A 144179-nucleotide genomic window follows, 5' to 3' on the forward strand; every position below is an offset into this window, starting at 1 on the left:
GACGGGGGAAAAGAAGTAAAGAAACAAAGGCCTCCAAGGGGGAGGGGCCCGCGAGGAGCCGGGCTGAGGCCGGGGCGAGTGTCCCCAGGACAGGAGAGCCCCGTCCCGGAGGAGCAGGAGCTGCACCGACCTTCCCGGGGGAAAGGGGCTCGCGGGGAGGTGGAGCAGGACCCAGGAGGGCGGGGATGCCCTCGGGTTCCCTGAGACAGTAACAGAGCAACTGCGCGCCCAGGAGAGTGCGCCGAGCTCCCTAAGGGCTGCAGCGCACGGCGGGACCCGGAGCAGCTCGGGGGGGGCTCGGGCGGCGGCTCCGCGGAGGGGGCTGCACGGCCCCGGGAGCAGCTCGGAGGGGCTCGGGCAGAGGAAGAGGCTCCGTGCGGAGGGGGCTGCGCGGTTCCAGGAGCAGCTCGGGGGGCTCGGGGCCGGCTCCGCGGAGGGGGCTGCGGGGCGGGAGCGCGAATCCAACAGCGCAGGCCCCGGAGCACAGGGCGCCGGGACACAGCCCAGGATCCCGCCTCCCCCGGGACAGGCAGAGGCCGGGAGGGCCCAGGACAGCGAGGACGCTCCTGCCCCAGCTGAGCAGATCAGCGGCCCCGCCCCGGAGCCTCCAGGCCCTGCAGACGGATAGCTCGGGAGTTACTGCGGGGCTGACTCCAGGGCTCCAGAGCTGGCCCCGCCACTGGGGCTGTTTCTCCTGCGGCCTCACGAGGTAAACAACCCCCACTGAGCCCTGCACCAGGCAGGGGCACAGCAGCTCCCCCAAGTGCTAACACCTGAAAACCAGCACAGCAGGCCCCTCCCCCAGAAGACCAGCTAGACGGACAACTTCCAGGAGAAGCCAAGGGACTTAAAGTACACAGAATCAGAAGATACTGCCCCGTGGTTCTTTTTTTTTTTTTCTTTGTTTTGTTTTCCTTTTTGATTTGTTTCCTTCCCCCACCCCCTTTTTTTCTCCTTTCTTTTTCTTTCTTTTTCTTTTTTTTTTCCGTTTTTTTTTCTTCCCTTTTTTTCTTTCTCTTTTCTTTCCTTCTTTCTCTCCTCTCTTTTTCTCTTTTTCCCAATACAACTTGCTTTTGGCCACTCTGCACTGAGCAAAATGACTAGAAGGAAAACCTCACCTCAAAAGAAAGAATCAGAAACAGTCCTCTCTCCCACAGAGTTACAAAATCTGGATTACAATTCAATGTCAGAAAGCCAATTCAGAAGCACTATTATACAGCTACTGGTGGCTCTAGAAAAAAGTATAAAGGACTCAAGAGACTTCATGACTGCAGAATTTAGAGCTAATCAGGCAGAAATTAAAAATCAATGGAATGAGATGCAATCCAAACTAGAAGTCCTAACGACGAGTGTTAACGAGGTGGAAGAACGAGTGACTGACATAGAAGACAAGTTGATAGCAAAGAGGGAAACTGAGGAAAAAAGAGACAAACAATTAAAAGACCATGAAGATAGACTAAGGGAAATAAACGACAGCCTGAGAAAGAAAAACCTACGTTTAATTGGGGTTCCCGAGGGCGCCGAAAGGGACAGAGGGCCAGAATATGTATTTGAACAAATTCTAGCTGAAAACTTTCCGAATCTGGGAAGGGAAACAGGCATTCAGATCCAGGAAATAGAGAGATCCCCCCCTAAAATCAATAAAAACCGTTCAACACCTCGACATTTAATAGTGAAGCTTGCAAATTCCAAAGATAAAGAGAAGATCCTTAAAGCAGCAAGAGACAAGAAATCCCTGACTTTTATGGGGAGGAGTATTAGGGTAACAGCAGACCTCTCCACAGACACCTGGCAGGCCAGAAAGGGCTGGCAGGATATATTCAGGGTCCTAAATGAGAAGAACATGCAACCAAGAATACTTTATCCAGCAAGGCTCTCATTCAAAATGGAAGGAGAGATAAAGAGCTTCCAAGACAGGCAGCAACTAAAAGAATATGTGACCTCCAAACCAGCTCTGCAAGAAATTTTAAGGGGGACTCTTAAAATTCCCCTTTAAGAAGAAGTTCAGTGGAACAGTCCACAAAAACAAGGACTGAATAGATATCATGATGACACTAAACTCATATTTCTCAATAGTAACTCTGAATGTGAACGGGCTTAATGACCCCATCAAAAGGCGCAGGGTTTCAGACTGGATAAAAAAGCAGGACCCATCTATTTGCTGTCTACAAGAAACTCATTTTAGACAGAAGGACACCTACAGCCTGAAAATAAAAGGTTGGAGAACCATTTACCATTCAAATGGTCCTCAAAAGAAAGCAGGGGTAGCCATCCTTATATCGGATAAACTAAAATTTACCCCAAAGACTGTAGTGAGAGATGAAGAGGGACACTATATCATACTTAAAGGATCTATTCAACAAGAGGACTTAACAATCCTCAATATATATGCCCCGAATGTGGGAGCTGCCAAATATATCAATCAATTATTAACCAAAGTGAAGAAATACTTAGATAATAATACACTTATACTTGGTGACTTCAATCTAGCTCTTTGTATACTCGATAGGTCTTCTAAGCACAACATCTCCAAAGAAACGAGAGCTTTAAATGATACACTGGACCAGATGGATTTCACAGATATCTACAGAACTTTACATCCAAACTCAACTGAATACACATTCTTCTCAAGCGCACATGGAACTTTCTCCAGAATAGACCACATATTGGGTCACAAATCGGGTCTGAACCGATACCAAAAGATTGTGATTGTCCCCTGCAATTCTCAGACCATAATGCCTTGAAATTAGAACTAAATCACAACAAGAAGTTTGGAAGGACCTCAAACACGTGGAGGTTAAGGACCATCCTGCTAAAAGATAAAAGGGTCAACCAGGAAATTAAGGAAGAATTAAAAAGATTCATGGAAACTAATGAGAATGAAGATACAACCGTTCAAAATCTTTGGGATGCTGCAAAAGCAGTCCTAAGGGGGAAATACATCGCAATACAAGCATCCATTCAAAAACTGGAAAGAACTCAAATACAAAAGCTAACCTTACACATAAAGGAGCTAGAGAAAAAACAGCAAATAGATCCTACACCCAAGAGAAGAAGGGAGTTAATAAAGATTTGAGCAGAACTCAACGAAATCGAGACCAGAAGAACTGTGGAACAGATCAACAAAACCAGGAGTTGGTTCTTTGAAAGAATTAATAAGATAGATAAACTATTAGCCAGCCTTATTAAAAAGAAGAGAGAGAAGACTCAAATTAATAAAATCATGAATGAGAAAGGAGAGATCACTACCAACACCAAGGAAATACAAACGATTTTAAAAACATATTATGAAGAGCTATACACCAATAAATTAGGCAATCTAGAAGAAATGGACGCATTCCTGGAAAGCCACAAACTACCAAAACTGGAACAGGAAGAAATAGAAAACCTGAACAGGTCAATAACCAGGGAGGAAATTGAAGCAGTCATCAAAAACCTCCCAAGACACAAGAGTCCAGGGCCAGATGGCTTCCCAGGGGAATTTTATCAAACGTTTAAAGAAGAAACCATACCTATTCTCCTAAAGCTGTTTGGAAAGATAGAAAGAGATGGAGTACTTCCAAATTCGTTCTATGAGGCCAGCATCACCTTAATTCCAAAACCAGACAAAGACCCCACCAAAAAGGAGAATTACAGACCAATATCCCTGATGAACATGGATGCAAAAATTCTCAACAAGATACTGGCCAATAGGATCCAAGAGTACATTAAAAAAATTATTCACCATGACCAAGTAGGATTTATCCCTGGGACACAAGGCTGGTTCAACACCCGTAAAACAATCAATGTGATTCATCATATCAGCAAGAGAAAAACCAAGAACCATATGATCCTCTCATTGGATGCAGAGAAAGCATTTGACAAAATACAGCATCCATTCCTGATCAAAACTCTTCAGAGTGTAGGGATAGAGGGAACATTCCTCGACATCTTAAAAGCCATCTATGAAAAGCCTACAGCAAATATCATTCTCAATGGGGAAGCACTGGGAGCCTTTCCCCTAAGATCAGGAACAAGACAGGGATGTCCACTCTCACCACTGCTATTCAACATAGTACTGGAAGTCCTAGCCTCAGCAATCAGACAACAAAACGACATTAAAGGCATTCAAATTGGCAAAGAAGAAGTCAAACTCTCCCTCTTCGCCGATGACATGATACTCTACATAGAAAACCCAAAAGTCTCCACCCCAAGATTGCTGGAACTCATACAGCAATTCGGTAGCGTGGCAGGATACAAAATCAATGCCCAGAAGTCAGTGGCATTTCTATACACTAACAATGAGACTGAAGAAAGAGAAATTAAGGAGTCAATCCCATTTACAATTGCACCCAAAAGCATAAGATACCTAGGAATAAACCTAACCAAAGATGTAAAGGATATATACCCTCAAAACTATAGAACACTTCTGAAAGAAATTGAGGAAGACACAAAGAGATGGAAAAATATTCCATGCTCATGGATTGGCAGAATTAATATTGTGAAAATGTCAATGTTACCCAGGGCAATATACACGTTTAATGCAATCCCTATCAAAATACCATGGACTTTCTTCAGAGAGTTAGAACAAATTATTTTAAGATTTGTGTGGAATCAGAAAAGACCCCGAATAGCCAGGGGAATTTTAAAAAAGACAACCATATCTGGGGGCATCACAATGCCAGATTTCAGGTTGTACTACAAAGCTGTGGTCATCAAGACAGTGTGGTACTGGCACAAAAACAGACATATAGATCAGTGGAACAGAATAGAGAATCCAGAAGTGGACCCTGAACTTTATGGGCAACTAATATTCGATAAAGGAGGAAAGACTATCCATTGGAAGAAAGACAGTCTCTTCAATAAATGGTGCTGGGAAATTGGACATCCACATGCAGAAGAATGAAACTAGACCACTCTCTTTCACCAGACACAAAGATAAACTCAAAATGGATGAAAGATCTAAATGTGAGACAAGATTCCATCAAAATCCTAGAGAAGAACACAGGCAACACCCTTTTTGAACTCGGCCACAGTAACTTCTTGCAAGATACATCCACGAAGGCAAAAGAAACAAAAGCAAAAATGAACTATTGGGACTTCATCAAGATAAGAAGCTTTTGCACAGCAAAGGATACAGTCAACAAAACTCAAAGACAACCTACAGAATGGGAGAAGATATTTGCAAATGACCTATCAGATAAAGGGCTAGTTTCCAAGATCTATAAAGAACTTATCAAACTCAACACCAAAGAAACAAACAATCCAATCATGAAATGGGCAAAAGACATGAAGAGAAATCTCACAGAGGAAGACATAGACATGGCCAACAAGCACATGAGAAAATGCTCTGCCTCACTTGCCATCAGGGAAATACAAATCAAAACCACAATGAGATACCACCTCACACCAGTGAGAATGGGGAAAATTAACAAGGCAGGAAACCACAAATGTTGGAGAGGATGCGGAGAAAAGGGAACCCTCATACACTGTTGGTGGGAATGTGAACTGGTGCAGCCACTCTGGAAAACTGTGTGGAGGTTCCTCAAGCAGTTAAAAATAGACCTGCCCTACGACCCAGCAATTGCACTGTTGGGGATTTACCCCAAAGATACAAATGCAATGAAACGCCGGGACACCTGCACCCCGATGTTTATAGCAGCAATGGCCACGATAGCCAAACTGTGGAAGGAGCCTCGGTGTCCAACGAAAGATGAATGGATAAAGAAGATGTGGTTTATGTATACAATGGAATATTACTCAGCTATTAGAAATGACAAATACCCACCATTTGCTTCAACGTGGATGGAACTGGAGGGTATTATGCTGAGTGAAGTAAGCCAGTCGGAGAAGGACAAACATTATATGTTCTCATTCATTTGGGGAATATAAATAATAGTGAAAGGGAATATAAGGGAAGGGGGAAGAAATGTGTGGGAAATATCAGAAAGGGAGACAGAACGTAAAGACTGCTAACTCTGGGAAATGAACTAGGGGTGGTGGAAGGGGAGGAGGGCGGGGGGTGGGAGTGAATGGGTGTCGGGCACTGGGGGTTATTCTGTATGTTAGTAAGTTGAACACCAATAAAAAAAAAATTTAAAAAAAAAAAAAAAGAACCTGCCTGATTTGCATACTTAAGGATGGTCCTTTAGAACCAGGAAAATGACGACTATCCCCCACTCCTTCCCTCCACTCAATGCTGTATTGAAGATCACAGCTAGTGCAAGATATGGAAAACCAGTAAAAGTTACAAAAGATAGAAAGGAAAAAACATTTTTTTTCATTATCAGTAGATATTATTTCTTACATAGAAAGTTCAAGAGAGTGGGCAGCCTGGGTGGCTCAGTGGTTTAGCGCCTGCCTTCAGCCCAGGGCTGATCCTGGAGACCCGGAATCGAGTCCCACATCCGGCTCCCTGCATGGAGCCTGCTTCGCCCACTGTGTCTCTGCCTCTCTCTCTCTTGTGTCTCTCATGAATAAATAAATAAAATTTAAAAAAAAGAAAGTTCAAGAGATTCTGCAAAAATATTTGCATGAACAGAGAAAAACAAGTTTGCAAGTTAAGAATCAACACACAAAAAATCATTAACATTTTTCTACTCTAGGGACCACAAAATGGACATTTTAATTTTTTACAAAAAAACCAGAAAGTATAATTAGGAAAAGATCCTATGCACAACAGCAACAAAAATGTTAAGGTAAACAGGAATATATTAATAAAATATGGACACAACTTTTTGGAAAGCATTATAAAATATTTTACAAACAAGAAAAAAGGTCTGAATAAAGAATATGCTAGACACATAGTAGGGAAGTTTCAATATCATTATAATAATTCTTCTCAAACCTACCTATAAATTCAATGTCATTGCAAATACTATCTTGACACTGTTTTGTGTGGGAGTGAACAGATTGTAAAATTCACATGAATGAGTGAAGGGTCAAGTATAGTCCAGACAGTTTTGAAGAAAAATAATAAAAATAATTCTTACCAAACTGGCTATCAAGAATTGTCCTAAAGCTGCAGTAATTAAAGTAGGGCTAGCCCAGCATGACAATGGAATAGACCCAGATCTATATAGAAACTTTGTGAATGAGAGTAGTGGCACTACCAGTCAATGGAGAAAGGGTAAGATATTTAATAAATGATGCCAGGACAATTAGCTATTCATGTAAAATAAATAAATTAAAATTAGTTTCCTGTGCAAAACTAAATCCCAAACAGGTTAAAAACCTAGCTATTAAAATAAAGCAATGCTGTAAAACTTTTGTGAGAATATATGACATATGTTTATAATACTGGAGTAAGGAAGGTTTTCTTGAACACAGCACAAAAGGTAACAAACAAACAAACAAAAAAGATAAATTTAGCTACAAAAAACCTGAAAAATTTTGGGTGAAAAAACCAAATAACAATTAGAAGATAAGCTACAAAATAAAAGAAGATATTTCTAACTCTTAAAATAAAGAAAGAATTTGTATCTAGAATATACAAAGATATCTTTCAGATCAATAACAAACATAAAAAAAATAGGGGCAAAGGATAAGAACGGGAAGTTTACAAAAAATCTGAATAGCCAATAAATATATGAAAATATCAAGAAAATATTATTTCATACCCATCCGATTGGAAAAAATTTAAAAAGTCTTACAACACACATGCTGGCAAGGATATGGGAAAACAATATGTCATTTAGTACTGCTGGAGTGTAAATATCTACAAGAACTTTGGAGAGCAATTCCACATTATCTAGAGAAACTGAAACATACCCAGGCCCCAAGTAATTTTGCTTCTAAGTAATTACCTAGGGAAACTCTCTCACATGTGCTCAAGGAGACTTCTACATAGTTGGTTGTTTCAATGTTATTTTTAATACCAAAATGTTAGAAGCCATCTAAAAGGCCATCAATGGGGAATGGATAAACTGTGGTATATTCATACACTGGAATACTAAGCCACTGTTAAAATGAATGAATGAATAATTCCATAGATGGTAATGTGATTAAATCTGGAAAATATAAAGTTCAGCAAAAATGAGGGAATTTACAGTACACTAGTAGATACTACTTTAAAACTTAAAAACAATACTATATTTTGAGAATATATACCAGTTTAATATTAATGCTTATTGGGAGGGAAGAAATGGGGTTTATTATCTTTAACGTTTCATTTCTTTTTAAAGAATCAATCTGAATAAAAGATAGCAAAATACTAATATTTATTGGACCTATGTAGTAGATGCATGGAAATTTGTATTTTTTTTTGTTTTGTGTGTAATGAACATTTTCACAACTTAAAAGTATTAAAAATGAAAATATTAAATATTAAATCAAGGGATATATCAATAGATGGAATCATTTTATAATGACTGGGCCCTCCAGGTATGAGGGCATTTTACACAAAGAGTGGGCACTAAAGGCATTATTAAGTATGAAGTATCTAATATTACTTCATATTGGACACATGTGGAAATTGAGACCTAGAGAAAGTAACTGAAATTAAGAGAAATTAGGTGACTTCAAAGTCATACAAGTAGCCAGAATGGAACTTGCAGCCCAGAACTCCCTTCCACCATGCCTCAGGTACATGTCATTGGCACCTCCGTCAGAAGATATAATCAGGCCTCAGGAATAGTATAGAGAACCAATAGTGGGACTGTCCTCAATAACCCAGGGGTCATCCCCAAAAGGTCTCTCAGTGTAAAGAATAACATTTATAAACTCTCTGTGTGAAAACCAAATAGCAACTCATTTATAACATGGCCTCACCTCAAACCTTAGGACAACCTCTGCCAATTGTCAATAACTGGCAAACACCATGAAAGAAAAATATCCCAAGGAAGAGTTGATGAGGCCTGCAAGAACCCTGCTTATTACCTTGTTGGTAGAGGCCGGTGTCACTCATCTCATCCATATTTCTAAGGTTGAGGTCACCTCAGGACCTTACCAGGTCAGTAACACCCAATGTCTCTCCTCAAACTACCATACATTCTGGTTCCTTAAGCAACCTTTGAATGCCCTGATGCAGACAATTGGTAAAGTCTGAAGAGAGTGAGCTTCCTCATTAATTATTGTCATCCTCTCTCCATCCACTTTACCCATAGTTATTCATGGCTTCCATCATAAGGGAATTTGAATCAAAGATTGGGTTTGCAAAGTCCTTTCTAGCACCTGGTGCTTTATCGTAATTAACAACAATAGTTAATTTATTGAATGTTCACTAAGCCCTAGACACTGTCCTATGCACTTTTGGATTATTACTTCATTTTATCCTTACAAAAAAAACCGTGAGATGGATACAATAATTATCATTTTAAAGACAAGGATCACAATCAGAGGCCTTAAGAACATTTTCCAAGGTCAGGCTAATAACGTCATGGAAGAGGATTCAAATGTAAACAATTTGGTTCCTAAACCATCACACACAACAGCAAACTGTTGAGTTTTGCTAAAGGCTTTCTCCTATCCCTGTAATGTATTTCTAGCCATTTATATATATATTTTTTATATTTTTAAAGATTTTATTGGTTTATTCATGAGAGACACACAGAGAGAGGCAGAGACATAAGCAGAGGGAGAAGCAGGCTCCCTGCAAGGAGCCCAATGTGGGACTCGATCCCAGGACCCCAGGATCACAGCTTGAGCTGAAGGCAGGCACTCAACAGCTGAGCCACTGAAGCTTCCCCATCCAGTCATATTTTTAAGGGGACATCCAGTTAGAGGGAAAACACATGGAGATACACATACAGTCAAGTTTCTATTATCCCTTTTCTTTTTTTAGTCCAAATCTATTTTATCTATTTTTTCCTTCATCTAATCCTAAAATCTAGAGCTACAAGGATCATAGAAGTCATCACTCCTTTAAATCATTCAAGATCACCTTATTAGAGAGTTTGTCTTGATAACCTCATAAAAAATTATGTTACCCACCCTCACCCCATATTTTGGCTTTTCCCTTCCCCACTTCTCCTGCTTCATTTCTCTACATGTATGTTCTGCTGCCTAACATACTATATATTTATTTATTGTCCGTCTCTCTTCCCTAGAATGTAAGCACTATAAAGATGAGCCTGTCCTCTATTTACTGATATGTCTTCAGTGTCTATGGTAATGTCAGAAACTAAAGCTGGTTCTTCATATAATTGGTATTCCAAAACTAAAATTTTTGAACAATGAGAGTTTCCTCCCTTTTTTTCATTCCCTCTAGTCCTCTTGGGTGTTGTCTTAACTCTCTGGTGCCTTGTAATATGTGACTTTTTCTATAGTTAATCAGACTTTTCTGATTATTATCAGTGGGAGTTTTGGCCAGCTGCAAACCATTCTGGAGACAAGAGCCTCCGTGCTTCCCTCTACCCCCATCCAGTGCCAATTCCATTAGTTCAATCCCATCTTTCTGTTCTCCAGAGCTTCAGTGGATTGATTAGAAAGGATCAAGGCAGCATTCTCTGATATTTGACCTGAAGCTGTCATGGTTAAGGGCTTGGGAATAACATTTCTGCTCATGCTTTTGTGAGCAGATTTGGCTCATTGGCTAAAGGTCCCCAACTCTTTATCTCCTTTAAAGAAAACCTGATAATATTCCTTTTGAGTGTCATGCTGTAATGGGGTCTTATTTAAATTTAAAGTTCAATGGATGCAAAAATTCTCAACAGGATACTAGCCAATAGGATACAATAGTACATTAAGAAGATTATTCACCATGACCAAGTAGGATTTATCCCCGGGATGCAAGGCTGGTTCAACACTTGTAAAGCAATCAATGTGATTCATCATATCAGCAAAAGAAAAAACAAGAACCATATGATCCTTTCAATAGATGGCAGAGAAAGCATTTGACAAAATACAGCATCCATTCCTGATCAAAACTCTTCAGAGTGTAGGGATAGAGGGAACATTCCTCAGCATCTTAAAAGCCATCTACGAAAAGCCCACAGCAAATATCACTCTCAAAGGGGAAACACTGGGAGCCTTTCCCCTAAGGTCAGGAACACCACAGGGATGTCCACTATCACCACTGCTATTCAACATAGTACTAGAAGTCCTAGCCTCAGCAATCAGACAACAAAAAGACATTAAAGGCATTCAAATGGGCAAAGAAGAAGTCAAACTCTCCCTCTTCGCTGATGACATGATACTGTACATAGAAAACCCACAAGACTCCACCCCAAGATTGCTAGAACTCATACAGCAATTTGGTAGCATGGCAGGATACAAAAATCAATGCCCAGAAATCAATGGCATTTCTCTACACTAACAATGAGACTGAAGAAAGAGAAATTAAGGAGTCAATCCCATTTACAATTGCACCCAAAAGCATAAGATACCTAGGAATAAACCTAACCAAAGAGGTAAAGGATCTATACCCTAAAAACTATAGAACACTTCTGAAAGAAATTGAGGAAGACACAAAGAGATGGGAAAATATTCCATGCTCATGGATTGGAAGAATTAATATTGTGAAAATGTCAATGTTACCCAGGGCAATTTACACGTTTAATGCAATCCCCATCAAAGTACCATGGACTTTCTTCAGAGAGTTGGAACAAATTATTTTAAGATTTGTGTGGAATCAGAAAAGACTGCGAATAGCCAGGGGAATTTTAAAAAAGAAAACGATATCTGGGGGCATCACAATGCCAGATTTCAGGTTGTACTACAAAGCTGTGGTCATCAGGACAGTGTGGTACTGGCACAAAAACAGACACATAGATCCATGGAACAGAATAGAGAACCCAGAAGTGGACCCTCAACTTTATGGTGAACTAATATTCGACAAAGCAGGAAAGACTATCCACTGGAAGAAAGACAGTCTCTTCAATAAATGGTGCTGGGAAAATTGGACATCCACATGCAGAAGAATGAAACTAGACCACTCTCTTGCACCATACACAAAGAGAAACTCAAAATGGATGAAAGATCTAAATGTGAGACAAGATTCCATCAAAATCCTAGAGGAGAACACAGGCAACACCCTTTTTGAACTTGGCCACAGTAACTTCTTGCAAGAGACATCCACGAAGGCAAAAGAAACAGAAGCAAAAATGAACTATTGGGACTTCATCAAGATAAGAAGCTTTTGCACAGCAAAAGATACAGTCAATAAAACTAAAAGACAGCCTACAGAATGGGAGAAGATATTTGCAAATGACATATCAGATAAAGGGCTAGTTTCCAAGATCTATAAAGAACTTATTAAACTCAACAGCAAAGAAACAAACAATCCAATCATGAAATGGGCAAAAGACATGAACAGAAATTTCACCAAAGACATACACATGGCCAACAAGCACATGAGAAAATGCTCTGCATCACTTGCCATCAGGGAAATACAAATCAAAACCACAATGAGATACCACCTCACACCAGTGAGAATGGGGAAAATTAAGAAGGCAGGAAACCACAAATGTTGGAGAGGATGCGGAGAAAAGGGAACCCTCTTACCCTGTTGGTGGGAATGTGAACTGGTGCAGCCACTCTGGAAAACTGTGTGGAGGTTCCTCAAAGAGTTAAAAATAGACCTGCCCTACGACCCAGCAATTGTACTGTTGGGGATTTACCCCAAAGATACAGATGCAGGGAAACACCAGGACACCTGCACCCCGATGTTTCTAGTAGCAATGTCCACAATAGCCAAACTGTGGAAGGAGCCTCGGTGTCCATCGAAAGATGAATGGATAAAGAAGATGTGGTTTATGTATACAATGGAATATTCCTCAGCCATTAGAAATGACAAATACCCACCATTTGCTTCAACGTGGATGGAACTGGAGGGTATTATGCTGAGTGAAATAAGTCATTCGGAGAAGGACAAACATTATATGTTCTCATTCATTTGGGGAATATAAATAATAGTGAAAGGGAATAAAGGGGAAAGGAGAAAAAATAAGCGGGATATATCAGAAAGGGAGACAGATCATGGAAGACTCCTAATTCTGGGAAACGAACTAGGGGTGGTGGAAGGGGAGGTGGGCGGGGGGTGGGGGAGCCTGGGTGGCGGGCACTGAGGTGGGCACTTGATGGGATGAGCACTGGGTATTATTCTGTAAGTTGACAAATTGAACACCGATAAAAAATAAATTTATTAAAAAAATTTAAAGTTCATTTGTTCATTCCCCTTCAACAATTAATGGAGGCCATTGTTATTATTTTCTAATATATTTGATTAATCCATTACAGAGATATAGTATGGCAATGATTGGAAACTTCATGATTTGGATGTTAGTTGAAGTAAGTGCTATAAATTTATTTTCTTATTCATTAATTATGAGTGTGTCACAAAACTATGTTGAGTATGTTGAATAACAGAATAAAAACTTAAAGAAAATATTACAATAAGCTATGGTAATGTACTGAAATGAGTAGAATAAAATAAAATATGGATAAATGGAATCCTACATTTAAGCCCCCCAGCCCCCCACCCCACCAAAAAAAAAAAAAAAAAAAAACTCGAAACTTGGCTAAGAACAAGATAGAGGATATGGCTTAAAAGCAGAGTTTGGTGTTTATTTACCACAAACTGTGAATGAACTCTAAGTGGGATGCAACTGCTAAAAACAAGGTATTTTAGGCTCTTTCAATACTAGTGTGGTATCCAGGTTATCTCTAGTTGGTCATACCACATCTAAATTATTCTAGTTTTGGCCTTTTTAAAAGTGGATATGAATAAACAAGGACTCATGTAAGGATAGTGAAGAACCTAACTGGACATTTGAGATAGGAGATAAGAGTTACTCGTTAACAGTTTAATTTAAATATTGGAAGCATTGTCATGTAGACTTACTTTGTATTTGTGTATGTCTAGAAGACAAAATGTCCTAAATCATACAGAGGTATAATTTGAAACCATATAACTGCAGACATTTTAATGACTAGAGCTATTGAATGATAAGGTGGGCTGCTCTTCTGAGAGAACTACCTGTCCTTAGAGGTGTTCAAACACAGGGTGGCCGTCCTGCTGTGAGGAATACTGTGACAAAGTGGAAGACTACAGGAGATGACCACTCGGGTTGCTTCAAATTGGAGATGCTCAGCTTCTGAGTAATTTTGCAGCTTCACCTCTGTGCTGTAAGATGCACTGAAATAAGAACAAAAAAGGATCATGAAATTGTCCTTAGCCCTTAGGAACCAGCAAACTCTAAGGAGATTATAACAGAGAAGAGCAATGGTCCACATTTTTTTTCTTTTATAAGTAGGAGATTCTTCCCTCCCTCACACCTTTTTAAAAAATGAAATGCTATATAGAACCCAATTTGGAAAATAAATAAAGAACAAATTTGGGTGGTCAGGACTGGGGGCAGCCACTGACTTTGAGCTCCACCTACTGAGATCCCTCACCCTCAAAGAGGCCTCTGTGGCATCTCTATGGAACCAGGGCTCCCTGAAGTCAGTCTGAAACCATGAAGGGGAGGCTTGAGAGAAATATCTTGGGTTTGAAAAGAAGGAGGAAATTGGAAAATTTTGGGAAAATAATATCCAGTCTCTTTAGCCCCATTAAATATACTACATAAAATATCCAGGAACAATAGAAAAAAAAAAAGCCAAGGAACTTTTCCAGCTCAATTCCCTTCTACCTATTGGAATGAGCCTTATTTATTGAGTCCTCTCATTTCTCTGTCTTGGCGTCTTAGATCCTCTTCCACTCCCCCACCCCCATTCTTCAGATGTAGTGACCTAGTTTTTGATTCGCTAGTTCACTCTTTATCCAGTCCCTATTTGGCAGGGGAAGGAGTAGCAGCAAATTGTAGAGTCTGCATGAGCAGAAGACCTAAATGTTGGGGTCTGCTAGCTAAAATGGGAGGTCTGGCTACCCCTACAGTAACCTGTCTGTGTAATCCCCAGGTAGGGATTCTCAAAGAATCATGCCAGAAGCTTTGGCAGGACACTCTATGTCTCCTCCTTCCTGGTCCTCTCTACCACATGCATAGGAAATAGGTTTGATCATGGGGGTCTGGAGAGATGGGGACAGAATGGCAATCAACATACCATCTATAGCATTCAGGGTCCCATTCAATTTGGGTTAAAGAGTTTAATAAAAGTGTGAGCAGGATTTAGGGAAAGCAACAAAGGATGGAGATAGTAATACCCCTGGATCTGAAGGAGCAAGGAAAGGACTGGTTGTTGGAACCAAGACAGAAAGAACTCTGTGAAGAAGGCTCCCCAACAGGAGCTGTGACTTCAGGAGTGAGAGCAGCCAAATGACAGCAACCAAGCTCCATTAAAAGGAGAGCTGGAGAATTAATAATCCGACTTCACTTTCCTTCTGCCTCCTACCCTTTTGCTAGAGCTTTCCATTATCTGAACCATTGGGTAGTCAGGTATCAGTGGAACCCCTTGATAGAATCCCCTGGAGTTTGTAACTGGGTAGAAGTCCTTCTGGATTTGTAGCAGGGTAGAAAGTGAATCTGAAGGGGAAAATGGAAGAAGATATTCAGCACACCAAACCTCAAAATCCAGGCCAAACTTTCTGTTTTAGCTATGTAGAGAACATCACATTCATATCACCTCAATTTTATCCACAGCCCAGCTGCAATTATCTGTTTTACTGATGGTCCTACAATGTTGGTAGATAAAGAACTCCTCTCTACAACCATTTTGCCTTTATGGTGGGCATGCTCATTCTTACTGAAGTTAATACCGAGCATTTTCCAAATCATTTTTTTTTAGAAAGTAAAGCCAAAAGAACTATTGAAGGATATCACTTTCTACCTACAGTTTGCCATTTGCCTTCTCTGGTCTTCTAAGCAGACACTTTAAGATATGAGGTATAAAGCTGACTGTGAGGCTGACACTGGGAAGAAACATTTCTGCATTAGAATTGACCATGAAAAGTGATAAGTAACAGTTGGCCTGTACTTCAATTGTCGCACATGTGGATAAAATCTACTTAATTCTTCAAGTTGGGAAACAGGTATATGGTTTTTACTTGGTTCCTAACTTAGCATCCTCAAGGAGTGTGATGCATCTAAGGAGTCACTGAAAAATAAATTGTCCATTTATTCAGTAAACATTCTCACAAACATGGAGTTTGTGAATAAATTACTTTCTCTAGAGGTAAACCACCTTTGAAAATTATAGGAAACTCAAAAGTATAAGCTACCCCAATGGAAGCATATGAGGCATCAGTTTCCTTTTCAGCTGAACCAGTAATTATTGAACATCTATTTCAGGAGATTGCTCTGGTTATCAATTGCCATATAATAAACCTCCTTGAAACTCACTGGCTAATATAGCAATTTATTATTATATTTAATATTATTATATTTAATATTATTATATGTTGTTTGGGCTCACCTGGGAAGTCCTGTTGGGGGTAGGTCTCTTATGTGATTGCAGTCAGATGGTGGCCAGGAGTGGAACCATCTTCAGGCTCAGCAGGACTGGTTATCCAAGATGGCTCATGGCTAGCAGTTGATGTTGGTCAGTATCTAGGAATTCAGCTAGGACTAAATTGATTTTTCTACAATCAGTCTGTCCATGTCCTTGGGCTTCCAACAACATGGAGCCTGCATACTGCCAGTGAATGAGTATCCCAAGAGATTTCAGATGAATCTGCAAAGCTTCTTATAATTAGCCTCAGAATTCATGCAGTGTTATGAAGATTGAGTTACTCAGAGTTCAAAAAAATAGGAAGGGTGTTGCAAGACACTAAGTACAAGGAACTAGCATGAACAAAGTCCTAAAAGTATGTCACAGCATGAACTATACAGGGAACTACAAGTACTTAGGTACTACTAGAGTCTAAAGTTTGCAGGAGGATGTGGCTGGAGATGACCTGGGAAGCCAAGAATAGACAGGCAACCAAGAATTTTGTACATTTTTGAATACTTTGCTAGGAAGTCTGATCTTATAGATTTGGGGAAACTTTGGGCTTTAAGGCAGAGGTATGGCTGGTTATAGCAGACTTTTAGACATATACCTCTCTGCATGCAGTGTGGATTTAGAGGAGGCAACACGCCAAGACTTGAGGTAGGGAGACCTGTTAGGACTTTACAGTACTCCAAGTGAGAGGCTGAAGGTATAAACAAAGACAGTAATGGAGAGGATGGAATAAAGGGGATAGAATTAAAAAATAAAAAATAAAGGGGATAGAATTAAAAATATCTAAGACAATATTTAAAGCACTGAGTAACTATTTGAATTTTGGGAGCTTAGTTCAAGGAAATTATATATTTTAATTCCCAGATTTCTATGCAGGAATTGAGAGCCATAATTTCTCAATTAAGTAATTGGTGAGACTATTTGAGATTATCTAAGAATTTTCCTGAGTTTATTAAAAGTTTAATCTTCAGATAGTAGAGTCAGATTGAGTTTTGACCAGAAAAGTGTGTGTGTGTGTGTGTGTGTGTGTGTGTGAGGCTCTTAAAAATGACCAAGGTAAAAAGTAAGAAGAAAACATGGTTATTCAATTTAATTCAGAAAAGGAGTATAAAGAAGAAAAATGACAAAATACAGTGGTAGAAACAAGTATATATATCAGTTATGAATGATATATGAATGGCTTAAAGACATCTATGAGAAGACAGAGGGGCACGGAGTGGCTCAGTCAGTTAAGCAACTGACTCTTGATTTCAGCTTGGGTCATGATCTCAGGGTTCTGACACTGAGCCCCATGTTGGGCTCCTCCCATGCATGGGATTATCTCTCTCCCTTTGCCTCTTCCTGAACCTTCTCCTTCTGAAAAATAAAAAAAGACCCAGATTCTGATTGGATAAAATATATTCCAACTGTGTAAATGATGTGAATATGTTTACATGCCCATATGCATGTGTGTGTATGTATGTACCTACTTATATGTATATGTATAGTTGGATATAGTAAGCAAACATTAATTAAAATAAAATTGATGTAACTATATTAAAATTATCAATATCATACCAATGTCAGAATTGATGCAAGATACAAACTATTATTAGTGATACAATATCATTATATAATGAATAATATATAAACAATTCATTAGGAAGATTTTATTATTATTTTAAAAATATTTATTTGAGAGAGAGAGGGAGAGCACGTGCACATGAGTGCGTGCACATGAGTGTGTGGGGGCAGGGTAGAGAGCAAGGGAGAGAGGAACTCAAATGGACTCTGTGCTGAATGCAGAGCCAATGAGGTGGCTCTATCCCAGAATCCTGAGATCAAGACCTGAGCCAGAACCAAGAGTCAGATGCTCAATCAAATGTGCCACCTAGGCACCCCCATTAGGAAGATTTTAGATTTTGAATTTGCATGTATCAAACATATATAAATCCCACAGGGACATGATTGGAAACAGAAATTGACAAATATATAATCAAAACAGTTTTAACGCACATTTCTCAGAAATATATTAATCAAACAATAAGTTCTGAAGAAGTAGGAAAATTTGAACAACATAATGAACAAGGCATATTTGTAAGGTTAGGAGAAGTGATGCCATTTTAATGACTCAATAGTCACCATTTATTTCTCACTCACATTTTGTTCAAAAGAGTCTCTGACTATGTCTCTCTACAGAGGCTAATGGAGGCTTGTGATCTTTTAGATTTATTATCTGGGACAAGCGGCTACTTCTTTCACTGCAGAAGGTGAAAAAAGATCAGAAAATTATGCATGGGTTTTCACTGCTTCAGCCTGAAAGAGAGACATGAAGCTTCCATTCACTAGACCTAGTCATATGACCTTGACTAGCAGCATGACCTGAAGAAAGGAGGAGGGGTAGTTGCCTGATTATCAAGAAGTACTGGGCAGGGGATCCCTGGGTGGCTCAGCGGTTTAGCGCCTGCCTTTGGCTCAGGGCATGATCCTAGGGTCCCAGGGTCGAGTCCCGCGTTGGGCTCCCTGCATGGAGCCTGCTTCTCCCTCTGCCTGTGTCTTTGCCTCTCTCTCTCTCTCTCTCTCTGTCTCTCATGAATAAATAAATAAAATCTTTAAAAAAAGAAGTACTACTGTCTGTCACAGAGCCTGATCTAATGGAAATGAATAGAATCTTGCACCCATATTACACATATTGGAATTTTGTTTCTCACAACTGACCACATGAAAAAGAGAAAACAAGTATTCGAGAAGCAATATTCTTATCAATGTTATTCTGATTATTCAGTTTGAAAAATAAGTAGCATGAAATGATTCACATGTCATAGAAGAAACCACAATGAAAGTCATTAAATATTTAAAACTGAATAATTAAAAGAATTTATAACAATATGTAAGGCATTCAGCTGATGTGGTACACAGAAAGACATAACTATTTTTTTTACTTTATTTTGTTTTTAAAAGATTTTATTTATTTATTCATGAGAGACAGAGAGAGAGAGAGGCAGAGACACAGGCAGAGGGAGAAGCAGGCTCCATGCAGGGTGCCCGATGTGGGACTTGATCACGGGACTCCAGGATCCCGCCCTGGGCCTAAGGCAGATGCTAAACCACTGAGCCACCCAGGGATCCTGACATTTATAACTTTTTTTTTCCTGGAAAAGTTTTATTTTTTTATCTGATTATTTTTTATAGGAGTTTGACTTTGTAATTTTTCATGGATTTTATATACATATTTTCAAACACATTTCTCTACACATTGTACAACTCACAACACACATGCTAATAAGTGCACCAAATCCTATTTTTAAAATGATTACATATTTTGACTGATTTTCTCAATCTGTTCTTCCCATGTCATAGTAATCCCTGGGATGGCTCCATCCAGTCAAGCCATAGAAAAGTTCCTCAGGATCATTGTCAGCTATTATCTCCTCTTCCTCCTTCTCCTTCTTCACCTGATGGAGATTAGCTGCTTCTTGGATGCAGATATTTGAAGGAATCAGGGCAATTAAATGCATATATTAGAGAAGAAAAATTGAAAAAAAAATGAGTTAGTTATTTAATTCAAAAAGGGGAAAACAACAAAAAGTAACATGAAACAAGTCGAAGGAAATAAATACTAATGATGAGAGCAGAGATCAATGGACAGGAAATCCAAGAAAGAATAAGAAATATTAACAAGGACAAAGGCTGGTCTTTAAAAAGACTGATAAAATTGGGATCCCTGGGTGGCTCAGCCGTTGGGCGCCTGCCTGTAGCCCAGGGCATGATCATGGAGACCCAGGATCGAATCCCACATCGGGCTCCCTGCATGAAGCCTGCTTCTTCCTTTGCCTGTGTCTCTGCCTCTCTCTCTCTCTGTGTGTCTCTCATGAATAAATAAATAAAATCTTAAAAAAAAGACTGATAAACTTCTGGAAAAATTAGTCAAAAATACAAGAGGGAATATAAAATAAAAAGGGGGAACATATCCTAGATAGCATATAGACTGGAAATAATTGTGAGACTGACTACCCTTCATGCCAATAATTTGAAAACATAGGCAATAAGTGTATGGATAATCTGAAAGTGCAGATAATCTGAAGAAATCTGTAAATCTTAACCTATAATCATTAAAGAAATTGAAAAATTGAATCAGGACCAAAAAAACTTCAGCAAATATCGTAATGATTGAATGCAAAAATAATGGTTGAATGTTAGACACATTCTCTTCAAAGTGAAGACCGTGACAAAATTATTTATCAGCACTTCTTTAAAATTTTATTGTAAGTTCAAGACCATGCAGTGATATGAGAAGAAAAAAAGATGTATAAAGATTGGTATGAAAGAAATAACTTGATTATTTGAAGACACTATAATAGTTTACATACAGAATCTAAGGAATCCTATAAACTATTAGTACCTAGAAGTTTCTGTCATTCTTATAAATTAATGATGTCAATTTAAAAAACTGTGTACATATGTATATACATAATATATACACATATACATAATTTATATATAATGTATAGTATGCATATTATACATATATAAAACTATAAATATATTTTAAAAGACCTCATTTGAAACAGTAATAAAAATCTGCTAAACTTGTAATAGGGAAATTTTGAAAACCAATTAAATGTGAATCAATAGACAATAATTACAGATTTGTAATTAGTCATATACCTGACAAGACAATAGTTAATGTGAAAGAACTGACTTTACCTCTATCAACTCTTGAAAAATGATGATCTGGAAAACTTTTTGAGTAAAAACATCAGGCTTCATAATATCTGTATTATGATACTATTTTCATAAGTTAAACATGCACAAAATAATGCAACTTACTGCAAATGGGTATATACAAATGCTGTGAAAATATAAAACATGGGTAGATAAGATACTATACCAACTTCAGGATGGAGATATCCTCTTGGGAGGGAGAAATGATAGATTGGGAATTGAAAGATTCCACTAATAGATTATTTCTTTAAAGACAGGGCTGAGCAAATTATACGAAGTGATAAATGTTTCTAAATCTAAATGGTAGGTAGCTAAGGGTCTGTTTTATTAGCCTCCTATGTAGAATTTATAATTAAGCAATTAAAAATTTAAATATGAATAGGAGATGAAAAAATGTATGCAAAATACTTTGCCAGCACTTTGAGGAAGGCAGACCAATGGGTAACTGTGGAGAAATGTTGCACCTTCTAAACCGATGGAAGCTTCCTTGCTAACCAAGGCTTTCCTAGACTTCTTGTAGCTGCTTTATTCTGGGTGCAGAGATGACCTGGCCCCTACGGCCCTCAGCTGCTTTTAATCATCAGGGTGATGGGTTCTGCCCATTTATCTAAAACACACAAAGAAATGCAAGTAGCTACATTTTCTTTTGAGGCATTATAAAATAAAAAAAATATTTTCTGAATCATGCAAGAACTATTAAATCACGACTGGTAGAACTAAAGTGTTGATTATTGAATTGTAATTTTTCAAAAGTTAACAATTCCTTAGTCATTTCCAGAACAGCTCTGTTTTCTTACTACTTGATTTTACTGTCACTTGTTTCAAGGGACTTGATGATGGTCTCCATATTTGCATTTGTTTTGATTACTGTCTTGATGATCTGCAAATTATATTAATCAGGAGGAAATCTGGGAGAAAGCCCTCATTCTCAATATGAAAAGAAAATTATTCTAAGATCATGTGCTGATGCTATTAACTGGAGACTTAGTTAATATAATCTTTTTAGCAGGACAATTAGGCAACCAAGGATTTCTATTTCCAGAAACCTAACTTTCAGAGATACTTTCATGTGTGCACAAAGCTACATGGAAAGGAGGTTCGTTGTAGATGTTCATAACACTGTAGGCAATATCCTTGAATATGTGGCTGTTCCTTTGCTCAAGAATATAGTGGTAAGAACAGATTGGAACTAGGGCAAATGCGTGACAATTAGGGAATGAATGAACATGGTGGCACATCTCTGCTGTGTAATAATATGGTGGCTAAAAATAAGTTCAATCTCCACACAGAGATACAAGTTGAACTTCTAAGATATATTGAGAAAAAGAAAGTTATAGAGCAGTACATATGGTAGGATTCCATTAATGTTAAAAATTCCAAACCTATATATGTACAAATATAAAACATATACATATGTAAATTTATAGAAAAGTTTATAGCCCGAACTGTTAACAATGGTTACTTTTGGGAAAAGTTTTGGTGGTGAGATAAGTTTTAAAAATATATATGTATATATTTTTTCATATAGTTAAATATATAGATTTCATATACTTAAATATATTTCTAAATGTATTATATTTCTAGTCACATATTTTGTGTTTTTTAAAGACTGCTTAGATTCTCATTCCAAGTATATTAAATACAAATTCTACTGTCTTTGAGACTCACTATTATCATATTGTCTTGGGAAATAAATTATAAAAAGTAATGAATACATTTTTTTCTACAATCAGGAAAATATTTTTTAATAAAGGAAACTGTGTTTACTGTGGAAAATTATGAATACAGGAAAGTACAGGGAATGAAAATCACTCATAATCTTATCATAATGTGTGGATGTTTTCCCTTCTTTTATGGGTATGGTTGAGGTCATACCATATATACAATTTTTATTCTGATTTCTTTCTACTTAACACCTGAATATTTATCTATGTCATTAAAGCTCTTCAAAACAGAGTCACATAGATTGCCCATTATTAACCATTCCACACACATCTTGGATTTGGTTAACAACAATGAAATCTGCTTCTTAATGAGACTCTCAGACCACATTTGTGAAATTAGAGACCCTTTGGTTGTGTGGCCAGCAGGCTCAAAGGGAAAGAAAGAAATCTAGGACCTCAAGGACACACCAATGTGAACCAAAGCACTCTCTGGGAAAGCAACAGCCAGGAGCACAGATTAAATGCTTCTTCTTTCTTCTCTTATATGATGGTGCTGCTGCTGCAGAAGTTACCCATGATTGACAGAAATTGAGTCCTTTTTGGAAGAAACCTTCTATTTTTGCATACCAGGAAGAGTAGTGATCCAGCAAAGCAGTCCCATCTTTAGTTCTATCAGATAAACAGGATAGAAATTCCAAGGAAAAACAAGCCTGATGGAAAAGATCCTGAGACCCTAACACTCACATTTATTTGGTTTAAGAAGAAATGTAGGGAGTCCTGTGGCATAAGACAAACACCAAAGGACCCTTTGCAGGTGTGAAAAGTGAAACATTTTCCAAAGGTTCATTAAATCGCACAGCTTCCCTCGGAGAGGGTCTCCATAGTGAAGCTCGCTTTCCTTTTTGCAGGCCCTAAGTGGAAGACGGGGCTGCAGAGGTGCTGGCTGAGACCACCCAGGCTGCAATGGGAGTGTGGGGTTTCTAGCAGAGGCCCCTGTCCCTCCTGCCCACAGGCCCAGGTACAGGAATTTCTTCCCCAGCCTCTGCTGGCAAGGGCCTGAGGTTTCTCTTTTTGTCGGACTCACCACAGATTGAAGCAACAAAGGCAATGGAAGGCTGCAATCCTTTACAAATGGTCTGAATGGAAACCACAAGGGCTGGAAATTCAAGGGCTTTGGCAAAATTGCTGCTTTGTTTTTCATGTCCCTAAATTGATCCAGCCAATGTCTCGGGTGACAAACAGTGAATAGCTCTGGTACGGCATGTGCTGTGATTAGGTTGGTGGGTTGGATTGGGGCTTCTCTGGGACTAGGGCCACCCCATCTGCTATTCTTGCAGTTATTTTGTGGCTTTATCACACAAGCTGGGGGCTCCCCAGGATCCCTGGTGAGGCTGATTTTATTAGAAGAAAAAAATAAGTGCATCGCTACTTCTCCCTAGCACATGTTTTAGATGTTTTCTTTCTCTGATCAACTACATTTGCCAAGCCACACATTCTGTGCTAAACAGAGCTTACCTAACTCTGCCGGCTGGGGTTTTTCCTGGATCACTCCTACATTGCTTACTGAAATACCTCTGGAGAAGCTCATTTGACCCATCACTCATTCTTTTGTGTGTTCATTCATTCCTTCATTCATTCAACACAAATTTATTCATCTGTATTATGAGTATGTTTTTCTTGAGACACTTTGCTTGGTAATGCAATGAAGACCAACAGCAGATCTAGCCCTGCTCCGATTGGATTGAGCTGTGTTAAAAACTGGGATAAGTGCTCTCATGGAAATAAGCCATCACATGAGAATATATGACATGATGGCTGGAGTCCCGACAGTTCCACGGAGGATCCTAGGCGGGCAGGCATCACAGAGTGTGTCTGCAGCTGTACAGATGAGCCTGGAATCTGAGCTGTGTGAGGGATTCCTTTCCTTGTGGTCTTCAGGGGTGGTGGTGATGCTTGCCCTAGCTTATAGTTCTTGTTGATCGGGTCAGATATATTCCATCTCTAGGTGTTGACTTTATGTTGGGAAGGTGGCAGCTATCATCACCATCATTATAAATGTTGCCAAGTACAAAGTGCTCACCTGCGCCAGAAGACAATATCAGAATTCAAATGTTTATGTGTTAAACTGGGCTGTACTATCTATGGAAAAATCTTCCCTGGGGAAGTGAATGACAGAATCAGGGAGGGAATTCTGGCTCTACTCATAATGCTTCTGATACCAAATGTGAGGGTTTTCCACACCAAGCAATTCTCCTCTTCTCTTTGAACATTAACAGGGTGTCCTATGATATAATTCAATTCTGACACTACCTGAATGGAATCCATGCAGATTCTAAGGCTAAGGACTCAGTCCCATAATACTGTCCCCCCATCTCAGATGCTAACTGCAAGTAGTGGGTTACCCCACTTGTCCAACTTGACTAAAACTGGGTGTTCCCATACCTTCCTCCTCCTCAGGTTCAATCATTTGCTGTTATGGCTCACAAACTAAGGGAAATACTGTACTCACTATTACTGGTTTATTATAAAGGATATTATGAAGAACGATAGTCAATAGCCAGATGAAGAGGTGTAGAGTTCTGAGCACAGGAACTTCTATCCCTGTGGAGTTTGGGGGTGTGTCACGCTCCTGGCACACAGATGCATTCACCAACCTGGAAGTTCTCCAAACCCATTCATTTAGGATTTTTATGGAGATTCCATTACATTGGCACAATTGATTAAATCATTGGCCATTCATTATTAACTCAACTCCCAGTCCCTCTCTCTTCCCTGGAGGTCAGGAGTGGGAGGGAGTATATCTGTGAAAATTCTAACCTTCTGATCACACATTTGTTTGGTTCCTCTGGTGAGCAGTCCCCACACTGAAGCTATATCTAGAGGCCCCTCAATAGTTACCTCATTAGTAAAAAAAAGAAAGTTACCTCATTAGCATGAATGTGAGTGTATTTGAAAGAGGTTTGTTATAAACAACAAGAGATGCTCCCCTTACCCTCATCTCAGGAAATTACAAGGGTTTTAGGAGCTCTGTATCAGGAGCCAGGGACGAAGGTCAAGTACATATTTCTTACCATATCAAGTATCACAGCCTTCTCATCCTATGTTACAACTGAGCCTTTGTCTCTACAGGGATGTCCACATCCCTAGTAAGAAGGCTGAGCTTTGCAATAGCTTTGGATACTCTCTCCCTTCTTACCCTCACTTTACCTTTCAGCTTAGTAAGCTTTAAGGTCTTATGATCTGGGGCCAGGGAAACCCTGAGGGTAGACGATTTTGTGGTAAACTTCAGTAGAAACAGGAAGTTAGTTTTTTCGTCTCTATCCCTAGCACAGCATAGATGTTGGCCCAGGGCACACACGCAAGTGTCAAGCAGATGAAGTAGGCATGTGACTAAGTTGTGTGGGAAGTAAAATGACTGTATTCCAATTTGTCTGTGTGGATAAGGAGAGGGGAACAGATTCTTCTCTCGAAAGAAGTCCCCTTCTGTATCAAAGGCAGGATAATCCTAGCCTCCTCTTAGTCTTAGCCTAAAAAGTCTGGCCAAGCTGTAATACTCAGAGGGACCCACAGTACTTCCCAGTTTGGTCTGAGTTCCCTAGGAGCCCAAGAAACCAGGCAGCCTAAAGTTGAGGCTGAGTTCAAAATGTCATTTTTGGCCTGTGGTTTGACATCACAACCCTCAAATTCAACCTACATTCCTTCCATTGTTTTCAAATTCTCTCTGTGCTTATTCCTTGATTTTCCCAATGTTGGTCTCAAAACTCCTTGAGGAAATACATTGTCTAGTTATTTCAGTTTTAATTTCTAATTCTGTCTGTTCAGCCCATAGTACAAGGTACTGTAGTTCTATACACTGTAAGCTGTAAAAAAATGTTTAATTCATTCATTGAGCAGAGCCTACCTTCATAGGGAAGCTACTCTCCCAGTCCCTGAAGAGCCATGTACATTCTGTTTGGCTGCTTTCCCCTTCAAGCCTCCCAAGGATCAATGTGGCTGCACCTTAGACTTTGGGTACAGATATTTTTACTGGGCCCTGGGTATTGGAAGCCACTATCTTCTTCTGGAAGGGAATTCCAGAGATGGAAAACCTCTGTTTAACCTCTGTGGAAGAACACTGCACTCTCCTCAGCATCATTTTCTTGAAAACATGATAAAGAGAGAATAAATGTGGACCACCTTGTGGTTCTAAGAGGCTCACACTTACCCCACACAGCTGGGCTGGAGGACCCCAGTGTGATGCCCAGTGGGGAAGCCAGCTCAGGCTTGGAGGAATAATGGGCACTCTGGTTCTGGTGCATCTGGGGTCCAGACTCTGGGTGAGTGCACAACAGGGGAGACTTGTATATGTCATTGAGGTTCACGGCTCTCTTGGCCATCAACTCCTAGGCCTCTGCTCCTGTAATACAATCTACAGCTTTAGGGCCTCAGGTTGAGGATAGGATGATGACCAGCTCATACAGTGTGTCAATGTATGGTTTAAAATTTGAGTTAAAGCTTGTTATAGGCAAATTAAGGTGGGGGCTGCATGCACTGCCTCTGCAGGCAAATGCTTCTTCTTCAGACTGGAGATGGAGGGGGTTGAGGTAAGCCATTCTGCCCTACTTCATGCCTCAATCTGGCCAGATAAGTTTTTTTAGGCATTAAAAATCCATGTACCCCAATGTTTATAGCAGTAATGTCCACAACAGCCAAAATATAGAAAGAGCCCAGATGTCCATTGACATATGAATGGATAAAGAAGATGTGTGTGTGTGTGTGTGTGTGTGTGTGTGTGTGATGGAATATTACTCAGCCAACAAAAAAGAGTGAAATATCGCCATTTGCAACAACGTGGTTGGAACTAGAGAGTATTATGCAAAGCGAAATAAGTCAGTGAGAGAAAGATAGATAACAGACGATTTCACTCATGTGTGGAATTTAGGAAACAAAACAGATGAATACAGGGGAAGGGAAGGAAAAATAAAATAAGATCAAAATAGAGAGGCAAACCATAGGAGACACTTAATTTTAGGAAATAAACTCTGGGTTGCTGGAGGGGAGGTAGGTTGGAGATGGGGTAACTGGGGGATGGGCACATGATGTAATGAGCACTGGGTGCTATATGTAACTGATGAATCACTAAATTCTATTCCTGAAGCTAATAATACAGTATATGTTAACTAAATTGAATGTTAAAAAAAGAATACATGCCACATCAGGGTGCTTATTAGGAGCAATGACTTAGCATTCAGAACTGTGTTTCATATGTGGTCTCTGTTACCACCTGTCCAGCAGGACCAGAACAATATGACATTGAACTACCCAGTAACCTTAGGGTGGGCTGCATCCAGGTGCAAAGGTGCTACATTTTCTTGCTAGTGAGGACTGTGTTGCTAGAAGGTATGCACATTCTCTTTCTCTCCGTTAGGGTGCCTAACCTTCCTGGTTTGCATGGGGTTCCCAGGTTTCTGGAAAGCAGGATCTTTGGCACTAAAACCAGGGTAGTCCTGGGCAGACCAAGATGGTTTGTCACCTTACTGGTAGAATTATAGAGTGGAATGTTCTTGCATCTCAGCAATTCATTTTGAGGGGCTGTATTATGGAGATAAAGGGAGGAAGATATGAGTTACAAACTATATTTTAATCCTCCACTTCCCAAGGTCTAATTTGGAGGCAAATCTCACTGCCCAGTTTACTTTCCAGTAAATTAGTGGCTTCATGGGTCTATGGTTAAGAATTCTTTATGCAAGACCCTCATCGCTCACTGGGGACTTAGGCATCCTGAACAGGGAAATTCCTTTGGTTCTATTATTCCCACAATGATTTGTTCTCCCTTCCAGCACCCTGCCCTCCCACTACACTATTCTTTCTGCCATCACTTTAATGGCCTGAGAGCTCAGCACACCCAGCAGCCCATTCAATGTGCTGTGTGCCCTTGGCCACCAAACACAAGGAGGTAAAAGAAGGAAGGCTGACATAACTCTAGCATTGCAGCCAAAACCGGTGAAAGCTACAGCTTCTGTCAATTGTTGATCAAAGACATGAATAGGTAGAGACTTAAGAGGCTTAGATTTGATATGAATGGATTTCCTCTGGCCCCTAGTAATTGACAAGCTTTTAGAAAAGCATCAAGAGGTGCCACTGCTAGGCAGAAGCAGCAATGAAGAAATGAGTTTGGAAAAGCTTGAGTTCCCTTAGTGAGAAATATTCAATAATTCATGATTTCCTTAAATGCTTTTCCTCTCCTTTTTTTTTTTTTTTTTTTTTTTTTACACGTCTACTGTAGAGGGAACTGGGCAAAGCCTGGAATAGGATAGTGAACATAATGTTAACTCTGCTCTCATCGTCTTAGTGGGTAGCAACTCCAAGCTGATAATCTATACGTATGAAGATTAAGTAAAATACACTGAAATCTTTTTAGAGGCTTTAAAAAACTGCCTTGACAGCCTGGCCAGTCCTTTGAGACTATATGGCCTATACTTGAAGACTTCTCTACTCATTTGTTTCTAGATGAGATAGTTGATGTATCCATCACTATCAGTGGCAGCTATCTATCAGTGACAATCTGCTAGGGATTGATACAATATTGGTGTTGTTTGTCCTTTTTATAGCTGTTTTCATAGAAAGTAGATGCCTGCCTCTTTCATATCTCACAACTGAAGGCCCAACCCATCTTCCTCCAGTCAAGAAGAAAATGAGCAACAGCAGCTGGCAATGAAATGAGCTTCCTGCCTACAGGAATATAAACCACAGAGAGGATAACTTGGAAAAGTATTTCCTGAAATAAAAGACTAAACCACAGAAGACTTTAACAGTCACCAAAACTCAAAGACTTAATAGGATCCGCATAAGAACTTAATTAGGATACATGCCTGTATATTTATAGAAACAGAAAGTATGACAGAAAAATGGAGTTGGGCAGATTGATAATGCATTTAGAAACTGTTTTAGAGAGGAACTAGAAAGGCATGCTTGCTGTCTGAAGTTTTAATACTGGAAGAGTTCTTGGTATTGGCCTGGTTAAAAATGTCTCACAAAATCTACTTACTTTGACTCCTGGTGATGGAGCAACAGAAGTAAAATTAGGCTGAGTAGGAGGTATGGCAGGACTCAGGGAAATCAGTGACTCACAGAAATGGATTAATCCATGTCATATGCCACCTGTAATACTGGCAAGTGGGTTAGTGTTAAGATTTAAGATCTTACTATGGCTTTTCAACAGGCCAGATGACCCATTCTTTTCTCTGCCCTGCCTCCTATTTTTTGACAGTACTGGAAGAATTAATGGTAAGACTTGCTATACTGAATTTAGGAACAGGGAGAAATGACCATGTGGCTAGAATGCTATTCAGTTAGAGCCACTGGGACACTTCAGAAGCGAGGAACTGGAATTTAGTTTTACGTATAGATTACTCAATCCGCACGTCACCTGGGTGTGGCATGGTTGTCCCCTACTGAGATTTCCCCATCCTTCATGATTTATCTGCTTCTTAGACTACCTCTGTCTTCAACACTGTGGGTGCTGCAGGAATGTGTCTGCAGGACTAAGTCACCAGAAAAACTCTTTGCAGGGACATCTTTGGTGAAGTAGCTCCCTGGGTTATTAGCTCAAGGGCTCAGGGGAAATAATCTATCCCTAGAGCCAACCTGGCTCTTCTGGGAGCCAGGAAACAGGGTTCTAGTTTCCATCCTGAAGACATCTAGCTGCATGACTTTCTCTATTTCTATTTCCTCCCTCCATAGAATGTGGAATTGAATTGGATTGAGAACCTATAAGATTCCTCCCAGATCCAACATTCTATAAACTTTGTGCATTTACAGTCCTATCTGGAAATATGCAAACTCCTCTATGGACTGCTTATTTGACAATGACAGTGATTATCCAGATCAAATAGGGGTTGAACCTGGTTCAGTATCTCCAAGCAGAATTGTTTCTGAGCTTGTGTGACTTTTCCATGAGGTGTCCAGTTGTCTTTCCCCGGGAGTCAGCCAAGGCGCCAGATGGAGGCTGTTACGGGAAAAGAGATGATGCAGATTTTAACAATGCAATTAAAATCATGTTTTGACAGCCCCATTCTAAGGCAAAAACAAGGAAGGATGAGAGGTAAGTGTTTGGGCTAAGTGTTTTTGATCCTTATGATAGAATTATGTTTCAATATCTCCTGAAAAACAAAGTGAAGATATACTCAATAGTTCTCTCCAACTGGATGGAAGTAGACTTAGTGTCTACTCACTCCTAACCTCTTATACAGTGGTCTTTACTTATATGTGAGAGGAAAATACTTACTAATTATTCTCAGTGCTACTGACCATCATATACCCATTGGTGATACAACACTAGATCTGACCTTGGCTATTTATTGAATTGCTCTTTTTTAAAAAAAAAAAAACATAGGTGAATACTGGCTATTAAATTTTTTTTCCTAATGAAAATTCTCCTGGCTCCTTGAAATTTGTGATACAGGCAGAGGTTAGATTGACTGACCTTCCCTTGTGGTTCCTCAGCTCTCCTAATATCATTACATCTTGATGATACTGTTTTTTATAAATAAACTTTTTATTTTAGAATTGTTTTAGATTTCCAAAGTTGTACAAATAGTACGGAGAGTTTCCATACACCCCAGACCCAGCCTTCACTTCTATTAACATCCTACATGAGTATGGTACATTTATCATAATTGTAATGAACTGATATCAGTATGTCATTATTAATTATGGCCCATACTTCATACAGAGATCCTTGGTTTTTACCTTATGCCCTTTATCTGTTCCAGGGTCCTATCCAGGATATCACACCACATTTACTTGTCATGTCTCCTTAGACTCCTCTTGGCTATACCAGTTTCTTAGACTTTATTTGCTTTTGATGATCTTGACAGTTTTGAGAAGTGCTGGTGAATGTGGATTAGTAATAAGAAACCAGTAATATTTTTGTGGCGTCATATTATGCTGACCAATGTGCATAGTCCTTCAGATATAAGGACTGATTTAATGCCCACAACACCCATACAGGTAGAATCACTGATTATCCTTTTTTTACAGCTGAAGAAACTGAAGCTTATAGGGTTTGACCAATTTACCTAAGATAAGATAGTATAGGTGGCAAAGTGGGGAGACCAACCCAGGTGGGTTGGTTCCAGAGGCTACATTCTTAACCACCATGCTTGGTAATAAGAACAATGATAAAAATCACTTAGTTCTATATAGTTCTTTGCCAAGCATTTTTACATACACACAAACACATCCTAAGGACCCTGGGGACCAGGGTGATCAGAGCAGGTGCTGTCATGCCTGGAAGCCCAATGCATTGGTGTGGGCTTCTATTACAGCCTGATGATAGGCCAGTGTTACAAGTATGTGACTAAGTATGAGCCTTGCTGGTGGTGGTGGTGGTGGGGGTAGAGCCTTGACCTTCTTTACTATTATCTTCCCTGTGATCTCTAATAGTACATCTTTTATATGGTAATCTCTGAATAAGTACTTGCTAAATTGGATTCCTGTTTTATAAATGAGAAAAATGAACAGTAGGATTAATGAAAGCCAAAAAATTCATTTTCCGTGTAAATTGTAAAGCCTTTAAATCTTTTTAAAAAGATTTTGTTCTGTAGGGATCTACCTTATTGACTGCCTATGTACTTACCAAAGCTTCCCAATTGTCTAAGGTGAGGGATGAGGGAAGTAAGGACAGGGATTACTAAAATTCAGACAACTTTAAAATGGGTATTTCTTTCAACAGACACAAATTCCTTTCTGGTGGTAGCAGTGGTGTGATCTTTACTTTCATTTCCTATTGGCCAAGTCCCACTAGACATCGTTTTAGAATCACAGCATTTCAATTTATCTCTTTGGCCTTAATTTGTATGTCACCGAAAGAGACATTAACACAAATAGAGAAAATGGTTGGAAACGCAAAGAAGAAGAAACAAGGGGCAGAACAAATTGGTGAATGGAAAACTGGCAACATCTGCATTAACTCTCCTCCAATGATAGACAGGCCTACCCTATACCTTCTTCATCTAGATGGAGGCCCACAACATTAGCTACATAGAGCCTGGGTGTCTTCCTGCAAAGCAGGCTGGGTAAATTCTTATGAAGTCAACAGTAGGGACCATGGATCCTCTTTCCATGGGATTAGCAATGAGAGGTTAAGGAGACAGAGCAGGCATTGAACTTGCTTGGTGGAGAAATATTTCTCCTGGGCTCAAACACTGTCAATTTACTGTGTAAATGTGGCAAGTTCTGCTACCTCTCCAACCTCATTTCCCTCATCTTGAAAATGTGCTTAGTAATAAACGTGATTCCACAGCTGCCACGAGGATCAGGAATAATATGTGCAAATGACACATGCAAAGTCCAAAGGACAGCCAATGGCTTACCTTCACTGTGTGTAGTTCTTATTACCCTGTTCTCCAGCTTATGGACTGCCTCAGTCATAGTGGCTCACAGTGGCTGCCTCAGTCATAGTCTAGCCACTGAGCCCACACTCCTCTCACCTAATAGTTCCAAAATGAAAGTCAAAGGCATTTTTTTTTTAAAGATTGTCTTGGGACTCAGGGAAGCCAGCTTCTGGATTTCAGCCAATCCTCAGGGTTACCTTTATTTCCAGTGCGGCCCCTACAGTGCAACTCCCTCTACGCCCTGCATCTCTGACCAAGGCCAGGGCACATGAGGGCAAACCCAGGATCATGGCACCTGCCCCACCCCCTCTACCCCCTAATTCCAGCCTATGACTGCTGCCCCAGCCTGCCCTCTGGGCTAGTCTGACCTCTGTTTTTCACTCCACAGTCTAGTTGGCATTTTTATGACCAGGGCTTGGGCAACTGGGCAAAACCTTTGGGCCAGAACTGGGTACTATTTCTGAGGAGTTTCCCTCAGTGAACTACTTGACACTCTGCTCGGTACGAGTGGGTGGTTTTGACAGCTGCAGGGAGAGGTGCCGTGTCCTGAGGTGGGATGGGTGATGAACAGGCCATAAATTCCCTGTCTGCCTGGAGCCTAAATCCGAGGGCTGTACAAGTTCTGAGGCAAGGAAATTGGAACTAGGGAGCCAGGTAAACAGACCTGAGTCAACAGGAGTGAAGAAACAGCTCTTGTGGCCCTGTCTTCTACAGCCGTTTTCAAAGCCGTTTTCAGAGAGTCATATGGCTGGCTTCTTAGGAGTCATCTCTGATTTTTATGGTTTTGTGAGGTTTGGGAAAGAAAATAAATGCAGAGTAAGGGTGGGACTCCTTACCATGGCCGGGGCAAATGCTCATAGTACATGGCACCTAGTAGAGTTTCCAGGGTGGCTAGACACTGTTGGCTCCTTCTTCATCTAGAGAAAGAAGGAAAAGGCTGCTTAGCTGCCCCACAGGTTACTGTCGGGCAGGTCTCCTGGGGAAAACTCGGTACTGCAAGTCAGAGTACCTGGATTCCAGACCCTGCTTTGCCACTTGATGATATGATTTTTTTTTTTTTTCATTTAGGCCTCCCAATTTGTCTGAATTTCAATTTCCTGAATTTACAAAATAGATATAGTATCCATATCCCACCCGCCTTAGAGGATCAAGTGAGATTATAGAAGTCAGATTTTTGGAAACCTCCTATTTTGTGAAACGGTAATTTATTAACAATAAGAAAACAATAGCTATCAATTGCTAAGTACTTTTTGGTACTTGGCACAATGCTAGCACCAAAGAAAAATGTTCAAGAAGAAGGAAAAAGTGATATTGAAGTTATTAAAACATTGAAGTTATTAAAACTTTGAAAAGTTGCTAAGATAGATCTTTTAGGTTCTCATCATAAAAAAATGTTAATTCTGTGGGTTCATGGATGTTAACTAAACTTATTCTGGTGGCCATTTCACAATGTATACATGTGTCAAGTAATTATTTTCTATATCTAAAATGAATACAATATTACATCCCAATTATATCTCAATTTAAAAAGTAATTTGAAAATAATAAAACTATCGACATTTTTTTTTAATTTGTTCTTTGATATTACACTCCTCCAGGTATGGGAATACTTACAGAGTAAGTACAGATCTTCATAAGTTCCCAGGAGGGTAAGGGTGGGAGAGTTGGGAAAGTTCACTGACTACTGGGCTCATGTCCATGCCTGGCTGGGTTGGGCAAGTGGAGCCTGGAATCTATGCTTCTCCAAGCCATGGTGGAAAGGTTATCTGGATGGGTGGGTGGGAGGCTGGCCCCTTCTGAATTGCTCAATAAATGCAATCATGTTCTGCTAGACTGAGGCCAGGATAGCATTGCTATGAGCTGCTGTGGCACGTGCAGAGGCAGAGACAAGGATAAGGAGGCAGGGAGGTGAGCATTCCTCCCTTCCAGGTCTCGCAGGCCCAAGGGTTGTGCCAGCCTTCTGTCTGCTGATGACCTTTGTCCTTCCAATCAAACTCTCTTTTGTCTTTGCTACTTTGAGGTCCTTGGAAATCCAGAGATTTCTTTCAAATATAAGGGCTATTACAATGGTCTAGGTGAGGACTCAAGGAAGCCTGCTGCAGGGCAGGAGGGTGGGGAGGGGCAGTGTGAGGAGCCTTTGTGGAAATGCAAGTGATAGGAATGAACTGCTGGGATGTGGTGGTGGTTGCTGCTCAGAGAGGCAGGGGGATGGACAGCACCAGATTTCCCGGGATCATTGGCAGGACTATGACTCTAAATCATCATTTAGTATGCTTTGTATTATAGGGTATAAAAACTGCCCCTGCCCCAACCTACAGAATGTTAACTTGACGCCAAGATGGTTGAGGCTTCCTGTCAATCAGTAACCCTGTATTTCCTTATGATATAGAAACATAAACAGCCAACAGAGGATTTCACATATTTTTTTTTTTTTAAAAGCATTTGAGCCATGTTCTCCTGTGGTCCATCCAAAGCAGTGCCACAAGACTGGCAGTGTGCAAGCAGCTGTGACAGGGGTCAGGCCCACTCCAAAGTGACTCCTGCCGCGGAGACAGGGGAAGATAACCCCACATAACTGTCCCACTCTGGCCCAAGCAGTGGGCTAGGGGCACACAACTGGTTTGACTACAGGCGCCACCCACCAATGATCTCTAAAGACTTCACCAAAACACTGCAAGAACTGACAAATGAATTCAGTAAGGTTGCAGGACACAAAATCAATATGTGGAAATCTGTTATATTTCTACACTGTAACAGTGAAGTAATAGAGAAATTAACAAATGCACCAAAAATAATTTTAAAAACTAGAAATAATCTTAACCAGGGAAGTGAAAGATCTATACTCTGAAACCTATAAAACAGTGATGAAAGAAATTGAAGATGACACAAACAAATGGAAAGATATTCCAGCCTGTGGATTGGAAGGACAAATACTGTTAAAATGTCCATACTACCCAAAGCAAGCTACAGATTTAATGCAATCCCTATCAAAATACCAAAAGCATTTCTTATAGCACTAGAACAATCTTAAAATTTGTATGGAACCACAAAAGACCCTGAATAGCCAAAGAAATCTTGAAAAAAGGAGAACAAAACTGGATGTATCACAATCCCAGATTTCAAGGTATATTACAAAGCTGTGATAATTAAAATGGTATGGTGCTGGCACAAAAATAGATGCATAGATCCAGAGAAGAGAATAGAGAGCCCAGAAATAAACTCACAATTGTATGAGCAAATAATCTTAGACAAAGGTGATGAAGGAGACAATGTGCAACAGAAAAAAGACAGTCTTTTTAATAAATGGCATTGGGAAAACTAGACAGCAACACGTAAGAAAATGAAACTGGACCAGTTTTTTTTTATACCACATGCAAAAATAAACTCCAAATGGATTAAAGATGTAAATGTGAGACGTGAAAGTATAAAAGTCCTAGAAAAGAGCACAGTAATTTCTCTGATATCTTCCATAGCAACATTTTTCTAGATATGTCTCCAGAGACAAGGTAAGCAAAAGCTAAACTATTGGGACTATGTCAAAATAAAACTATCTGCACAGCAAAGAAAGCAACCAACAAAACTAAAAGACAACCTATTGAATGGGAGAAGATATTTGCAAATGACATATCAGATAAAGGGTTAATATCTAAAATGTATAAAGTACTGATACAACTCAACACCTCAAAACCCAATAATCCAATTAAAAATGGACAGAAGAGACAGATAGACATTTCTCCAAAGAAGACATACAGACGGCCAACAGACACATGAAAATATGCTCAACATCATTCATCATCAGGGAAATACAAATTAAGACTGCAGTGAGATATCACCACACACTTGTCAGAATGGCTAAAATCCAAATGAAAGAAATAACAAGAAAATAACAAGAAATAACAAGTGTTGGTGAGGATGTGCATAAAATGGAAACCTGCACTATTGGTGAGAATGCAAAGTGGAAAAGCCACTGTGGAAAACAGTATGGGATTCCTTAAAAAATTAAAAATAGAACTACTGTATGATACAATAATGCCATTGCTGGGTATTTACCCTAAGAATATGAGAGCATCACTTCTAAAAGATACATGCACCTGTATGCTTATTGCAGCATTATTTATAATAGCTGAATTACGGACGCTGTCCAAGTGTCCATCGATAGATGGATCGGCAAAGAAGATGTGATATATATACATATATATTAGAATATTACTCAGCCATAAAAGAATGAAGTCTTGCCATTTGCAACACACAAAGAGCTAGAAATCAGAATGCTAAGTGAAACAAGGCAGTCAGAGAAAGACGAATCCCACATCATTTTACTCATATGCATATTTTAAGAAACAAAACACACAAACAAGGGAAAAAAGAGAGATGAACCAAGAGACAGCCTTTTTTTTTTTTTTTTTTTTTTTTTTTTTAAGAAACAGCCTCTTAACTGTAAAGAACAAACTGCTGATTACCTGAGGGGAGATGGGTGCGGGGGTGGGTACAACAGGTGATGGGGATGGAAGACTACACTTATCATGACGAGCACTGAGTCAAGTAGAGGAATGTGGAATCACTATATTGTACACCTGAAACTAACATTGCACTAAAATTTATTTTTTTTTAAAGATTTTATTTATTTATTCATGATAGTCACAGAGAGAGAGAGAGGGGCAGAGACACAGGCAGAGAGAGAAGCAGGCTCCATGCACCGGGAGCCTGACGTGGGATTCGATCCCGGGTCTCCAGGATCGCGCCCTGGGCCAAAGGCAGGCGCCAAACCGCTGCGCCACCCAGGGATCCCTGCACTAAAATTTAAACACAGAATAAGAGAAGGGAAAGAAAAACGTGCACTTATCTAAGTATGTCTTAAGAGTGGAAAAGGTGGAATTCCTTTCTGAAAAAATGGCTTTCTAGAGCTACTAAGATACTTGCATTCACAAAAGAGTGGATAAAAATATACCTCTGGATTGGACAAAAAGGGAGATGGAGGCCACTCGTAAGACATGATCTACACTATTACTCAGACTTGGCTCCTTTCTCTTGTGCTTCATTAGAGGCTGAACCTCATTTTCAGTTTCTCCATTTTTTTGCAGGTAAACGTTCCTTCCTCTGTTTCTCGATTAGTTCACGTCAGCCTGTTTTCCCTTTTGTTTGCATTTTGATTTTGTCTGAAGATTTTTCTTGCTTTCCTGTGGCTCTTTTTGTGATTCATTTCTACTTAGTAGGAGCAGGCTCAGGGACAACCTTGCCGACCTCTTTGGACTCTTTCTCCCCTGCCCCTTGGGCTGAATTACCCTTCTGTCAGATTGCTCTGTCAGACCGAAGTTTCCAGGAAGAGTGATGCTATAGAAATTCACACTTAGGGGAGCACAAGAAAAACAGAGAGGGCAAATAATGGCTTAAAAATATTTTGATAATCCCGTACACTTGTTTGTATAGTTGACCATGGATTTCCAAGAATGTGGTGAAGGAGGAAAGGGAGGCAAAATTTAATGGACCAGTTGTAGGAAATAAACTTGCAAAGCTAAAAAATATGATCTAGAGGCTTTAACAAAACACACTCGGGGCTGATCCTATAAATAGCTATGGCAGCATGTGGAGTTCATTAAGTCAGAGGAGTGGTTCAGGCACCTTGGAAGGTAGCTGCGAGAGCCGGCACGCTCCAGGACGCGCCCTGTCCTTTCACTCAAAGACTTTACAGATGTCAAGAGTTTCCAGGGGCTCTGTTCTTTCTGTGTCTGCCCGCAGAGGGAAGTGTGGCCACACCTTGCCCTTTGACTTGGCCTGGCTCACAGTGACCAGAACTTGGGGAACAAACGTCTGGCGTGTTAATAGATCTAGCAGAAGGATTTGGAATTGGGGTTGGTGAATTTGCCATCCTAATTTTTGTTCTCTGCTCTTTCTCATAGCTGCTTAATGTCACGCTAAAGCTGCTAGCTATATGTTAGAGGGACAATGAAAATACGATTTCTGATGTGGGATGCCACAAAAAAGTATTTTCTGGCATTAGCTCAACCCCAAAGGGGAGAGCATCCAAGTCTTCTTGCTTATCTATGTTCTTTCTTGGAAACCCAGCTAACTTCTTCCCCTTTCAGTTTTGGAGTCTTCCCTGAATTTCTTAATCTTCCCCCTTTCTTTCCTTTGACCTCTCTTGGTCTGTATCTCTTGAGCTGCAGAAAGGAAATGGGATTTCACAGACCAGACTTTATTTCAGCTGGGACCCTTGTTATTTTGAATATATTTTAGCTACCAAAGTCATATAGACAGGGCTTACTAAATGATTGGTGATTGCTATCTCATTTTTATATTTGTATTTAATTCTCACCACAACTGCATGGAGGTTTTATTATCTTTATTTTTTAATAGATGAGGAAATAGTTCAGGGGAAAAAAACATGCTTCAAATTATATGGCTTGTATGTGATAACACTGTCAGAACTGAACTTGTATTTCTAACCTATTTTGCTCTGTTGACTCCAGGTTAACTTTTCTGAACCTTAGTGTTTTCATCTTTGAACTAGAGATATTTGAATGACTGTAATGATTCAATGAGAAAGAAACCCTAAAGTGCTGAGTTAAAAATATGTGTATATGAAGGCACCTGGGTGGCTCAGTTGGTTAAGTGTCTTTGGCTTGGGTCATGATCCCAGGGTCCTGGGACTGAGCCCCACACTGGACTCCCTGCTCAGTAGGGAGTCTGTTTCTCTCTCTCCCCCTGCTCCCCACCCCCACTCATGCTTGTTCTTTCTCTCAAATAAAGTCTTTCAAAAATATGTATATGTAATCTTTTCTCCCCCACACACTTCATTCATTAGAGTTTTATCATAAGCTATCATGCATCTTCTCATGTTTAAAAATGGGATTTCTACCTAGATCCCAAATTTTCTGTATATGGTGGTTCTATCTCATATAAACTCTGTAGGTCCTAAGCTATAGCACAGTAGTGTCAAATAGCACATAAAGACAGTGGGGATGACTGGATTGTAATAATTATAGATTCTCTATCTCTCCTTTTGGATATGCCTAGTAGCCTGGCATTGTGACACACTGTTCATCCTGTGAGACGGGGCTGTCTAATCTTGTTTACCACATTCCTTTCCAAATGGAAGCTTGTGACTACAATATTACCCCTCCAGGAAATAAAGTCCATGGAACCATCAAATACATCTCCGAACTATGTGGGTATTTTCTTCAAAAATTCTTGGAAGCTCAATCTTCCTGTTAGCTATCCAAAAGTACTAGAAAAATAGGCAATAGTGGGGACCTACGAAGAGGCCAGTAAGCAAGGTATTTTTCATGTCTCTCAGCTACTTCCCTGTAATAATTATTTTTTAAGACTTTATTCATTTGAGAGATAGAGCACCTAGAGGAGAGCAGAAGCAGGTGGGACAGCAGAGGGAGAGGGAGAAGCAGGCTCCCTGCTGAGCAGGGAACCTGATGCCAATGCTGGGCTTGGACCCAGGACCCTGCGATCATGACTTGAGCAGAAGGCAGACGCTTAACTGACTGAGCTACCCAGGGACCCCAGCTGTAAAAATTTCTGGGTGTAATTTTGAGGGAAGTGTTTAAGCAAAAGATAGAGATGTGGTAAGTCAAAGATGAAAAAAGGGGAATATTCAAGGAGAGAGGTAATTAATTCCTAGCATTCATTAATTCCTAGTATTTTCCAGCAGCTTGGGATATTAGATGGTGGGAGTATGTGTGTCTATGGCAGAGGTGATCAATGGTCAGAAACCAGCGATTCTCAATCCTGGCTGCAAATAAAAATAACCTGGGAGAATTAAAAAGTGCTCAGAGCAATGGAATCGGAATCTCTTGGAATGGAGCGTAGGGAATTGATATTTAAAAAAGTCCTTCAGGTCATTCTCATGTATCTGGAGTTGAAACAACTAACCTAGGAAAGTTAACCAGACCAGGCCCGGAAATGAGCTGTTTTCTTGGTACTATCTCTGGGAGAAGTGATATAAGACTATAGTTAATCTTGAAATAAAGGGATGTGGACAATTTCAGGGACCCCCAAGAATGTACACTATGTGTATCTTTTTGGTAGAGGTGACTACTAAGTCTGTGTTGCCAACAGGTTGATTTCTTGTTAGAACCATAGGTGGAAGTCTTGGACCAAACGTCTCTACGTTCAGAGGTATTATGTAAGTGTAGACAGGATGGAGTAGCCATATCAGAAATAAGCCTTCTTTCTTTCTTTATTTTTATTTTTTATTTATTTATGATAGTCACACACACAGAGAGAGAGAGAGAGAGAGAGAGAGAGGGGCAGAGACACAGGCAGAGGGAGAAGCAGGCTCCATGCACGGGGAGCCCGACGTGGGATTCGATCCCGGGTCTCCAGGATCACACCCTGGGCCAAAGGCAAGCGCCAAACCGCTGTGCCACCCAGGGATCCCGCCTTCTTTGTTTATCCATTACAAATACATACCTCCAGAATACCTCTCTCATCCTTGGCCTTTCTTTTCTGATCTTGAAAGAAGAATGTTAATTCATCTTAGACCTTTCCTTCCTCCTGCTACTAAACCTATTCCTCTTCCACTGTGAAGAGGAGTTAACAATTTGAATTTTTCCCTTTGAAAGTTAATTCTACCAGTTTGTTAGAGCTATAAATGGCACCATGATCATTTTTGAAAGTCTTTCTAGCTGAAAGGTAGTGTGATGTCCTTCAAAAGAATAGGTAAGGATCAAACAGAATCATTTGAATCCCTCATCTGTTAATCAATTATGTGACTTTTGGCAAGTTTCTTCATCTCTGATTCTCTGTTTTATAGTCCATAAAATGGAAACAGTAGCATTTACCTTAAAAGGCTGTTGAGAGGATATGAAAATAAATGTTAAATGTACAGGCCAATACAGGCCATTGTCAGGAATAGAATGGTTGTCTGCTAGGTGTTGTACTGGTGGTTTTTTTTTTTCTTTTAGCACATTTCCTCACTTAATTTCAGAGAGGAGTAATTATGTTAAATCACTATAGGAAGAAATTATACTAAAAATACTATACTTGAAGGATATCTATTCATTCTTGAAGATCAAGCACAAATCATGCCATCTCAATGATAATCTAAATGAAATAATAATGGTAAAAACTACTGGTCCAGGGTTTGACACATAGTAGGCATGTAATAAATGTTACTTCTTTTCCTATTCTTACTCCTGTTTTATGGAATTTTCTAGGCAAGAAAGGTGATGCAGCATTATAATATTTTATGTCAGCAAAACATTATAATAATTTACATTATTGCTCTTAAACTTTAGTGACACCATAAGCTTTGAGCATTTTTTCCACTTTAGGATTTCATATCTTAGTATCTTACCCTTTGTCTAATTCCCAGATAATTCCACCCTAACAAAATTGAGCCTGTGATTCAGTCCTCCCCTCTTTTCTATCCATTGCTATTTTTCTCAGGGATTTCAGCAACCATGTTGACCTCCCAATACTCCTGCATTATGATTCTTTGTCCTTTGATTATTTCTTTTCATTCTACTATAGCTCCCTACATGCATGACTATTATTAGAAATGACTCCACTGCCAAAAAAAGAAAGAAAGAAAGAAAGAAAGAAAGAAAGAAAGAAAGAAAGAAAGAAAGAAAGAAAGAAAGAAAGAAAGAAAGAAAGAAAGAAAGAAAGAAAGAAAGAAAAAAAGGAAATGTTTCCACTGCCAAGGTCTTAATTCTATGATCTTCCTTTCTTAATAGAACCATCTTTTATTCTCTTACTTTGGATACACAATTCCCAGGTGTGGTATACAGTCTTTGAAAAGGATACAAAAGAACATTGTCAAGGGCCATATTAATCCAGAGAAATCAAGTTAGTTCTAATAACAAGCTATTTTAGATTCTCTTAAAAACCTAAAATAAGAATTCTTATTATGAATGTCAATAACTCTTGTATATACACAAATGGTGTTGAGCAATAGATGGTAATAGATGGACTCATGCAATACTAGAGCAGCAAACTTTAGAAACTCAAATCCTTTCAGTGGCTTCTGCTTGTAATTTTTTATTGAATATGACTTGGCATCATCTTCAAATTTGTTCAACCTCTGGTTTGATCTGGACTAAAGACGTTTAAGTAATCTTTCCATATTGAAAAATGGATTGAATGGAACTAAATTTAGAGGACTATAGCAAATAAAAGAATTAGAATGGAATAATTCCTTAGCCCTTACATTTCTTGTGCCCCTACTATGTGTCAGGCACTGTGCTGGTTTTGGGTGTGGAAGCTAAGATGATGAAGAGCTGGCAATCTAGTAAACAAGACAGTAGCTATCCAAAGAGGTATTGATAGCTGCTCTTTGGCTTACAGTTCTGCAGAGATAGTCACTATGTTATGGTTACAGTAGGTGGGATTTTGAGTGGATATAAGGGCTCCTAATTTAGAATGTTCTCTGCCACCTTTTATACACAGAGAACAAAGATGTCCAGAGCACCCTAATGAATTTTCAGTTTATCAGCTACTTGGCACTGAGTTTGAGTAGGTGGTAGATAGCATTTGGTGCCAGGTCAATAAGTCAGATTTATATGCCCTTTTATTTGGAATTTCCTTGGGGATCATTCCTGGAAAGGAGTTATATCCTGGGAGAATTCTAATGCAGATATGCTTAAGTCATCAGATGTCCCATTGTTACTGTGTCTTCAGGGTAGCCATTTCTGGTATTCAGAATGAAAGGAATGTGGGTATATGAAATGCTGGTGTCTGACTCTTGAATAAAAAAAAAAAGATTTGGGAAAGATGGAGGCAGCTTTGAGCTCCCCAAAAGTGATGAGGGTAGTGTTTGAACCCATTTGATCTCTTCAACTTTTCTGGTTCATCCAAGGAAACTTCTTCCAAGGGTCCTTGGAAATAACACTCATTCTATCCATAGTTTTTGAGGATGAGGTCATTAAGAAATTTTCAATCTCTTAACCTTTTTTTGGTACTCAACAGATTTGAGTGAGATTTCACTCCTTTCACTAAGGAGTGAAAACAAGAATGTACATTCTGGGTACTGAGGGGGCAGAGGAGTTATTACAAATCACTCCTAAAGAAGAATCTTCCCAACAAGGCGAGGTTTGGTGTCCTCTCCCCTAGAACGTCTTGCTAATGTGCATATTTGTAGAGTTACTGAGAGGACCCTCCAGACTCCTGAAGTGCTGGCCAGGTGGGCTTTGGTGAATACATCACTATCACACAACAGGAAATTATATCAAGTTAATCAATAATTAATATTCCAAGAGTAGTATTTGTTACCCTGACCATGTCTACATTTGGGACTCTGCTGACCTTAAAGTCATCTCTAGAAGATTCAGTCCATAGGACAGTTCTCCTAGCTTCAACTGTTTGCCTCCTCACTTCCTCAACATCTTGATGTCTGTTTGCTTAGAATTAATGGTTTCTTTTGTCCACATGCCTGTAGCCCTCTTATTTAGGACTTTTTCTGTCTTATATTCTACAGTTATTATATTCTTGTCTTGATCAACAAATGATAAGCTCTATGAAGGTTTACTTCTGTATATTTCTATAGTATTGGCATATTAAGTGCTAATTTTCTTTTATATGAAAGCATCCATTTTGTAGGAAAATGTTATTCTTTATTCTCACTAGTTCTGGCCACTTTCATCAAGGCTCCCATGACATAATATAGCAGGATTGGGGGTGGGGGCGGGAGGTGGGTCACTGTCACTGAACTACATGTTCCTCCCCATTGAAAATGCCTGTAGGCAATGTCCACAATAGCCAAACTGTGGAAGGAGCCTCGGTGTCCATCGAAAGATGAATGGATAAAGAAGATGTGGTTTATGTATACAATGGAATATTACTCAGCCATTAGATACGACAAATACCCACCATTTGCTTCGACGTGGATGGAACTGGGGGGTATTATGCTGAGTGAAATAAGTCAATCGGAGAAGGACAAACATTATATGGTCTCATTTATTTGGGGAATATAAAAATTAGTGAAAGGGAATAAAGGGGAAAGGAGAGAAAATGAGTGAAAATATCAGTGAGGGTGACAAAACATGAGAGATACCTAACTGGAAAACGAACAAGGGGTAGTAGAAAGGGAGGCGGGTGGGGGGTTGGGGTGACTGAGTGATGGGCACCGAGGGGGGCACTTGGCGGGATGAGCACCGGGTTTTATGCTATATGTTGGCGAATTGAACTCCAATAAAAAAATTTAAAAAAAAAAATAAAGAAAATGCCTGTAGATTTTGTGGATAATGTGCCGTAGAAGTTAGTGACTAGACAGAGGGTTTTTTTTACTTATCAGTTGTCTTCAGTATACCAGTTGGGAACCCTGATGTATACTTTCTTTTATACTGCCCAATTTACTAGATAATTGTTATGTGATACAAATATATTCTAAATTGGGCCTGAGCTGGGATTTAGAATTTGACTGGTAGATTTTTTTTTTTTTTGGCTCATCTGGTCTAAATTTTAAAATGTTTAAATTTAGAAAGAGGAAATAGAAGCTCTTGGCTTTTACTTGGTATTCTGTTTCTATACTTACTGCTAGTGGAGGTAACTGGAAGGTTGATTAAACCATCTTACCATCTTCATTTAGCAGGTAGGAAGGAGCCTTGTAAAACTGCCTAGAAGTCAGCAGAATAAGCCCCCAGGGGAAGAAGCAAAACTGGAGTGGAATCGGTTTTAAAATCTGAGACTTGGCTTCAAATAAAACTGACTACATGGACATTCTTATTTAATTGGAATTCTAAGTGTTTAAGTGGTTTCAGATGATGGAATCAAGAAATCTTTAATTATTTTAATGTAATGTGCCCAATCTTGTGTCTTGGTGTGTGTGTGTGTTTGGAAGGGAACTGGTGACCATTTAGAATAGTTTCTGCCAACTCTGGCAGCATTGCTGGCTAAGTCTCTGGGAGTAAGATTTGATGGTGACTGGCCTTTGGGCTGAAGAAAATTAGCCCACGTGCTATTTCCTAGTCTTATTGGCTTTAAGAGCCATCAGTAGGTTGTCCTCAAAACCAACAGAAACTGGGTCCCCTCTCTCACAGTGAGGGCTGATTTGTTTACTCCCCATTCGATGACCAAAGACACCAGTGAGAGAGAAAGTCAGGATCTCTGCCCTGACTCTCCATTAGGCTTATGGTCCATATGGTAAGTCCACATTTAGGTGTTGGAAACCCAAGAACATAGCCACCCACCATGTATCCATGGTCAATTGGCCTTTTAGTAAAAAGAGATGCTATGATTATCATGAATCTTGTTTCTTGACAACATTTACTGGCAATCTCTTGACAAATGCCCACCACCCCTAGAGATGCCTCTACTTCAACTCTTCTCCCAGTGATCTAAGGCTCATCCGAGGGAAGAGAGCTATGAGTCTCTGTGGTCCACTCTGTTTTTCAAGACTCCTTTCTCCACCTGCCTCAGAGTAGAGAAGAGGAGCCATATGGGAGATGGTATGTTTTGTCATCCTGTGTAAGTTTCTCCAAATCCAAAGGGGTTAGGAATTGGAATTGGCAGATACTTCTGTGGGTCAGACAACTGACAGGAAACTGAGCTCCTGTCACAACTGTGGCGACAACACACAACTCTGGTCAAACTCACCTGGCCCCTTATGAGGCACTGGGAACATGGTAGGCTGGCTTTTGGGCTCTACTGCTTGTTGGCTACAGGACCCTGGCACACACACACAGGCTCATATCTCTGAGCTCTTGTTTACTCATAAGCCAAAAGAAGGGGTAGTTACTTTTCTAAGGATACTTTCAACTAAAATTTTGTTAAGGTGATTAGAATTGTGGGATGAGGGAAAGAAAGGCACCCACAGGGAAAAAGTGAAGGACAATGGAATGCTAACACAAATCTCTAGGGAATGTTCAGGTCTTTCTTCATGTTTACCTTTTTACCTTCAGTTATGCTCATTGCCTCCATCACTTCTAGAATTTCTACTTACTTGCTCTGCAGCCTTTGGCAAATTGCTTAACTTCTCTAGAACTCTGTTGCTACTTCTGTAAGTTGGGAGCAATAACACCATCCATATAGAGTTGTTGATTTTGATATTTTTATTTTGAAGACAAATGGTTGTACATTTATTTTTTTAGCTGTTCTACAGTTTGTTTTTTTTAATAAATTAATTTTTTATTGGTGTTCAATTTACCAACATACAGAATAACACCCAGTGCTCATCCCGTCAAGTGCCCCCCTCAGTGCCCATCACCCATTCACCCCCACCCCCAACCCTCCTCCCCTTCCACCACCCCTAGTTCGTTTCCCAGAGTTAGGAGTCTTCCATGTTCTGTCTCCCTTTCTGATATTTCCCACACATTTCTTCTCCCTTCCCTTATATTCCCTTTCACTATTATTTATATTCCCCAAATGAATGAGAACATATAATGTTTGTCCTTCTCTGATTGACTCATTTCACTCAGATTAATACCCTCCAGTTCCATCCACGTTGAAGCAAATGGCGGGTATTTGTCATTTCTAATGGCTGAGTAATATTCCATTGTATACATAAACCACATCTTCTTTATCCATTCATCTTTCGATGGACACCGAGGCTCCTTCCACAGTTTGGCTATTGTGGACATTGCTGCTAGAAACATCGGGTGCAAGTGTCCCGGCGTTTCATTGCATCTGTATCTTTGGAGTAAATCCCCAATAGTGCAATTGCTGGGTCGTAGGGCAGGTCTATTTTTAACTCTTTGAGGAACCTCCACACAGTTTTCCAGAGTGGCTGCACCATTTCGCATTCCCACCAACAGTGCAAGAGGGTTCCCTTTTCTCTGCATCCTCTCCAACATTTGTGGTTTCCTGCTTTGTTAATTTTCCCCATTCTCACTGGTGTGAGGTGGTATCTCATTGTGGTTTTGATTTGTATTTCCCTGATGACAAGTGACGCAGAGCATTTTCTCATGCGCTTGTTGGCCATGTCTGTGTCTTCCTCTGTGAGATTTCTGTTCATGTCTTTTGCCCATTTCATGATTGGATTGTTTGTTTCTTTGGTGTTGAGTTTAAGAAGTTCTTTATAGATCTTGGAAACTAGCCCTTTATCTGATATGTCATTTGCAAATATCTTCTCCCATTCTGTAGGTTGTCTTTGAGTTTTGTTGACTGTATCCTTTGCTGTGCAAAAGCTTCTTATCTTGATGAAGTCCAATAGTTCATTTTTGCTTTTGTTTCTTTTGCCTTTGTGGATGTATCTTGCAAGAAGTTATTGTGGCCGAGTTCAAAAAGGGTGTTGCCTGTGTTCTCCTCTAGGATTTTGATGGGATCTTGTCTCACATTTAGATCTTTCATCCATTTTGAGTTTATCTTTGTGTATGGTGCAAGAGAGTGGTCTAGTTTCATTCTTCTGCATGTGGCTGTCCAATTTTCCCAGCACCATTTATTGAAGAGACGGTCTTTCTTCCAGTGGATAGTCTTTCCTTCTTTATCAAATATTAGATTACCATAAAGTTCAGGGTCCACTTCTGGGTTCTCTATTCTGTTCCATGGATCTATGTGTCTGTTTTTGTGCCAGTACCACACTGTCTTGATGACACAGCTTTGTAGTACAACCTGAAATCTGGCATTGTGATGCCCCCAGATATCGTTTTCTTTTTTAAAATTCCCCTGGCTATTCGGGGTTTTCTGATTCCACACAAATCTTAAAATAATTTGTTCTAAGTCTCTGAAGAAAGTCCATGGTATTTTGATAGGGATTGCATTAAATGTGTAAATTGCCCTGGGTAACATTGACATTTTCACAATATTAATTCTGCCAATCCATGAGCATGGAATATTTTCCCATCTCTTTGTGTCTTCCTCAATTTCTTTCAGAAGTGTTCTATAGTTTTTAGGGTATAGATCCTTTACTTCTTTGGTTAGGTTTATTCCTAGGTATCTTATGCTTTTGGGTGCAATTGTAAATGGGATTGACTCCTTAATTTCTCTTTCTTCAGTCTCATTGTTAGTGTAGAGAAATGCCATTGATTTCTGGGCATTGATTTTGTATCCTGCCACACTACCGAATTGCTGTATGAGTTCTAGCAATCTTGGGGTGGAGTCTTGTGGGTTTTCTATGTACAGTATCTTGTCATCGGCAAAGAGGGAGAGTTTGACTTCTTCTTTGCCAATTTGAATGCCTTTAATGTCTTTTTGTTGTCTGATTGCTGAGGCTAGGACTTCTGTTGAACAACACTGGTGAGAGTGGACATCCTGTCTTGTTCCTGATCTTAGGGGAAAGGCTCCCAGTGCTTCCCCATTGAGAGTGATATTTGCTGTGGGCTTTTCGTAGATGGCTTTTAAGATGTCGAGGAAAGTTCCCTCTATCCCTACACTCTGAAGAGTTTTGATCAGAAATGGATGCTGTATTTTGTCAAATGCTTTCTCTGCATCTAATGAGAGGATCATATGGTTCTTGGTTTTCCCTTGCTGATATGATGAATCACATTGATTGTTTTATGAGTGTTGAACCAGCCTTGTGTCCTGGGGATAAATCCTACTTGGTCATGGTGAATAATTTTCTTAATGTGCTGTTGGATCCTATTGGCTAGTATCTTGTTGAGAATTTTTGCATCCATGTTCATCAGGGATATTGGTCTGTAATTCTCCTTTTTGGTGGGGTCTTTGGTTTTGGAATTAAGGTGATGCTGGCCTCATAGAACGAATTTGGAAGTACTCCATCTCTTTCTATCTTTCCAAACAGCTTTAGTAGAATAGGTATGATTTCTTCTTTAAACGTTTGAAAGAATTCCCTTGGGAAGCCATCTGGCCCTGGACTTTTGTGTCTTGGGAGGTTTTTGATGACTGCTTCAATTTCCTCCCTGGTTATTGGCCTGTTCAGGTTTTCTATTTCTTCCTGTTCCAGTTTTGGTAGTTTGTGGCTTTCCAGGTGGTTGTACATTTAAAGGGCTTAGCATAGGGCATGCTCATGGAGGTGCCCAATAAATGTACATTTTCCCCACTTTCCCAGTTCTTTCCCTGAAGAATTTGCTCTAAGCTGGTGCTCTGATTAGGTGTATCCCAATTCAGACCAGAACATCACTGATACTCATCAGAGCAGGAAAATGTCAAAGCAGAGATCTGCCACATGTTCTCCATGCTTCCTGAAGCTGTGTAGATGAAAGGTTGCAAGAGACTCCAAACTGGTGCTCTTTTCCATCTCTCCAACCCCACCCCCACCCCATGCGCTCCCTATCTCCTGAATCTTAACCCTCCTTGAGGATCCGGCTCCCTGGCCCCGACCACCGTGAATTCTTTCCTGGGTTCTCTCACCAGAAGAACCTCTTCCATGTCTGAAGTCCTGTCGTCTTTACTCTCTGAAGCTACTTTTCACCTATGTTGTGAAATGTCTTCTAGATTTCCAATTGCTACTGGTATTTATAAATCCTTTTGCTATTTAACACTGTACCTTTCTTTCCTATGTCCCTTTATTTAGATGACAGATTTCTCGAGGAAGGGGGTTTGTGTTTCTACCACTCCCTGAACATGATAAGCATTCCACATGTGGGCAGAGACCCTGGCAAAAAATAAGTTTACACTTTTCATCTGTTTCCATGGTAACACTATCTCCTCTCACACCCTTACCACTATTAGTATCAAGTTTTCTCAAATAGTTGGTCATTCTGCTTTCCCTCAGAGTAGATGAGGCTTCTGAATTTGAACTTGTGGTACTTTTAGAAGGATTATTTTATTTTTCTCTTTTTACATGTAAAAATGAGACCATATTTCTTTTTTCCTTGCCTCTAGATACCTTTGTGAGGGCTCAAAGATCTAGCCCAAAACCCCTCCTCTAAGGCTTTTAAAGGTGGTTAATACGTTAATCTCTTAATAATAAGACCTTTTCTTTAAAATGAATGTCCACAACGTTCCTTGATTCCTTTCCATACTCCAAGGCCTCATCACTGTATTTCAAGAATTCTCCCAAATGAAAAATACCAGTCTTACAAATCAATCTCCACTTGACCTATTCTCCACAGTCAAATCCAAATTCCTACCTTAAAAGTTTTGCATTCCTCTAAAGCTAAATGATACAAAAATATCAAAAACAACCTTGTATTTGAATCATCCTGGTCTCTTTTTGCTCCTACTGGCTGATTCAGCAGATTGGCTCCTGGGGGGAGGCACTGGTTTCCAGCCCATTTCAAACAGACAGAGGCATCTCCAAGTGGCTTTCTCAAAGGCCAAGGACATTTTTTCGACATGGACTCTGAGCTTGTTGCCACATAAACAAATAGAAGGATTTTACTTTAGCTTCCCCAATTTTTTGGATTGACAAAAAGTGCTAAGAGAGACAGAAGCCAGTAAGGCAGCCGGGTGCAGCTAGTAGCCCAGAAGAAAGCCGGGAATTGTTGGCTCTGGCTCCATGCTCAGGGTGAGGCTGTGAGCAAGCCTCAGCCGTGAAAATGTCTGGAAAGCCTCTCGGCTGGACATTTCACGGGTAGATCCAAAGGCTGGATGATGATGTAGGAGTGAAGAGAATCTGCCAGAATTCCCTTGCTTCAATGAGTAGTTCTCACCTCTGGCTGCACACAGAAATCACCTGTGAAGCTGTTAAAAGCTGCCAGTGTCTGGGCGCCACCCCACGCCGGGTAAGTCCCAAGGATGGGTGTATCTGCAAAGATAGCCAGGGACTCTTGAATGCATCCGGTTGGAGAACCACAGACAGGATGGTGAAAAGTTAGATTTTTGTTTCAATACCTTGACTGAGTTTCCCTGTTAGTCATGATCTGTGATTCAACAGCACTATCAACCTTTTTTTTTTTTTTTTTTTTAGTTTGAGGATATTATTTTTTTTCCTTTTTGGCAAGTTATTCTTAGAGAATATTAGTAGGCTAGATCTAGCAGGGATAGTAGCAATCGCCGAGCACAAATATGGCAAATAGGCTTAATGTACAGTGACAGAGGTTCTAACAGAGGCTGCCTGAAGGCACCTGAGAAGAATGAGTGCGTGAAGGCTATCTCCTGACCCAACCGATTAAGGTTCTGTGTCACTCTTAATTAATGATGACTGCCATGTGTAAGACAGTAGCACAGTGCATAGAAGGAAATGACTCACAGAGAATATACTTGCCCAACCTCATACCACATGGCTGCTTTCTGTCTTCTTCTCATTTATTTTTTTAATTTATTTTGTTTTGAGAGAGAGAGAAAGAGGGAGAGAGAATGTGCTGTGGGAATGGGGGTGGGTTGAGGCTGAGGGAGTGGGGGAGAGATGCTCATGACTCTGAGATCATGATCTGAGCAGAAATCAAGAATCAGACACTTAACCCACTGAGCTACCCTTCTTTCTCATTTATTAAGCATGAACAACATTCTTGGCATTTAAATGACAAAGTTATGTATACTAAACACATTGAGGTATTTCAACCCAGGCAAAGTATGTAGTCATTTGCTAAATTTGAATCAATGGAAAAAGCTAACAGGGATCATTCATGCCCCAGTTCAAGCTGATGGTTTCCACTTTTCTTTGCCTTTATTTGTCTATGCAAACATGGCCAGTGTATGGAACCAAATTGGCAGCTCCAATTCAGTGGCTTGAAAACTCTTCCACTTTGCCACTTTCACATTTTGAAATCTGGGAAAGACATTTAATATCTCATGGCATTTCGGGGCTGCTGCTTTAGCCTCTCACAGGCCTCTTAGGCCTTATCTCTAGTTGCTTCCTAGTCCTGACACGTGCTTTTTTAGAGAATTAGTAGATAATGTGAGCTTCTATAGAGGAACATTGATCCCCTTCACTAAGTGTGTGTCCCTAAACACAGCCATAGATTTCTGACTCTCTGATGAGGCCATCACCCCACTTCAAGACACATTTTTTGCCCCTTGATTTCTGGCTAGCCTGGGAGGATTACTTCACTGACCCCTTTCAGTTCTGTTTCGAAAATCCACATGGCTCTCCTGTCTTTGGACATGCCTCAGCTTTTTTATCTTCTTTGGCAGATATTTATCCCAAGAAAAGATCTTGGGGTCTGAGGTGCAGCACACAGTAATGAATTACCTGCTAAGATCAGAAAAATTTCCAAACTTAAGCCTCCTGACCAGCTATGAGGAATTTAGGGCAAAGAGCCACTCTCCTCAATTGAGCCCAACAAATATTTTCCCTAAATGTTATATTCAGTTCAGTTGATCATTACTACATATGTGACTCTCTACTTTGCAAGCTTAATAGTTTAGAGTAAGTTCTATTTCTTTAAAAAGCTATGCCAGTATATGCATGTTTATATCTTTTTCAAAATATTTTATTTATTTATTCATGAAAGACATAGAGAGAGAGGCAGAGACACAGGCAGAGAGAGAAGCAGGCTTCATGCAGGGAGCCCAATGTGGGACTTGATCCTCGGACTCCGGGATCACACCCTGAGCCAAAGGCAGATGCTCAACCGCTGAGCCACCCAGGCGTCTCACATGTTTATATCTTTACAGAAAATGGCCTAGAGTATGATGAGCCACACTTCATTTGTAGGAGTTGGGGGCCTTGGAGTGAGCTTTATTTTCCACTTTGTACACATCAGTGTTGTTGGATTTTTTGTTTTTCAGCAATTAAGGACATATTTTCCCACTGGAAAATAAAACCATTAAGTAAGTCTAAGGGAAATAAAACTGTGTTCATAAAATCTTAGAGATGAAGTGACCTCAGAGTTCATTTAATCCTTTGATTCAAAATCTTCCATGAATCTTTGTCAAATTTATTATACAGTTGTGTGTCTGTGTATGTGTGTGTGTGCATATGCACTAGTGTAAGGCTGCCAATCAATCGTCTTTTCTTAGGAAGAAACTTCTTTATTCTGATTTATTTCTCTTTTACATTTGTTTATGAAATAATAGTGAAAATGTGATTTTTTAAATCTTTACTTGGTATAATAAATAATTGGGGGCTCAATGTCAGTTCTTAAAACTTTAGATACTTATGGGTTTATTAACATTAGTCTTGGGCAGCCCGGGTGGCTCAGTGGTTTAGCGTAGCCTTCGGCCCAGGACGTGATCCTGGGGACCGGGAATCGAGTCTTGCGTTGGGCTCTCTGCACGGGGCCTACTTCTCCCTCTACCTGTGTCTCTGCTCTCTCTCTCTCAGTGTCTCTCATGAATAGATAAATAAAATCTTTAAAAAAATTAGTCTTGAAATTCCTCATGTTATCAACTCTTCTATTTTATTGATGATAGAACCAAGGCTCAGGGACTTGTAGAGTATTCATGACAACTGACTTACGGTATTCTGTTCAATACATCACTCCGTCTCTCAATTTAAAAAAACATTCATTCATACAGCACTGGCTTACTAAGCATATAACACTTATTATACTAGGTGTTAGGGATAAGTAGGAATAAATAGAAATATTCTTCTGGAACTTATAGTGTAATGTAAGGGCTAACAGCATTAGTTCACATACCATATATAAATCATTAAAATCCTTTTCCTTTTTGGTAAGTAAATGAGCCTTATACTGTCTTATTGATTATATATCATCATTTCTTTACATGTAGTTCATTACTGTTCTTTACAGTAGACATCTTGCTTTGTCCATAATATTGACACTTTGTCTTGCTCTGGGGCCATGCAAGAATTTCAAATGTTTTTAAAAGTTAGGCACAACAAATGCATGTTCATTGTAAAATATTTAAGCAGTATTTAAATATACAGAAAAATAAATGGGACTCTGCTTTCATTGCTCACAATTCTCTAATGCTGCTCCAGTCTTTGGAGTTGAATAGCTTTGGGGCTGTTCCTCCAGAGTATTTTCTATAGAGTTTAATACACAGATTTCAGGTTACTTCTTTTTGTTATGTAGTTTTTCTTATGTAATTATCTATTTTCTTGCAGAGTGAACTCTATCCCAGTTAGAGGGATCCTATCATTTATGAAAATATGACCATTAACCATCCCTTTATAAGTTTTGTCTAAATACAGACCCCTCTCAATTTAAAAACAAGTTATATTTAAAAGATTTCTATTTTATAAACTGACCGGAACTCAGAATGGGTTCTCTCAAAAAATGAGTTTCAAATATGTTTTACACAGTGGATGCTGCAGCACAAGAAAAAAGGTCAATATGGAAAAGAAACATTTAAAGGGTATTTACCATGTATGAAAAACCCTATTAAGAACTTTCCATTATTTCATTTACCCTTTGCAACATTTTTGTTAGGGTGATTAATATTCTGAACTGTACAGATAATGCGATTGATGTTTAAAGTAATGAAGTAACTTGCCCATTGTCATGTAAGTTGTAAATGTCAGTGCTGAGAGTCAGCTGTTTGATCCCTAAGCACATGGACCTTCCAGACTCTGGAAGTTGGTTTAATAGGGGAAAGGTACACACATAGACACATATTCAGCCTCAGGAAGTCATGTGCTTTTTGCTTTCTCCTGTTTTGGTGGTCCTGGAAAGAAAGAGTAGGAGCTGGAAAGCTAGAATCTTTGGTTCCATTATACTTTATTCATACCCCAATTGGTGACTGTCAGACCCATTGATTGACATATTGGCTATTGCTCTCTGTATGTTTTTGGGCTTCGATAGCCAGCCAGTAAACATGCTGCTGAGAATTCTGCTTTTCCCCTCTAGATCTACTCTCTAGCTTCATCCTACTTTGAGCCTTGTGAGACTAACCTCCTTGGACTCCATCAACTAGCTGACTCCCCTTCCTCTGGCTTCTGATTGGGTTTGTCCACTGGGAGGCATCAACAGGTGATCAGAAGGTATGAGGGAAGCAATGTCAGGGCTCTTAGTTCTTGATCTTCCTTCCCATCACTCTTCGCAGTGGCTGCATTCCTATACCAAGAGCCACAGCTTCTGCTAGATGGCCTTCTGTACACCTTCAGCCTTAAGTTCCAGCAAATGTTCATCCTGGGTACCTTCAAGCCAAGGGTGGTAACAACATTCTACTCTTGCTAGCAGTATTTTACCATTTCCTGTTGGTAACAACTTGCCCACACTCTTGTCAATGTCCCTTCTTTAAACTCTCTTTTGTTTTCTCTTTTGAGCATACCATCTGTTTGCTGCTGGAAAACTAGCTGATCCAGTAAATGAAACCAGGATTTGCTACCGAAAACAGATCTCCAAAATGGGATTCTGTGATTAGGTTGCTCGTGTATTTGATGAGAGCACAGATTATCTCCTTGCCAAGGTAGAATGCATAACAAAGTATGTGATAGAATAATAGTCACTCAAATTTCAACAGCTGTTGCATGAGGTGGTGTGCAGGTGAAAGGCAGAGATCATGTGACTGTGGCATGCATTCTTTTGTCAGATGATTTAGATTACATAGATTGTGGCGTAGGCTGGTTACTTAAGAAGCCCAGAGAACATAAACAGAGAAAAGGACAAATTATCAACCTTGGATATTCAAATCAGGGAAGAGGCTGAAAGTCAATAGCCTCTTTGGAAGTATTCAATGAATCTTTTACCTCTGTAGCTGCAAAGCAAATATATATAACTCAGCATAGCTTTTAAAGAATCTCTTATCTAGTTACAGGGCAAAAATGATTGAAGATCATCTGTGGCTAAATATATGTCCTATCTCCATCCATCCTTCCCCTACTACATAGATTTTGAGGGGACTGCAATATCACAAAATAAGAAGTGCATATGCTGAGGCTTCAGATACCTGGGATTGACTCTCAACTATGACAGTAACCCCCAAATGGCACTGAGCAAACTGCTTAATCACTGGGAGAGATAAGTTGCTGTGTCAATAAATGTGCAATGTTACTTGGTCTTGTATGAGACGATAATGCATAAGCAGAAAGGAGTGGATTCCTGAGATATAAGATGAGGTTCTTTTTGGGAGATGTAGAGAAGAAGAACTGTAAACCTCCCAGTTCCCCTAACCCTTCATTATTGGAGGAAGAAGCTCCTACCCCCCACCTTCTCCAGCATCAGAGGCAAACAGCCTTCCCCTCTTATCTTTGCCAAGCCCCAGTAGGAGAATCAGTGCAGACCTCTAGACTTTTGGAGTATAGCTGTGATGCCTTCTGCAGGTAACTATTCTCCCTTTAAACAGCTTCTGCCTTGCCACTAGGCCCAAGTAGTAACTAAATGCCTGACCACACTAGATTTTTATGACTTCGGTAACAAATTATCATAAACTTGGTGACTTAGAAGAACAGAAATTTGTTCTCTCACCGTTCTGGAGGCTAGAAGTTTGAAGTAAGGTGTCGGCAGGGCTATGTTCCCTCTAAAAGTCCCCAGGGAAGAATCTTTCCTTTCCTCTTCCAGCTTCTATTGTTCCAAGAATTCTTGGCTTGTGACTGACTGCATAACTCTGATCTCTCCCTGCATCTTGACACGGCCTTCTCTGGGTCTTCTCTGCTGTCTCGAATAAAAACATTTGTCATTAGATTTGGGCATACCTCAGTAATCCAGGATGATCTCATCTCAAATTCTTCAACTTAATCCTGGATGCAAAAATGCCATTTTCAAATAAGGTCACATTTATAGGTCCTAGAAGATCTATTTTTTTTTGGGGGGGGGGCGGGGGGAAGGGGGAACCACCATTCAAACCATTATACTGACTATGGAAAATCAAGTGACCATGAGATCTGAGCTGACCCTAAGGAGCTGGGTGTTATCTGACCCACCATCCATAAAACTGGTAATGTGCAAGAGGAATTAACTAGGTGGCAATGCTATATAAGAGACTAGGTTCAACATGGGTAGGTGGCTCACTTTTTCAGCACTCACACCTGGTGTATGTCTTCTTAAATCTCAATCCACATCTATGGCCTTATGTGGAGTTCCTTACAACTATGTGATTAGGTTAAAAAAAAAAAAAAAAACGAAAAACAAAAACAACTTGGTTTTGACCTTATGATATGTGGTCAAAAGCCAGAAGTACATAACCACTACATTATAGTCCCAGTTAGGGTGTCTCTGAAGGACCAGGGTAAAGGAAAATTATTCTAATTAGATTTTAAGCAGTACACTTGGTTGTTTACTTAAACCACCAGAAGATAGCTTAAGGTCTATATCTGTGTTTGCATGGGGAGTGGCTAAAAATTTAATCAGCTGGCTGAGACCTTTAAAAGAAAATAATAAACAGATTGGTGACATGGGAAATGTGTGAGGACAGCTTCCTCATAATGGGCACATTTTATTCCTTTATGATCTAAATGCCCTCCAGAGAGCATTTCATTGTGGAGGGAGGGTCTCAAAAAGGTAAACAAGGTGAAATCATCCTATGGCCATCAGTCAGAATATTTCTCAGCCAACATGGGACTTATTCAATGGGTCACTTGTCAATATTGCTATGGTGGCAAGAATTGAGGCTCATTAGTGTGATCTCCTTTATGAAGACGATCTCTTTACTGCCATACTTAGTGTCCAACCTGTGAGCATTAGAGACCAAGCCTAAACCCCTGATTATAGCATCATTCCCTAGGGCAACTAACATACTACTTTCTTATTAAGCCCCTTCCATAATGGGAGCCACTTTTCCTCATGGGAATAAATATATTATATATACATTATAAATGGGCATTTTCTTTCTAGTCCCAACTTCTCTGCCAGCCCACCATTCCTAACTTATAGGAGGTCTTATTTTTTCCCTATTTTATCCCTTCCAACTCATTGAATGGTAAAGAAAATGTGGAAATGGGTTCACTCTACTAGATTCACTGCCTCATTGTTTTGTTATGGAACAAAATACTGCAGTCTCAGTTACAATTACAGGGAGACAATGAACTGTCAGGTTAGGGAATATTCCTCAAAACAGAGCTCAAAACTATTTTCCTGGCAGCCTGAACTCATAGGTTGGGAATCAAGATGTGAACGTGGAAGAGATCCTGCTCACTCTTTTTTTTTTTAATAATAAATTTATTTTTTATTGGTGTTCAATTTGCCAACATACAGAATAACACCCAGTGCTCATCCCGTCAAGTGCCCACCTCAGTGCCCGTCATCCAGTCACCCCCCACCCACCGCCCTCCTCCGCTTCCACCACCCCTAGTTCGTTTCCCAGAGTTAGGAGTCTTCCATGTTCTGTCTCCCTTTCTGATATTTCCCACTTATTTTTTCTCCTTTCCCCTTTATTCCCTTTCATTATTATTTATATTCCCCAAATGAATGAGACCATATAATGTTTGTCCTTCTCCGATTGACTTACTTCACTCAGCATAATACCCTCCAGTTCCATCCACGTCGAAGCAAATGGCGGGTATTTGTCATTTCTAATGGCTGAGTAATATTCCATTGTATACATAAACCACATCTTCTTTATCCATTCATCTTTCGATGGACACCGAGGCTCCTTCCACAGTTTGGCTATTGTGGACATTGCTGCTAGAAACATCGGGGTGCAGGTGTCCCGGCATTTCATTGCATCTGTACCTTTGGGGTAAATCCCCAACAGTGCAATTGCTGGGTCGTAGGGCAGGTCTATTTTTAACTCTTTGAGGAACCTCCACACAGTTTTCCAGAGTGGCTGCACCATTTCGCATTCCCACCAACAGTGTAAGAGGGTTCCCTTTTCTCTGCATCCTCTCCAACATTTGTGGTTTCCTGCCTTCTTAATTTTCCCCATTCTCACTGGTGTGAGGTGGTATCTCATTGTGGTTTTGATTTGTATTTCCCTGATGGCAAGTGATGCAGAGCATTTTCTCATGTGCATGTTGGCCATGTCTATGTCTTCCTCTGTGAGATTTCTCTTCATGTCTTTTGCCCATTTCATGATTGGATTGTTTGTTTCTTTGGTGTTGAGTTTAAGAAGTTCTTTATAGATCTTGGAAACTAGCCCTTTATCTGATAGGTCATTTGCAAATACCTTCTCCCATTCTGTAGGTTGTCTTTTAGTTTTGTTGACTGTATCCTTTGCTGTGCAAAAGCTTCTTATCTTGATGAAGTCCCAATAGTTCATTTTTGCTTTTGTTTCTTTTGCCTTCGTGGATGTCTCTTGCAAGAAGTTACTCTGGCCGAGTTCAAAAAGGGTGTTGCCTGTGTTCTCCTCTAGGATTTTGATGGGATCTTGTCTCACATTTAGATCTTTCATCCATTTTGAGTTTATCTTTGTGTATGGTGCAAGAGAGTGGTCTAGTTTCATTCTTCTGCATGTGGATGTCCAATTTTCCCAGCACCATTTATTGAAGAGACTGTCTTTCTTCCAGTGGATAGTCTTTCCTGCTTTGTCGAATATTAGTTCACCATAAAGTTCAGGGTCCACTTCTGGATTCTCTATTCTGTTCCATTATCCTTCTCACTCTTAACCTAATAATTCACTTAAAGAATTTGTGCTTCCTTTCTCTACAAATGTGGCTTTGGAGGTTCTAGTGCTTAAGGGAAGAATTCCTCCAAGTGGGGACAGTCATGGTTCCACTAAACTGACAATTGGGACTGACTGGTTTCTCAATCTGCTCAACCAACAGGCAAATGTGGGATCACATTACTGGTGATCAAACTCGCTTATGTAAGAAATGTGGCTTGTCGATACCCCATGGAAGGAACAAGGGCTATGCATGGAGCCCAGAGAATTTACTAGATCTCCTCTTAATATTTCTCTATCACACTGGTCTATGAAAAACTGCAGCAACCCAATAAGCACAAGACAACAATAGGTTTTGGGTTTTGTATAAAGTTTGAGTCACCATTAGTCTAGTCAAGGAGCTCACAGAGGGTAAAGGGAAGCAGGGAATGTTAGAAGAAACTATGGTTAGTTCTTAATGGTTATTAACTCAGGCCTGTGACCAGGTACAAAAGTAAGGACTCTAGGAGCTATAATTTGTGTCGTTCCCCCACTTGCATCTTTTTTTCCTTATGTTAATGTTCTATGGAGAACACTGGTGTGCTTGCATTTTAGATCTCATGTGAAAGCATAAGTGAATTCATAGTGCTTAATGATGATATACCCGCTGACTGGAACTAAATAATTCCTATGTGTTTTTCTACCAGGCAAAGGGAAAAAAATAGATGCTAAGGACAAAAATGCCTCTGTCTCTCTAGATCTGTTTTCCATTCTTCTCTATCCAGCTCTATGCATGTAGAGGTAGATATCCATGAACTGCTTTAACTAGGTACCCCTGCATGGTTTTTAAAAAATTTTATTTTAGATATAAGCTGAAAGAAGCTAGATCTAAAAACAGCTTCTTTTACTTGGGCTATGGTCCTTTCCATAACAACCACTATAGGAGGGAAGATGGGTTTTTTTCTCTTTTAGGTTGGGAAATTTTGGTCCCTACCTCATCTACCTGAATTTGAAAATGGGTACATTTTTTCACTCTCTTAGTATTATAGGGAATAAAACACATTTACTATACCATTCTAGTGGTAATAAAGACAACAGTCCATTAGCAAGCTATAAGTTTGCTCAATTCAACAAATATTTCCTGAGTACTTTGCTCTAGGCTCTGAAAATATGGAAAGTGGACAAAACAGATTTTGCCATAAAGGAACTTATAGTTTCATTAAATGAGTCCTTGCCCTCTTCCCTATGGTACTGTGAGAACTGTGGTAGAAACTCAACAAATAATTATTAAATGAATAAGGATGAGGGTTAAACAAGATAAGTAATAAGTGAAGTACAGTTTTACAGCATTTCCCTATAGTTAGCTCTATGAGTTTTAATCTCAAGCACAACTTGGTTTTCGCAGCACTGGCTTGTCCCTTCCTCAAACTATCTTGCACTTAGAAACTTGTGAAAACTCAGTGAGGTTTTGCTAGATTCCTCTTAGTTTTAGGTCAAATTTCTGGGAGTATCATAATATAAGTCTAACTATTACTACCTAAAGCCTCTTTGGGAAAAATTCCACATCCCTTGCTCTGCTGCTCTAGATCTTCTGCTGGGGAAAGTTCTGTTGAAATGACCGGGCTCTTTAGCTTTCTGCATCTGAGCAATTTCTCAACTCCCTTTGGCCTCTGTACAACAGGACACCTTTGCTCTGAGGCTTTCTTCTAGATTCACTTTATTTTTTCCTTTGGCCAGGTCTTCTTCTTTTTAATCTCAGTTCTTTTCCTCTGCTTCCAGGATTGTTGACCTGATGTCTGTCAATCCACTCTGGCCCAACAAGCTACCATCATTCTACTCAGAGTCATGCTGACGAATAGAGAGGTGATGTGTCAAGAGACCCATTTGGTGAAATGGAAATTGGAAGAAACCTAAAGCAACAGAGTAGGGAATGGAAAGCTTGTCCCTGGTAGGTCTATGCAATGGCATTTCCTCCTCATACTGTTTTTTTTTTTTTTTCTTCAATGCAAGGCCAAATTTTAAAATGTGCGTGCTGATACGGACAGTTGTGCCTTCTCATTGTTCAGTGGCTGGTGAATGGTAAGTTTTTCAGCTTTTTGTAGTTCTGTGTGAAAACTCACTGTGATGTGGGGTGGGAGGGGAAGGACCCATGGGGATAAATCTTGCTCACCATAGAGCTGAAATCAAAGGAACGTTTCAGGCTATGAAAAATGGCTTCCCGTTCTCTGGCTCCACACTGTGAGCACTCATGCCTTGGAAAAGGTAATCTGGAAAAAGTGAGGTGTGGGGAGGATGGGGATTTTCACATTGCAGTAGAGGATATCCATAGCTTCTTTTCAGGTTTAATTGCACGTGGGTGGTGTACAATTATAAGTACTCATAAATTGTCTACCCCAATATTGAATTCAGCCCCCTCCATATGTGTCAGCATGAGCTGAGCCAAAGCCAGTAGACTGGGCCAAAATACACTAGAACTGTAGCCAACCTGATGATAGAGGGTTTGAAAAGTCAGTTAGAGAGACCTGTGGACCCAGTTATTGAAGTAATAGATTTCTGGTCTTGAGCCTCTATATAGATGCTGTTTTCCCCTTTTTGGGGTTAGAATATGAAATGAGAATGTATTGCTGGAGAAACTGACTTTTTTCTCTCATTGAAAAAGTAGCACTTAGTGACTTACAAAAGTATATGGAAATTTTAGGTAAAACCCATCATATGGCATTTCACAACATGTTTCCTTGTCTATTATAAGATACAATGCTCTGTTTTTTTCTTTTCTTTGAAGAGTGAAAACTTTACTAGAAACAGTATTATTAATTTCCAGTAGATTTTTTAAAAGGTTTTCAACCTCTACTAGATAGCAATGAGAAGAAAAAAAAAAAAAAAGTACTCTGAGTCTCCAAAAGGGAAATAGTAAAGTGTTATGCAAATATTTCTCACCACTGCCTACTGGTTCCTTTTTTACAGGTAGCTATTTTGACTAACTGATTGATTGATTAGTGTTCAGTAGAGAAACTCTGTTGTGTGTTTTGTCTATTAAGTGAGGCATTTTTGAGGTTGGGAAGGGTGAATGGAATTAAGGAATAATTGCCATTTGAAGGTTGGGCAAATAAAATTGAAATAGCTTGGAATGATATACCATACTTATAGACTGGAAGAATATTGTTCAAATGTCCATTATTATCCAGAGCAATCTACAGATTCAGTGTGATTCCTATCAAAATACCAATAACATTGTTCATAGAACTAGAACAAACAATCCTAAAATTTGTGTGGAACTACAGAAGATTCCAAGTAATCAAAGCAATCTTGAAAAAGAAGAAAAAAACTGGAAGTATCACAATCCCAGATTTCAAGATATATACCAGAAAGCTGTAATAATCAGATCAGTATGAGATCGGTGCACAAACACATAGATCAATGGAACAGAATAGAGAGCCCAGAAATAAACCCACACTTACATGGTCAGTTAATCTACAACAAAGGAGGCAAGAATAGACAATAAGGTAAGAATAGTCTCTTCAATAATTGGCATTGGGAAAATTGGACAGCTATGTGCTAAAGAATGAAACCGGACCATACACAAAAATAAACCCAGAATGGATTAAAGACAAAATATAAGCCTGAAACAAAAAAATTCCTAAAAAATATAGGCAGTAAACTCTTGAAATCTGGTCTTTAAGGTATTTTGTTTTTGATCTGTTTCCTTAGGCAAGGGCAACAAAAGCAAAAATAAACAATTGGGACTAGATCAAACTAAAAAGCTTTTGTACAGCAAGGGAAACCATCAACCAAATGAAAAAGCAACCCACGAATGTGAGAAGATATCTGTACATGATAAATCCATTAAGGGCTTAATATCCAAAATATAAAGAACTCCTACAACTCAATACCAAAAAATCAAACAATCCAATGAAAAAATGGGGAGAGGATCTGAATGAGACATTTTTCCAAAGAAGACATAAAGGTAGTCGGCAGACACATGAAAAGATGTTTAATGTCACTCATCATCAGGGAAATACCAATTAGAACCACAAAGTGATACCACCTCACACCTGTAAGAATGGCTAGTAACAAGAAGACAAGAGATAACAAGTGCTGGTGAGGAATAGAAAAGAGGGAACCTTCATGCCCTGCTGATGGGAATGTAATTTGGTGCAGCCACTAAAGAAAACAGAAGTTCCTTTAAAAAGTAAGTAAAATTACCATATGATCAAGAAATTCTACTTCTTAGTATATATCTGAAGAGAATGAAAACATTAATTTAAAAAGATAATGCACCCCTCATGTTCCTTGAAGCATTATTTAAAATAGTCAAGGTATAGAAGAAATTTAAGTGTCCATCAATAGATGAATGGATAAAGAAGATGTGGGGCATATTTGTGTATCACATGTATGTATATATGTATACATATATGTATGTATATCTCATGTGTGTAAATGGATATATACCTACACACATACGTATTTGGTTATAAAGAAGAAAGAAATCTTTGCATCTGCAACAACATGGATGGACCTAGAGGGTATTATGCTAAGTGAAATGAGTCAGAGACAAATGCCATATAATTTCACTTATACGTGGAATCTGGAAAGCAAATGAACTACTACTACTACAAAAAAAATGACAAAACAGAAATACACTGCTAAAAACAGAGTAAATTGGTGGTTGCCGTCAGGAAGGGGTTGGGGGGATGGGTGAAATTGGTGATGGGGATTAAGAGGCACAAATGTCTAGCTATAAATTATTTAAGTCATGGGGATACAAAGTATAACATGGCAAATATAATCAATATTGTGTTAAATTTGTATGATGATAGATGGTAACTAGATGGTGACCAGTCTGCAATGCATACAAATTTTGAAGCACTATGTTGTACACATGAAATTAATAACATATTGTTTATCAGTGATACTTCAATCAAAAAAAATAAAACAAAGGTCACCTATTCTAGGATTTCATATACATGACATTCTGGAAAAAGTGAAACTATCAAGACAGAGAACAGATCAGTAGTAGCCCACATGGAGGTAGGGCGGAGGTGTGGCCACACAGAGTAGCACAAGGGAATTTTGGAAGGTGGTGAAACCAATTTTTCCTAGTGGTAGTTATGCAAATCTATGCATATGTTAAAAAGCATAGAATTGTACAAAAAGTGTTTTACTGTAGACAGATTTAAAAACTAAACTAAAAAGATATCTGAAGCAAAAAATTGCAAATTATTATTGTCTTACAATTTTTTAGTAGATATATAAGTCGGTTATACTGTTTTCTCTATCTTAAATATGTCCTCAGTAAATACTTAAAAAATTAAAAATTAATATTAACATATAAAGAACTAAATTGTATTTAGTATAAATTGTATAAATTGTATTTATAGCCATTTTGGTGCCAAGAGATCGCTTGAGTTGTAGCATCAAACCTTCAATGTATGGATAAACATTTCTGATTGCTACTAAATGTCATTTTGACCCCAAACTACCATTTTTTTCTTCATGCTGAATTACTTTACTCAGTAGACAGTAAAAAACTCATATTGGGCATTTGTAATTAAAAGATAGGTTTATAGAATAAAACTTTAGTGTCTTAAGTTATTTAATAAATTGATATTTGATCTGACACTATGGGCTACATCAATTACCATAGATCAAAGGGAAAAGACAAGTGGATATAACTTGTAAATGATGTATTACAAACAAATGAAGACCTGACAACTTCCCAGGGTGCTGTACAAAGGTTTTTGGAAGTTAAAATAGAGGAAAGTAGTGGGAAAATTATGTCATTATAAAACACATAGTAACAAAGTACAGACATGCCAAATTCAATGTGCCTGAATTTACTTTGAAATTAAATTTGGTTGTATAAGTATGAAAGATTTATAATAATATAAGTTTGTTCCTAGTTTTATAATAGTACATACCTATTCTAGTAACATTGTCCTAAATACAATTTATGTCAATACTAGGGATTCAAGAGAATTCTTATCCTTTTATTTTTTTTTAAGATTTTATTTATTTATTCATTTGAAACACAGAGAGAGAGGCAGAGACACAGGCAGATAGAAGCAGGCTCTATGCAGGGAGCCTGACGTGGGACTCGATCCCGGGTCTCCAGGATCACACCATGGGCCGAAGGTAGGCACTAAACCGCTGAGCCACCTGGGCTGCCCAATTCTTACCTTCTTTTAATATCCCAGAACCACTGCCCTAAAGCAGTGGAATCACTTTCACTTGAATAAAAGTGCTTCATGCTTGAGAAATTCAAGTTAATTTTTATTTTTTTGTCTCCGAAGTATTATAAGCACATTTTTGGCCTGTGCCAAGGAGGCAGCCCACCCTGGACTGCCTACTGATGCAGTGACAATTCGCATGGAGTCCTTGTTAGACCAGAGCTCCTGCAGAGCAACGGGCAGCCTGGCTCTACCAGATCCCAGAACGTCTACTGACACCATTAATATCTAATCTAGATCGAGACATCCGACTCTGTGTCATCTTTGTTAGCCTCTTCTGAAAAAAATCAATCTGCTTCCCCCCAAACCTGTAAGATGATGGTTTGATGTTGTTCTTCCCCACACTCCTACACTGGATTTTTTTTTTTAAGATTTTATTTTATTCATGAGAGACACACACAGAGAGAGAGGCAGAGACATAGGTAGAGGGAGAAGCAGGATCCATGCAGACAGCCCAATGTGGGACTTGATCCCAGAATTCCAGGATCACGCCCTGGGCTGAAGGCAGATGCTCAACCCTGAGCCACCCAGGCGTCCTACTCCATGTTGGGTTTTACTCACATTCATTCAGGAAATATTTACCGAGCACTTACTATGTATGTTCTAGGCACAGTCTAATGGGAAAACCTCTATTTTCTCCCTTTTCCTCCCTCTGTCAGGGATTTAACACCTGGTAACTCCTTAGTACCTGTTAATGCTTCTGGTTGTAGAACTCAGCTTCCCCATCCCATGGACAACAGTGATGCTGCTCTCTTGCCTGGCCATACCCTGTCTCCTGGTCCCAGTAGAGATGCTCTTGGAAGGACCATCTCACTAACAAGACTACATGTCTTGATTCTCAAAGAGAAGGGTCTTCATCTCAGTTCTTTTAAATGACTCATGCTTCAACTATTTTATTGTTTTCTAAGATAACTTATTAAAAAACTTATGATAATTTTCTTCAGAACTTAGTAACATTTTAAGTGACACCAAATAATTTCAGATCTAAAGGAGTACTCACTCTAGACCCATATGTGAACCCTTGAATTGAATGCAGACAGGGCCATTGGTGGACTTTAGCTACCTGCCAATTTCATCATTGCCCAGAGGACCAACCAGCTCCTCCAAAAAGTCCAGTTATTTCCTTACAAGAGTCTCTTTAGATACTTGTCACTCAGTATATTTGCATAACAGGGTATCACACGATAAATATTACACCGGGCATAAAGAAAAAAAACTGAGCTATAACCAAGCTAGTCAACATTTTAAAATTGAAGTATAGTTGACATACAATATACACTATACCTTATTTTACTGTGCTTTGCTTTATTGTTTCACAGATACTTGCATTTTTTTTTTAGAGACTGAAAGTTTGCAGCAACACTGTGTCGAGCCAGTCTATCAGCACTCTTTTTCCAATAGCATTCAGTAACCTTGTGTCTCTGTCACATTTTGGTAATTCTTGGAAGAGTCCAGTTTTTTAAAATCATTATTATATTTATTTTGGCAATCTGTGATCAGTGATCTTTGATGTCACTATTGTAATTATTTTGGGTGCCACGAACTGCACCCATAAAAAATGAGGAACTTAATTGAGACACATTGTGTGTTTTGACTGCACTGCTGACTGGCTGTTCCTCTTCTTGGGCCTCTCTAGTCCCTGAGACAAAGCAATATTAAAAATAGGTCAGTTAAGTAACCTGCAACAGCCTCTACATGTTCAAGTGAAAGGAGGAGTCACATGTCTCTCATTTTAAAGTCAAAAGCTACAAATGATTAAGGTTAGTGAGGAAGGCATGTTGAAAGCCAAGATAGGTTGAAAGCTAGGGCTCTTGCATCAAGTAGCCAAGTCATGAATGCAAAGGAAAAGTTTTTAAAGACGAAAAGTGCTCCTACATCGAACACACAGATGACAGGAAAGTGAAACAATTGTACTGCTGATATAGAGAAAATTTGACTGGTCTGGACAAAGGATCATACCAGCCACAATAATTCCCCAAGTCAAAGCCTAACCCGGGGGGGCAAGGTCCTAATTCTCTTCTGTTTCATGAAGGTGAGAGGTAAGGAAACTGCAGAAGAAAAGTGTGAAGCTAGCAGAAGTTAGTTCATGTGGCTTAAGGTAAGAAGTTGTCTTCATAATATAAAGTGCAAGGTGAAACAGCAAGTGCTGATGTAGAAGCTGCAGCAAGTTATCCAGAAGAGCTAGCTAAGATCACTAATGATGGTGGGTCAACTCAACAAGTCTTTCATTGTGATTGAAACAACCTTCTATTTGAAGAAGATGCCATCTAGGACTCTCATAGCTAGAGAGGAGATGCCAATGCCTGGCTTCAAAGGACAGATTGACCCTCTTGTTAGGGGCTAATGCAGTTGGTACTGTAGGTTGAAGCCAATGCTCATTTACTACTATAAAAATCCTAGGGCCCTTAAGAAATACCGAATTGACTTTGCTTGTGCTCTAGAAATGGAACAACAAAGCTTGGATGATAACACATCTGTTCATAACGTGATTTACTAAATATTTTAAGCATACAGTTGAGACTTATTACTCAGAAAAAAAGGTGCTTTCAAAATATTGCTCATTGACAGGACACCTGGTCATCCAAGAGCTCTGATGACGTACAGTTGTTTTCATGCCTGCTAATACAGGATTAGGATTTCCCTAGAGGAATCCATGTTTCTTTTAATTTAAGATTTTATTCATTTATTCATGAGACATAGAGAGGCAGACACATAGGCAGAGGGAGAAGCAGGCTCCCCACAGGGAACCTGAAGCAGGGTTCGACCCCAGGACCCCGGGACCATGACTTGAGCTGAAGGCAGACACTCAACCACTGAGCCACCCAGGTGCCCGAATCCATGTTTCTTATTGACTAGATGAGAACTGGTCTTTTTGGTCCTACTTCAGTGAGGTTTCCTTCTTCTATGCTGGATTCTTGATTTCTACTATTTTTATATGTGATCTGGAATTAGAGTAGTAGGAGTTTTTGGGATCGGGTATCTAATGCATACCCTTGCCTTTATGCAAGACTCCATCTGAACTAATTCAGATTAAAGATCTCTAAATTGCATGTAGCATAGAAAGGTATTTTCTAATGTCCCCCAACACAGGAAATCAATTTTAATTTATACTTTTCATAAGAATAGATTTCCTAATGTTTAATCTTGATTTTTCAGTTCCAATTTGGATGCAAATGCATCTTGTCCCCAGGAAAAAAGGAGAATGGTTGGCTCCTTTTCTCTGTCTAAAGACTCTTTCTAAACATCTGGACAGTTCATAAATCAACCTTTAGCCTTCAAGGGAAAGTCAGAAAGGCTTCTCTGGGAATAAGCTCCCTTACCTAAGATTGGTTTCTGCTGAGAAATTAAACCCTGTAAAATTAAAAATGCATCATGCTTAGGGAATTTGAAGTCTTCTTTCCATCTTAAAAAAAAATGCATTGAAAAACCCACTGCAATCTAAGTCATGTTTCAGCTATGTCCTGGAAGACTAAGAAGTGTTGTTTTCATGGAAAATTACTTATTACAGAAAAGACTTTATGGCTATATTATAATTTGTGGTAGACATAGATATTTCCTCAGGGCTCTCTGATTTAAGGCGGCAAAAATGGATGGAACTCTGATATCATGGCGACTCTCTAGAGCATGAACTTTATTTCCAGGATTCATAGCCTTCTTTCCAGAAGCAGGCTTCTACTTCCAGAGCCATTTCAGTGGCTGGTGCAGAGTTCTACTGCAGGGAGGAAAGAAGGAGCAGAGAGAGGTGTACATGGGCGAGAGACTTCAAGCCAGATCTGTAACTATCTCTTTGTTTGACCCTTGGTTTCTTTTCTCTCTCAAATTCAAACAATTTCAACAGTCCCCAGACACCCTGAACACAAGGTGGGACCCAAACAAAACATTTCCTGAGTCCAGAAGCTACCAAAATAGCCTCTGCCAGTGCCATAGAGGGCATTTAGCGAAATACAAAGTAAACAGGAGCATGATGAAAGGCTGATGGTTGGCTCTGCTGATGAAAAGGCCAGAGAAAATGGAGCACAGTCCTCCCTGTCAAGATGCAGCTTCAAAGGCTGGTCTCCTTATATATAAATCAGCCACCAGCTTGTCTGGTGCTAGGCTTCTCCCAAAGCCCTGTGGACTGAGTGGCCAGCTGGAGTCCACATACCACGTAACCTCTCTGAGCTTCAACTTCTTCCTCAATAAAAAGAGGAGATTGGGCCAGTGAGCATCGTAACACTAATGTTCTGGGGTTGTCACATACAGGTGGGCTCCACATAAAAGTGAAGATGAGAAGGAAAATATATAGGTGGGATCCATTGGCAGGTGGTTTTCAGCTGTGGCCTCTGTATTCTATTGACTGACTAGTTTTTTACTCCTTGTTTAGAACACTGGACTTAGAAATTTCCAATGCCACTTACCTTGCCTGGTAAGTTGTCCCTGCTCTTTGTTGGATAGTGTACACTGAAATGGTATAGGAGTTACAGCCTTGACATTCTTCCTGCAGGACATAGGCAGCTGTTGTGAGCCACTGGTGTGAACCCTGGTAGCAGCTGTAACCATGACCCCAAGTCTAACAGGTATCCACCACTGGGTGTTCAGCCATATTAATGCTACCTGGTGCAAGCTGAATCATTTAGAAAACATCTATAGGGAGAAGAGTATAGAATATTGTTCCCTCTATCTAGCAAGTACTTTATGAATATTTGAGTATGCTTGCTGCACACACTCAGGCACACATATACTCTCATGTATATACGATTAGTTGAGCAGATTTACCTGCTGAGCCGTATCAGGTACCCTTGGACATGAGACAGGCAGGACACTGGGTATGGAATAGGAGTGAGGATAGGGTGGAAATGCCAAGAGCAACATCTAAATGAGGATGTGTGGCCTCTAGACATTAGACTAAACACTAGTATTCCCTACTTTTGAAGTCCAGGGGTTTTGCCTGGACAGGCAATGGGTCCAGCTTTACTCTACTGTCCTTACTGGACCCTCTTCTCTGTTGTCAGTCATCATTCAGCTTGAGACACTGCAATGACTTTACAAAATTCTTTATTGTGCCAGCAAATTCAGGATACGACTGGTGTAGAGGTAGAAGAATTATAGGAATACTGCTGAGTTAGAATCCAGCTTTCCCCAGTTAGATTCATAAGCCATGCTTCTCAAAACAAACAGATTCCCTAGTCTCTTGTAGACTGGATAGGCCACATTATGCTAAATCTTGACCCCCTATATCTCAGAAGATTAAAACAACAACCTATACTTCCTGTCACACGACAGGTCACACGACTGGCAAAAAGACTGCTCATTGTAACCACTTGAGATCTAGCTTGTGGAAGTTAAGCCAAACACAGACTTCCATGGTTCCAAAGGTGGGAAAATGCTAAATATATACTTGCTTTTAAAACTGCTGCCTGGAGAGAACACATGACACTTCTGCTCATTTATCTTTAGCTAAAGCACATTGAATGGCTAGGCCTAATGTCAAATGGCAAAAGATTTGGGAGATCTGAAGCCTGAAGAGAAACCGGGGTATTCCAAGCCTAATGCTAAAAATGCAGTTATACGTTCCCTACAGAGTTGGATAGTGAATACTGGTAGACCTTTACTTCCTTTGCTTCCCTTTCTCAACAACTGGGCTCATCATTTTTATCCATTCCCCACCCCTTCTCCCTGCCCAGGAACTTCTTGAAACTGCCAAGGTGGTTTTTCTCCTTTCAAGCTCCTATAGCTTGAATTTCCTAAACTTTTTGAATTCTAGCACATTTCCATTATGCAGATTCTCCAAAAGGACAGAAATATGGCATCTTAGGGAGTAATTTAATGAGAATTTACCCTATCTTTTAATGAACCATTCCCAATTTGTGCTCTACAAATGTATTAGGAAGTCTAATAAATTTAGAGATTATTATTATTTGTATGTTTTTTTTATTGGAGTTCGATTTGCCAACATATAGCATAACACCCAGTGCTCATCCGGTCAAGTGCCCCCCTCAGTGCCCATCACCCAGTCACCCCATCCCCCACCCACCTCCCTTTATACCACCCCTTGTTCATTTCCCAGAGTTAGGAGTCTCTCATGGTCTGTCACCCTAACTGATATTTCCCACTCATTTTCTCTCCTTTCCCCTTCATTCCCTTTCACTATTTTTTATATTCCCCAAATGAATGAGACCATATAATGCTTGTCTTTCTCTGATTAACTTACTTCACTCAGCATAATACCTTCCAGTTCTATCCACGTTGAAACAAATGGTGGGTATTTGTCCTTCCTTCCTTTCCTTCCTTCCTTTCCTTCCTTCCTTCCTTCCCTTCCTTCCTTCCTCCCTCCCTCCCTTCCTTCCTTTTCTTTCTTTCTTCATGAAAGACACACGCAGAAAGAGAGAGAGGCAGAGACACAAGCAGAGAGAGAAGCAGGGTCCATGCAGGGAGTCTGATGTGGGACTCCATTCCGGGACTGCAGGATCACGCCTTGGGCTGGAGGCAGACACTCAATTGCTGAGCCACTCAGGTGTCCCATATTTTTTGTTTCTAATGGCTGAGTAAATTTCCATTGTATACATAGACCACAGCCTCTTTATCCATTCATCTTTCAATGGACACCGAGGCTCCTTCCACAGTTTGGCTATTGTGGACATTGCTGCTAGAAACATTGGGGTGCAGGTGTCCCAGCGTTTTATTGCATCTGAATCTTTGGGGTAAATCCCCAGCAGTGCAATTGCTGGGTCATAGGGCAGTTCTAGTTTTAACTCTTTGAGGAACCTCCACACAGTTTTCCAGAGTGGCTGCACCAGTTCACATTCCCACCAACAGTGCAGGAGGGTTCCCCTTTCTCCACATTCTCTCCCAACATTTGTTGTTTCCTGTTTTGTTCATTTTCCCCATTCTCACTGGTGTGAGGTGGTGTCTCATTGTGGCTTTTATTTGTATTTCCCTGATGGCAAGTGATGTGGAACATTCTCTCATGTGCTTGTTGGCATGTCTATGTCTTCTTTGGTGAAATTTCTGTTTGTGTCTTCTGTCCATTTCATGATTGGATTGTTTGTTTCTTTGCTGTTGAGTTTAATAAGTTCTTTATAGATCTTGGAAACTAGCCCTTTATCTGATACGTCACTTGCAATTATCTTCTCCCATTCTGTAGGTTGTCTTTTAGTTTTGTTGACTGTATCCTTTGCTGTGCAAAAGCTTATCTTGATGAAGTCCCAATAGTTCATTTTTGCTTTTGTTTCCCTTGCCTTCATGGATGTATCTTGCAAGAAGTTGCTATGGCCGAGTTCAAAAAGAGTGTTGCCTGTGTTCTCCTCTAGGATTTTGATGGAGTCTTGTCTGACATTTATATCATTCATCCATTTTGAGTTTATCATTGTGTATGGTTTAAGAGAATAGTCTAGTTTCATTCTTCTGCACGTGGCTGTTCAATTTTCCCAGCACCATTTATTGAAGAGACTGTCCTTTTTCCAGTGGAGAGTCTTTCCTGCTTTGTCGAATATTAGTTGACCATAGAGTTGAGGGCCCATTTCTGAGTTTTCTATTCTGTTCCATGGATCTATGTGTCTGTTTTTGTGCCAGTACCACACTGTCTTGATGACCACAACTTTGTAGTACAACTTGAAATCCGGCATTGTGATGCCCCCGGCTCTGGTTTTCTTTTTCAATATTCGCCTGGCTATTCAGGGTCTTTTCTGATTCCACACAAATCTTAAAATAATTTGTTCCAACTCTCTGAAGAAACTCCATGATATTTTGATAGGGATTGCATTAAACGTGTAAATTGCCCTGGGTAGCATTGACATTTTCACAATATTAATTCTTCAAATCCAGGAGTATGGAATATTTTTCCATCTCTTTGTGTCTTCCTCAATTTCTTTCAGAAGTGTTCTATAGTTTTTAGGGTATAGATCCTTTACCTCTTTGGTTAGGTTTATTCCTAGGTATCTTATGCTTTTGGGTACAATTGTAAATGGGATTGACTCCTTAATTTCTCTTTCTTCAGTCTCATTGTTAGTGTAGAGAAATGCCATTGATTTCTGGGCATTGATTTTGTATCCTGCCACACTGCCGAATTGCTGTATGAGTTCTAGCAATCTTGGGGTGGAGTCTTGTGGGTTTTCTATGTACAGTATCATGTCATCTGCAAAGAGGGAGAGTTTGACTTCTTCTTTGCCAATTTGAATGCCTTTGATTTCTTTTTGTTGTCTGATTGCTGAGGCTAGGACTTCTAGTACTATGTTGAATAGCAGTGGTGAGAGTGAACATCCCTGTCTTGTTCTTGATCTTAGGGGTAAGGCTCCCAGTGCTTCCCCATGGAGAATGACGTTGGCTGTGGGCTTTTCGTAGATGGCTTTTAAGATGCTGAGGAATGTTCCCTCTATCCCTACACTCTGAAGAGTTTTGATCAGGAATGGATGCTGTATTTTGTCAAATGCTTTCTCAGCACCTATTGAGAGGATCATATGGTTCTTGTTTTTTCTCTTGTTGGTATGATCTATCACATTGATTGCTTTATGTGTGTTGAACCAGCGTTGCATCCCGGGGATAAAGCCCACTTGGTGAATAATCTTCTTAATGTACTGTTGGATCCTATTGGCTAGTACCTTGTTGAGAATTTTTGCATCTGTGTTCAGCAGTGATATTGGTCTAGGATTCTCCTTTTTGGTGGGGTCTTTGGTTTTGGAATTAAGGTGATGCTGGCCTCATAGAACGAGTTTGGAAGTATTCCATCCCTTTCTGTCTTTCAGAACAGCTTTAGTAGAATAGGTATTGTTTCTTCTTTAAATGTTTGATAGAATTCCCTTTGGAAGATATCTGGCCCTGGACTTTTGTATCTTGGGAGGTGTTTGATGATTGCTTCAATTTCCTCACCAATTATTGGCCTGTTCAGGTTTTCTATTTCTTCCTGTTCCAGTTTTGGTAGTTTGTTTTTTCTAGAAATGCATCCATTTCTTCTAGATTGCCTAATTTATTGGCATATAGCTGCTCATATATTTTTAAAATCATTTGTATTTCCTTGGTATTGGTGGTGATCTCTCCTTTTTCATTTTTGATTTTATTAATTTTAGTCTTTTTTCATTTTAATAAGGCTGGCTAATGGTTTATCTATCTTATTAATTCTTTCAAAGAACCAACTCCTCATGTTTTTTATCTGTTCTACAGTTCTTCTGGTCTCTCATTGAGTTCTGCTCAAATCTTTATTAACTATCTTCTTCAGCCTGGTGTAGGCTTTAATTGCTGTTCTTTCTCCAATTCCTTTAGGTGCGAGGTTAGCTTGTGTATTTGAGTTTTTTTCAATTTTTTGAGGGAGGTTTGTATTATGATGTATTTCCCTCTTAGGACCGCTTTTGTTATGTCACAAATATTTTGAACAGTTGTAACTTCATTTTCATTAGTTTCCATGAATCTTTTTAATTCTTCTCTAATTTACTGGTTGACCCATTCATCTTGTAGTAGGATGCTTTAACTTCCACATCTTGAGTTTCTTCCAAATTTCTTCTTCTGATTGAGTTCTAGTTTCAAAGCATTGTGGTCTGAAAATATTCAGGGGACAATCCCAATCTTTTGGTATTGGTTGAGACCTGATTTGTGACCCACTATGTGGTCTATTCTGGAGAAAGTACAATGTTCACTTGAGAAGAATATGTATTCAGTTGTGTTCAGATGGAAAGTTCTATAACTATCTGTGAAATCCATCTGGTCCAGTGTATCATTTAAGGCCCTTGTTTCTTTGGTGATGTTCTGCTTAAAATATCTGTCATTTGCAGAAAGTGCCATCCTGAACTCTCTCAGTATTAGTGTATTATTATCTAAGTTTATCTTTACTTTGGTTATTGATTGATATACTTAGCAGCTCCCACATTAGGGGCATAAGTATTCATGATTGTTAAAGAGTCTATCCAACAAGACGACCTAAGTATGATATAGTGTCTCTTCATCTCTTACTACAGTCTTTGGTATAAACTGTAATTTATTGATATGAGCTTTCTTTTGAGGACTATTTGAATGGTAAATGGTTCTCCAACCTTTCATTTTCAGGCTGTAGGTGTCCTTAGGTCTCAAATTAGTCTCTTGTAGACAGCAAATAGATGGGTCTTGCTTTTTTATCCAGTCTGAAACCCTCCACCTTTTGATGGGATCATTTAGCTCATTCACGTTCAGAGGAACTATTGAAAGATAGGTAATATGATGACACTAAATTCCTATTCAGTCCCTGTTTTTGTGGATGGTTTCTTTGGGCTCCCTCTTTCTTTTAGAGTCTCCCTTAATATTTCTTGCAGAGCTGGTTTGGTGGTCACATATTCTTTCAGTTTCTGCTTATTTTGGAAGCTATCTCTCCTTCTATTCTGAATGAGAGACTTGCTGGATAAAGTATTCTTGGCTGCATGTTCTTCTCATTTAGGACCCTGAATATATCCTGCCAGCCCTTTCTGGCCTGTCAGGTCTCTGTGGAGAGGTCTGTTGTTAATCTAATATTTCTCCCCATATAAGTTAGGGATCTCTTGTCTCTTGCTGCTTTAAGGATTTTCTGTGTATCTTTGGAATTTGCAAGTGTCACTGTTAAATGTCGAGGTGTTGAACAGTTTTTATTGATTTTAGGGGGGAGATCTCTGTCTCCTGGATCTGAATCCCTATTTCCCTCCTCAAATTAGGGAAGTTCTCAGCTATGATTTGTTCAAATATGCTTTCTGGTCCTCTGTCCCTCTCAGGTGTTCTCTGGAACCCCAATCAAACGTAGATTTTTCCTTCTGAGGCTGTCACTTATTTCCCTTAACCTTTCCTCATGGTCTTTTAATTGGTTTTCTCTTTTTTCCTTTGCTTCCTTCCTTGCCATCAACTTGCCTTCTATGTCACTCACTCTTTATTCTACCTCGTTAACCCTTGACATTAGGACCTCCAGTTTGGATTGCATCTCATTTAGTTGATGTTTAATCTTAGATCTAAATTCTGCTTAGATCTAGATCTAAGCTTAGATCTAAATTCTGGAGTCATGAAGTCTCTTGAATCCTTTATGCTTTTTTCCAGAGCCACCAGTAGCTTTATAATTGTGCCTCTGAATTGGCTTTCTGACATCGCATTGTAATCCAAATTCCGTAACTCTGTGGCAGAGAGTACTGTGTCTGATACTTTCTTTTGTGGGGGAGTTCTTCTTTCTAGTTATTTTGCCCAATACAGAGTGGCTAAAAACAAGTTGTACTTGTTAGAAGCATAAACTCTTTTCTCTGTAGCATTCTAGCTGTTCTCTCTTTAAATCTCAGGTCGAATTCATAGGTTTTCAGGATTATTTGAAAGTTATCTAGGTAAGTTGGTGTGAACAGGTGACTTGGGGACCCTACTCCTCTGTCATCTTGCTCCACCCCCCAAACTTAGAGATTATTTTACATATTTCATTTTGAATGGGTGCAACAATGCTGGATCATTCTTATCAAAAAAGTTACTCTTGTTACCAGCACAGACTAAACTTCTCTAAGGTATGCCAGGAATATTCCTGACTAGCTTGCTTTTCATTAGTCACAGGCTAATGGAAAGACATCTGATATCTCAGGTAAAGTTTTTCTGTGAGTAGGATAAGTGAGGGCACTTTGTTTCCAAAAGTCTTCGAGGTTTACAATTTGAGGACTATTATTTCTGTTAACTTCCCAGAAAGCACATTAGACTCCCACATTTGGAGATAGGGACAGTTTTCACATTCCTGGGTGTGCAAAGTTGAAGCTCATTATTGAGCATGCTCTATGGTGATCATGCAGAATTGCATCATGCAGGTATGGGAAGTATCTGGTTCTGCATGCTTGAGTGAAAAGGTCAGGGAAAGTAAAAACAATTATATGGTCTACACCCACAAGGGAGCTAATGAGTTACTGTGTACACTGCTGAGGAGAAACACACCCACCAGAATTCTTCTGTGTTTGACACAGGTCAGATTATCTTCTTTGTTGACTCCTATCCTTAGGACTGAGAGGCAGTGACCAAAATAATTTGATTATAGCATCTTGCTAGTTACATGGCTTAACTTATGTTTATTCTTTCTTTTTCTTCGGCATTCCAGACATAACAATGCTTGGGACTTTATACAGACGGTTTCTTTTAATCCCCCCCACTGCCCCGACCACTGGTTTCCTTCCCAGAACTTCAGTCTTAGATACACCTCTAAGCAACAAGTGATGAATTGGAATCCCTTTGGAATCCATTGAGGATCCTTCAATCAAACAAGTGAATAATCTCAGTGTGCTTTCTACATTTCATTCATGTATCCATGTATTCATTAAGTACCTTCTATGTATCAGGCTCTGTGCTGGACACTGGAAAACTGAATACCAAAAGCCCCTGCCCTGGACACCCTCACTGTCTTGCCAGAATATATATACATGTATTATTAGTATTATTTATAAATATATAAATATATGAAGAGGACAAGAAGGAGATATTTTAGTAGAATCTGAAAGTGAGTGAGATCTTGCCAGGCAGGGGGATTCAAGAAGAGATTCAAGATTCAAGTAGAGAGACCGCCTTGGGCAAAGGAACAAGAGTGAGTAGACATAAATGTTTTGGGAACATGCATTCCTACCTACAGGAAGCATCCCTGATATACTGATCACCTATCTTTCCCACAGATTTCATTTCCTTCCACATCTAAAGATGACTTGGGAAGAAGCATGGTAAAAATTTAAGTCAGCAAAGGGGGAGACTTGAGTGCTATGTGGGAATATCCAGCCCTGGTAATAGAAACCAGTCCTCTGGGGCCCTGTTCTAAGAGGTGTATAGCAAAGGGACAAGAGCCCAGGCCTACTCATTGTCCGACAGTTGGCGGTCTGAATTTTTGTCCTGCCACCAGCTATCTGTGTGATTTCAGGCGTGACAACTTCTCTAAGCCTCAGTTTTCTCCTTCATAAAATGGGGATGTGGTACCTACCCCACGGAGTTGTAAGGAGTGACTGGATTATCACATACAAATCCCTCAGAATGGTTCCTAGCATATATCGAGCACTTGATAATTGTCATATTTGTTTTTGCTGTTATAATTGTTATCTTAATGGTTTTCAAATTACATTTAATGGTAATTATTCAGTGATGGCTTCATTTTTCCTAGTGATTTTTCTTATAGCTCTAAATACCCCAATTTGGAAAGGAATCATGGGATGGCAGGTAGCTTTAATCATCTTTCTCTAAACTGAGTTTTGTTGAGTATTTTGCTATGAGCAAGGCCTGAAATTAGTTGCTGAGAACTCTGGGAGATGATTTCTCTGCCTTGAATTGGCTATGGAGTAGCAATGAAGCTTGTTTTGAACTTCAGTTTCATCATGATTTTCATAAGATAATAACAACTATAACCTGTCCAAGTGGAGATTTGTTTTCTGTACAATTCCTGTGCTCCCATTTTCCTTTTGGCACAGAACTTGCCTTTCTTTGGAGAACTATTCTTAATTCCAATTTTGTGATTCTGTTGGGGCTATAGGATTTATACTTTTTGCCATTGGAAGAGAATATCTACCCCCCACCCTAGAATAAGCCAAAGGAAATGATAGAGACTGTTGGTTGTGTACAAAAGAAGGAGAGACACAGATGCATGAACTATTGAAGGCATCAAATCTCATTCTAGTCCCTGAGCTCATTTAATTTGTCCTGGATTCTTCCTTTGGTTTATGAGTGAGCTAAATTTCCATTTCTACTCCTAAGCTGCAATAAGTTGGGCTTCTGTCACTTGCAACCAAAGGAGTCCTAACACCACCATCTACCTTGAAGCATTTTTGTATGGGGCAGATAAGTGCATAGTTCTTTGAAAACCTAAAGCATAACAAATCCTAACTGCAATGAAAAGAACCACGAAAAATAGCTGCTTCCCTTAAATGAGAAAGTATTCTGTACCACCAGTGCTAAGTATTTAAGAACACAGTGCCAATTACTCTGGTGATGGCATAGTCACCATCATAAGAATGCCATAAATGGCAGTGAGCAGGGAAGGCTTAGTAAAAAGGTAAATTCGGATGAGCCTAAAGGATAAACACAATTGTTAATCAAATTAAGGAAAAATCTTACATGGGAGATGCTGTGGGCTAAAAGGACCAAGCTGGACACCCAGTTAACAAATATTTACTGGTCACACATAGAGGAAGTCAAGGTTTGGAAAGATTTTGGAATCTGTTTCAGTTATTTGTAAAAGCCACTTAAATCATCAAATACAGAAAAAAAAAAGTCTGCAGGATTTAAGCAAACAAAAAAAAAGTTAGAGAAGCATATTCCACATTCCTGTGGATCCTCTCGTAATCCAAGACCTTTCTTCTTCCTGGTTGGTGTTTTTAAGACTTCCTTGGTATTTGTGTCAGGTTGGTAACACCTAAAGACTTCATCTGGGTGTTCTTAATTCCCTCTCAGAGTGAGCAGAAACAGCCAATTCAGATGAAAGGTATCACCTCCCACAGATCCCTTCTTGACTGTCCAGCTGCTATCACTTTACCCCCAGCCTGTGGTTATTGTCCTTCCAGTTTCATCTTAAATCACCCTTTCAGCTAAGCCTCAGGACTGGAAATTCTTCTCAAGAAGCTTGATACTGCTATTGCTAAGTATCTGCAGATTTCCAAGCTTTCTAGGGTCCTGGACAACAATCACACACATGGTTTTCCCCATTATTTCTTTTTTTAAAGATTTTATTTATTCATGAGAGAGAGAGAGAGAGAGATTGAGAAAGAGGCAGAGACACAGGCAGAGGGAGAAGCAGGCTCCATGCAGGGAGCCTGACGTGGGACTCCATCCGGGTCTCCAGGATCAGGCCCTGGGCTGAAGGCGGCGCTAAACCACTGAGCCACCCGGGCTGCCTCCCATTATTTCTTTAAGTGCCATATTTAGGAATCTTTCTGAGTTAATCTCAACTGCACATTTTTCTTCAGAGCTAACTCTTATAATTGTCAAGTTCACTTACTGTAAACACCAAAAAAAAAAAAAAAAAAAGAAAGAAAGAAAGAAAGAAAATAAAAAGAAAAAGAAAACCTTACGAAGTACCACAATAATAAAAGCAATATAGGAGGAATAAAATTCTTACTTGTGACCTTTACTCCTTACCCTAATCCCCTAGCATCCTTCCCCTCTGTGATCTTCATGACTCTATTTTTCCCCAATATAGGGGCTCACGTTAGTTCTAGTACCTGACAGGCACCTGAGGCTTGAGTTTACTAATTTGCTGGTTAACACTTTTCATATCTCATAATCCTTCCAAACAGATGCTGAAGGCAGTTGGTACTAAAGAGAAGACAGAATCAGGGTAGTAAGGGGCCCAAGGCAGTCCTGTATGAGACTTACCACCTGTAAAGATGGGCTAATGGAACCTGCCAAGCTACAAACTGTATAGTGAGAACCAGGCCAGAAGGAAGGTCTTGGCTTTGTTGACAGGATGCATCAAACAGGGCCAGTCTGATGATCAAGAGGTGGAGAAGAGGGAGAGGGTTTGACTAGTTCACGAAGGGAACAGGTGCTGAGGGTCACCTGTAGCTCATTTTTTGTGCTTTATTATCCATCATTTTCTCTTGATCTTTGAAAATATCTCTGGGAAGAGGTCCTTTGGCAAGAGGGAAGCTAGGCATGCTTCCTGTCTTTTCTTCTATCCTCATCTCAGTTGGAAACATAACTCAAAGCTGGTTGACATCTTAGCAGATCCAATTTGTTTCAAACTCCATTTTCAGTCAATTTCATAGGAAAATTCTTCCAGGAAAGCTGAAATTATTCCATGGAAATAGTTGGGAGGGAATGGCTTGTGGACAGTTGAGGTTATTGGCTCATAAAGCATAAGCTTGAGAAAGAACCCAAAAGGATATATATATATATATATATATATATATATATATATATATATATTCCTTTTCTTTTTAAAGAGGACGACACAAAAGCCAGAATGGGCAGGTGACTTGACCACGAGCTCACTTTCAGGTGCCTGCTCTCCTAAGTCTCCTAAAGGTAAGGAAATAAGGAGGATTTTAAAAGACTCACTGCATCAGGAGAACAATTGAGTGACTGAGGCAGCATTGGCCAGCTGGAACTGATCTTGTGAAAGATTCGGCTAGAGGAGTGGGAATGAATAATGCCAGGGCAAGACAGATTTCTCAGAAAAATAGGAGTAAAAACCAAAATAGAGTAAACAAATCAAACCCAAGATCCAATGCTAGATGGGGACAAAGTCACTCCAAGAACAGCTGAGAATGATTTAGGGTCAGGATGGTGAAAAACAAGTTGTCAAGTTAATAGAATCCAACAGGAGTTATATAATGTGAACACAGTACCTGGATTCGTGAGTGGCTCCCCACTGGGGAGGCCCCCACAGTCCGGCCCAGTCTGTTTTTCCCTTGATCCACACCAACACAACTGCAAGTTCACACCCACACCTGGTAGTCCCTCATCTCCAAGGCTTTCCTCAGGCTGTCCTCTCTGGAATGCCAGATCTCTTTAGCACCCTTCTCAGGTTCAATCAATTCTGTGTATTCTTCTAACATTCTGGTCACTAATTCCAGTGTGTGGGTCTTCCCCATACACCACCAAGCAATTCTCAGACCCTAGCTGAGTGTCCTAAAATTTAACTCAGTCATGACACTATCTACCTAGAGATAAGAATCAGATCCCACAGGTAAAGGGCTCAGTCCTATGAGACTGTCTCTTCCCACTTTAGATGCCAATATCAAGTCCAGGTTGTCCCCTGTACTTCTGACCCACCAGCTATAAATGGGAAGTTTCAAAAACCCCCTCCCAGGTTTGATTAATTTGCTAGAGTGGCTCACAGAACTCAGAGAAACATTTTACTTACCAGATAACTGGTGTAATTGTGAAAGGGTGTAACTCAGGAACAGCCAGATGGGAGAGTTGCTTATGGCAAGGTACAAGATAAGGGGGGAGGGTGCAGAACTTCCATGCCCTCCAACCTGCTCTCTGCAAATCTCCACGTGTTCACCAACCTAGAAGCTCTCCTAAATCCTCTGTCCTTTTTGGGATTTATGGAGTCTTCATTACCTCCATTCATTAGGCATGATTGGCCACTGGTGATTGAAATATGTCTCCAATCCCTTTCCTCTCCCTCTCCAAGTTGTGTGTAAAGGGGGAGGTCGAGGATGAAAGTTCCAGTCCTCTAATCCCTACTGTTGGTTCCCTAGCAACCAGCACCCATCCTGAGGAAGTCACTTCATTAACGTAACAAGAAATACCTTTATTGCTCTCATCACAGGAAATTAATTCCAAGGGTTTAGGAACTTTGAGACCAAAAGGGTGGAAGACCAAATATATGATTCTTATTATCAATCACAATATCACAACCTCAAAGACCAGTTTGGTCCCCACTGCCTATATGAAGCCTAGTGGATGCTCAAAGTATTCATTTTTTCCCCTTGGCCTCTAGGGGTACCAGCGCCTGGACCCGTCTCACACGCTGTCAGAGTGATCTCTGGGCAGGCATTGTAGCTTTCTCTCTTCTCTCTTTTTGGAAAGTTTGAGACTGATTCTTCTAACCCACAAAGCCTTGCCTGTGTACCTCACACATAGTAAGTACTCAGAAAATTTTTGCCAAAGGAGTGGTCACCTGAAGAGCATGTATGATGTTGGAAGCATTGTGTTTGGCGTTGGCCAGATCCATACTAAGGAGAAATGTTGAGAAGTTGATAACATTCAGAGGAGAGCCACAGAAATGATAAATACGTTTTAAAATATGCTCAAGGAAGTCAATTTAAAGGAAAATAAAACTTGGGACCTTTCTGGAGAAGTGAGACACATTCATTGATCTTTCTCCAGGCTTATAAAGAGCTTTTACCCAGAAAATTGACAGCAGTTGCTTTTCATCCCTGATCAAGACAGATCAGTGGCAAATTAAGCTAAACAGAAGCATCATTGAGATCCCAAGTGGGAAAAATATTTCTGAGGGAAGGTGATTAAACTCTCAGATGAGTTATCAGAGGGATTTGTAGACTTTGGGTCTCCAAAAGACTATTAAAAAACAGATTCTTGTGAGTCAAGGCCAGTTTAGAGGCTCCCTCTGGAATGAATGCCCTGGAATGAATTTGACAATCTGTTCTCTCACACCTCCTGCGCTGGCAAGGTGGGCCAGCAGGCAATTCCAGGCTGGTTCCAGCAGGTGGCAGTCACGGGCAGTGAAAGCCCACAGGTGCAGCAAGTTAAAAAGATTTGAAAAAGCAAATCTACCAGATTTGTAAAGTGCACAGGGATCCATGCAGGGAAAATCTAGTAAGTATGCTCCACTTGACAACCCAGGAAGCCTCCACAGGAAGCCTCTCACTTTCTCCTCTCCTGCCCCATTAGGGTTCCTAGGTGTTAAGAAAAGTGCGCTTAGCAAATTGGAAAAACCTTCCCTCCAAACCCGGCATTAACACACAGTCATTTCCAGTAAGTCCCCAGAGCCTGTACTCAGAGAATCAGTTGAGACTTTCTGATCGGCTTCTACAAGCCCACACATAGTGAAACATCACACTAAAAACAAAAACAAGACAAAACAATGAAGAAAGATGCTCGGTAGAGAGGAACAATCGCACAGATAACTCAGAAGAGCAGTAAATCACCCACACTTGACTCTAAAGATACGCACACAGGGCATCTACTGCCTGCTCTTGTGCTCAGATCTTCCTTCTGAGGAACGCTGCCCTAGGTGCAATGAGTTTGCTCATACCATGTTGTGGGAATCCCTGGGCCTGCCCCACCCAACAGTGTGGGTGTTGAGGAATGGACCACAGGCAGCCCTATGGTGGGCTGAGGGCAGCCTCTGCCTATGAACCGATGAAGCCCAACAGCGCTTCCTATGGGGATGGTCCAAGTTCACTGTGATGATCAGGTCCTCTTCCAGGGTAGGATGCGTGCAAGATGTAACCCGTGAGGCAATGGGGAGTTGCTGCCAGTCCCTGGAAGAAAGAAAACCTGCTTTTTTACCTAGTCCTGGAGTCGCTGGGCCCCAGGGTGCCCTAGACTGCTGGGAAGGCTTTCATCGTGTCTGTCCTCCCCCATCCTACTCTGTAGCACCTTGTCATCATCTCAATGACCCAAGCACATCTCTCCATGTGACCTGTCTTGTGAAACAAATGCCATGAAGCTTCCCTGCTCTGCCACTGTCTGACAGAGGAGGCTTTTGAATTCCGTTTTAATTTTGCCTCCTTTGAAGTAAGAGTTCAGCTCAGAAATCTAGGTGGTTGGACCCTTGAAACTGTCATTGTGCTGTGTTGACAGGATGAGACTAGCATGGACCATACAGTGTAGGAAGAACTACTGCACTTTTCACATGGCTCCTATGCATGGTGAACTGCAGACCCAGCATACGTGATCTGGGTTATCTAAGGCTCTCTTACCTTGTTAGCAAAACAGGCTCAGAATAACCACCTTAGCAGGTTGTAAAAAGAATTCAGTAAGATGATGTATGTAGGGCTCTTTGAATAGCTCTGGTCTGGCATAGTAAGTGCTACATAAACTGTAAGTATGGATATTGACTGATTCTTTCTTACTTCCATTGGATTATGTGATTTTATTAACATTTCTGTCTCTACTTCCTAGCGCCAATAAGTGATCAATTGAATGAATGTGGCAAACAATTCTAGGGAATAAATGAAGAGAACTCTGAGATATGATATTTTGGCTAAGTTTAAATAAAATTTTCTTTTGCTTTTCTGTATTATTGACTCTGCTCCCTTTATGCATCATAAGATCAGATTGGTTCTTTCTTAATGTCTTAACATCCATTACATTTTGTCATCCTTTAGATTAGGAATTATCCTGAATTGGTATTATCTGACGGTGAAGGCCCACCAGGTTCAATCAACTGAAAACTGGTGGCATTATTCCTAGTCAGAGAGAAGGTTGGCCTGGATGTCTTTTTGTAAAATAGAGGGGTTTTTAGCTCTTGGGTTGAACCCAAGATGTTGATAGGTTAGAAGATGGAGGTGGGAAGATGGAATGAAGCCAGGGGTGGATACCTTCAATGTAGTCCCAGCTTTGAAAATGCAGTGCTTTCTTTGGACTTATTTCAGATGTCAAACACAGCAGGGTTGACATCAGTCCACAGCAGGCCATGGATTATGGCTGCCTCTAATGACTGTGTTCCACTGTGTTTATTGTTCTGGATGTTAATATATAGAGTAAATGATAGTCCTTTAATTGAAGGTTGGAAATGCCCCATACTAAGGCACTCGGGTGACATCATCATTAACTACTCAAGTGAAACCCAAGACACTTACTGGCCAGGAAATTATAGGCTTGGAGGCCATCTTCCTATTTGTGTATGTGGTATCTACGAGGGAGGGGGAGCCAGGAGCTGGTCTGTACCTTATTGGCAGTTCTTGATTTTACTGGGAGGAGAGAGACATCATTTGGAAACTAGCAAGGGCACGTTAGTTTTACAGAAAATTTCAGCTGATCAGAACCTTCATGAAACATGTTCCTATAGGGTGCATGAGCCCAGGAGATAAGAGGGGTCAGTCCCCTTCCTTTCTTATTTAGCAATGTGAAGTGGTTCTTGAAAGATTTTCCTCAGTTTATTTGTGGGAACAAGCTATAATACCTTCATAATAGGTGCTTAATCAAAACAATTTCTCATAATTATCCACACTGCAGTTAGAGCTATGAGAAGTCTTAACAAACTATTGGACCATGAATTAACTGTAACTGTTTCTAGGGGAAGGCATATTAGTTTCCTACTTGTACTGTAACAACTACCACAGACTTGGTTCAAAGCAACATAAATTTACTATCTTACAATTCTGGAGGTTGGAAGTCTGAAATGGATCCCAGTAGGCTAAAACATAACATTCTTGCTGGAATTTCTAGGGGAGAGTCTGTTTCCTTGCATTTTCCAGCTTCTAAAGAGTGCCTTATTCCATGGCTTGGGGCCCTTTTCTAGCAATTGTGTCATTCTGATCTCTGCTTCTGTTGTCACAGCTCCTTCTCTGACTCACCTGCCTCCCTCTTTTGATTCCAAAGGGCCCACTAGGATGATTCAGTATCATTTTCCCACCTCCAGTTCAGCTGGTTAGCAAAACTTGATTCCATCTGCAATCTTAGTTCCCCCACACCATGTAGCATGATATGTTTGCAGGTTCCAGTGATGAGGACATGGACCTCTTTGGGGATGAGGGAATTATTCTGCTTGCCATAGAAAGTACTAGGTTAGGAAGATTCCATGAACTGAAATCTAGGTTGGGATTCAAGGATTATTTATGGGAAAGTGCAACAATAATAAATGGCTGTTTTGTATGTCCTAAGAGCAAAGTAACTGGATAAGTCAGGGTCATTAGGCTATGGGATTTTATTTTATTATTTATTTATTTTTAAAAAATATTTTATTTACTTATTCATTTTTTATTTATTCATTCATGTAATTAAAGATTTTATTTATTTATTCATTATACACAGAAAGAGACATAGGTAGAGGGAGAAGCAGGCCCACTGCAGGGAGCCTGGTGTGGGACTAGATCCCAGGACCCTGGGATCATGATCCGAGCCAAAGGCAGACACTCACTACTGAGCCACCCAGGTGCCCCTGGCTGTGGGATTTTAGAGTATTCAATCCTGTAAATGAGTTTCCACTACTATAAATGGAGGCAATGATATGTACCCATAGGACTATTTAAGTGAAATGATCAAAATACAATGTTCAGGGTGTACTAGTACTTAGTGAGTGCTCAGTCAGGGCTAGTTACATGTCAGGAGGAGTTCCACTCTTTTATCTGACTTCTTGGGAGGCATAGCAGAGAGAGTGAAGGTATTTTGATTGTCCTTAAATTCAATACCCCAAATTAAGGGTATGAGATTTTTATTTAAAAGAAAGGAGAGCCAACACATTATATTGTCTTGAGAGAGAGAGTTGCTCTATCAAATCCATCTTTACCTAGTATTATTATCACCTGAAGGCACATGTGTCTGGCACTGTGCCAGGTGCTGCAGAAGGGACATACCATGGTCCCTGGTTTCCAGGCTCATATATAACCAGCCATGCAGATGCCATAGTCAGCAGCTAAAGGAACTCTAAGGGATTTGAGACAAGAGAGGCAAAAGAGAGAGATGTCCTAGGCAGGAGCAGTAGGAGGGGGTTTCAAAGGAGTTAAGCTGACCTTGAAAGAAGATGAAGATTTAGAGAAGCTGGGAAAAGTCAGGAGAGCATTTGAGGCAGCAGGGCTTAGGGCATAGTGACATGAGCAAAAAAGCGCATATGGGGGTTCCATGTGGAAGGGACAGGGCAGATATTAGACAAGTTGGACAGCAGGAATCTGCAGAGATAGGGTGGCACTAGATTAAAGAAAGCCTCTATTGCCCTTCGTAGACTTATGCTTCTCTATCTTATTCAACTTGGTATGACTCAAGGTGGCTACTCCATACCATCCGTTTTTCTCTTGTCCTGTCCCCACACGTAAGTCTTTAGACAGTGAGGGACCACAGACAGAATAAGGTGAAATATGAAGACACCAGGTAGGACTCTATATCCAGTGTCCAGAAAAGGAAATGAAGACTTAGTGATAGAAGGGATAGAAAGGGAAGATGGGCAAGACTAAATAGAAACCTTAGGCATGTTAACTGTAGAATTCAGAAATGATCTGGATGTATCTGCAAGGCTCATGTGTGCAAAGTGGTGATAGCTTAACTTGTGATTGGAAGGGTTGCATTGATTGCTGATGTCCAAGAAGAAATAGGGTGTCCCAAAACCTAAATGTATCGGTTACCAATTGCTGTGTAACAAACCAACTTGCAAATCAATGACTTAAAACAATCATTTATTTAGCTCATGTTTCTGTGGGTTGGAACATGGGCTGTATGGTCCTTCTGGTTTTAGCTGGGCTCACTTTTGTATCTATGGTCAGCTGCTAAATCAGTTGGGGGCTGCTGGCCTGAGATGCTTCAACTTGTCATCCCAGTTTTTCTACTGAGTCTCTCATTATCCAACAGAAAAGCCTGGGATTATTTTCATGATAGAGACAGGGTTCCAAAAATGCTAGCAGAAACATGCAAGGCCCCCGAAGCCAAGGCTTAGAACAGGAGCACCAACCATTTCACCTCATTCTGTGAGACAAATCAAGGCACAATGATTAAGTCTACATTCAAGAATTTGGAATATAAACCTCATTTCTTAATGGGAAGAGCTACAAAGTCACAATATGAAAAGTATGACAGTTAAGGCCATTTTTGTAATAAGATCTAGCACAGTCAGAGTGCAGAGAATATTTGGGAGGCTCTGCTAAGAAACTTTATCTACCTATATATCTACCCATTTTTAGTTTTTTTATTCTTACAGCCGCATCAACATCTAATTCAATAACAAGTATATGGTGAATTATACAACTCTTGCTTTGTTTCCATTCCAACTGTGTCCAAGAGTTGTGTGGTACTTCTTGGATAATATATCAAATAGTCACTGAAAAGCATTGAGTATTCCAGGATGGTCTCAGTGATAAATTTAATGCAGTGAGATTTTTGTCTCTCCACTGAGCCTGGACCACACTTCTGGCTTCTCTTGACTAGTCCACTGAATGATATATAGTCCAACTGGAAACATGGAAAGCATTTAAGTACTCTATCATTAGCATTGGCTACAAATTTGGACTTAGGTTTTAAAGGTGACTAATGTCACTATGAGCCACAGGGAAAAATGGATGGTGGGAAGGAAACAGGATGCTTGGGCCATCCCTATCTGATGGGAAAAATGCATCCTGCCAATCCTCAATCTCCTTAAAGGAAAAAACTTATTCTTGGTGCTGCGTATCTGCCTGTGGTTGCTGCACATCTTGGCCCTCTGCAATCCAATTTTAAAGACCTGATGAGGTGAGCTTAGTGAATCATACTCCAGAACTGGAAGAAGGAAGAAGCATAGTGGACAGCCACCTCCTGGAGTCTGCTGGTATCTGGAAATGAAAATACCTTGGGTTGCTGGCAGGGCCCAGTAGGCCTGGCTGATTCCCAGGAGTATCAACTGGGGGTATAATTAGCACATTGTCCCTTCATACCATTTGCAGTACCACTTCAGGAAAGTGGTAAATGGAAATGCTGTGGATGAGCAAGCCTTTGAGCAAGCCTTGAGTGGTCCTATTAGGTCCAGTTCTTGTGTAGAAGTAGCTGCCAGGACAAAAGATCCCTGCCATTGGGGAGCCAGGATCCTCCGGGCTTTTACTCCCTATCCTAGACCTGCTCCTCTTCCTGGGCCTTTCCTCTGCAGGTTAGTAAAAGACAATTTTTCTGAAGGTGGGAAGAAGGAGGAAGAGGAAAGAAAATGAGGCAGCAGGGGTAGTTCAGGGCATTCAGCAACCTGACAATGAATTTGGGTGAGTTTGGCCCAACCCAAGTGGCCCTAGTCCAGGAAGGGGAGTCAGAAACTTGAAGCACAATGCCAGTGCCTCTCAGGTCTGTTTTCTTTCTCCTTTCACTACCACTGACACATTTGCGCCCAACCCCTCCTCAGTCCTGCAAGAGCAACACCTTCCTTACTTTACTCCCTAAAGTCTTGAAGTGGAACTGCTTAGTGATTGATTGAGGCCAGCTAAATAAGAAGAGAAGGGGAAAGTTGTCAATTTTTGTGCATGTTAAATATCATTGACAGGAATATATCCTGATGTGAACTCTTTCCTCTAGACTACTATGCAAGAATCAATTCCTAAACGCATCGTCTATATTGCACTTCCATGCCCCAGAAATCATCCCCCTGCCAGAATGTTCTCTCTTTTCCTGTCTGCTGGGAATTCTATATACTGTTTAAGTTCCATCACCCTTGGGATGACTTCTAATTATTTTAGATTTTATCATCTCTTGGTTCTCTGAATTTCATATGCCTTATTATCTGCATCTACACAATATATGTGACTTAGTATTTTCACTTATCTTGCTGGTGTTTGGGTCTCATATTGCAGATGAATGTTTTACTTCCTCATATTTCCAATAGCACCAAGACCACAGCCTTGCACACAGTAGACAATTAGTAAGTGTTCAAAGGTCATGGCACTTCGAATGCCATTATATCCTCACCAATTTCACTGTTAGTGCTTCTTGTGAACATGGATCATTCTCTGGCTGCCCAGAATCAATTCCACTGAGTAGTACCCAGATTTCCACTGGGGCTAATTACCTCTCACTCATTATGTATCTTCTTGTTAGGAGGTAATTTCAGGTGCCTGCATTCTACCACAGAATCCAAGAGAGCAAGATCCTTCTTCTCCTTGCCCATTTCCCAAACCAGATCCCTGGTGTGTGTCCTAAGCTTGGCCAAGCAGCTGCTTTGTCTTGGGTCTCTGAAACTTGGGAGAAGTGTCAAAGAACAAAAGAATAATGTTTGGAGGTCATTCATTGCAGGGTAGTGGCAGAAGCATCCAAGCCAGATTGATCTTATTACACAAGGGCCTCTCTTCTTCCCATTTCCTGGTCCTAAGAGCTTTTGGTTGTGGCTCTTTCTCAAATCTCTATCTCCAGCCTCCTGGCAGTCATGTCAGCTCACCAGACCCTTCCAATGAAGACTCTTTCAAAGTAGCCAAAGGGTCTGAATGTCTGTTTTTGTTTATGTTGCTTGAAACCATGGAATTTTAACTGATTCATGCCTTATTTTGAGTCTTATCAACACTCTCTTGGAATACTGTAGTAGCTTTCTTATGGGATCCTTCATCTTCAATCTGAACCTCCTCCAATGAGTTCTCGACATTCTTTCCAGAGTGTTATATATAAGAAAAGTTTAAAGTAAATGCTGACTTATTCGTGCTTCTATTATCTGCATCACATTCATGCTTCTATTATCTGCCTATGCATTTCTCATTTCTTGTGTCCTGAGCATGTGCTCCAGAATTAGCCAGTGTGCTGTGGTGGAAAGAGCATGACATTGGATCCTAGACCTTGGTTTGAATCATGTTATGTCAGCCAATTTATTAAACCTTTCTCATCATTAGTTTTCTGATGTGTAAAATGGAGAAAATGCTACCCCCCACCCCAGGGTGATTGTGAAGATGGGACAGGACGACACAATCACAGCTCTTGCAGCATTACAGGTAGGTTCTCAGGAAATATGAGTTCCTTTCTCTCCACCTTCCCTCCCTAGTTGAGCTTGCTGATCCCGGATGGATCTTGATGAAGCTTGGATAAGCGTGGAAGCTCTGAAGCTCACCTAGGTTAAGAGGTTGGATGCAGCATCAAGGTATTGTTGGTGTGTGCATGCATATCATTCTAGAGAGATAAGAGAGCCTAGAGGAAGGATTTGGCATGGAATATTGCAGCAAAAGGATTTTCATTTGTGCTGTGTTAAAAATAGTTCTGATTATGCTGGTGGGAAAATGGCATCCTTTATTATGATGTAATCTTTTAGTTAAGTGTATTAAAAAATTATGGCTGCAATTCAGAGCCAGAATCCATGTCTGTTTCTTGGTTCTTCATTTATTCTCAGCAGGTAAAAAAAAATGACAAGACTTGCCCTCTGTGTGGAATGTGGAAGCAAATGTCCCTACCAACAGCTCTATCCATATAGCTATTTCAAATCCATATTTGAAATGGCCAATTTGTTGCCAAAGATTGAAAGCAATGTGAACTAATTATAGAGAAGGAGTTTGCCTAACAGAAGGGCTTTTCACTAGCAGCAAAATGGGGCTGTTTCCCTTTTGCATTGCTGATAGCTTGATGGGATTTTAAAAGTACACAGTAGCCTTTAATAATTTCTAACTTGGACTCACACAAGAAAGCACTTGATGAAGGAGGATTTAGAATGCAAGGTAGAGTAGGAATATTTGTGTTGGATGACGGGCTAAGGCAGCTAAAAGAGTATCACTTGGACAAAATGGATGTGTTAATAGCAGAATAGATTCACAGAAGCAGTATTCCTCTTTGAGATAATCAAAATTCCAAGTGTCAACCAAATAGGCGAGAGCCACTTGCACAGGAGTGATTTGTTCAGGCAATGAAGTTGTGTATTACCAGTATTACCATCAGCCAGTATGACACGGTGTCCAGGGGAAAGGCAGAAAATGTGGGCAGAAGATTGTTACATCACATGCATCCAGAGAAGGTTTCTTTGCAGAAAGCAATGTAATACTTCATTTTTTGTGCTTTCCTTTCAAGATACCTTTTAAAACATCGAATCTGAGATTATGTCAGTTTTACCTGGGGAAAGCATTTGTGTCTTCTTACCTCTCTATGCCCTCCCTAATTGCTTCCCATGTAAAGAGGCCATAGATCCCAGCTGAGAAGTACTCAGAGACACAGGTTCCAACTCCAATGAAGCTCTTGTCCTACCACATGTATGAAGGAGCCAGGGCCTTTCTGGAGATTTGCCCTCAAGCTGAAAGCTAGTGGATCTAAGAGCTCAACGTCCTTTTTTATTGAGCAGAAAAGCAGGAAGGGTCAGAGCCCAGTGTCCTCAGAGGCCACAAAACACCAGAGAGAGATATTTTATATCACAACACTTTAGTTTGGACAAGTTCTGAACAATAACAAAAAATGTCTCAAGTGAAAGCAGTAGGTATGCTAACTGTGAAATGAAATTAGTCTTCCTCTGTCCTTGGGAGCAGGAGTTCCGTTGTTTGCCCCTTGTGACCTAAACATGTCCCTGAGTGCCTTTGGAAGCCACTATTAACTCTTGACTATTCTATGGTGGGAAGGTGATGCATTGGATTTCCCCACATTCAGCTAAAACCTCAGAGGGGCATTCCAGAGGGAAATTGGATGGCTTCAATGTGAATTCTTTTTCTGCTTACCTATCAGGGATGAGTGAATTGAGCCTTGACTCCCAGTTCAGGAACCTTCATTCCTCTTCTCTCCTGGACCTCAAGAAGGTTTTGAAGCCCCAAATCACTCAATGTTATTTTATAAAATGCAATGTAAATGTTTCTCTGTTCAATTGAAATATTGAGAACCAGAAGGGGAGGTAACTACCTGTTCCTTTGGCTACTAGCCACACTGAATGAAAGTGACATGAACAAAAAACAATATCAATAGAATTTCCTTTGAGTTTTTCCAAAGTCTGTGTTTCCTGGCACATAAAACTCATCTATACACCATAACAAGGCTGTTGGCCATTTGTAGGAGAGTTTGAGCGTGTTTGTGCCCATGTGAACATCAGTTTATCTGAAGTCTCTGTGTCATACATTTGCCCCTGGCTTGTGACATGCTCTTCAAAGTTCACTGACCTGTTAGAGTGTCGAGTGTGAACCTGAATTTTACTCCGTGTAGAGATCTGGATTCCTCATTTTATTAAAAATGAAAGCATGATACAGTGGAAAGGAGGTGAGATTGACCAGAGTAGTTCTGGGGTTGAGGACATCCCTGAACTTCAATTTTATATGTAAAAGAAAATAAAAACTCCTATTACTCTCCATCGTTGAAAGGATCAGATAAAATAATGCAGTAGAAGTGCTTTGTATGTTAAAAAGCCTATACAAGGGTGACTGATCACCAGCATTCCATCTAAACAACCCAAAGAATATAGACATGCCAGAAGAAATCTTTAAAGACGGATCTAAATTCTGAAGCAATCACAGGTGACTCAGTCTTAACCTATTTCACATGCTTTTTATTTGGACATTGAAATGGTTACCTCATTATTAGAAGCTCATACAGATAATTGAAGTGTTCTTGGTGCTGAGTGATAAAGTGACTCGGGGTATTATTTCCTGACAGATTTCCTACTGTCTCCTGAGTTCATATTTTTCTTGGCTTACCTCTTCTCTTGAAATCTCTATGATTTCCTGTTATTGGGAGCCATGGAGATAGTTTTCTCTTATGTAAAGTGGGATATTACCTCCTATTTTTGTAATGAGTTATTCTCGGTAAAACGCTTCTGGTAAAACATTCCCCACAGTAGATATGTAATAAATGCTAGCTATCACTATTATTGCTATTACATTTATTATAATTACCACTGGGTGAATTGCACACTGCAATAGTCACCTTTCTGTCTTTGGCCAGCCATTGACCAAATTAAGTTTCAAGTACTTTTAGAGAGATGGGTAGGTGAGATAACTAAGAAAAGTTGATACAATTTTAACTTCTTTAACCGTAGGATGATTTACCTTTGAATACTTTTTTTCTTTCCCTTTGGATGACTGAGAAATGCCAGACCCCTTGTTAAAAAGGTGGGAAAGCTCAGATGACACAGTAGCAGGTTCTGTGTATTCTGCTTCCCAGCCACCTGTTCTGCACAGGAGATTCCAATTCTTTAGAATACATACTTTCCAAGTTCAAATGGGGCTGGCTGTCCCTTCCTCTCTGGCACTGGCAGTGGGGCAGTCGATGCTATGGTGAATTACCTGTAGGTCACAAGCCAATTCTTGGTTTAGAAACTCTTGGGATAGAATTAATGATGATGGGAGGATAATGGCTAAAATGTCTGAAGCACTTCCCATTGGCCCAATGCTTCTCTAAACACTTGGTAAACATTAACTCATTCAATCTTCATAAAAGCCCTAAGAGGTAGGGGTACATATTAGCATCATTTTCTAGAGGAGGAAACAGGCACAAAGAGGTTGTGCCACTTACATGGTAAATGCTTATGCCTGGATTAAAGCATTCAACTTTACCTTCTCAAGAAAGGGCTAAATCAGAGAGGACTGGAGGGCAGCTCTAGAATACTGCAACATTAAGCAGGAAACTCTCTCCTTTTTCTTTCTTTCTTTTTTAACTGGCTCCTTCTGAAATGCAGCAAACTCTAACTGTGTTGAAGTAAAGATAAACAGAGAAAGCCTATAAATGGAAACCTGAATCATCTCTCTGGGGTCTTTTGTTGACAAGAGTGCAGTTGTTTTGTATACAAAGACAATCTTTATTGTGTGTGGCTCCCATCTTTTATCTCCGGCCACGTGTCTGGGTTGTGTGGTCAGAATAATGGCAGCTTATAAAGTGCCATCACATAAATATGTCTTTGCTCCAACTCTGTGAATTAAGAATTCTTATTACACAGATTTTCTTAGGTGAGGAAAGAGTCTCAGAGGGTGAAGAGACTTGCCCCAAGGTTACGCAGCTTATATAAGATGTAACTGGATTTCAACCCCCATGTCAAGCTCCTAGCCTTATACTGTAGGGCACAATTCCTAGTCAGCCCTGTGGGCCTGGCCCAGATTAAAAGAAAGAAACACTGCCTCTCAGGTCAGATTAGTAGTGACGCTTCTTGCAGAGAGAGAACAGAGAAGGAAGAGATGAGGATACTGTTATAGAATAAAAATGTGTCATTAAAAGATATGTTGAGAAGAGCAATGACTTTTGATGGCATAAGGCCAGCTTTTGATCCCCCTCACACATAGTAGGCCTACATTTACTCTTCACTCAACATTTCCTACTGTTTTTTTTTTTTTTTTTAGATTTCTATGTAAATGTCACTTCTTCAGGCAAGCCTGTCCCAGGCACATGGAGCTGTCCAACTTTGCATTCCCATATCAACCTGTCTTCCTTTCATAGCACTAATTAGTGCTTTCATAGCACTAATTCATTATTAACCACATATCTACTGAGTCCTTACATGTCAGCTAATGTGCTGGAAATAGATCATTAAAAAAACCAAAGTCCCTGTTCTTATGGGGTGAGATGAAGAAGTGATTCAAATAAAGCAGAGTAAAGGAGTTAATAGTGACCAAATGGTCAAAAAGGGCGGAAAGGATGAGAGCATGGGAGTATGGCAGGCAATGGGGGCAGAGTTGGCTAGTGTGGAAAGAGCAAGTACAAAGGGCTCTGCTTGGCACCTTTGGGGACTCTTCCTGATGCTATTGTCATTGTTTAATGAAGAGCCAGAGTAGAGCAATAACACAAAACTGCTGCAGAGGTGGGAACTTGCTCTCTCCCCCTCCACTGTATCCTTGACACCTAGCACAGTCGTTGGCACAGGGGAGGCCGGTCATCATTAAGTAATTAAATGCGTGAATCTGAGGGATAAGAAAATAAAGATCGATTTTACATGACAAGACAAAGCCCAGGGACTGGAGCGTTTCTGGAATTACCTAAGTAATCACAGTGTGGAGTCTAAGGCTTTTTCTCTTCTTTCTTTTTTTCCTAATTTTCCCATTTCTTCCCTATCCTTTTTAGTTTTTGCACAGGCAGAATTTAAATTATTATCAGCAAACATTTTCTAAAGAGTCTTTAAGTGTGTGTGATACGTCTGTAATGTGACTCAAATTCACAGAAAAGTATAAGTTACCAGCCTTTAAGGGTTTCTTTATTAGTAGTATTTTAAAATATATCAAACTTACAGATAGATTGTAAACTTAGTACAAAAGCTCTTTCCTCTCCATAAGCCATTTGAGAGTAAATTATTGACACGTTGTCCTAACATGTTTGCTCTCCATCTCACACTCCTTGTCTGAGAGTTTTAGTGTACATTTCCCACAAATAAGGACAATCTTCTCCATTACCCAAAGCAACCAATCAGGCTCTGACATTGGCATGCAGTGCTTCTATGTGGGAGCTAACCCCGTACATCTGCTCAGCAAGTTTCAGTTCCCTTGATCAGGTATCTTTCCTGGAAGGAGAAGGGGGCCCTCCTCACCCTGCTCAGACTCTGATGTCCAGCTCTGGACCCCCCATAGCTACTGCCTTCTCCACTGCAGCCAGCACTACACCTGCTCAGCCTCACCTAAAGACTTCAAGACTGAAATTCAGGAAGGGGAAGCAGCAAGTCTTAAAAGTTTTGAAAAATAGTTTTTACTCTAGTAAATTGATGAAGGCTACCATTGCACATATTATTTACTTAAATAGCCTGTCAAAGCATCCAGGAAGCCTTCGTTCTTTGGGTGGCATCCTACCACCATAGTGGCCTCCCCATGAATCTCCCTTGTAAGCACCCACCTTCTTGCTTTGCCACCTGCCTCCCATCACTTTCTTTAAGAGCTAGATCGAGACTCACCTCTTACAAAGTCTTTCCTAACTCACCGCATGCATCTTTGGCCCCACTACGTCCTGATTTTTTTTCCAATTTATATTCCATTACTTAGTTATGTGTAATTTTGTTTCCTGGTTGTTTCATGGAAGATGTTTTGCTTCCCTAGCTAGATTTGTTTACTTCCCATGTAACCCTATAAGAGCTGGGCATGTGAGATATGCTTGGCCAATAGTTGCCATTGAGGTTAACATGAAAGTATGCTTAGTGGCCCTCCACATCAGTTGTCACAGGCCCTGTGCTAGGGAGAATTCAAGGGGGTGTGGCCTTGAGCCTTAGGTCTTCAATGCCTATCTTGATCTGGAAATCTTTATTTATTTTATTTTATTATTATTTTTTAAGATTTTATTTATTTGAGAGAGAGAAGAACATGAGTGGGGGTGGGGGGTGTTGTGAAGGGACAGAGGGAGAGGGAGAAGCAGACTCCCTGCTGAGCTGGGAGCCCAATGCTGGGGCTCGATCCCAGGATCCTTAGATCATGACCTGAGCCAAAGGCAGATGCTTAACTGACTGAGCCACCCAGGCACCCCAGGAAATCTTTATTTTCTTGTTTTGTCCATAGAATGGTACATTTTAATGCTACTTCTTGACTTAAAACTCCTTAAAGGCCATTGCCCATAGCAAAAGTCAAGATTTTTTGGAATGATGTATAAAGTCTTCCATGTTTTTGAGCTATGTCTCCTGCTACACATTCCCTCACAATTTATGTCCTGCCTAGTTAATGTCTACTCATCTTTCAAGATTCAGATCAGTTTTCTTCTCAAGGAAACATTTCTATAGCTTCCTGGCAGGGATAAAGTCCCCTTCTTTCCACTCATATAGTGTCCTACGCATATTTCCATCATTACTTTTAATGCATTTCATTCACTTACTCATTAATCAGGTTTACTTTTGAACACTGTGTGCCACCCATCATCCTAGGTGCTGGGAAGACTGCATTGATAAAACCAGATAGTGTCCTTTATGGAGGAGATGTATATTAGAAGATATTTACATGAATAAATTCTTAAGTGACAAATGTGAAAACTGCCATAACATAGAAACAAAGAGAGCCCAAGCCTGATGAGTGAGGTCAAGGGAGCTTTTCACTGAGGAGGTGACATATAAGCTGCACCTGGAGGGTCATGATAGGCATTCCCAGGTGAAGAGAGAAGAGAAAGAATGATATCTAAATACTTGGTTTACACATTTGTGGCCTCATTTAGGGTTTAAATCATGTGAATAGAGATATTAGGTGTAATTCATTATTCTATCTGCAGAACCTAGTGCAGTACTCAGAACATTTCAGTGACTGTCCTACTGAACCAAGTTGCTGAATGATTACCCAAAGCATGAGGTCTTGTCTGTGAGTACCAGAAAGCCAGGCTACTTGCAGGCCTGCCACAAGGCAGGAGGGACTCCCATCATTTCTTTACTTCCTGTAGTCCTCTTGGGTTTCCTTTATTCAAATTGTGGCTTGCTCTCTCCATTCTCACAATATTGGATTTCTCAGAAGATTTTCCAAAACTCTTCCCACAATTACCATGGGACAACAGTAAATAGTCTGCAATTTCCAAGGGCTCAGTATCTTTTAGTCCTAAAAACAGCTATATATTGACCTTTTGCCATCTAACTGTGGTGTGATGGAATTTGAGGGGCCCAAGCTGTGAGTAAAGATCTTGCAACTCTGGGTTTCAAGAAGCAGACTGAAGTTATCTTACTGCCTATTCTGGACAATGGTGAAAGAGAATGGAAACTGATGTTTCTGCAGGTCAGCTCTGAGGCTCAGGCTGGGACATACCTATCCAGGACCATGAATCTCCCCAGTCCCACCCAGAGATATTTCTATTGTTCACATTATTCAGGGAGGTAGGGGAAGGGCATATAAGTCTGCCTACCTCAGCTCAAGGTCCATGTTATTGTTATCATTTTTTTCATTTGCTTTCTTTTTTATTTATTTTTATTTTTTATTTTTTAATTTTTTTGCTTTCTTTTTTATTTACTTTATTTTTGTATCTATGAGATGATGATTTTTAACCACTTATTCTTTTTTTATTATAAATTTATTTTTATTGGTGTTCAATTTGCCAACATATAGAATAACACCCAGTGCTCATCCCATCAAGTACCCACCTCAGTGCCCATCACCCAGTCACCCCCACCCCCTGCCCACCTCCCTTTCCACCACCCCTAGTTCATTTCCCAGAGTTAGGAGTCTCTCATGTTCTGTCTCCTTTTCTGATATTTTCCACTCATTTTTTCTCCTTTCTCTCTTTATTCCCTTTTACTATTTTTTATATTGCCCAAATGAATGAGACCATATAATGTTTGTCCTTCTCTGATTGACTTATTTCACTCAGCATAATACCCTCCAGTTCCATCCACGTTGAAGCGAATGGTGGTTATCATTTTTTTACCTGCTTCTTAAACTCTTTGCAGTAGCAAAGGTTGAATATTTCTCAGGGCTGGCCAAAAAAAAAAAAAAAAAAAAAGGAAAAAAGAGTTTAAGTCCTTCAGCTCATCTTAAGTTGAAATATTAAGAATACAGATATCTTTTTTTTTTTCTTACTAGTAAAGGAGAAATTTATCTTTAACAGAATTAAAAGCCTAAAAATTTAATATAATAAAGTTCTTGTTTATTTCTATCCTGTTTTCAGATACAACTGATACTTTTGCTTTGTGCTCAAAGAAAATGTACAGCCTGTGGTTGTCAACCGTGTCATAACTGTTGGCAGCCTTGAAGACAATTGCCTTCACCAAGAAAAGTTAAAATCATCCCCATTCTTTAAACATTTTGTCTACCCCTATTTACCCTTTCATCTTAGTCCCTAATCTGAAGAAAAAGTAGCTTCAAAAAGTAGGCTAAATTTCAAAACTGACCACACATCAAGTTGAGAATGAGATGCTAAATTGAGCATATGTCTTTGAAGTCCTAAGTAACTCTCTAAATTGTTCTTTCAGGCTGATGGGAAGCACTGTGGATTGAAGCCATGTACCAGTACAAACACTTCTGGGGAAATATACATGATGGACAATAACTGTGTTCTTCCAACAGCATCTAATCTCAAATTCCTCTCTGTAGGAGGAAAAAAAAGGCATAAACCTTCCAATCTGGCAGTAGATACATAAGTTTTATGTTGGAAGACTTCTGGAGAAGGTGGATGGGTCACTCTAAAGTGATGGAACCACAAGAAATACTCAAGGAACAAAATAATACTTGCTCTTGAAAATAAGATGCTGCCAATTTCTTGAGCTACAGTTTATGGTTTCAGTGGTTTGGTTATTTGGATCTCCATTACTTCTCCAGGTTGGGTAAGAGATACCAGAGACTCTCAGATCAAAATATTTCACAGTAGCAAAAGTAGAAATAAATACAAAAGAGGCAGAACAGTTCCAAGCTTTAATTTATGTCAGCATGAAAATTTTATAACCAATAAGGAAAAAAAAAGATAATCTTTGTGTTTGGAAAAGGGAGGATAGTAGAATTCATTGTTTTGTGTGATGGATAGATTTAGGACATGTACTCCCTCCACATGAGTCTATTTTGAATTTCTTATAAGGTTTCTGTTTACGTAAGAGATTTAGTATCATTAATACTCTATCAAATTTAATCTTATTTTAATGCATATTGCTGGATTTTGTTTTTTTACACTTCAAATGATTCAAGTAGGGGGCAAGTTTTCCACTTGCAGAGTTTAGTTTTGCCACTGAGTACATGTATTCATAAAGACAGTTGTGTTGATCCATGAACTAGATTCTGTGTTCTTCACCTTTTCCAATAAAATAAGTTTAATAAAATATAAACTAAAATATATTAATATCTCAAAACTAAATTTCTCATGTTAAAATAGAAACTCTCTGACGTAAAACACATCAGGGGTAAAACAGAGTTTGAATCGTGAACATGTCTATGATTCATGATCAGAGGCAATTCTATAACAGGGAGATCCAGGTTCACTCACACACAAGATATGCTGCTGATGGCCCTGCCCATCCGTGTTCTCTCCATCCCTCACCCCAGCCCCAATTCAAATGCACATTCCCCAGATACAGTACACATACATGCATACAATAAAACTTGTAAGGAAAACTCATGTCAGTTAAATGCCAGATTTTGATGTGAAAGGTAATTAACTGGATGAACCATGCATCTCTAAGAGGGATCACTGTCATTAGGGAGCAGGTGAGAATGTTGGTAAAACTTAAAAAGTTAAGAAAAAAACATCATCAGCACATGTAAGACCCACAAAATTAAGGATTTCCAAGGAAACTTTTTGCCCTGGGATTCAAGAAAGGTTGAAGTCAACACTGGTGGTAACTTTATTCTTAATAGACTAAATCAAACAGGGAGGGAACTGGGAACTATAGCAAAAATGTATGACTGTTAACATGTAGCTATCCGCTCAGTAAATTATGATGCTCATAGGAAAAAGAACCAAGTAAAATCTAATTCTGTTCATTCTTAGGTCACATTGTTCCTTTCCTCTATGGAAATTTTTTTCCTGCATGGAATTGGGGGAATGCCACCTCTCTCATCTGGGACAATGAAAAGACATGGTAAATTTTTGAAGCATTGGATATTAGAGGTAATCACTAGCTTCCTGTTTTTAATACCTCAACTCTCTTAAAGAAGAGATTTCTGTGACTGGAACATGCCCATGAACTGGCATTCTTACTATGGTGTTGTATCTTAGCAATTCACATTCTGTGAACTCATTGCCCTTGTGATTAGTGGGATGAATTTATAGGACAGCTTGTAAGGGAATTCTCCTAAACATTCAGCCTGTACTTACCAACCACTGATGCACTAATGGAATGACCTATAAGGGTGATCCTGAACCTAAAAACTCTGTTTAGGAGAGGGCCTCCCCCAGAGGTCACAGTAAGATTGCTCAGAGAAAAGACTTCGGTGCCACTCTATTGTCTTATGTGATAATTAAATAATAATAATTTGGTGAGTTAAGAAAGAAGTAGAGCAAGATTTGTCTACTTTTTTAAAAATAGATTTGTCTACCTTTTTTTTTAAACATGGATTTATTCTTTTTTTAAATTGGCTTATTTACGAGATTTTAAAATTAATTCTTATTAATTATTCCCAAACAAAAGTCCATTTTACTGGAAGAAATCTATATAAGCCAGCAGCAGAGGGAAATAAGAATTTACTTCCCTCTGTCTTCCCCATAGGTCTCGTGATTTATTTTTCTTTACTTTGTCTTTAAATAACAGCAAGAATCATTAAGTGGCTAGATTTCAAAAGAATTAGTCCAGTCCTGGCAGAGGGCAATACATATTTGGAGATCTCCTCTACGTCATGAAACATTTCCTGCTAAATTAGATTCAATTGCCTTGGATAAAAACAAGTTCACAGGGCTTGAGAATTTGGCTGGGAAGCTGTAAACAATGGGAAGCACCAAGTGGAATCTGTGCTTCCAAACTTGGGGGTTTGGCTTATGTGGCGCCAGTGGGGTGAGAGAAGGGTCATGTCCATTTAAAGGAATCCTTAAGGTTCTGGAAAAGGCTGCTGGTGTCACTAACTAATTTCATTATAAGCATGAATCTGTGCCAGCACCAGCTAATACCATCATGAAGAGAAGGGCAGGAGAGCACTGGATGCCAGGGAGGAGCTCAGAGAGGGTTTGCACCAGAGCTTGGGCTCCTTCCCAGGGGGCAGGCATCCACACTGGTAGATAGATCCTGCTGGAGAAGTGCCCAGGGAAAATGAGGCAACTGGGCAGCCACTTTTAAGAGCATTAAAAAGCTCCTAACTCTGGGAAACAAACAAAGGGTTGCAGAAGGGGAGGTGGGCAGGGGGATGGGGTAACTGGGTGACAGGCACTAAGCAGGGCACTCGGGATGAGCACTGGGTGTTATACTATATGTTGGCAAATTGAATTTAAATAAAAAAATACGAGCATTAAAAAGGAGCCAAGGAGCCAAGTTTAATGCCATTATTACACAAAATAAACCAAATTGGGGTATTCCCTCCCTGAAGAATATGTGTAGCATTTTTATGATAATTCTGGGATGGCACCAGAAGACAGAGCTTATGGATGATACATTAAAAAAAGAAGTTGTTATCATTGAAAAACAAAATCCTGTAAGTCCAAATTGAATAACATCACTCTGCTTTACTCTTTTTTTTTATATATATATATATTTTTTATTGGTGTTCAATTTACTAACATACAGAATAACACCTGCTTTACTCTTAAATGCCATAGCAAGTGTATATAGAATCTAGGGTCAGGCTAATTCACAACCAAGTGATGAAAGGGAAGTGGTAGAAAATTAATTGAATGCTCTTGACAATTTTGATAAATGAAAAATGAGGATGGTCTTATTAAGGAGTACTTTCCATAGGGTCTAACAGAAAGCCTCGTACAAAACAGGCAACAACAATCCATTGCACAGGGTGAGTGTCCCGTAAATACATCTGACTAATAACTGAATGGATAACAGACATCAGTTTTGGGGAGAATCTCCCTCTAGATGGTTCTCTTCCTCCTCTAAAAGGACACTATGAACAAGAGGAATGCAAAATGACAGACACAGGTTAGTTCATTCACTCATTCAACACATATTTATTCATCACTGATTGTATATTTGGCACTATTCTAGGCACTGGGGATAAAGAGATGAACACAAAAAAAGTCCCTACCCTCATAGAATATGTATTCTAGGGAGAAAGATTAGTAATACTAACAAGAACAACAAACACATACCTACATATGCCTGCTAGCTTTAAGGGTTGGAAAATACCACTGGGGGATTAGTATGGGGAAGCACTTTCATAGTGTGAACAGGGAAGGCGTTGATCATTTGGGGTCAGGAACAGGAGGTGACATTTGAGGAAAAAAATCAGAATGAGGAAGTGACCACGGAGACATGTGGCGAAATGATGTTCCCAGCAGAGGAAAGAGCAAGGTGCAGGTCAAGTGGCAGACCACAGCTAGTGTGTTTTCTGACCTGCAAGAGCTCCAGGCTGGCTTAGGGAGGATGGGAGAGAGGTGGGGTGCAAATGAGGCTGGAGAGGCAGGCAGAGGCCAATCATACACGGGCAGGACCGGCTACATAATTTAGGTGGGGCCCAGTGCAGAGTGAAAATGCGGGGCTCGGGCAGCCCCGGTGGCCCAGCGGTTTAGCGCCGCCTTCAGCCTGGGGCGTGATCCTGGAGACAGGGGATGGAGTCCCACCCACATCAGGCTTCCTGCATGGAGCCTGCTTCTCTCTCTGCCTGTGTCTCTGCCTCTCTCTCTCTCTGTGTCTGTCATGAATAAATAAATAAAATCTAAAATAATAATAATAATAATAATAATAATAATAATAATAATTGATTCTACCACATCACTTAAAAAAAAAAAAAAAGAAAATGCAGGGCTCTTTGTCTGAAAAGCAGCAAAAAAAAAAAAAAGTTACTTTGTAAATACTAAAATGTAAATCTTTTTCCTTTCTTTCATGGTCTGTCTCTCAACCCCTCATGGTGATTTTATTTGCTATTTATGTCCTGTTTCCTTGGATATAGGGATCCTCAGGGGTAAGTACAGATCCTTATGGTTGCCTGGGGCCTGTACAAGGACCCCCAGGGTTTTTCCTCCTGTCAGCCACTGGACTACCAATATGCTTTATCCTGGAAAGTCAGCCTCTCCTTCCCATGGGCCCTCCCAATCCCAGCCACCATGGTGGATGGGAGGTTCCCAAAAGATTACAACTGGTGTTTGGGACATGCTCTGTACCTGGATTAGGTGTGAATGAGAGGCTTGCCTTCATCACTACCACCACCAACTGTCTATCAAGTGCTGTGGATGCTAGCCTAGTCCAGGTCCTTGCCAGGCTGTTCAGGGACCTTGGCAGAAGGTGGATCCTTACTGCTGACCCTGTCATCTGACCTGGTCATCACTCTGGGTGCAAGGCATCAGCTGTAATGTGTCAGGGACAAGCGCAGAAGGCTAGTGTGGCCTGGGACACCAGAGAGTAGGGAGTGGGTAGCCAAAACCAGTTCTGGGGAGGCAGGCAAGGTGATGGGAGGCAGGAATGTACGTGAGCTGAGGCTCCCAGCCCTGAGCACATGTTCTGCTGTCCCACTAGACTTCACTTACAAAACTTCAAGATAAAATTATTAAGATTGCAAGGCATCAACTGCAGAGCATTAAACCCCAAGTACAGAACCTATGTATGGGCTACGCTAAAGACTGACCTTTATTCTGATTGAGAGAGAGCAACTGGGAATGGGTGTTTGGGGCAGTGGCAGAGGAAATGGTCCCATTAATATCTTAAAGAGATATTGCAGCAGGTCTGTCAAGGAAGAAAGGCACAGAGGGAAACCAGAGAAGACAGGGGATGAGGGACGACTTGATTCAGCAGCACTACTGGAGGTAGTGAGAAGTAGTCTGGCTTCGGATGTATTTTGTAAGAAGAGTGACTTTTAAGTTAGTTTTAAGGAAAATCTTTTGGATAAACTGTTAGACACAAGAAAGTGTTTATTGTAGACCTGAAGACAGGAACCACTGATAAACACTACCATATGTGCCATCATGATACAACATGAGCAAATCTCTCCAGGATGTAAAACCCTAGAAAATGATGTTAGGATATAACACTATCGACATTATGTGCAGGCCACATTATAGCTGAAGAGAAATTTAAAAGTAAGTACAGGCTCTGACAAATCTGGGTCCACTGAATGTGTGGTTGGCTTCTTGGACCACTTCAACCATTTTCTTCCAGTTATTTTGAAATAGTAAATTTAGAATATTTTCACTAAGAAACATTTTATGGAATAAGTGATGGTAAGCACTAAGATCACATGTTATCTCTAAAGCACTACTTCAGTATGTAAGTAACGTGTAAATTTAAAAAAAGAAAAATATCCTAATTTCCCAGAGCTCAGGGAAAAAGGGCTTTTGGTGAATGTTACCCGGGACAAGAAGGACCCAGTTCTTTAACCTATGCAATTATCTCTGACATCTCAGCAGGAGACATACTCATTGTTTGGGCCCCGTACATATCCCTAGCCTGAAGTCCCAGCTCCATCCCCGCTGTTTCTCTGAGCCTTGATGGAGATGCTGATCCTTGTCAGCACAGATCCCACCACAGAGTGCTAAGCCTATGCCTCTGCTAGTCCCCATCTTCTCCTAGAGGAGGCCTTTCCTGCTTGGTTCTGACTTTTTGTCGGATGTTTTACTTTGTACCTCTTGACTGCCTCAAGCTGAAGGTGATTAGTTGGGCAGGCAATATGCCATGTTCTGAGACATGATAATAATCAACTCATATTTGTGAAGGTACTTTTGCAAACTATTTAATTTCCATTAAGATTTCCCATTAATGTGGACTCTCTTGACATACTGAGTTATCTTGGTCACCGTTTTTGGAGAGGTGTATGGAGGTAAATATTTGAGAAAGACGAAGTTGACTTTCAAAATCTCATGTGGCTTAAGTTACTACATGATATTTAATAAGAACATAATCAAATTTTTAAAAAATGGAGGGAAGATATACTATAATACTATCATTGACAGAGTTTGTATGGTTCAGTCTGTTCACCTAAAAAAACATCAGAACTATAGAGTAAAAAATATGTTCTTTATTCCCAAGTCAAGGATGCTGCTGAGATATAAATTGTTGCAGCAAAGAGATGGTTTCTACTGTTTCTTCTCTTTGGAAGAAAATATTCAAGAAGGCAAATACACATTTTGTAGACCCGGATCTGTCAGGTCCTATGCTTGTCATTTTAAAACTTCTCTTCAGGTGGTATTATGTGGTCTGCAAAGGCGCTATATATTTTCTCAAATGTGAAATCCTAGGTTCTATTCCTTGGGCCTTTTCAGAACTCAACATTACTGGATTGATATTTCTTTTCCTGGTGTTAGAATAATGAATGTCAGTGTAGTTTCAATACAAGCTTATCTTCCTTGTGATGCCCTGGATTAAAGGCATTGTGGGAGCCACATTGTCTGTGGCCACAGTCAGAACTGCACAAAGTTGTGTATTGTCTGAGTGTGTGTATAAATCTGAACTCATGTTTTGTCCTGTCAATGTACATATCTCAAAGATATGGCATCACAGCCTGGTACCTTTCTATTGAGCTCAGAGGAATTACCACGGCAAAAGAGCTGTGTGATTAACTGATCCAGTGTTGCTATGGTACTTGCACATTATTAACATCTTGATGTATGTAAAATAGCACTGAAGCATTTTATGTTTTTTAAAGGATTTATCCGTTAGTTATTTTAGTGTAGAAAAGTCACTGTATCTGAAAAAAAAAAAACACTGTGACTTGTGGTGGTAATTTAATAGAACTTACATCAGAAGACAAATCTCTAATTGGCAAATATGAAAGGCTCAGAGGGGATTTTGGACAATTCCACTTTTCCTCATATATGCTATGTTGATATCAGACTAAGACGTTATTGGCTACTGAAGAATAGTCACTTAGGAGGTAAAATCCCACCTCTCTGTCAGCCTAAAAAGATTACAGAAGATGTTAATCCAATGCAAAATTCTGGAGAAGGTGTTCCCTGTCCTCTTCCTGGGCAGTAGGAGGCTTGAGGATTGTTTCAGAGCCTCTTTGCCTAGATTCCCCCAGCCTCCTACTGGAACCAGACTGCACTGGTTAGGGTACAGGGGAACTAAAGAACTTTATTTACTCTTCCAGGATCTATACGGGAAACTAACACAGATACATTCTGCATGTGGGTTTTTAAATGAGTATTGCTTTGGGAAGAGTGGGAGTGTGAAGGCTCCTTTCCCTAGAAACAGACTTATGTCCAAGCACTGCCCCTTCCTCTCTTCTTTCCCACTCCCTCTGATGAATCTTTATTAAGTCTAGGACAAGAAATAAAACTCTTGCATTATTCCAGCTTCTTTATAAATGTATTCAGCCTCTACTCTGTGCTGAGGATTTCAAGATCTATTTTGAAACTTAAAAGCTGAAAGTTGACTCTTTTGTTCTGTTATACTTCTGACACCTTACTGCCATAGCTGACATCTAAAACATGGGTGAAAATGTGGCAAAAAGAAAACACAGAGAAAGAAGAACACATAAGAAATAATCTCAGGTTACCCTGTTAGGTATACAACATGTTCATGCACTTCTAGAAGATGAAGCACTACAGAATACGTTAACACAACTTATACCTGTGCAGTTAATTACTCATGGCAACATTTTCCACCCAGAAGGTCTGATTTCATGTAATTACAGATGTTTTAGAGCTCAGAGAGAGACTTTAGGTTTTATCTCGTCCATACTATTTTTTCTTCTCTTTTTCAGAAGAAAACTGAAGAATATAGAGGATAAGTAACTTGCTCATGGCCACACACATATTTAGAGGCTGACTCCACAGTAGAACCCAGGTCTCCATACTTCTACTAGTGAACTCTTTCATAAAATAGTGCCATCGGGTCACCCAGTGCCTTGCCATCTCCCCTCATGGGTGTCTTCTTTGGGGTGGGAGGACTCTAAGGCAGAAGCAAACTGAGCTAAGACAAAGAATACAGTGTATAAGGAAACATTCTCCATACCCATGGGATGGCTTCAGTTAAAGAATGTTTAGGAAACAGAAAGCCATTGGTTGAGATCAGTTGGAAGATGCTGTAAAAGGACCATCAAGTTAAATCAATAGGGACAGTGAGAATTTGAACTGCTCTGAGGACCTAGTAAAGGTTACAGAACCTCCCCCAGAAAAATGTACATTTGCACAAAATTTTGCAAAAGCATTCCGGTAGTTTTCAGAGCCCTTAGACCAAATCTCCCCCAAAAGTTTAAGAATGCTACTATAGAGGCAAGTCCCTTTTTTGAGGTAGAGGTAATGCCTGGACAAACACTTTCCTCAGAGAACTGCCTTGGGAGTTGTAGGAACAGGAGGAGAAAGGGGTTGGTCCAAAGGTCAGCCCAGAGGGTGAGGAGTGGCAACTTTTGGATTTTAAATGTGCAAGAGTGTGAGTTTTGACAGAAAACTGCACTCGCCTCCCAATCAAAGTCACCTTGGAGGGAGGGAGAGCGGATCTGCCTGTTGAGAGCAAGGCTAATGAGGGCTGAAATAGAGCGATGGCTGTGCAATTGAACAAAGACAATCTTGTTGGCTCATGAGTTCTATATGAGCTAATAAGCCGCTTGGGAAAGTATGCTTTTGGGAGAAGAGAGCTGTGATTCTCTCAACTTGGCAGAATAGAAGGAGAAACTGCTAATTTCCAAATTCTCTGGTCCTTGGAGATTTTATCCAGTAGCAGCAACAACAATTAAAACACTTAATTAAGAAGCTGGATCTTGGAATTTATATTTCTCATTACTTTGAATCTGAGTCCCTTAGCAGAGGAGAAATGAGGCTGCAGTGGGGATTGGGGGACAGGTTTATTCACTATGTAATCAGTAAGTATTTCTTCAGCACCCTTGACCTAACAAACACTGTGCAATATGTTGGAAGTAAATGGTAAAATGATGGACATGGTCCCTGAATTCATGAAGTATAAATTCTAGTAAGAGATGTTGACAAGTGAACTGACCATTAGTATGATACAGGGGGTGGTATAGGAGAACCCCATGGGGAGGCATTCCTGACCAAGTTTATGGAGATGCTTCCTGGAGGAAATGGAGACTTGCAGGATGGGTCAAGGTCAAGCTTTCTTATCCTCTTATGTCATCTAGTGTCTAGGAAACTCATTTTAGAATATTAACCTCATTTCTGGTTCCATATTATTTGTCTAGCCTTATTTTCCCTTTCTTTTATTTTCTTAGTTGTTTTATTTTAAAATTTATCTTATTTTACTCTATATGTTTGTATAAATTTCTTGAATCATTTTGGCAACAAGGTAGAGGATAGATAAATTAATAATATCCTCCCCAAATATTCACTTCCCCCCAGATATGCTTGGCTGTGCAATCTGCTTTGATATGAAGAGTTTATAAGTTAGAAATACTCAGGCTCATGGAACCTATGGATACCCAGGAAAAGTCCAATATAAAGGCGGGGGGTGGGAGTGAATGGGTAACGGGTACTGGGAGTTATTCTGTATGTTGGTAAATTGAACACCAATAACAAATAAATTAAAAAAAATAAAAAAATAAATGATTTTTAAAAAAGGGTTTGTATCACTGCCATCCTCTACTAATGCTTACTTTTCTGATGTATTTGCTTTCGATTTATATTTAAATTAATTTAATAATATTAACAGATAATATGTCTCTGGAACATGTTCAGAGACCTCTACTAATCAATGAGTCTCAAGGTTCAGGCTAACTAGTATTCTGCTCCTAAATGTCTTTGGGTAAAGTCTAAACACTTATTGTTAATTGGTTCGGTGCTTGACTAAAGTGTTTCTCTAGATTTTGAAGAATAATGTTGGGTAGTCATGTTTTGGTTGTGGGAGGCAGGGGTAGTGGAACAACAAACAGGTCCTTCTGAGCATCGGATTGCTGCTGATACCACTTACCAAAGTAGTCCGAAAAAGAATTATGAAATTATAGTGGTAGTGGTGGTGACAGCTCAGATTTCTACAGTTTGTCAAAGGTATCACCTGAGCCACATTTAAAAGTCATTCATCCCAGAGTGGTATCTTGTTGAAGCTTATCTGTACATGTTCTGACAGGTATTTTGTGACTTTGCCCTCAGCAAGCTTTTATTTTGTGACTACTGTGTAAGGTAGTAACCATGTCTTCTCTCAGAGTTCTGACTCTGGTTCTAATTCCTTCATAGAATTTTATAAGGAGGGAAATTCATAGCCTGACTCTATGGTCTGATACTTCAGTTTACTGCTTCTCTAGTCCATTGACCTCATTATATATATGATTGCCTCTTTTGGTGTCAAAGTCATAGGCTCATATCTACAAATATTTCAGTCAACTTACTTTTTAATTTTCTGAGTGTATTTTCCTTATAGTCCAGAACACACCAGAACATGATTATGTAAATATTCTATTCCTTGGTCATTTCCATGTTTCCATCTCTATTCTTGTTTACTTTTTTTTCTTGTTTACTTTTCTACTATTCTCTCTCTCTCTTTCTCTCTCTCTCTCTGTGTGTGTGTGTGTGTGTGTGTGTATGTGGTATGCATATTCACATGCATCTGCTGAGTTGGCAGACTGGCAGGTCCAGTGTGTATCGGGAAGAAGATACCACTTGGTAATAACAGATTTGGTAGGAAAACTTTCTATTCTTTAAGAGTAAAAAGGAGGAGTTTTGATCCATATTAAAAGAGTGGTACATATAATTATCCCAGCTGTAAATAAAAATACCCCACTGTGGTTAGGAAAGGAGTCTCATAGCCCTGCGCCTCCAAAAGGAACAACCCAATGGTATCAGATGCCCTTTTCCCTCAAAGACAACTGTTCAGAGGCCACAGAAACTGAAGCAGTGACTTTCCTGTCAGACTGTTGCCCAGAAATAGGGATCTTTCATCCAGAATCAGAAGCATCCAGAAGTGATACACTCTATGACCTTTCCTACTTCCTTTAAACCAATGCTATATTGGGTTATTCCTGAAATCACTCCAAGCATGACTGACAACTATGAACACATCTCCTCCTATCTTCAGTTCCTACAATCCCACAGGGATGTGATGGTGTTGACAGCTAGGCTTCTACACCTTGGGAATATCAGGTGTGCAAACTGTTCTCTGGCCCTCTATGTCCAATCTTACTACAATATCAGTTCCCATGAATCATGGGATTCTACAGGCAAAGAAACAATATGTATCACCAGCTGGTTTTCTCTTGCAATTTAATTTAAAACAATTAGGACCACTTGCTTTGCTCAAAACTATTATGATCATCATTCTGAGAGCTATTCTGCATGCTGGAGAGACCATATGGAGAGAATTTCTTTCCTGCAAGAAAGCCATTCATTTGGGATCCCTGGGTGGCTCAGCAGTTTGGCGCCTGCCTTTGGTCCTGGGCACGATCCTGGAGTCCTGGGATCGAGTCCTGTGTCAGGCTCCCGGGAGGGAGCCTGCTTCTCCCTCTCCCTCTGCCTGTGTCTTTGCCTCTCTCTCTCTCTATGTCTATCATGAATGAATAAATAAAATATTTTTTAAAAAGCCATTCATTCGTTCAGTAAAAATATTTCATCTGCTTACCAAGCACAAGTCAGTGTTGTAGGTGCTTTTTACTAAAAGTCCAAAAAGTTTGATGCCCTCATGAAGCTTACATTCCAATGAAGAAAGAAAGACAATAACCAATAAACGAATATGTCAGGTTGTAATACTTTTTGGTGTGTATATCTGGATAGACTATACAGTCCTCAATTATCAAATCAAACGCTAATATGGATGTTGTTGTGAAGACAGTTTGTAGATATAATTAAAGCCTATCACCTATTGACTTTAAGAGAGATTATCTCTAGGGTAATTCTAGAGAATATGGGTCCTGATTCAATCAGCTGAGCCTTAGAGGAGGGTTGAAGTTCCCGGAGAAAAGAAGAAATAAATTTGTGGACTGTGTCTTCAGCCCACATCCTTCCTGTCAGCCTGTCCTATGGATGTTGGACTTATCCAGGCAGCCCCAAGACTGCAAAAGCCAATTCCTTGCAGCAAAACTCTTCATGTTAGTTGCTACTACTTCTGCTTCTCTAGTTGAAACCTGATTGATATAACTCTTTGAAGAAAAACAAAGAAAGAAAGGGGGACAAGCCTGGCTGGGGATATGGATATATAAACAATTAAACTAGAATTTACACCTACTATCACAGGATTACGGACAAAGAGCTAGGGTAGTGCAGTGGAAGTAGTGATTATTTTACTGGTCTAGAAAATAACACTTTGGGGAAAGGAATGCAGTTCAAATACTGTGGGTTAGTAAGCAGTTTACTTTCTCTGAAACTTTTTCAATTTTTCAATGTCTAAAATAATGATTCCAACTTCAAAGGATTATTATGCAACTAAGGTAAGACTATCATTTATAAAACACCTAGCACCATGCCTGGCACATAATAAACTCTATTCTCTTTGATTTATTTTCTTAATGTTCTCCTCACTAATACCAACAAACATTTCTTATTTGTGAATATTATGGCAACTCACCATTATCTTGACATCATGTTTTCCCATGTACCTATGGCTAATCCATACCCGAGGCAGACAGGTAGCAAAGCCTGCTCAATGCATGCATTCAGTGGTATAACGCTTCTTGATGAGTCTGAGAAGACAGTGAAGTGGTAATTACATATAGATGGAGAAAGAATTAGGCTTATCTGCAAAAAACAATCTATTCCATTCCCCCCTATTATCTCAGAATGTTTACCAACTCCCTATTAAGTCTTCAGAGAAATATATTACACATTTTAGCTCTTCTTTAAATATGTTCAAAATAATCAAAATGAGGCATCAATGAATGAATTCTATTCTTCTAAGCTTCCACTAAGGTATTGTGCATGGCTTCTTATTGTCAAAGAACTTCTAACAGGGAGAAAAGAGATGAAGAGGAATGTTCTGTAGAATATACTTCAAAACATAGTTTCTGGGTCAAGGAAATTACCATCTGTCATTTTTGGACACATTTGGCAGTGGTAAAAAGCATAGGAGAGCAATAGTCTGCTTTAAATAGTCCACATTATTATGCACACTTCTCCTTTTTCTGGCTAACTCAACATGAAAACATATTTCCAGGGTTGTTTTTCCCTTGAATAAGGTGGTACAGTACTCATCCCCATAGTTCATTTGGAATAGGATGAGCTTCTACTTTCTGCATATATGAGATGGTGTCTTTCAGGAATACATAAAATAAAAGAGGCATCTGGAGCAAAAGTTGCTCTTTCCTGTTCAATATTATCATGGAATTGTAAGGGGTTACATTCCCATACCTTCTTAAAGTATAAAAAGGCTAGAATAAATCTTCAGTGATTAATTCATCCAACAAATATTTTTCTCAGTGCCCACTGTGTGCTAAGCATAGGTCTAGGTGATAGGTACCCATGTGAACAAGTCAGGCAAGTTCCTATTTTTATGTGGCTTACTTTTCTAGTGGGAGATCTACATGGAACAAATAACATTTATTGAGGATTTACTATATGCAAGGTCTCTGTCTAGGTAATCAAATGTGGGGCAGTGGAACAAATGCCAACCAGTGGTGTCCCTGCAGATGGGAAGAGGGTTAGAGTGGGGAGCCTGGATGCAAGGGGACAGTATAGTCCAGCTGGTGGTGTCAGGAGGGGTCTGACAGGTGTAACCTGAGTCCCAGCTGGATAGTGGTTTATAGTGAAAAGGAGTAGGGGAAAGCAAGTCTTTGAGAAGTTTGGATAGAATCTCAAGGCAGACATGACCGGGGTGCTTGCATCAGGTGCCTAAGGAGTAGGATAGAGAATCAGAACTGTGGTAGTAAATCTGGTGCATACTGCTTAGTAAGAGTTTAACAAATATTTGCGAATGAAGAAAAGGGCAAAACAAAATTTGTAACAAATGTGATGGATGTTCACAACAGAACCCCGGAACCAGAGCTCTGAAGTCCTCTCATTAGGATCAAGGTTCCATCCAGGACTTTGGGGAAACCTGTACTCTGAAGCAGAAGTCAACTGCCCCCACTGTGAATATTGGTGAAGTTTATAGGAAGGCTAGTTTTGACTGGTGTGATGTCTAGCCTTGCCTTGGTTTAAAAGGCATCATCACTGGCCCCCCATCTAGATAGACCCCATCTGCTCTTCCTGCTTCCACATAATGATACAACACTTGATGAACTGGAGAATATTTTGAGAAGATTTGGGGGCAAAACTAGAGTCTTATAAAGTCTATCTGAGCTTCTGTATTAATTTTGTGAATTGAATCAATTTCTTACCAAATGGCTGGGTCCAAGCTATCATTTTCCTGGCCCATCACTGGGAAATCTATTCAGTTTTGGGTCAGGAAAAAATACACACACATATTATATTTAGTTTTATCATATTAATGTGGTACTGACTAGAGAGAATAAGAAGGGCATGTTGGGGTCCCAATAGCAAAGGTGAGCTCTGAAGCCAGGGCAGAGATTGTAACTTCTGCCATTATTCTGCTCCTCAGTGTGGTTAGCCACACTATATACATTATATAAACAGACATATAAAAACAGAAGGAATAAAAACGTGAGCTCTGGGGGATCATGGGTGGTTCAGTCAGTTAAGCACCCTTCTCTTGGTTTCAGCTCAGGTCATGATCTCAAGGTCATGTGATTGAGTCCTGTGTTGGGCTTTGGGCTCGGCACAGAGTCTGCTTGAGATTCTCTCCCACTCCCTCTCCCTCTCCCTCTTCCCCTCTCCCTCCCCCTGCTCATGCTCTCTCTCTCTCCCCCCACCTCTCAAATAAATAAATCTTTATTTTTTATTTTTTAATAAATAAATCTTAAAAAAAAAAAGAAAAAGAAAAGGTGAGCTCTGCACCAGATGAGAGCTGAGCAAGAGGTGCTGGCATTACCAGGCATTCCTTGCTGGATTGGAAGTTAGCAGAGGCAGTCAATAATCGAAGACTTCTTTTGTATGAGCGCTGTACGACATGCTTCACATACACTATCTCATAATTTCCTCACATAGCTCTAGGAGATACGTATTACTATACCTGTTTTTCAGATGAGGAAACCAAGGATTAGCAAGATCAGCTAACTTAAGAAGTGTGCCTGCCATATACTATCCACTCCATAAATATTTCTTAAGTGAATAAATGAACGAAAGAGGCCACGCAGCTGGTAAGTGGCATATCTGAGATGTGTGCTCAGGCTGACTGAAAGATCCCTTACTGTTATTTTTCCTCAAGGATTTTACTTTGTAGACAGCAAAGGAGGCTACTGGAGTCATGTTTAGCAGCTGTGTTTCTGAGCAGGGGAATGTCTGACTTCTTTCTTAAGTAAACCCAGCTGCCAGAACACACTGGTGGAATTATATTACCAAGTAGGAATAGCCAGCTGCCTACTGGTTATCTACATGAAGGAATGCTGTTTTGGTATTTCCCTCTGACTGATACTGAAATTGAAACGGGGAAGGACTCCAAGTGCAACATATTGTGCAGAGGGATGGGGTACCCTTGTGGGATCACACTGAGAACCTGCCGAGAACACGCTGAAATCATTATTCTGACAGATCAGGAATACTTTCTCACCCAAGGCTAGTGGCCACGTATGCCGGGCACTCATTATGGTTAACCTGAGCTGGCTTCTTCCGTAATGTGGGCCCACATCAGTTGTCCACGGGCCACTCCCACTGGGAAAGCAGAGTCATTTTCCACATAACATAAACTTTAGCAAAGTCAGGAGACAAAAACTCATGAGCAGAGATGTGCCTTTTAAAGACATTCTCTCAGGAGGTCTTCTGTAAATGAGCACTGTGATTCCAGGAATAGAAAGTACGTAGCATACCATTCAGCCTGGGGCTTATTAGGCCACTGCATGCTCTAAGACTGGGTCAAGTTTTTCCTGCATGTTGATTGACTGGGCTGTGAGGTTAAGAATCAATCTTTCAGGGAGACCCTGTCCTGCAGTCTAGACAGTGTGTCAAATTGAAGAGGTAAATCTTTTATTGGTTCCCTCCATTTCCCCTAAAAAGCACATTCTGTGAAAAGAGGGATAACTTTTTCTGGTTTCAATATAATGTAGTCCTGGTTTAGAAAATCAGAGGACCTGAGACTTATGAGTACTTTCTATGGCAGGCTCAGACAGACCTGTCTGGAAAAGAACGCTCCCTCTTACACAGGGGTTTTGGAGGACAAGGAAAGTCGTGTCTCCTAGCTGAGGGGCCATGGGAAGTCTTAACAGCCAAAGAAGAGTTCCAAGACTCTGGCCCAGGACCATCCTAGTAAGGATAAAGGGACTAAGAGAATAGGCACCTTTATTTAAAAAATGTACCTGATGATCTAATTTGTGGCCTGTGTGGTTCAAGGTGTGTGTACTGACTACCAATCTGTCCCTTTTACTCACAGCTGGCAATTGAGGATTGATAAACTCAGGGCAGAGTTTTCTTTGTTTGATCTTGTGACTATTTTGTCTGAACTTTCTCTGAGACCCTGATCAAGCTTCTTTCAATGATTGAGAAAATCATCATGCACCAATGTTCCAATATCTGAAGTTATGATTGCTATCTGCTATCTCCTGGGCTCTCTGGTTCATTTCACCTGTCTGAAGGGCCTTTGTATTCAAATGTCTTCCATATCTAAATCCCAGCCCAGATCTTCTTTTTTTTTTCTAAGATTTTTATTTACTTATTGATGAGCGATGCGGAGAGAGAGAGAGACGGAGAGGCAGAGACACAGGCAGAGGAAGAAGCAGGCTCCATGCAGGGACCCTGATGCAGGACTCAATCTTGGAACTCCAGGATCACACCCTGAGCCAAAGGCAGGAGCTCAACTGCTGAGCCACTCAGGCGTCCCCCAGTCCAGATCTTGAAACATTGTTCCTACACATACCACCAACACCTTAATCTTTTTTTTTTTGTTGTTAAGATTTTATTTATTTATTCATGAGAGACATACAGAGAGAGGCAGAGACACAGACAGAGGGAGAAGTAGGCTCCATGTAGGGAGCCTGACATGGGACTCGATCCTGGGACTCTGGGATCATGACCTGAGCTGAAGGCAAACACTCAACTGCTGAGCCACCCAGGTGTCCCAACACCTCAGTCTTGATATGCCCCACTCATGCTCACAGTCTCTCAGTGAACAGCACCACTAGCCTAGGATCCAAGTTTGAATGAACCACAGTAGACTCCTCCCTCCTCACTCCCATATCCAATTGGTCACTAAAGTACCATCAGATCTTAACATATTAATGTCTTCTGACCTATCTCCTCATGCCCAATCCTGTAATTATTAGTTCAGGCCCTCACCATTAAAAAAAATTTTTTTTGGCCTAGACTAGTGTAGTGGTTTCCAAATGGCCACTCTCCAGTTCTTCCTCGTGCCAATCATGATGAGTTTCCCGACTCTCAAGCTTTCATGTCCTTCCTCTCTTTATTGATCTGTCCCCTCACATGGCATTTGATGTCTGTCATGCTCTAGTGCAGTTTTATTCTCAGATTCTTCTGTCTTTCTCCATGGGGCTTCCATGGCACACAACTCTGGGATCCTACCCCACTCATTCTTCCTCAATGTGACAAGCTCCCAGATGCCTCCATGGCATTCCCAAATCTGATCCCCTTACTCTTGGCACAAATCCATTCATTCCTAAAGACAGACCTCATCGATAGGCTTCCTGGTTCTTATCTCTAGTGCAAATAAGTGTATTCTTCTGTGGACTGTTTTCCAATACCACAATACTTCTGACACCAAATATGTGGGGTTTTCCCCCCATGCAAATGTATTCTCCACAAATCTGGACACCAACTGGGTAATCTACAGTTCAATTCAATTCGGACACTAACTATGCAGAGTTAGTGTGGACCCCATAGGTTAAGGGCTCAGTCTTACAAGGCTATCCCCACCTCAACCTCAGACACCAATTTCAAAGCCCAGGCCTTCTATACTTTTGACCAATAAGCTATAAATCAGAAGTTCACATGATCCTCTCTTGGGATTTGATAATTGTTTAGAATGGCTCACAGACTCAGGAATAGTTTATTCACTATGCCCGGTTTATTAGAAAGGCTACAATGCAGGAAATGGAAGAGATGTGCAGGGCAAGGTATGAGAGGTGGGGTACAAAGCTTTGTCTCCCTCTTGAGGCCCGCTTAAGAAATTCTTGTTGAAAGCGGGTGTAGAGTGACTCAACTCCCTCTACTGGCCAGTTTGAAGAGAGTGGCCTTATTTTTCTTTCTTTCTTTTTTAAAAATAAATTTATTTTTTATTGGTGTTCAATTTGTCAACATATAGAATAACACCCAGTGCTCATCCCGTCAAGTGCCCACCTCAGTGCCCGTCACCCAGTCATCCCCACCCCCCGCCCACCTCCCCTTCCACCACCCCTAGTTCGTTTCCCAGCCTTATTTTTCTAACCCTTGAACTTTCTGTCTTGAAAAATCCTGACCAAAAAGCACTTTGAACTTTTTGACTTTGAAAATCAACCTAGGTTCCCTCCTGCCAGGATCTCTGCTTCAAAGCCAATGCTCTGACCTAGATGCTAGAGAGTTTGGAATTGGAATCTTTCATAGTTATATCAGAGTGCCTATGTGCTGAACATTTAGTGACAAACTTTTCTCAAACAGCAAAGGACCTGTGTTTTGAAAAGAGAGTCACTGGATTGCCTGCTTCAACAAAATCATCCCCCACTCTGTTACTCTTTGTTAGAGAAAATAGTGCTCAAAATTATATTGCTGAGAATTAAAGAGCTGGAGAGAACACCAGCCTTCTCTCATAGCCACATAGTCTTTCTCACAGTGGTTAGTTTTAGAGATTTCTGGAAGGAAGACTGTACAGTGAGTGAATTGTTTAGTGGTTAGAACTAAATTTCAGATCCTTTCCTCTTGTTCGTTTTTTTTTTTTTTTCTTTTTGGTGGGGGTGGTGGACTCTGAAAACTAATGGGCCTCTATAGCATTCTTAGAGCCTCCAAGTAGGGGAAGTTATTATTATTATTTTTTAAAGATTTATTTATTTATTTAAGAAAGAGAGTGAGCAGGCAGAGGGGCAGAGAGAAGAGGGAGAGCATCTCAAGAAGACTCCCCACTGAGCGCAGGGTTCAGCACTGAAGGGCTTGATCCTGAGATCATGACCTGAGCTGAAATCAAGAGTTGGACCCTCACCTGACTGAGCCACTGAAGTGCCCCAGGGGAAAATTATTTTTAAGTATTAAATATCTAGAAAGTGCTTTGTTTACAAGGTGATAATAATAAAGAATGCCTTCAGGAAGGATTTGGAACTTCCTGTTATCCCAAGCCCGGCATCTGCATCTGAAGTTTGCGGCATGACACAGTGAGCAGAGAAGCTGTTAAGGGCAAGTGGTCCTTCTTCCCTGAGTCAGTTCTCTCCACAGATTTTCAAGAAAGGGAGAGAGTAGATACGTTGGTCCCTCCTGCGTCTCAGTGAAGACCAAAATTGGGAAAGGGCTCCAAGCATTGCATAAGAAAATGTTAGCAAAAATGAAGAAAGGGAAGAATCAACACCCATGGTTGATTGGTCTGGTGGGACAGCCATGGGACTGAGCCAAAACAGAAAAGAAATTGAGCTTTTTCTCTCTCCTTCTCCCGACCCTCTCCCACCACCTTTTAAAAAAAGATGCCTATAAATTCTGTCAGAAAACAATCTTCTCATTCTATTTGGTGCTGGCTGCTGCTCTTTGTTTATTTTCTCCCATGGCTTCCTCCTATTTTGCTGTTTGTGCTTCTTTCTCTAAATGCCTCCCACCTTCCTTCCACAGGCTCCTGCTGATGCCCTCACTTATATAAGCCTGGTAATTGGTTTTAAATCTGGTCTGAAAACTCCTCCTCCTCCCCCAAGTGGGGTGTGCCCCCGGCTGCCTGAAGTTATCCAAGAGTCTGCTACAAGCGAGCGTTACCTAGTTTGAGAAGACAAAATAAAAACCGCTTGGCTCAGTGTTGGATTCTGAAGGAAATTGCTGGGCTGAGGGACTCAAAGAGTTTGCATTTTCTGGCCACCACTTTCATAACAAAAGCAACATCTTAGCCACCTGAACTTAGCTGACTTCAGTGAGTTATTAGGAAGGCTTATGTGGCAACAAAGGGCTCATCTGTGTTTGCTCAGGTAAGAGAGATGTGTGTACCCTGGTAGGTCCAGTCCAAGGTCATCGATTCTATGGAGTAACAGGACATTGCTCCCCTACCAAATATCCACAAACCCGGGTACCCAAATTCTAGATTGTCACCCATTAAGTAGCACTACTATGAGCAGACATTCATATTAGATTGAAGAGTATTGTATTTCACATTCTTTTACTCACTAAAGCATCTCAGGTCAATCTTCTTTATTTTGCCCAATTCCCACTGGAATACCTCTGTGCTTTCCAAATACTCAGCATCTCTGACTCAATAAAGAGTATATATTAATAAAAAAAAGAGTATATTAATAAACTATCAATTTTAAGGGAATTTAAAAATACGAACATTTACAAATGATAAAAGTAAAATAACATACTTAAAATTTTATTGAAAATAATTTATTTTATAATATTTTACCAAGGCTTTTTTGTCCAGCTCAAAAGTATATATCTTAAATCTTGGGTCTTCCTGATGTTTTCCCATGAGTCTTATGCCAGTTTCTCACTGGAGGGATTAGAGCTCCTTCAGATCATGGATTGATAAGGATATCACTCTTCAAAGCTGGAGGCCAGAATGATTTTACCTGGGGAGTGGCAATGGATTCAGAATACACTGCTTGTGCTTGCCCAATCCATTTATTGATGTCACCTGTTTCAGCATTTAGATCTGGGGTTTAAAAGGTCTAGGGTAAGCCATTAACTACATTTTCTGAAGGGTGAAGGATATCTTCAGACTCCGGGAAAGTCATTGGACAATCAAGTCCTTGCCCTCATGGTCAGTCTTCCCAGAAGTCCCAACTACTTATCTTCAGTAGAATTTTTAAAAAGATTTTATTTATTTATTCATGAGACACACACACACACACAGAGAGAGAGAGAGAGAGAGAGAGAGAGAGATAGGCAGAGGGAGAAGCAGGCTCCTTGCAGGGAGCCTGATGCGGGACTCCATCCCTGGAGCCTAGGACCACGCCCTGAACCAAAGGCAGACGCTCAACCACTAAGCCACCCAGGCATCCCTCTTCAGTAGAATCTTGACACCTTGGCTCTGAAACATACATTTAGATGGTTCATAATACTGAGTATGTTACTGAGATATTTATTTCTATAAATAGATCCCTTGAAATTGGTATTACTCTTCATTGGTATTGTAGTCATGAGACTGTATTTTTATCTCATTCCTCATTTTAAAAATGTGTCTTTCTCCCCTCAACATTAGAACATTTAAGTGTGGAAAGGCAAGGTTTGTATCTGACATTCATTTCTTTGAACAGTGCTCTCAAAATAAGTACATTCGGTACTTGAAGGTTGATAGTATTGAATATTCTCGCCATTTCCATCAATACTGAATGAAAATCAGGAGATTTAGTTTTGGCCAGTGATTATTCTCTGTGAATATATGACATGCAGGCAGTCACTCAGGAACCACTTCTCTTCTTCCAGAAGTTATATCCTTTCATATACACATGTATATAAATCACATAAAACAAGAGTCAATTAATTGAAAAAAAAATCTAATTCTGTAGCCTGGATTTTCAATGATTAAAAATACAGAAATCTATAAGGCATTTTCCCCTCATATGAGAACCCTATATAATGCTGACTGATAATTATCACATCTGTGTTTTTTTATACTTCTAATAGATGCCAGGAATTGTTTCTCTACAATATATGACATGGATACTGGGTAACATGTAATATCATTTGCAAAAGTAATTTTTAATAGTTCATTCTGACTTACTTTTTTTTTAAAGGTTTTATTTATTTATTCATAGAAGACACACAGGAGAGGCAGAGACATAGGCAGAGGGAGAAGCAGGCTCCATGCAGGGAGCCTGATGTGGGACTAAATCCCAGGACCCTAGGATCACAACCTGAGCCAAAGGCAGATGCTCAGCCACTGAGCCAACCAGGTGCCCCCATTCTGACTTATTTCTGAACATAATAATAGCCATTGTCTTTGTGACTGGCTTTATACATTCCTTACCAGTAGTGTCAGTTTTATTATTTTAGCTATGAGGTTGTCAGTTTTATTATTTTAGCTATGAGGTATGCAACTGTGAAACATATATATGTAGTTTTATTCTCTTTCATGCCTTTAGTGAGCAAGTTAATCAGTTTTGAAATGAAGAGCATTTGTTTTTGCATTTTTTATTGGAAGAACTCCATTGGTTTTTGTAGAGAACTTGTTAACTCTTTTTGAGAAACATAATACAAGCTTTGACGCTTTCATGTCTGCCATTTGAGACTCATGATTAAAAATGCAAATGGGACAAATAGATCACAAGTCTACTAAAATTAAATGACTACAAATGCATTGTCACTCTTCCTACTCGCAGTTTTCTTGTTTGAATGCTTGCCTATATTATCCCCCTCATAGCTTAATTTGATTATCAGCTTTATTCTTCCATTTACTGAAGCTTACTCACTAGTTTATTTTACAAAGCAATTCTGAGTTACAGAATTCATTACTTTCTTCATAATCTTTTAACTTCATTTAAACCATTAATCCATTTATGTGGGTGTGAATTGAGAATAAAACAACACATAACAATGAAGTTAAAAAAACACTAAATAATGTGTGTCTATCCAAAGACCTATACATGAATGTTTATAGAAGTTTTATTTGAAATATCCACTGAAAAGAATCCAAATGTCCATCCATGAGTTAATGGAGAAGCAAATGTAGGTGAATGAAATACTACTTAGGAACAAAAAGTCATGAACTGTTAATACACACAACATGGCTAAATCTGAAAATCATTATGCTGATATAAGAAGCTAAACAAATAAAGAATACATATTGTATGATCCCATCTATATGGAATTGTAGCAAATGTAAAGGGACATAAAGTGACAGAAAGTAGGTCAGTAGTTGTCCCAGTATAGGAACAGAAGGAGAGATGGAATGACTACAAAGGGGCAAGGGAGTATTTCGGAGGTGATAAAAGTAAGATTTTTAAAAAATCTGAATATAGTTGACACATAATGTTGCATTCATTTTAGGTGTAAAACTTAGTGATTTGACAAGTTTATATATTATGCTATGTCCACTACAAGTATAGCTACCACCTGCTCTGTTACTTCATTCCTTATGCTGTGCCTTTTAACCCTGTAATTTAGTTATTCCCTAACAAGAAGCCTGTATCTCCCTCTCCCCTTCACTCATCTTGCTCAGCCTCCTACCACCCACCCCTCTGGCAACCATCAGTTTGTTCTCTGAATTTATAGGTCTGATTCTGCTTTTTGTTTATTCATTCACTCATTCATTTGTTTGTTTGTTTCTAGATTCTGTTTATGAGGGGAGTCATGGCATTTGTCTTTTTCAGTCTGACTTATATCACTTAGAATAATACCTTCTAGGTCCATCCATGTTGTCTCAAATGACACAATTTGATCCATTTTTATGATTATACAATACTCCATTTCCCTTATCTGTATATTGTTGAAAACCTAGGTTGCTTCCATATCTTGCCTTGTAAATAATGCTGCAGTAAACATAGGGGTACATAAGGGGTACATCTTTTTGAGTTAGGGGTTTTGCTTTCTTTGGGGAAATACTTGATAGTGGAATTATTAGAACATGGGTATTTCTATTTTTACTATTTTGAGAAACCTCCATACTATTTTTCACAGTGGCTGTACCAATTTACATTCCCACCAATAGTGTATGAGAGTTCCTTTTCCCCCATATCTTCACCAATACTTGTTATTTCTCATCATTTTGATTTTAGCCATTCTAAATGGAGTTAAGGTGATTATCTCATTATGGTTTTGATTTGCATTTCCCTGATGATGAGTGATGTTGAGCATCTTTTCTCTCTCTTTCTGTCTCTTTTTTTTTTAATTTTTTTTAATTTTTATTTATTTATGATAGTCACAGAGAGAGAGAGAGGCGCAGAGACACAGGCAGAGGGAGAAGCAGGCTCCATGCACCAGGAGCCCGACGTGGGATTCGATCCCGGGTCTCCAGGATCGCAACCTGGGCCAAAGGCAGGCGCCAAACCGCTGCGCCACCCAGGGATCCCTCTGTCTCTTTTTAAAGATTTTATTTATTTGAGAGAGAGTAGGAGCTCTTGGGGAGATAGCGAAGCAGGCTCTCGGCTGAGCAGGGAGCCCAATGTGGGACTCAGTCCCAGGACCCTAGGATCATGACCTGAGCTAAAGGCAGATGCTTAACCAACTGAGTCACCCAGCTGTCCCAAGCATCTTTTCATGTGTTTGCTGGTCATCTGTATGTCTTCTTTGGAAAAAATGTCTATTCTGTTCTTCTTACGATTTTTTAAATTGGGTTGTTTTCGGTGTTGAGTTGTGCAAGTTCTTTATATATTTTGGATATTAACCCTTAATTTACAAATACCATCTTCCATTCAGTAGGTTGCCTTTGGTTTTGTTGAAGGTTTCCTTCACTGTACAGAGTTTTTTATTTTGATACAGTCCCAATAGTTTATTTTTGCTTTTGTTTGCATTGCCTCAGGAAACATCTAGAAAAATGTTGCTATGGGTGATGTCAGAGAAATTACTGCTTGTGTTCTCTTTTAGGAATTTTATGATTTTTAGGTCTCATATTTAGGTTTTTAATCTATTTTGAGTTTATTTTTGCTTATGGTATGGTCCAATTTCATTCTTTTATATGTGGCTGTCCAGTTTTCCCAGCACCACTTATTGTGGAGACTATCTTTTCCTCACTGTATATTTTTGCCTCCTTTGTCAGGGATTAATTGACCATATAATATAGGATTTATTTCTGGGATTTCTATTCTGTTCTATGGATCTATGTGTCTATTTTTGTGCAAGTACCATTCTGCTTTGATTACTTTAGCTTTGCAGTATATCTTGAAATCTGGTATTGTGATACTTCCAGCTTTCTTCTTTCTCGGGATTGCTTTCACCATTTGGGATCCTCTGAGGTTCCATACAAATTTTAGCATTATTCATTCTGTTTTGTAAAAAATGCTTTTGGTATTTTGATAGGGATTGTATTGCATCTGCAAATTGCTTTAGGTAGTATAGGTATTTTAACAATGTCTTTCAACTTATGTCATCCTTAGTTTCTTTCATCAGTGTTTTATTACTTTCAGAGTACTCTTTAGTTAAGTTTATTACTAGGTATTTCATTTCTTTTGGTGCAATTGTAAAAAGTGTTGTTTTGAAAATTTCTCTTTCTGCTGCTTCATTATTAGTATATAGAAGTGCTACCAATTTCTGGGTATTAATTTTGTATCCTAACAATTTACTGAATTTATTTATTACTTCCAGGAGCTTTTTGGTGGAGTCTTTAGAATTTCCTATGTATAGTATCATGTTGTCTATAAGTAGTGACAGTTTAACTTCCCCTTTACTAATATGGATGTCTCTTTTTTTCTTAGACAAGAGTCTGAGTACAGAGGCTAGGACTATTTTGAATAATCATGGCAAGAGTGAACACTCTTGTCTTGTTCCTCACCTTAATGGAAAAGGTCTCAGTTTTTCACCTTTGAATGTGATGTTAGCTGTGGACTTTTCATATATGGGCTTTATTATGTTGGGATATGTTCCTTCTAAACCCACATTGTTGAGAGTCTTTATCATGAATGGGTGTTGAATCTTGTCAAATGCTTTTTCTGCCTCTATTGAGATGATCATGTGATTTTTATTCTTCATTTTGTTGATGTGTTATATGATGTTGATTAATTTGTGAATATTGAACCATCCTTGCATCTCTTGATCATGGTAAGTGATCTTTTTAATGTACTGTTGTATGCAGTTTTCAATATTTTGTTGGTGATCTTTGCATTTAGGTTCATCTGGGATATTAGTCTGTAATTTTCTTTTTTTTTAAGATTTTTATTTATTTATTCATGAGATACACACACACACAGAGAGAGAGAGAGAGAGAGAGGGAGAGAGAGGGAGAGAGAGGCAGGGACATAGGCAGAGGGAGAAGCAGGCTCCATGCAGGGAGCCCAACGTGAGACTCGATCCCGGATCTCCAGGATCACGCCCTGGGCTGAAGGCAGGTGCTAAACCACTGAGCCACCCGGAGTTCCCTGTAATTTTCTTTATTTGTGATGTCTTTCTCTGGTTTCCATATCAGGGTTATGTTGGTCTGATAGAGTGTATTTGGAAGCCTTCCTTCCTATTTTTTGAAATAGTTTGAGGAGAATAGGTATCAACTCTTCTTTAAATGTCTGATAGAGGGGATCCCTGGGTGGCACAGCGGTTTAGCGCCTGCCATTGGCCCAGGGCGCGATCCTGGAGACCCGGGATCGAATCCCACGTCGGGCTCCCGGTGTATGGAGCCTGCTTCTCCCTCTGCCTAGTCTCTGCCTCTCTCTCTCTCTCTCTCTCTCTCTCTCTGACTATCATAAATAAATTTTAAAAAATGTCTGGTAGAATTCTTTTGTGCATTAATTTGGTTCTGGACTTCTATTTTTGGGGAGTTTTTTTTTGGGGGGGGAGCTTTTTGATACTAATTCAATTTTGTTATTTAAAAAAAAAAGATTTGTTTGTTTATTTGAGAGAGAGGGAAAGAGAGAGAGGAGGGAGGGACAGAAGGAGAGGGAAAGAGAGAATCTCAAGCAGTCTCCCTGCTAAGCATGGAGCCTGACACTGGGCTTGATCTTATGATCCTGAGATCATGACCTGAGCGGAAATCAAGAGTCTGATGCTTAACTGACTGAGCCACCCAGGCTCCCCTAATTTTGTTACTTCTAATCAGTCTGTTCAAATTTTCTATTTCTTCTTGATTCAGTTTTGGAAGACTGTATGTCTCTAATAATTTATTTCTTCTAGAAGACTGTATGTCTCTAATAATTTATTTCTTCTAGGTTTTCAGTTTGTTGGCATATGATTTTTTGTAGTACCCTCTTATAATCGTTTGTTTTTTTTGTGTTGTCAGTTGTTACTTCTCTCCTTTCAGGTTTGAGTCCTTTTCTCTTTATTTCTTGAGGAGTTTGGTTGATGGTTTTTCAATTTTATCTTTCCAAACAACAGCTTATGTTTTCATTGATTTTCTCTCTCTATTTTTTTTTTTTTTTAGGCTCTATGTCATTTATTTCTACTCTGGTTTTTATTATTTCCTTTCTTCTATTCACTTTGGTCTTTGTTCTTCTTCTATCTCTTTTAGGTGTAAGGTTAGGTTACTTATTTAAGCTTTTACTTATTTCTTGAGATAGGCCAGTATTACTATACTGGCATTTTTGAACTGCTTTTCCTGTGTCTCCCAAATTTTGGACCATTGTATTTTCATTTTCATTTGTCTCACTTATTTTTAAATTTCTTCTTTGATTGCTTTCTTGACTCATAAATTGTTTAGTACCATGTTGTTTAGTTTCCACATGTTTGTGTTTGTTCCTTTTTTTCCCTTGTGATTGATTTCTAGTTTCAGGCTATTGTGATCAGAAAAGATGCATGGGATGATTTAAATCTTCTTAAATTTATTGTAACTTTTTAATGGCCAAAATGTGATCTTTCCTGGAGAATATTCCATGTGCACTTGAAAAGAATGTGTATTCTGTTGTTTTGGATGTGATGTTCTCTATATATTTGTTTTGTTCATCTGGTCCAATATTTCATTCAAAGACCTTGTTTTCTTATTGATTTTCTGCCTGGACAATCTATCCATTGATGTAAGTAGTGTGGTAAAGTCTCCTACTATTATTGTATTACCATCAATTTCTCTCTTTATAGCCATACGAGCTCCAGTGTTGGGTGCATTTATATTTACAACTATTATATCTTCCTGTAGGATTGATCCCTTTATTATTATGTTATGCTCATCTTTGTCTCTTGTTACAGCCTTTGTTCTATTTAGTTTTACTTTTTTAAAGATTTATTTATTCATGAGAGATACAGAGGGAGAGGCAGAGACATAGACAGAGGGAGAAGCAGAATCTCTGCAGGGAGCCTGACGTGGAACTTGATCCTGGGACTGGGATCATTCCCTGAGCTGAAGGCAGGTGCTCAACCACTGAGCCACCTAGATGTCCCACAGTCTTTGTTTTAAAGTGTATTTTGTTTGATATAAGTATTGCTAACCCAGCTTTTTTCTCACTTCCATTTGCATGGTGAATGTTTTTCCATCCTTCATGAAAAAGTAAGATTTGACAAGACAATTTAGTGGTGATGATTTTTTGCCTTCTTTTAGTTATGTGTGTGTGTGTGTGTGTGTGTGTGTGTGTGTGTGTGTGAGACACAAAGTTGTCTACCAGGTTTCTGTAACTTCATTTGGTTTTGTTTATATTAACGGTTTCCTATCCTTTCAGAGGTTATTTCAAAATTTAAGTTCCATGCTTCAAAATAGCATTTCTTGACACTTTAATTGGCATACTAAATTCCAAAAAATAATTAATTACTTAACTGAGACAAACATATTAAATGATTGTCATAGATAAAATTTGGGGCGTGCAGCAAAATTTGATAAAGGGATCCCTATTTACTATAGAAAATGTTTGATTTGTTTGGGTTCTTTAATATTGCCATATGATTTTTTATTTTTCCTGAAAAAGAAAGCATTTATAAATGGTTCTTGAGCAAGTGGTAAATCCGTCTCCCCAAATAAAGTTGTACATATTACAGTCAGGGAAGAGAATGTGAAGGATTTAAAAACTGTTTATAAAAAAAATGTGTTTCTTTGTTCAGAAATTGTGTGATTGCTTGCTGTTTAATATCTGTGTTGGAGACTTAGACCAGGACTTCCTTGGAATTCCTGTCTGTATCAGACAGAGTAAGCTACCTTATCCTGTAGTAACAGTCACTAAATCTTAGTTGCTTAAAACAACAGCAACAACAACAGCTATTTCTCATTCAGGATACATGTTCACAGAAGACTGGCGGTAGGGAATGGGGAGATGGGGAAATGTTCTAGACTATTCTCAGTAAGGGAACCAGAATGAGAGATTCATTTTCAAGTATCTATCCTGAAACAAAACAAGGGAGGAGATGGCAAATCATGTACAGGCGATTACTGCTTTCATCCAAAAGTGACACAAATTATACTCAAATAGATTACTTTTTAGAGCAGTTTTAGGTTTACAGAAAATTGTGCCCAAAGTAGAGAGTTTCCATACTCCTTCCTCACTCCCACAATGTCTGCTCTTATTAACAGCTAGCATTAGTGTAGTATGTGCACTGCAAGGCCAAGAATGAAGGGTGAACTTGTTGCTTAGAGATGAAGTAGCTTAATAATCAACACCAACGGTAAACGTATTTTTTTCTGTTCCTATTCTTATGCTAAACATTTACTTCTGACAGCTAAAAGTCTCACAGGAAGGCCAGGGCCAGAGAAGGAGTAAGATGGAGCCCTGGCTCCCTTTTTTGTGACGATAAACTATAGGGATCACACTTTCATCCCACCAGAAAGTGCATGGAACTTCCCCCTCCCCTCTTTTTTGGAATCATAACTGAGTCAGAAGATAGTCTGAGATTCCAGCTCTTGCTTCAGGTAGCTGGAAGGTTCCCCAGAGGCATTTGTACTTGGACCACTAGGAAGAACAGCTCTGTAGCTGTCGGTTCTCCCAGGGAATCCAGAGGGACTTAACTCTACATGTCAAGTTCCAAATCATCAAATTCTGCTAAAAAATCCCAAGCACTCACTCCTCAACCATTTTTCCTTCTTTTTCTTTGCATTCCTTCCTTTTCTCATTTCTTAGTGTTATCCATTCTCTCTCCTTTCTTTTCCCTGCTTTTAGATTCTCTCTCTTTCTCTTCTTTCCACTTTACTTTCTTTGAGACCAGCTACTCTTCCTCAGAGGGAACGCAGGTGGTGGAAAGACTATGAACTCCTGGATCAGGGAGGCCAAGTGTTAAATCCTAATTCTGTTATATATTTGTTTTACAATCCTGGGAAGGTTACTTTTCATTTTTGTTTTTCAAAGATGGGAATGATAATAGCTAGGATACATGTATTTTGTAAGAAACAAATGAGAGAATGTATATGTAGTGCGTAATAGATAACAGGTCTTTGACAAATACTTGTTTACATTTTCCCTCTCTTTATTTATCAAACGTACCCTTAAGCACACCTTTTAAAAAAACAACTTAATACTGACCATATGTCCATAGGGCCTTGGGCCAGGTACATATCTTAGGTTCAACCTGAATTCTGCTCCTACAATTCTGAATTGGTTATTTTAATCTGACCATATTTTATTGTACTCATTCTCTCTGTCTTGATTATTTGGAAACTGGAGAGGTTTAAAATTCAATTTGTGGCTGTCAGAATTACTGAACTGGGATAGTTTGACTAAAATAGGGGAGAGTTTACAGTATAAGGGAAAGAAAGGACAGACTCGATTTGGACTTCCCTGGCTGGAATCAGTGACAGGGATCACCAAGGATTCAGAAGGAAGGTTCAAGTCCTCAGTTGTCATCTGCTCATATTCCTTGCCAGAACCAGCCTTGAGATACCACTCATCATGTGTAAACTTGCCCTGGAGCTGGAAAATAGCCACTGAGGGCACAGGAGGGTGGAAATCACATTTTCCTCTGTCTTCAGTGTTATGACACCTTGCTGGTTATTTACCTTTTAGTCCCTTGGAACCCTTAGCTAAAAGTAGTTGCAAAGTCAGCCAGCCAGCCAGCGAATTACATTCAGAGCCAAGCAACATTGAGGAATTTATAAGTTGTTTTCTCTTCTATCCACTGAATGTTGGCCAGGGTGAGCCTAGCCCTGCATCTTGAAACAGAGCCATATCATGGCTTAGGTTCAATTAGCTGTCAGCATTCAAGGGAGTCAGTGACGCTTCCACTGAGGGGTGGAGGTGAGGCTCCGCATCCCCATCTTTCCCCTGAAGGAGTGCAGTGGCACCATTGGCCACAGCTAATGAGAGGCCTGAGGTGTTCTTTTTATTCTTATGAGCCTTGCAGGAGTGACAGAAAGAAGGTCTAGGAAGCAAAGGAGAATTTTCTACTTGGGGGAAGGTATCTTTGTGTTTCAGAGTCCAGAACTCCACAGTGGAGGTTTAAAGAATATTCATTCTCAAAAAGTCAAGGGGCAATTTAAAAGTGGGACTACTTCCCGCTGGTGAGAGAAAGGTATCATGGGAGGCTATCAGCTGGAATGCTCAAAAAATGAAGTTTACATATTAGAGGATTTTATTGATTTAAATTTTAAAAAAGACTGAAGTAGAAGTTCCAGGATTGGTTCAGCAACTCAAAAATATTAAAACCCAGCCCCTTTCCATCATTTTGCAATTACTTCCTCAGGTGTGGCACTTCATGGTTGTAAGATGCTCCTGCCACAGTGCCAAGCATCACATCCTCACATAACTGCATCTCTGAGTGACACAGGCTTAAGTTCAGATTTGTTTGATGTTATGCATGCCCCTGGTAAAATCCATTTGATTCAGGTTCATGAGGGGTATAATGCTGGGAGAATCCCTCTGCTAGTTGTTAGGCTTAGACTTGAGGTGTAGCAAGATTTATTTCCTAGCCATGTCCTGCCTTGAGTGATAATATCTAATATCCACTGAGTACTTATTATGTTCCAAGCCAAATACTTTTATAATGAACATTTTAGTTAATCTTCCTAACAACTCCATGAGAAAGATGATGCTATTATTGTCCTCATTTTTTCAGATGAGGAAACTAAAACTTTGAGCAGAGTTTTTCAAATTGTAGTTCTTAACCCATTAGTAGACTATGAAATCAATTAGTGGGTCATGACTAGAATTTACAAAAATTTATATAGAACAGAATCAATCAAATAGTAAGTGCTTAGAACAGATCAAGAGTAAGTATTATTTTATTAAATTTTATTTCAATTTATATGACCTATGACACACGGACACACACTAGAGTACTATGTTAAATATATTTCTTACTAAAAATTACAGTTAAAAAACATTTGAAAACCTATATTTTAGTGAGTTTAAGTAACTTGTCCAAGATCATGTGGTAAATCGTGAAACTGTAATTTGAATCCATGCAGTCAGAGACCAAAACCTGGTTCTTAATTGCTCTTACTTGCTGCCAAGTTAGCCTGGAATCTGTGAGCCCAGGATGGGGTGTCTGTATGAAGAGGAAAGAATATGGGCAAGAAGCAGCTGGAGAATGGAGGAAAGTCATCAGACACTCTGAGAACAATCTATATTCCTCTTTTACTAGACTCCAGAGTGCAAAGGCTCTCATAGGTGCATGAGCCAGTGGAGCTCTCTGGGCAGTCCCTGGTGAGGATGCTGGGGACTGCAGTAGCCATGGGTCCTGGTTCCCCAGCAGAGCCTTGATTGCTGCCAGGCATAATTATTAATAGCTACGTCTTGTATTCACAAATCTTTCTTGGTTTAAACAAAAAATTAATCTGTTTCCTCTAGTGATGCCACTCCTATACAGATGTTTAGGACCAGAAGGGACCTTAGTCCAAACCTTGAGATTTTTGGATGAGGAATGTGAGAGCTGAGAGGTGAAGTGACATGCCAAAGTCACATTGGGAATGATGGTGAGCCTGAGCCAAAGCCTAGACCCTGGCTGTCAGGCTCATGCTTTCCACTGATGTAGTTTGTACCATGACTGTGGGCCTTTTAAAAGGTGGTGGATTGCAGGCTGGCAGGAATGGTCTATGTGTCCCCTACACTGGATGCTCACCTGAAAACTTCAGAGAAGATGTCCCACTCCTCTAGCATCTACTAGGGGCTTCCCAGTGGGGTGGGATCTTCTCATGGGAGGCAGGCAAATGAGAATGGAAAGAAAAAAGGCTGCATTGCCTTTGGGCTTATTTTTCTAACCACAAGATGAAACTTATATCCAGGCAACATTTTTTTTTTAACAAAAATAATTTGAGAATGTTTTCCAGGGCAAAATATACTGTGCAGTCTTTGTGCCCACAGCACCTGTAGGAGGGGGTTGAATTGAAGTTTTGTTCCAAGTCCTGAAAGTTTATGGTCCATTTAGCTGTGAAGCAGAGTTTAATGTTGGCAAACTTTGGTGTTTGTTTTAGTTTCTGAAAGTTGCTAACCATTCTTCCTTTCTTGAGGAAGAGAGCAGGCCTGCAAGGAGAAACAGGGCCATAATGGGGACAGGGTAGCTGGGGTGGGTGTGTTTATGTGTTGAGTCTTTATGGACCAGTGGATATTTCTGCCTGATGCCATTAGTGTGACCATGTTTAAGCCTGGAATTCTGGCACGTGGAGCTAATCTAGCAGAGGCCAAGAAATGCAGGGTGATGTCTGAGTCCCTACCTTCTGCGACTTTACCAAGCATGAATTTTAATGGACTGCTGCAGGCCCTAGAGCCAAGCACACATTCCTATAAAAGATAAACATTTGTCTATTTGCTCCTTCCTGCTCTCCTCATTTTGTTACCATCTAGACCAGATCCATCATACCCTCAATAAATTTGGCAGGAAAGATAGATGGTCTTAGATCTGGCTAAATAGACTCCATTTGTAGAGCTCACACTAGGAACTGTGGGTCTACGCCATTATGAGACCCTGGATAAGAAATCTAACATGCATCACCTGTCCTGTTCTAGGAATGAGTGATATTTCCTTGAGTGTTGAGTAGCAACCGGCTTCATTTTGGCATTCTGGAAGTAAATTGCTTGTCATACATATTCCTTGTCACACAAACACACAAAAAAGTAAGGATTTCATAGACATATTACAATAATTACAATATGTGTCAGGGTAAGTATCATGCTCCTACCTCATTACTTTGTCCTTTCTCTTAATTTTCACTCTCACTATGGTCATTCAGGACCTCGATGCCTCATGCCTGGACTATGGCAAGAATCCCCCATCTCATCTGCTTGCCTCTAGACTTTCCCTTCTCCTCTTTACTCTATGCCAAACCACCTCACCCTAGCTACGTTAAGACACAACCTTTTCTCTTCTGGAAAAGACCAGGTCAGCACATCAGATGCTCAACTGGCATTTGTTAAAAACATAAATCATAACTCAAATGCTATAGTGATGAGTTTGTCCATGTGCAATGCCTCTGTGGGTTCATTTCTAACTTCTCTATATATGGGGAGGGAGCATGGCTTAGAGAAAAGAGCTCTGATTTATGAGTCAGAAAACTTTTTGAGATTCATCTGAGCCACCATATGCTAGTTGTTAGGCTTTGAGCTTTGCCTTCACTATCCCATTCATATTATAAGTAACCTGTGATGCAGATATTATTCTTATTCCACTTTAAAGAAAAATTAACTGGCTTTAAGGGACCTGCTCAAAACACACAGATTAAGGTTCTCAGACACTCTGCTTAACTACTCTGCTAGACTGTTATGCAATCCTAGCCAAATTAATAATCTTCAAACTTAACCTCCTCCTGTGTAAAATGAGAAGCCTGAACTCTGGTGACTGTCTTTAAATCCTGTACAACTATTTTGTGACTCTGTGCTTCTGCTTCCCAACATCCACAGAAATGCACTGCGAAACATCAGTGAATTGTGTGACCTGTGTTATGAGTTTAAGGCAGGGTGGAGAACTGTAACATTTCATGGGGAAGTGGCACACATTTATAGCCAACAATTGAAATCCAAACTCCTGGCACAAAGCCAAACCTGACCTCTATCCTAATGCACAATTGTCTGGTGAGTCTGTTTGGCCTCATTCCTGAATTCTCAACCTTTGGTCACATCCCCATTAGAAAGGTTGGTACACAGGCCCAATTCACTTCTAGATGAAGTGGTTGACCGCCTATGGGGTATAATTTGAGGGATGTGAAGATCCATGTGCCTGAGATGGGTGGAGGACATTGTTAAAATGACCATGTGTTATTAACTGGGGATGAGGATGAAATTTTAAAATTGTACTCATGTGATTTCCCTTCTGTGACTGGCTCTTTCTGTCATCTTTGAATGTACTTTTTCTTTGTACACTTTAAATGTTGGATGTTCCCAGGGTGTAGTTTTCAACCATTCCCTCTGCCAGGGTAGCCACATTCCTTCTCATATCCAGACCTGATTTTTCCCTTACAATGTCTTTACTTGAATTTCCAGCTAATTTCTAGGTATTATTGTTATGTCTCTCCCCCCTTCCCTCAGCATTTCAGATTTCAGTATTTCCGAAACTGAATCACCAAGTGGTACAATATAGAAATAAGTAAAATATTTGTGGAATAAATGAACCCTGAAATATAAACTAATACATTAGTATAGATTTAGATGTTAGGTAAATTTTCACATGTTACTTGGGAACTGGAACTATTTTAGTTTCTAAAAATAAGGGACATGTCTAATTTATTGTTGTATATTTCAGACTATATGATGGTGCCTGAATCATAGTAGGTGACCAAAAAATTTATGTTAAAATTAATGAACTAAATAAAGGAAACTCAGGAGTAGTAAGTTTTGAAAGGAAGAGGGGAAAAAAGGTCCAAATCTTTAAGTGATGCCTGGAGAAGGCAGACCCATATGGGATGATCCAGTATGGGACTTGGCCTGTAGGGTCAACATAAGAATATTGGACCCATGATAAAAAGAATAATGGAGAAGGGTCTACCTCATAGTAAGCAATTAGACTGCTGACTTCACCTGGTTGGTTAGGGCCAGCTCAGGCTCTTAAAACATTGCCTTTAGCTCTGAAGCTTGGAAAGTAAATTATACTTTGGCAACTTTTGAGCCTGGTATAGACTTCCATGAAGACTCATACGGTTTCCACAATTTCCTCTTATCTCTTCACACCATCATTTTCTCTGGAGAACCAGTCACTGAATTGACCCCAGCTGGTTTTTGTGGCTCCCAGTGTCCTGAGTACTCAAGAGAGCAAGCTAGGGCATACAGCCATGGGAATACTTAGAAAAGTTTTTGAAAAATGTATTTTTCCCCTCTCAAAACTGGTCCTGATGAGCTGGCAGCTGGCTTGCAGACACACAAGGTGAGACATTCTAACTCTGAAGATGTCCAGTTGAGTCAGATGTGCTGTTATACATCCATATCTCTTGATGTCTGAATCAGAAGACTTTATCCAGACAAATGTCTCATATCTGAAAAATGATTTCCCTTGGCAGGCAGGGTAGAGTAGGGTAGGGGTGACTGGGGGGTTGGGATCTATAAATTCTATTACTGCTGCCTTGTGACAATTGTCTTCAAGATGTAGACTCTCCTTTTTTGTTTACAACTATTCTTCCTCAAAGTAAGTCCCTCCCTTAACAGAAAATTCCTCCACCCATAATGAAACAATGAAGATAGTTAAGCCGGTCCATGTGTCTGCTAGCAGCAAGGGGAGAAGGCTGGCTGTAGCCTTAGGCAGAGGATAGGTGGGCAGTGGGGTTTCAGGTATAACGGGGAGCTTTGCTACCAGTACTAGACACTGCTTAGAACTAGAGTGGGGGGGATCCCTGGGTGGCGTAGCGGTTTGGCGCCTGCCTTTGGCCCAGGGCGCGATCCTGGAGACCCGGGATCGAATCCCACGTCGAGCTCCCGGTGCATGGAGCCTGCTTCTCCCTCTGCCTGTGTCTCTGCCTCCCTCTCTCTCTCTCTCATGAATAAATAAATAAAATCTTTGAAAAAAAAAAAAACCAACTATAGAGTGGTGGGGTGTGAGGGTGGTAGAGTGAAGGATGGTCTTCATATTGGGGTAAAATTACTTAGTGTGGTGCTGGTTCTTGGGTCTCAGCAGTAGAGGTGATTTTGGGAAGCCAAATATGAACCCATCGGTGATGGCTGAGTTGAGTGGGTTAAATCCAACACTTGAGGGATGGTGAGGACGAGGTTAACTCTCTTCTGCACTTGATAGAATTACTGCAAGCTACTGCCATAAATTGACCTTCAGCTGGTGTGTACTAGGTTTATCAGTTGTGAGAAGTCAGGAAGTGTAGAAGATGGCTTGAATGAAGCATGGAACAATCCCTCCTGGATTTATTTTCCACCTATCATATTCGGTCTATTTCTCTTTGGTTGTTCCTTGAAAGAGAAAGTTTAGAAACAGACCCAGAGTTTGGAGTTATTTAGGAAAATATCCCTTATCCTAATGTCATAAGAATATTCTCTTCTATTCTCCAAAATACATCTTAAAAATGCTTTTTACTTTTAAGCCTTGAATTTATATAGATATTTTAGTACATGGTACAATGCAAGAAATTAATTTTAATTTTCTTTTAATCTGGAGAGCTAGTTGTCTCATTAACATTTTTTGAGTTGTATCTTCTTTTCTCTAGTGATATGTTATAAATTAAAACTCCCTATATGTGTGGGTCTGTTTCCAAACCTTCTCTTCTATTCTGTTAATCTACTATTTGTCTATCTCTGGGCCAGTGCCACATTCTGTTGACTATTATAGCACGAAATTAAATCTTCACTTTTGATAGGTCTATCTCTTGCCTTTCTGCCAACAACATAGATTTATAGGGTTGTGATTAGGATTACATTGAGTTTATACATTAACTTAGGGGTGAGCTGACTTCTTTGTCATATTGATTCTTCCTGTATATGAATGTGTTACATCATTCCCTTTATTTAGGTCTTTTCTTGAACCATTAAATAAAATAGTTTTATATTTTTCTATAAAAATCTGTACTTTTGTTAGATTTATTGCAAGGTGATATATATATTTAATGGAATCTTAATTAAAATTACATTTTCCAACTATTTGCTGTAAGTGTATAAAATTGCAATTGATTTTTATATAATGATTCTGTTATCTTTTTGGGGTTTTCTATAGAAGTAATCATATCATCTGTAAGTAATGAGAGTTTTGTTTCTACCTTCCTAATCCTTAGACCTTTTTTCTTCTTGTTGTGTAAGCTGGGTGCTCTAGTAAATCATCTTTAAATCGATGACCATAAACCTCAGATGAGCATCAATGCATTCATATGATATCACATTTATTCTCCCACTCTCCTAGAAAACTATTTCATACATTCTCTTTTCTCAAATCTCCCAGACTGTTTCTCTATCTGCACCTTCACCCAACTTCTAATTCACTGGAAAAAAAATTGAAGCAATTGAGAAACTCCACAGATTCTCAACCCCAAATCTTCCACCCCCCTGTGTCTGTGTCCATATATTCTGCTTCCCTGCAGGTTACCATAGAGGATGCATTCCTACGATAAACTCAACTTAATTATGACGCACAGTCTTTCTTATATTTGGATTTGGTTGGCAAATATTTTGTTTAGGATTTTTCCATTCCTGTTCATGAGAGACACTGGCTTGCAATCTTCCCTTTCTCATACTATTCTTTTCAAATGTTGGCATCAATATTTATTCTAGCTCTATAAAATAAGATGAAGTGCACTCTCCCTTTTTCTATTCTCTGGAAGAATTTAAGACTGAAATTGTTTGTCTCTTGAATACTTGGCAAAACTTGCTGGTAGAACCATTTGATGTTTGTCAAAAAAAAGGCTGTTGATTTATTTGTTTTTTAAATGAGCTGTCTTTCTTGAGTCTGTTTTGGTGAGATCTATTTTTCTAGGAATTTGACTATTGCAACTAAGTTTTCAAATATATTGTCATAAACTTATTTATAATACTCATTATCTTTTGAATATCTGCAGTGTTTTTAGTTATATCTACATTTCCATTCCTAATATTAGTTATTAGTGACTTTCTTTTTTGTATTCAATCTTGGTGGAGGCTATTTTGCTCAAAAAAGCCCCCCCCCCCAAAAAAAAACACAACTTTGGACCTCTCTTTTATAAGTTTACTTATATTGCATTAATGTCTGCTATAATTATTTCCTTTTTCAACTTTTCTGAAGTGAGTGCTTACCACCATATTAAGGTTCATCCCTTCTTCCCCCTAATACATGAACTTAAGGCTATAAATTTTTCTTTAAGTGCTGTTTTGACTGCATCCAACATGTTTTGGAAGGTAGTATTATATTTACATTTAGTTCCGTATTTGATAACTTAAATTATGATATCTACTTTGGCTTATGCATGATGACTCTTCTCATTTACTCAGGTCTTTTATTTTTATTTAAACTTCTATCTTTCTACAATTTCCTCCACCAATATTAAACATCTTTTATTACGTCTACTTCTAGACTTTTTTTTTAATTTTTTTTATTTATTTATGATAGTCACAGAGAAAGAGAGAGAGGCAGAGACATAGGCAGAGGGATCCCTACTTCTAGGATCCCTACAGATCCCTACTTCTAGACTTTTTATAGAATATTTGTCACTCTCATGTATGTTATCTTCATGCCATTTTCTAATTAGTTATTAGTAGTGAATAGTGATACTATTGATTTAAAAAAAAACTGACATATACTTGACACACAGCATGATTCAATTATATTGCAAAAAGATCCCCACAATAAATTTGGTTAACAATACTATTTAAAAATTTTGGGGACTGGGATCCCTGGGTGGCGCAGCGGTTTGGCGCCTGCCTTTGGCCCAGGGCGCGACCCTGGAGACTCGGGATCGAATCCCACGTCGGGCTTCCGGTGCATGGAGCCTGCTTCTCCCTCTGCCTATGTCTCTGCTTCTCTCTCTCTCTCTCTCTCTGTGTGACTATCATAAATAAATAAATTTTAAAAAAAAATTGGGGGGACTAAGGAGTGCACTTGTGATGAACACTGAGTAATGTAAGGAAGTGATGAATCACTGTACTATACCATGTGAAACTAATATAACACTGTATGTTAACTATACTGGAATTACAATAAAATTGTTGATTTTTCTATGTTGATCTATATTTAGCAATTTTGCTGCATTCCTTATAACTTGTACTTGTCATTGGATTTTCTATGTTCACTCTCATGTCATCTGAAAATGGGGCCAGTCTTTTCTGTTCCTTTCTAATTCTTACATGTACCCTTTATTATTACCGCTATTATTATTTTGACTTGTCTTCCAGTACAATGCAATAAAGTGATGAAAGTGGCACCTCTCTTTTTCCCGAGTGTGTTGGAAATCTTTCTGAGGTTTTATTGGCATTTAACCTCCATTTCACTTTCCTACAAAAGTGGTGTGCGTGGATGCCTGGGTGACTCAGTGGTTGAGTGTCTGCCTTCAGCCCAAGGGCCTGGGATCGAGTCCCACATCAGGCTCCCCGCAGGTAGTCTGATTCTCCCTCTGCCTGTGTCTCTGTCTCTCTCTCTCTCTGTGTATCTTATGAATAAATAAATAAAATCTTTTTAAAAAGTGTGTCTGTGTGTCTGTGTTACTTCAGAGCCTACAGAACACCAGATGACCTTTTCTAGGTTGCCTTCCAACCTGGATGTGATTTTCAAACTGGACAACTGGATGTGCCTGCATACCTTTAAAAAAAAGTATACAAGTTTTCTTAAAGCTGCAAAAAAAAAACCCAAAGGACTCCAAGCCACATCCTGGTGCCAGCACAAATAAAGAATCTGCTCCATGGCCTGAGCCCACCATGGCCACATGGGTCTTGACTACACTTATTAAAACCATCTATTCTTCCTCTTCCTTAAGCACACTGCACCTTTGTACACCCGAATTCAAGCATCAGTTCACAAGCAGTCATATTCTGAGTTTTCTCTTAGTGAAGGAAATAATAAAAGGAGAGTAAATGGTTTTTTTTATAATACCTGCATTATTGTCCAGAAATATATTTCTATTACTTAGAAAATAAAATATAGATGAGCAAAAAGAAGGAAATAAAACTACTGATAACACTTCCTCCCAGGGACAACTCTCTGTTAAACTCTTCATTCCTTTTCTATATTGTTAAATTAATTAAACAAGGAGGACAGTAGAGTGAGATGGTTTTAATGCCCCGGCTACATTTCCATGGTTATGACATCAAAACTCTAAGGACAACTGATTATAATCAACTATGCCTTAAGCTATAGCCAATCAACAATTTCTTTATCTTGCTTCACTCTTTCTCTACTAAATTCTCCTAGCTCCCACCACTGGAGTACCCTTATCCACTTTTGGTTTGGTGCTGCCAGGTTCTATTCAATTTTTGCTCAAACTCTTAAACTCTTTAAATGCCTCAGTATATCTTTGAACAGTTCAGAGTATATTTTTCTTAAGCCATCTGACATCATCATCTGATTTTTTATCAGTTTCATGCAGTGCAATCTTCAGTGTTTTATTGGTGAGTAGTGTGTCTCAGAGAAGATGCCACTCAAATCCTACATGACTGAAGGGCAGAGTGTCTGGAGAGAAAAAATAGCTGTGCATATTTAATTCTTTAGGAGAGACCCCAAACTTTGGTCTGCTTGGATGCTTACTCACTCAGTTGTATTTCAACTCATTTCTTATAAAATTGAAACATTTACTAAGAACTGTAAAGGGAGAAATACTTGGGGATAATTCTCATCAACATTTACAGGGCTGGGTTTAGATATAAATCATAAAAAACAGCTCCTGTATGACAACCAAATGAATATATGAGCCTGTAGAATAATCATGTCACCAGATGAGAGCTGAATTTATATTGTTCTTTCTTCCCCAGTTTGACCACTGAATAAGTTTGCAAACACTGAAAAAGAAATACCAGAACAATAGGATGGGTCACTTTTTCCATGGGTGTGAAAGGGAAAAGCACATTTTTTCTCTTCTTTTTTCTGCATTTTGCCAGTGCAGTTTCACAATGGGAGTACTCAGAATTTTGTTTTCCTAGACCAACAATCTCCCCACAAAAAAAAAGCCTGGTGAACTTCAGCTACAGCTCTGGCTAAGTCTTTGAAGCAAAACCATTTAGTTGACCCCTCATGTTTGAGAGATGCCAACTTATCAGGCTGAGCTGTCTCCCAGTGAGAATTCTGTCCAAGGATTTAGGCTCCCGGTGACTGAAACAAAAATTATTTTCTGACAAGGATTTTATGTTTATAGACATTCTGTTAATCTGTTCATCATTTACAATGGTGTTAAGGACATGAAGCTCACAGTAAAATGGGTTAAGAGCAAATTTTACTGGCACTTCCTAGTAGGTATAAAAGCCCTGTATCTTATTAGGTCTATTTTTGTTTTCTCCAGTCCACCCTACCCCCCACCACAAGTAGTATGCATGTACTGCCCTTGGAAAATTGAGTTAATGGTGGGCTCTGTGTAATAACCACAGTCTTTCCTGGTCAAATGTTCCCTGTTTGTGTCTTTCTGTTTCATAAAGTGGATGTTTTCCCTCTTGGAATAATATATAGATTTTTAATTGTTCTCAGAGTATAAAATATGTGACTATTGCTTCTTTTTTCCAAAATAAAAGGGAAGGCCAAGCCATTTCTCATTGGTGTTGAGCTGAGTCTTGGATTCTGGTCCATAGTTCTTTCAGTAAGAAGAGAAATTTATCACTGACTTCTAAAGATCAGAAGAGTTTTCTGATTTTCTCTCTAAACCTTTCTCTAGGTGGTTTTTCATGCTGACAATCCCCTTCTCCCACCTCCACTCCCAACCACTTTTTCCCTACTAATAGTTTTAAGACAAGGCACACAAAACATAGGGATATTTTTTTGTTATTCATAATCATACTTTGTTTCAAGGAAACTATAAAAATGCCTAGAAGAAAGGAGGAGGGTGTTGTGTAGTGTACTAGCTGAAAAGCACTGGCTAAGAGCCAGACAAAACATGGAAAGACAGAAAATTGTAGTATACACCAGACTGTACCCAGGATGCAGTC

General features: G+C 39.7%; 1 long non-coding RNA gene across 1 annotated transcript; it reads right to left on the bottom strand.

The window, feature by feature from the left end:
- Nucleotides 1–13430: 13430 nt before the first annotated feature.
- On the bottom strand, nucleotides 13431–83029 carry LOC140622995 (uncharacterized). Its single transcript, XR_012022665.1, has 8 exons — nucleotides 82599–83029; nucleotides 57085–57270; nucleotides 30548–30651; nucleotides 29692–29812; nucleotides 21465–21607; nucleotides 16270–19750; nucleotides 15250–15380; nucleotides 13431–14053 (listed from the first exon to the last, which is right to left on the bottom strand). It is a non-coding gene; the product is annotated as an uncharacterized lncRNA (long non-coding RNA).
- Between the last annotated feature and the right edge of the window lie 61150 nt (nucleotides 83030–144179).

This window comes from Canis lupus, chromosome 32 (genome assembly GCF_048164855.1).
Source record: "Canis lupus baileyi chromosome 32, mCanLup2.hap1, whole genome shotgun sequence".
NCBI classification, from domain to species: domain Eukaryota; kingdom Metazoa; phylum Chordata; class Mammalia; order Carnivora; family Canidae; genus Canis; species Canis lupus.